At 31.4% G+C, this 144,179-nt stretch overlaps 2 protein-coding genes across 2 annotated transcripts; one reads left to right on the forward strand and one right to left on the reverse strand.

The window, feature by feature from the left end:
• Positions 1–19,612: 19,612 nt before the first annotated feature.
• Positions 19,613–38,834, reverse strand: LOC143043313 (uncharacterized). Its single transcript, XM_076215686.1, has 12 exons — positions 38,695–38,834; positions 34,035–34,235; positions 33,230–33,391; positions 30,673–30,735; positions 29,440–29,643; positions 27,417–27,578; positions 26,134–26,196; positions 24,951–25,160; positions 23,043–23,207; positions 21,239–21,280; positions 20,412–20,493; positions 19,613–19,817 (listed from the first exon to the last, which is right to left on the reverse strand). Exons 1-12 carry the CDS (start codon positions 38,747–38,749, stop codon positions 19,664–19,666), a joined length of 1,563 nt encoding a protein of 520 aa, XP_076071801.1. The 5' UTR covers positions 38,750–38,834; the 3' UTR covers positions 19,613–19,663.
• An 837-nt stretch (positions 38,835–39,671) lies between these two features.
• LOC143042025 (von Willebrand factor D and EGF domain-containing protein-like) lies at positions 39,672–78,064 on the forward strand. The gene is made up of 20 exons (XM_076214241.1): positions 39,672–39,768; positions 41,214–41,411; positions 42,444–42,629; positions 44,392–44,454; positions 48,809–49,071; positions 49,621–49,707; positions 50,297–50,400; positions 55,073–55,382; positions 56,069–56,154; positions 62,844–62,910; positions 64,319–64,522; positions 66,378–66,604; positions 68,984–69,314; positions 70,367–70,522; positions 71,117–71,312; positions 72,276–72,463; positions 74,127–74,378; positions 75,197–75,221; positions 76,704–76,824; positions 77,531–78,064. Exons 1-20 carry the CDS (start codon positions 39,687–39,689, stop codon positions 77,622–77,624), a joined length of 3,240 nt encoding a protein of 1,079 aa, XP_076070356.1. The 5' UTR covers positions 39,672–39,686; the 3' UTR covers positions 77,625–78,064.
• Positions 78,065–144,179: the final 66,115 nt, after the last annotated feature.

Genomic DNA, 144,179 nt, shown 5'->3' on the forward strand with positions numbered 1-144,179 from the left:
GAAAATGTCAGTTTTTTTAAAAAAAATAGTACCTACGAAATTAAAGGAATTCACAGTAGTTTTCATATATTAGAGGTAATTGAAAACTAATTTACTTCGAAAAGATGTTTTCCCTTGCAGCAAAGGTATTGTTGTGAGTGATCGTAATAATACAAATCTGATTAATTATATTTCATGTCAAAACTGATGTTTGAAAACTGCGCTGTCGCAACTCGCAGAGACGCCCATTTACCAAGCAATAGTCTCAACCTTCTCTTTATAACAAATCATTAATGGTAGCTTACAAGATATTTAGTTTGTCTGACCCGAGTAAAAAGTACCCACGAATAAAGAGTAGCACACACATCAAAGCTGTTGAACCTGTAAAAAGTCAAATTGAAAGAAATCCCTTTTAAAAAAATGTGCTTCAAAGTTATCGTTTTTTTTGTGTAGAAATTACATAGAGTAGTCAGTAATCTGAACAGTTTGTCCAATTCTTCTTCTTTAAAGTAATTACTTAATTTACGGGAATCTGACCGTATTTCAGGACAGCACATAATGATATTAAGTAGGACGAAAGTTTCATTCATTCAATCATATATAAATTTCTCATAAATTGTTGTAGTAAATAATCAGTTTTGACATCAAAACATCAATATGCATTCACTATTGAAGTAACTTTAAGTGTGGGTACTTGACATATAAGGATAAGTACCAATATAAATTATCTTAGATATCAAATTCAGAGCAGATCAAAGGAATCATCTTTTTTTGTCGTCACAAGTAAATGCGTGTACTAAGTTTTCGGTCTTTTACACTGGTGTAATGTGTTAAAACTTGAATTACCATTTGTTAATGGACTTTCCATTTTGAATTTTCCTTGTAGTTCGGTATTTTTATTATTTATTTATCATAGTTGTACATACTATCATTCAATAACATAAAACCCAATAACACTCAACTAGTTGTTTTCAATAAATAACGTTAAAAGCAATTAGGAATTTACATAAAATGGGAATAACAAAAGCGCATTTTCGGTTCTTATAAATCAATGTTATTCTGTTCAAACATTATGTGTACAAGACTTCGTCGACAGCCTTTTTTCAATTATTGAATACATGTTTTGTGAACTTTCCATTTATGTGTAGCAACATTCTAGGAGCGACTGCATACGGAGTATATATCTCCCAAATGATACGATATTATCGGGCTTGTATTTCCTATTATGATTTCCTTCCTTAAGGGATGAAAATCAAGATATAAAGCAGGTCTGACTAAACTATGGTATCCTTTATTGAACGGTTTAAATAAATGCGTTCGACAACGGTTCCAAACAATGAATTAATTAATGAGAGTACCACTTTTATTAAGCGGAACGTGAAGTCACAGGATATTGTTATCTTCCTATTCTTCTTAAGGAGCTTATGTTTGAAATCTGACTATAAGCTATATGTATATAAATACTAGTATACACGAAGACGAGAATGTCGATTGCCGGTGAAACCACAACCATTACACGTACAAAATACGGTGTCAATTAAAACAATCACGTATCTAAAAGGTTTCAGAGATTTATTTGATATGAATCAGAGAACTTTTTTTTTATCAAAATATATTTATTACACCATGCTCAATTTTAACATGGGTGGGCATTATATTTGTCAACATTTTACAGCTCGCTAACGCTCATTACACATATATTGACACACATAATATGCCTACCCATGTTAAAATGAGCATAGAGTATGGCATAAACGTATTATTTCTTTATAAATGTATCGACACTCGATTAATCCGTAACAAGCAATCACACCAATAATATGTGTTGTCATGCTTGCTTCAATGATCAAAACTTAATCAAATAATGTGATCTAAATATATATTTACATGAAAGAATTCCAAAATAATTATCTATGATGGTTATGACTTATAATGTTGAGAGATGGCTATATAAATTCAATGCTAATAAAGATAATGAGATTAATCGAGTGTCGATACATTTATAAAGAAATAATACTGTTATGCCTTGTTCTATGCTCATTTGAACATGGGAAGGCATATCGTTATATTTATCTGACAAATATATGACAATGTAGTTATACCGAGCGTAAACATGTAAAATTGCAACATTTTGGAAATTAAGTTGATGAATGTATAAAAGAGGGACGAAAGATACCAAAGGGACAGTCAAACTCGTAAATCTAAAAAAACTGACAACGCCATGGCTAAAAATGAAAAAGACAAACAGAAAAACATTAGTACACATGACACAACATAGAAAACTAAAGAATAAACAACACGAACCCCACCAAAAACTAGGGGTGATCTCAGGTGCTTCGGAAGGGTAAGCAGATCCTGCTCCACATGCGGCACCCGTCGTGTTGCTTATGTGATTACAAATCCGGTAAATAGTCTTATTCGGTAGGTCAAATTCATGAAAGGGAAGGGGATTGTAGTTACGACGTAAGGAACAAATCCGATATCATTTGTGAAACGGTTATTCCATAACGGTCAACCAACTCGTGATGGCGTCCGTAAAATTTACGAAGGGATGATTTCAACTTCACCATTTGGAACTCTTGGTTTAATAGCTTCCTTGTGAGCAGTAACCCTCTATCAAGAAAATCATGATAGGAAATGCAAGCACGGGAATATCGTATCAATTGGGAGATATATACCCCGTATGCAGGTGCTGCTGGAATGTTGCTACTTAGAAATGGAAAGTTCACAATTGGAAAGCTGAAATCATCTCTTTTGTCGCAAAGTTTTGTCTTCAACCGACCCTCATTGTCAATTTCTAGATGTAAGTCAAGATATGAAGCCGACTTAACTGTATCTGTAGTATCCTTTATCTCCAATTCGATGGGATAGATGCGATCCACATAGTCACCAAATTTTGAATTGTTTAGTGAAAGAACGTCATCTATATAGCGGAAAGTAGAGTTAAAGGATATTGCTAACTTCTTATCTTTCTTCCTAAGAAGTTCCTGCATGAAGTCTGCCTCATAATAATAAAGAAACAAGTCAGCAAGTAGAGGGGCACAGTTTGTTCCCATTGGGATGCCGACAGTCTGTTGAAAAACACGTCCTCCGAACGTAACAAATATGTTGTCAATCAAGAAATCAAGCATCTTGATAATATCGGTTTCAGAGAATTTTTTGTTTGAATCAGAATGATTCTTTACAAAGTATGATTTATCCCTCCCTAAGACAAGATACTTGTATCTACGTTGGCCATTCTTTTTTATGAAGCAAAGTAATACCAGCTCTTTTAATTTGTCTTTTAGTTTGGAATGTGGAATACTTGTGTAAAGAGTAGAAAAGTCAAATGTTTTAATACTGTTACAAGATGAAAGAGAGTTAGATTGTATGTACTCTAAAAGATCTTTGGAATTTTTAAGTATCCACATCTGATTCACGCCACCTCTAGAATAGGCAGTTTCACAATAACTTTGAAGCCCGTCTTTGATTGCTGATAAAATGGATGTTAATAATTTAGAAAGGGGTTTCGTGGAGCACCTGGAAGACCCAGCAATATACCGTTGTTTGTAAGGAGACTTATGTAGTTTAGGTATCCAATACAGTGATGGAAGATCCAGTTCTTCATCTTTGGTTGAAATACCAAAGGAACAAAGAACAGACCTATGAATATCCAGGATTTCCTCTTTGGTAAGTGTCGTGAGGGTATATGTTGGGTTTACAAGTGAATTGTCTATACCTAATTCGTTTATCAAGCAATTAATGTAATGACTTTTACAGATAAAAACGATGTTATTTGGGGCTTTGTCTGCGGGGACAACAACATATTCATCATGGAGGTCAGATAGGTGTTTAGCAACATTTGGATCTTTGAAGATTGACGTAGCATGGGCATTGATGAACCCATTCAGTTTCTTAATTCTGATTTGTATTAACGACCTCACTGCCTTAATCCATTCGGATAGAGTGTCTACGTCTTCCTTCTCGCGCTTAGCCCATTGCCTGGCATAATCCTCGACTGAATCCATCAAAATTTTAAAGTTGTGTTTCCAATTGATGGATTTAGGCTCACGATATTTCGGACCTTTCGATAACGCGTTTCGTAGAGAAGTGTTATTAACAATGTTAAGGTCACCGGTAATAACGTGGCCAACAGGATTATATGTGAATTGGGAACTAGCACAAGTGCAATCAGGAGGTTTAGACTTGAAGTCGTCAATATCGAGATCCTGCAAAACGCGTTTGTAATTGAAAATTTTAGTTGCAATAGGTTTGGTATAGGTAAAAGAAATTATTGGTACAGACTGGTCTTTGAAATAAGGAGGTATTTTCGATTGAACTAACTTATGATGAAGGATATTGCCTAGGTTGACGCCATCGAGACCTTTGTTGGCAAAGGAAAGATTTAGAAAAGATCTTTTCTCTTTTTCATCTTTTCCAATGCAAACTGGCTTGAAAAGTCTGTGACTAGCAATATCCGAAATTATAGCTTGTAGTTTGTATTGGTTTGAATGAGGGTTTGAAACAGTGGATTCCAAACATAAATTGAACAGAGAATGAAGTTTTGAAAGGGGTAATGAATAAAGTTTCGTGCGAATGTGATGAATACCTAACGGTTTTTGTATGCATGGCAGCAAGTCATTAATAGAGACATCATGCAGAGAGGGTGATGTATAATGACGATGGCCATAACTACGTCTACGTCGAGGAGTCGAGTTGAAAATATTCATCACATTCACCGAGTTACACGAAGGACTAGATAGAATACCTATACCATCAATTTTGTCATTGCAGCCATACGGTGTTGCAGTTCCCAATAGTCTAATCCAGTAGTCTTCTTTTTGTCTACGGAGAGTCGTTGAAAGATTAGGATTGTTCGAGCTATGGTATATTTTTTCAATAATTCGAACTGTTATAGAAACGATGGAATGATCGGGCTGATTGAAATGCTGGTATAGAATGTCGTTAGCATTGAGGTTAATGTCTGATCTATGACCGCACATACGTTTGTTTAGCCTTCCTTTCGTTTCACCGACGTGTACCAAGCCGCAAAGGTTGCACTCTAATCCGTAGACGACATTTATCGATTTACAATTCAGATCATCGTAACTTCTGGTAAAATATGACTTCTTGGTCAAATTGCTAGTGAATTCAGCATCTGTAATTAAAATAGCACAAGTTTTGCAGCCTTTGGTCTCACATTTTGAAATGCGACAGTGTTGTACTGTGTCATCAAAAACCAAAATGTCTTTAAGGAGAACTGAACAAGGCTGTATATGTGTAATATTGCTGTTGTCACTAGGACGATGATCTGAATGAGTCGTGTTTGGGTTATTTGTCATGTCTGGTGATGAGGGGACACCTGTAGTATCAGACGACACCGTGTCCATGGTGACGTCTGTTTCGGACCTTTTTATACTGGGCGACGTCCGAGCCAGTTTCCTGTTAGTTCTTCGCAAGTTCATGCAATTGTAGTTTTGCTACTGGGCGGATGATGTCCTCGGGGACAAAATGTCCACCAGCAGAGACATCGCGACCCAGTGTAACTATGACGACGATACTTGCAAAATATGCACATGGTACAAGGAAATCATTAGTAAAGATAACTCATTATGGGGACATCTTATACGTTCAGGTATTTCACATTCAATCTTTTATGGCATGATCACTTATGTTTATTAGTGATCATGCCATATCTTCTTATTTTGTTGAAAAAAATCTTTATGTTTTCCGTCGAGAAAAACAAAAAATATGAATATTTACGAGACACCATAAGATTGATCTAAATAAGATAAATCTATAATGTGTTATTGACGTAATAATTGGTATTTGAAGTGCAAATGAGAATAACAAGTTCTGACATTAACAACAGAAAATTGAGGACGTGATTTAGAGTAATTTGGTTTATTAAAGGAATATATCATTTTAAAAAATAACAAAATCAATCCAAATTAAACTTTATAAAAAGCTGTTTGTGTTCCATAGGTAAACAGAATGTTTATCTAGATTTTCCATTTTATAAATTCACATAAGTTTTTGATTTATAGTTTGGTCCAAAGCTTAATATTTATCCTTTCTAAATATTCAACATAATCCTATATTTACACTTCTTTTGTTTACAGCAAATAAAGGTTTTCAAAATGAAAATGCAATTTTAATCGCCTCTGTCTTCTTCAACTCTATAAGTATTATACCATCTGAGTTATTTTCAATACTGCATAAAAGCAATGGAATAAAATAAATTGCAAATTTCAAAATTCAAATACAATGTAGTAGTTACACCATGTTAGATAATAAAATTATTAATATACTCATGTCTTCAAATTGGCAAATTGGTCAAGAAAGTACTGACATTAACAACAGAAAAATGAGAATGTGGTTTAATGTGGTTAAATGTAATTGGATGTACGTTTAAAACATAATATTTGATCTAAATCAAAGTTTATAAAAGCTTTTTGTCTACCCAAGGTAAACATAATTTTTATCTAGAATTTTCATCATATAAATTCGCATAAGCTTATAACATATAGTGTGCTCTAAGAATATATTTATTGTTTCTCATGTATCTAGAAAGGATTTACTTTTAAAAGTATTTATTATCTTTATTCCTCTTGAGCCTTCAACTATGAAATATCATCAAATATATGTATACACTTAAATGAAATGCCCGCCTCCATGTGCGGGAATTTTTGTTGTTGTGTTGAAGACCAATTGGTGCCTTTCCCTTATTCTCTACTCTTTATTTGAGTAGTAGTATCATTGAAATATTCCACTTTTTCAAATTCAACTTTATCTAAAAATTAAAAAAAATAACATAAACGACTCTTTTACAACGAAAAAAAAAAGAACATGTTATGGTTGCAAGAACTGTATTTCCCTCTTAATTGTAAGATCAAATAAATTCATAATTTAGCATAAATATATTTAATTTGTTCGTAAGATTGATAAACAAACATATGTTTACGTAATGTGTAAGAACAAAACATTTTGTTTGAAAATCGTAATGTGACAAGAAGAAGAATGAACATGGTAGGCGCACTTAAAAACAGAACTTAGGTCAATCAAAATGATTTGAAACAGAGCAAAGTTTTCCAGTATGAAAAACGACATTAAATTACAACAGGAGGATTGAATCGATCATTACCTAATAAAAACTTCATAAAAAATTCCTATATCATCCTGATAAATCTCTGTTTCGTTTGCAAACTTCAATTTTGACCAGTTTAGGCAAATACTGTAATTACCCTATAGTCAGGATGAATCGAATGCAATATACATTTGAAAAAAAACAGCAATCCTACTGTTAAAATAAACTTTAGTCTCAAATAATCATAATTCATTTTGTTACATCAAAGAACAAGATAAGAGGAACCTAGTTGCTTTTAAGATAATCTGATAAACAATCATATAACTTGCGCTATTTGTTTGTTTGAGACCCGACAGATTTATCGTTATCTGCTTCATTTGTCATCTATATTTAAATTGAGTTCGACACGTATTCAATACATTTGTCTGCTAAGATTCAGCTTAATTTATTTTATCGAAATAATTTTACATGACTAATGATAAAAGACATTTTTCCTTTTGAAATCATCAATAAACTCTAACTTTGATGACCATGATAATTACACTTGATAATATAAAAGACAACCATCTATATGTAGTATGCTGGGATAGTATTCTCGAAGTCATCTTAGGATTAGGACGTGTCCCAAGACCATCTTAAATCGTGTTCTCTTGTCTCTCTTTACATAAAATATGTCGCCTTTTTGTCCTAACTTTAGCACCCCCTATTTAGGTGTCTTAAATAAAGGCAACAGTAGTATACCGCTGTTTGAAATGCGTAAATTAATCCTAACTACTTTAGTAGTTTGTGTGGCTACAGTGCTATGCTTACTAGATACAATGCCCATTTGTCTCTCTACTGGATCTAAACAATGCTGAGTTCCGGTTCGGTAAAATTTGGATATCGCCTTTTGCACATTATTAATCAGGAAAATATATATATGAGAGGAAATGCACCATCGGTTATTATCACGCATACAAAGTGTGCATGATTTAAATCTTTTACTTCGTGTTTCATTAAACGATGACACCACAAATTAACTTCTCATTTTCAGGGATAGTGTTGTCGATTTGAAATTAAAATCCCTTTTGATATAATTTTTAAAATAACAAAATTTGAAATGCATTTAATTATGTACAAGCGATTATAAAATTTGTAAACAATTTCATTAATTGGTTTCGTCATTAATAAATGTTTTATCAAAACAGTACTTTAACGATTTCAAACTATGCACTGATGATATGTATTTGACGTGCTTACATAAATTTGTCTGCGATAGCTTATACACAAAACGTAAGAGTATACTAAGTTGACCAAATATCAATTCTTAGATTTGTCTGAGGACGCGTCTAAGGACGACTCTTATGATATGTTCGAGAAACCATCCCAGGTATACTAAAGATAATAAAGTATGAGAGGTTCATACACTTTAATGATTTATGACTGCACATGATATATCTAAAATCCATTCTTTGCAATTTAGATAAAACAGTAATTAGCTGGAAATTACACGAAAATTTTGGTCATGTATATAACAGGGATCACTTATCTTTTATTTGTTGGTTCATGTTTTATCTAGTTGTTGTAAAAAAGTACATACATTATGAAGATAGAATAAAAGAAAGACTTTATTGCATTGATAGAAATTTCCATTTAGATTACAGCTATGCACTGGTCAGTTTACGGAATCCTGATTAGGACAAATTAAATAAGATAATATATGTACATTTTGACTTTTCAATACACTCTTCAACTATAAAGGGAAAATCTAATAAAGCATATCTGACACATCAAACAAAAAAGTGCATTTTTTGGTGTTAACATAAATGATACAAAAGGGACTTCTTTTTTATTCATATGAATTTCTGAGGTGCAATGAGTTGACGTATTAAAAAGTCTTGACGTTTTTGCCCTTAATTCGGTTTGGTGTGTGATGCTCAGTGTATAGCAAATCTTTTGTAAACAAAATTTATATGAATTGAAAATTTCAAGATATTTTCCTGCATATCCTTAATCTGTTACTAATATATATCAGTTGTAAAAGTAAATGCCTCTACCAAGTCAGGAATATGACAATATTGATTTCGCACTCAAATTGGGCACTTTCCGTTTTGATTTTTCTCGGAGTATAGTTTTTTGTGATTTAATTTTTAGTACACAAAACGCGAGTTTTTTTTTCTATGTAAATCTCATTTGTGGAGCTCTAATCTTACAATTGGAAGGTCAAATCAATTAATTTGTTCTGTATGGAATTAATTCATTGTTTAAGGTCGTACGGTTGCCTATAACTGCTTGAATACACTTCATTTGAACTTAACTTAATAATTATATTGTGTTCAATTATACACATCTCCTTATTGCTATATACCAAATCCTGCAAATACTGTCTTTTCCGTGGAGCAAAAGGAATTGATATGAGTGATCGTACCAGTAAAAATAGGATCTTCTACATTTTATGCTAGGACAGCTGCTTGAAAACAATACTTGCAAAAGTATTTTCAGACAAAGACAGCACTTCATATGTAAAATACAGATAACAATCTCAGCCAATGTATCTTTTATTATATAGAATACTACGAATTACATTGAAATTTGCAATATTAAAGTAAACCTTTACTCATATATAAATATTTTCCCTCTCTATTAACAAACATAAAATTTTGTGTTGTATCCGCTAGAAAGGTCAGTGAGTCCAGTATGATTGATATGTAACGACATTTTAACGTGAACTTAACTAGTCGGTGATTGATCGATGAATACTTTATTTATCCATCAAATAGCAATAACTGCGGTTGTAAGTACTACTAAGGATGAGCAGATTTTTAAATACTGTAGATATATTAATCTCATCTCAAGTTCATTGAAATATAAGTGATGCAATCACTCACACTACTAAGTCAAGGAATCAGCAGTAGTGTTCTGTCCTTTCAGTTGTGTGACCAAATTTAACGTTTGATTTTGTTATTTATTTATGTACTTGTCCTTTTTTAATTTACCTCGGAGTTTGGTCTACTTATTTACAATTTATGTTGGGTGTGTACTGATTGATGATTTAGCCTTAGAAGCATAATTTTGTATTAGCTATCATACAACATGTTCTTTTTTTTTTAAATATTTTTAACTATCCCAAGGAAGACATTAAGGGTTAGCGTATATATGGTGTTTTCTATTGAAATTTGTTTTGTGTTTTTCGTCGAGAAAAAACAAAAAATATGGATTGTTACAAAACACAATTATATAAATCTATAATTTATCATTGACGTAATGGTTGGTATTTGAAATGCAAATGAGAATACTAAGTACTGACATTAACAACAGAAAATTGAGGACGTTATTTAAGGTAATCTGGTTTATAAAAGACATATATCATTTAAGAAAATAACAAATTCGATCCAAATCAAAGTTTTTAAAAGCTGTGTGTGTACCCTAGGTAATCAGTCTGTTTATCTAGATTTTCCATCATACAAATTTACATAAACTTTTAATTTTTAGTTTGGTTCCAAGATTAATATATATATCGTTTCTAAAAATTCAATGTACTCCTATAATTGCCCTTGTTTTGCCAAGAGCAAAAAAGCTTTTCAAAATGAAATCGCAATTTAAATCACTTCTGTTTTCTTCAACTCTATAAGTATTAAATCATGTGTGGTCCTTTCAATAATGAATGAGAGCAATGGAATAAAATTAATTCCAAAATTCAGTTTTGAAGAGTAGGTTACACCATACTAGATAAAATTAATCATTATACTCTTGTCCTCGAAATGCAAACTGTCTACCTTGAGAGCAGTTTCAAAGGAAACAATTATTATTATTATTTTTAATTATGTTATTTGTGATTTTTGGACTTTTTATGCCTTGCAATGTGGAACGGGTCTGACTCCTTGTTAAAAGCTAAACGTATAGAGTTGCTACCTCATTGTGTCTCTGGTGGGGAGTGAACTCATTGAAAACCAGACCACATCTTCTTATTTTCGTTAAAAAAAATACCGTTGTCATTTATAGTTTGAAAACGGTTAACTTAACAAAAAAGCAAGATAAATTTCCGTTTGAATTTATTCCTCTTTAGGCTGTTGTATTTCGAGTGGTACAACATAAATATCAAACATGTAATTCGTGTTTTCATAATAAATTTGATTTCAACTTATTATAAATTATCGTTGTAAATAATCAGTCTTTGACATGAAAAACATCAATGGTCACTTAATATTGAATTCACTTTAAGTATGGGTACTTGCATATATGGATAAGTACCTATATATAATATCTCTGATGTCAAATTCATCGCAAATCAAATGAAAATATTACTTTACTTCATAAGAAAATGTATGTACCAAGACTGTAGACAGTTGTTTTTTATTCGTTTGAAGTGTCTTTTGTGTTTGAGCTTTTAATTTTTTCATGTTTTAATGGTAGTCGTGTCATCTACTTAGTAAGGCTATCATTGAATAATATCAGATTCAATGCAATTGAACTAGTTTTCTTTTTTTTACACTGAAATCAAGTATGAATTTGCATCACATGGGAATATAAAAGCGCATTTTTGTTTAAAAAAACCACCTTACCTATTAAACAATTATGCACATGAGATTTTCAAAAATTAAGATAAAAGTTTTGAAATAAGAGCCGAAATATAAATGAACATTTTAAATACTACAACATATATCAAATATTGACTGGTCAAAAACCAAATAACTGCATTTATCAAGTACATTGGGAGAGTAAGCAGATCGTTCTCCAAAAATGACATTTATGTTCATGGTTTTTACACATGTGTTGATGAATTTCTTTCGGTGAGCTTACAATCTAGAAAAAATTGGATTTTTGTTACGACACTTTTAGAATATTTTTTGTCATTTGCGACACAATTACTCCTTAGTGGTCAAACAACTCATTTCTGTAAAACTTTAGAAGGAATAAATTTAAAGTACAAATGATAGTAATAAGTACTGACAAAAACAACAGAAAATTGATGACGTGATTTAATATAATTTGCTTTATAAAAGGCATCTATCAATTAAAAAATTACAACACAACAATTGTTCTATCAAATCACACACAACAAGACATGTTTCAGCATCTGGTCTTTAGATATCAGAAAAGTCTCCTATAGGTAGGTTTTCTTTGTCGCTTGAGTGACCATTCTCAATACTTTCTTAGTCTTGTATGGTTTCTTTTTCTTTTTGTTCGTATATATGTTTTGGGGATAGTGTTAAAGAGCCAACTGAAGCCCCCTCAGGGTGCAGGATTTTACATGTATGTATTTTAAGTGTTTTGGGGCACCCATTGGTGGCCTTGGAAAGTTTTCTGCTCTTTTGTGATCGGGTTGTTGCCTCTTTGACACATTCCATGTTTCCATTTGCCATTATTTAGTTGCTTAAATAATGTATCGTGAAATTTGTTCCGTCTTAAAGAAATGTGAATATATGAAAAATGCAGATTAATGCGGTAATATCATCTTAGACAATTTAACTTAAACTCAGAAATCACTTAAAAAGTGATACTGACAGGGTGTAAAGAACCAATGTCAGAAAACGGTTTTCAAATTGAATAAGCGTTCTTGTCCTATAAATAGCATATATCAATTCATGGTAAAGGACATGGGGAATGCTTCAAATGAATTTCATACCGTCGCTATGGATTTATTGTTTCTGTTTGTAACAAGGACATATCTGCCTAGCTACTGAAAAATTACCCAAACTAATAATTTCAATCTTTCGGGTTATAAATTTTAAACTGATGAAAGTCGATGCAATTCCCGGGTAAACTTCACTCATGCTGCGGTTGGCTAATGTCTGTCATAAGCAGTCTATGGAAGAAGCGTATCGATAAAAACTGTTCAATGAGCGATATTGTCTAATATCAATTATAAATATGCAGACATTCCATGCGGAAACTGTTGTTTTCGGCAACGAAAAATTAAGAAAATACTAACTTTAAATCTTATTGTTCAAATATAAACAACAATTGAGTCTAAATATACATTCAGAAGTTTATTAGAAGCTAAAGTTTATGTCCGTGTAAAATTTGAAGTGCTGTGTTTTTCTTATATACATAAATAAACAATGCGATACTTTTAAAATATCAATACGATACTTTTAGAATATCAATGCGACACTTTTAAAATATCATAGCGGTGTTTTTGTAATATCGATATTAGTAATTATTAGTATTAATATTTGACTGCTGTATTCATATTTTGACAATTTTACCTATTATGTCTGTTTTGTTCATGCATCGTTGTAAATATGACAGAATTTGATGATACTGTCAAACACGTGACAGGTTTAGCGCAATATAACCAGGTTCAATCTTCCATTTCCAAAATTTGATAATGCCAGTACCGATGGGGTTTAATAAACAATGTCGTAATCAAATAGCTAAGTATCAAAATCATTGTTCACATACATATAACATTTAGCAAATTTATAATGAACGCACCGAAATAATATATATCAGATATGCTCGCAACGCATGCATGGAAGACTTTCTTTATTGAAAACAATGAAACTAACTTTTGACAAAGATGAATCATACTGTTCTCGCTGATTCGACAAAATTTGGCCTGTGCATTTTTGAATCTCCTTTTCAATACAAATTAGACTGTTGGTTTTCCCGTTTGAGTGGTTTAACACTAGTATTTTTTTGGTTCCTATATAGCGTGGTGTTCGCTGAGAGTCGTGGCTCCGTGTTAAAGGCCCTACTTTGATCTATAATGGTTTACTTAAAACAAACTATTACTTTGATGGAAAGTTCTCTCATTCGAACTCATGCACCATCTTCTTAATATATCTATAAATCGCTGAATCTTTTGTTAAGTGCAATGTGAACAAACACACTTCTAAAGCTTAAAAGGCAACGACAGTTATGATGGTACAAAAACGATTACGTCAATAAAAATACTTAATAAACAGCACTGAACGATCTAAATGTATAAATATAGAAAAAATATATATACACATTTTTAACGTCAACAGACATTTGCATCTTATTCATTTGTTTTCTAAACATATTTTTTTTAGTATTCATTGAAGAAATGAATTTATAACAAGCGATACGGATTATTATTAATACGATCGATTACTAGTCAAAAACGCAAGTCAAATCTCTGTGGTAACAAAGCCACGGAATGCCCTCACGGTCATCGCGATGTAAAAGAGCGTCTAGTCGGCGAGCTGATTATGTTCATACTGATATCGATTTACAAACTGGGAAAGTCTTTGATATAAAAAAGAACTGCTTTCCTTCTCAATATTTTTTTTTATGTTAATAATAAATACATTTTCTGTTTGACAAGATTTTTGATTTTCGTTGTATCTGAAGTTGTTCAATTTATAGTCTGAGGCTACTCAGTTGGTATCTTCAAAGTTCGGGACATCAACATTTGTACATTTGAATTTGTTTGGAATATTTATTTTCCCATTTGAATATTTATTGTTATTTGGAGCTGTATTGGATTGAACTGTTTGAAAGATTTTTTTTTAAAGTTATGATATGTATGGTCCGCAACGAAGTTGTCGTTGCCATATAGCTTTACCCTTGTTCGAGTTCCGTAATTCCGAAAATCCGAAATTCCGTCATTTAGAAATTTTGTCATTCTGAAATTCTGTAATTACGAAATTCCGTCATTCTGAAATTCCGTAATTTCGTTATTCCGTCATTCCGTAACAAACCATTATATGGAGGTTTTTTTAAAACGCCTTCATATATTGGGCTGATTTTTGTTATGTGAGTTTACCATGATGAGTTACAGATCAAGTTTAAGTTTTGTTCTGCTTGGCTATTTTTTGTCGAAAATACGGGCTATGGACTTTGATAAATTGTTGAAAGTCTCACTTATACAGACTTTTTATCTAAATGCTTTCAGATATTGGACTGATTTTTTTGTATGTGAGCTAACTATGATGATTTGCAGATGAAATTTAAAATTGTTTTGCTCCGCTAATTTTGTCCAAAATTAAGGGTTAACAACTTCGTAAATTGTTGAAAATCACAGTTATACTGACCCTTTTTCTATACGCCTCTAGATTTTGAGCTGATTTGTGACATGTGAGACTACCATCATGTTTGTGTCCACATTTGTTATTGAAATTGCAGATTTTTTAACATTTTAAGACGGGACAATTCGTGTTGCTTTGACATATCTAGTTTTTGTCTGTTTTGATATTACCCATGTGGATAGGCTATAGCAGTGTGACCTCAAGGGCAGATCCAGCCGTTTTCAAAAGAGGGTTCCAAACGTAGAATAAGGGGGTGGGGTTCAACTATATGTCCCAATTCAAATTCATTGATCGGCCACTGGACCTATTTTTTTTTAATATCAAAAATTTATGAATGCGATACTTTTCTAATATAACTGCTATAGTTTTCTAATATAAAATTAATACGATGACACGTCACAATGCATGTCAAAAGAACCGCAAACATAAATCACAGATTCAAATAGGTTGGTAGTCTATTTACAACCGCATTCAAATTCCACCATTGCATCATCACTTCAAACAGAATTAGTCGGTTAAACCATGTGATTGAAAACAATAGACTGAACAGGTTGTTAACACTTTCAAATATCAATAGGGTCAAGCAACATTTTTAAAATGATAAGATCGTGAACGCGCTAATTTTGTTACAGATACAAAATTTTTGGTGATATTGATCCTCAAACATTAAGCCGGTCATGAACTAAGTTTGTGAATTATGTTTGCGGTTCTTTTGACATGCATTGTGACGTGTCATCGTTTTAATATTTTATATTAGAAAACTATAGCAGTTATATTAGAAAAGTATCGCATTCATAAATTTTTGATATTAAAAAAATATCGCTATGATATAAGACAAACATCGCATTTATATTTCAAAATGTAGCAGTATCTATGACTTATAGGCGATTTTGGCTTATCCAACAATTGAATTCATCTCAATTGCATTCCACATAATTTGCTACATGACATTTATTGAATTTGTACATCTACAAATGATAAATCGTGCATTTATGTCTCATTTATTCAACAATTCAATTTTCTCGTTTAAATACACCTTGCTTGGTATAACTTAAAATCATTCATGGAAATTAAACAGCAGACGTATGTCTTGTTAAATGTCAGCCTGTTTTTATCGTATCGCACCTTCCATAGACTGATAAGACAAATACTTTTTGTATAAAAGGAGCGTTGCATCAGTAATATGACGAATATTTACCGTGGTGGGTAAATATAAATTGCAAAACATTTAGAAGATAACTGAATTTTTAGCTCCGACGGCATAAATTTGTGATTTGGTGGTCGGAAACTAAGTTAGCTGGCGACGCGTTACAGATTTGTACGTCGTTTTCGTCTGCGTGAACTTTTTCAAAGCATTAATTGAGAATTAAAATCATGAAAATACTTACGTTATCCAATCGAAATGAACGTTACAAACGACGTTGGCATTACAAATATAAATATTATTTGAAAATAAATCAAAACAGTTAAGTTATGACTATTGATCACAATTGTTTTACAGTTTTATACTCAGCCATTGAACGCACATGATATATATATATATATATATATATGATATATAAGGATAAGAACCAGATTTCTACTTTGTCCAACATTCAGCCCAGTTTACTATTCATTGTAACATGAAGTTATTTCTATCACATTGACCTTTGAAACAAGGATAATGACAAGGGACCATTAATTGAGTTTTTCTGAAATAATATTTATATTTGTAAATTTGTATTTACCCACAACGGAAGTGTGATGGAAGTTTTGCCGGAAATTGCCTCGACTTTGATTAATTTAGAATTTATTTTAAGAGATGACATAAAAGATTGCCCAGTTGTGGCACTTTCTTAACCATTGTTTTAAGGAAAGCTGGATTATACGTTTGAATGTCGTACATTATGTAATTTAAAAAAAAATGGGAGGTGGGATCAAGCAGCAAGGGATTAAGTTGAGCGGAATAATACAAACATAGCGTACTCGTGTTTTAATTAAGTGCACAAAAAACACATGCATATTATTCAGATTGGTAATCATATAAAGAATTTATTACAAGTAATAGTTGCTTCCACGTTTACCTTAAAGCTTATCCGGCGAATTATTTTCATTCAGATTTTTCGTGTTTCAATAATTTGTTTTGAATACGATAACAAGTAGAAATTGCACCTGTTATATTGTTCTGTTTTATTTAATTAAACACCCTTCTTTGTAATGGTATTTACCTTGAACAAGGTTTCAACTCCTTCGCAACTGTCAAAGTAACATTTTTTTTGTCCAAATTACTTGTTTCTTCCTAAGATGTTATGTTCTTTTTTGCTAGAAGAGAAACTGCAGATAAGAGTATTTCTCCCATCCCTGTATTTGATAGCAGTTTAGATGATAATAACTGCATACGATAAGTAGTAGAGACCTGCGTTTTTCTTATTTGATGGCCATGGTCAACTGAAAATAAGGGCCAGGTCATGCAGTGTAACATATTTTGATTGTTGCTTTTACAAATGAAAGAGTGACGACTAAAGATACCAAAGGGACATTCAAACTCATATATCGAAAACAAACTGACAAGGTTATGGCAAAAAATTAAAAGACAAACAGACAAACAATAGTACAGAAGACAAAACTTAGACAACTAAAGACTAAGCAACACGAACCCTACCAAAAAAAGGGGAAATATCAGGTGCTCCCAAAGATTTGCTTATGTTATTACTAATCCGATAAAAAACCTAATTCTGAAGGTCACAATCGATAAAAGGGAAGAGTATGGTAGTTACGACATTAGGAGACATATCCGATATTTTCTGTGAACGTGCTACTCCTTGGAAATCACCTTTGTGAAATATTATTAAAAAATGGTGTCGTAATACATAATTTGGGTTGAAAGGGTATATTTACATTTCACGAGATTTTTTTCGCGGTATTAAGAAAATTATTCTTGCAGCTTTCTTAGCTATATACTTTCGTAAAATGAAGTACAATTAGTTGTTAAAATGTACATCACAGCTTTATGCCTCTTTGGACATTTGAAGGTTCACGCTACACTCATAGTGAGCTTGTACAAGAGAAAACAAAATTCTTTTATGTATATATATGCATTTGAAATTGAAACAGGATAACAAAAATTAAGTTTCCTTAATAACTTGCAAATATCGAACTGTTGCGCATTAAAAAATGGAAACACCAAATACATAGATTTCACAAGATGCTTACTAAATATTAGTCAGCACAAGTAACAACTGAATCCGCGTAATTGACATCCTTTCCTCGTGATTGATTGAAATTGTAAAAAAAATATTTGAATAGGAAATATATAAAGTAATAACGGGTTCTCTTGTATTGAATTTCTAAATAATTGTTACTCTTGATTTGTAGGCCTGTATATACCAATGTGAACTGGTAAGTTCATTTACAGCTATCACTATCATGACAGCGCTCGTGGTAATAGCAAAGCACTCTACTTCGAACTAAAGAAATCCAATGATAATTGGTTCTCTGAAGGATCTCTTGCATCATCCACTAATAAAACAGGTAGCCACGATATAACGGGTGCTGACAGAGGTGGTAAACTTCAACATTAAATGAAACCACTTGTTAATTATTTGTAATTTTTTGAACATTCTTGTTTCTTGGATTTTGACAAACATTTAATATTTATACATATATTTTACTCTCTCAATATACAGCTTAGATGTGTCTTCAATTCTACGTTCTAAAAGTCAGATTTTACTGAGAAGTGAAATTATCAATTCCCTTTACAGCAAATTTCCTAATGCATGTAGAACAAAAGTTTAGTTAGCTTGCTTGCTTTGTTTGTATATTGTACAATCATTAGGATAACACCCAATTAAATTGAAATATGATATATACAGGTTAAACTATGCCTATATAAATTGTTTAACAAAGCTCGTCTAAACAATTATACAAACAAAGCAAGCAAGCAAACCAAAGTTTTACTTTGCAAGCATTAGGAAAACAACTGTAACAAGTTTTACCTACTATGAAATAGGCTGTTTTTAGGTTCATTTTGACCAAAGCTCCCTATTAATTAATGTATCTAAAAAGCACTTGCTTTCACATATTTGGTTTAAGTGTTCCTGATTAAGGTAGGCCAATAATAGAGCTTCGGATAATATCAAATTTTACAGTTTCATAAACCATTCGTAAACACGTAAAAGTATGCGTCTTTTCCTATTGTTGTTCGCCTTTGTATTTCAATATACTGAATAGTAAGCGCAATATACATGTTAAGATGACTTATACAACTAATTTTCTCACAATGACTTTCATCTGATAAACAATCAGAAAACTTTTATTCTGGATATGTTTTGTTTTTATTAAACCCAGATCCAATGGCAGATATATGTAGCATTTGCCAATCATAGTATAAGATTAAATTAAACATTTTGAATTATATCCTATCAAGATTAAGTCAAATTAAAATGAAAACATAAACAATAAATATATACGAGTTTTCTTAATAACAATAATTTCATAACAATAAACATGATGTTTCATAATTCATCGTTAATTCGGTTCATCATTTATTCAGATCAGATCATTTGTATGTCTTGTGTTTTCAAAACAGAATTCTTACAAATTATTAGATATAGACTTTAATTTGCGTCAATCTATATACACATATTTTGCTTTTAAAATGTTTTTATATTCCTTTTTGTTCCAACGGTACAATTGTATGGTTTGCTGGAGTTTGCATTTGTCCCCATTTGTTTTTAATCATATCCTGACCTGGTGGTGAGTACGGTGGTGGCGGGATATTTTTGTCGTTACCAATTCTTGTCCGTTTTTTTATTTGCCTACAATAAAATTTGTATTATATTACTACAATGCTACACATTATTTACGAGTATGACAGACACATTTTTTAGGTACCATGTATTTGATTGATTATATAACAGTTTTGCATATATTTAAAGAAAACAAAAAGACTTCATTCATATTTACATATTTTAAACCTTATTCGACAACATGCAAGAGACATCCTGGTTTTTCAACAAAATAACTTAATAAAGAATACTAAGACCATTGATATAGGTGTTATCCAACATCTATTATTGTGAGTAATAAGAGAGTAGGAATTCAATTCATGTCTTCACAATCTTTGGAGTCGAACGTTCTTCTTTTAGTGTATTTAAATATTTTAGTAGGTTGACATGAACTGGATGCTTCTATTTGAAGATAATTTGGAATGCACAGTTGTTGTCTCAATGCAATTTCACAATGGTCTCTTTCAATAATTTATTAACTTATTATTAAAATACAATGTATATACAAATCTACGCGAATCTGGAAAAGGTCAACACTGATTGCGGAGATAGAATTCAAACGCATAAGCTGCATAATCCCTAATTTAACGCGATTCCTTATGGTATTTTATAAACTTTACCTACATTATAACTAAACTGATCAACACTGTAATCAGTATTCCGCCTAATACACCGACCAATATTTTCCAGATATCATCAGTTGTTTCTGAAAGAAATGTTAATGGAGATGAAAGAATGAATCCTGATCAAATGCACCGACTACTATAAATTAGAGCGATGATGAACATCCCCGATAAATATTGATAATATGTTAAAAAATGTTGATATAATCATTGTTTTTGTAATGTATTGAAATTTCATTATCAAATTGTGAATAACATCTCTCATTACACGTTATTTAGATTAACAGAAGTTAAATAAAGTTAAGAAAGGAAATGGGGAATATGTCAAAGCGACAACAACCCAACCTTAGAGAATACAGGAGCCGAAGGTTACCAATGGGTCTTCAAGGTAGGGAGAATTCCCGCACCCGTAGATGAATTGATGACATGGTAACAATGAATTAATGTATTATTTTTATGGTATATTTGTAGTTTAAAAATATACAGGTTATCAATACATCATTTGCGACTGTAATAAAAGTGAGATTAGCTAACTATAAAACCAATTTTAATCCATTTTTTTTTGGCATAATAAAAACATTTGGATTTATGTTGTTTGTTTTCTGTTGACAGTCAATGTAGTCAATATGTTCTATTTGTGAGCTAAGTTTGCACTTGAAACCATTTTTCAGTGATTGCAACTATACTTGATTAATGAATTGTCATGTGCAAAGAATTGATGGTCTGTGAATAGTTCTTTTTTCAAATTCTTAAAAGTTTCAAAACAGAAAAGCTTTAAGGAGATTTCATAGAAATAACTTTAATCAAATTCTTGATATATCATATTACCTGCAGTCTGTTTTGACGTAACATCATGTACTGGTAATGTTCCTATATTAGAAAAAATATAGCAATCGATCAATGATAGTACTGTTCCAAAATCAAATGTAAAGATCACCCTTGCAATTGAAATAATGCGATGCAAATAACTCAAATGTGAAAAGTTATCATACTGACGTATAATAACTTAGAATAATTTTGTGTTTCCACAAAACGATGTTAGAACAGTCGAACACCACCTTAATTATAATTGTAATATCATCAAGTAAAAGTTATATTAATCAAAATCAATGAGGCGTGAAAAATACATGTTTTTTTTTATCGTGAATATTAATTTCTATAACAAGCATATCACTATACCGGATTCGATTTGAATTCTTTAAGACATTATTGTAATGTTACGATCAAATGAATAAAGGTTATTAATGATTCAGAGATGTGCATCTGAGTCTTACGATTGGCATTTTCTCTCTATTACATAAAAATCGAAAATTTAAGCGTCTAAGGGTTAACAATCAAGTTGAAATGTAATGCTTAAAATCAAAGCTATCCTTAAATTCATAGGTCTACCTTTCTGTTCTTCTTTTACCGATTAATGTCACAATAAGTTAGAATAAGTGTATAATTCTCTTTAGATTATCACAATGAAGGTCGTTTGATGATTCAATAGAAAGCACCGTAAAGAAATGATAAATCAACTAAAAAATCATTACGAATTGAACATTTTTACTTAAAACGTTAAGTCTTGTTGATTTTAATTTCACGATAAAAAGCCAATTTGAAAAATAAACTTGTTCTGTTCAAATTTTAAAAAGACTTGTTCACATTAATAAGCAATACAAATTGTGCTTCGGAATTGGTAGTTTGTGTCGTTAACGTTTCTCCAAGAATACAGGTTGCAAATAAATGTCTCTTTACTTGTGATAAAAAAAAATCATTCAATTATTTTAATCATGTAACAATAAATTGCTAGTTCAACTTCTTCAGTTCTGTATATCTTTTACTGAATATTGATTTTGTGTTTGCATATGAAACGGAAAACTCAGAATATGTTTTATTTGAAAAAGTCATTTCTAAATTAGAAATTATCAAAGATTTTTTTATCATTTTTATCAGCTGAATGTTTTACATTAACTGCAATTAAAAGCAGTTGATAAAAAAGGACACTTTAAAACTCACATTTTGACAGGGCATGTACAATCGTTTATAAATAGATTATGAAATAACCAAATCAATCTGGTTATAATGTAGACCTTAGATGATTTGACTTCTATTTCAGGCACTTTGTGGTCTAATAGCTTTTCAAATGTTTTGTTTCTTATAAATCTTTGCTTTTTGAATATTGTGTTTTCAGCGTTCCTAATGCAGATATCAAGAAGGGCGCATTAGACGCATGAATTAGGTAAATAGTCATTTTTAAGCCATCTGATCAATTGAAATTACAGATCACAGACAATATGTAAAAAGTCCCATTGAATTACAAAAAGGAGAAGGAAATTTGAAGATTATTTCCATTAAATGTGTTACATATGTAAAAATATAATATGCTTTGCTGTGTAAACATGACTTGAAAAAATACGAAAACATATAGTTAATATAATGAATCACCATCAAAGTCGCATGTATTTGCTATACTCGAAACATTGCATTTGTGTCTTGTTTCATTTGAGATTTTACAGTTTTTATAAAGAATATGATGTTGTAAATTAATCATTGGTATCGTTTTCCTGTTTTATATTTATCAAGAACGTGTGAACTTAAAAGTTAAAAAAAAACATATTATACAGGTATGCAATAACTTAGAAATACTCACCAAAGCAATATCCTGAAAAACTTGTATTCAATTGACGAAGAAAATATACTCTATATGTTGTACAATTTTGTATCTGAATTGTAAATTTACGATCGCATGATCCATTCTCCATTGTCGTACACATATCACGCACGACTGTTTTTTCTTCTACTAGCGGCAATGATCCTAAAAATGATTTGCATTGCTAATGTACATAAATAGAAAAAGGAATTTCTCGGAACAGATCATCATTTAAAAAGAACAACATTTTCTTCTGCAATGAGACGGACAAAGTGACCGTAGCACCATTTACGCTTCGCCTTTTAGGTTATACATCAGGAGGAAAACTAATATGAAATGCACATTATAATGATAAAAATATGATTGTATGTTTAGAGTCATGTCGCACTGGTTTAGTAGTTGTTTTAATTAAAATATGTTTGCAATAACATATTCAAAATTGTTAGGAATGAGGATAAATATCAGGATAACTTTCGTAAATCTTAATATGAAAATATATGCCAATGACGTCTTTACAATAAATCCATTGGATGTTTGGTGCGTACTCAATAGTATTTTAGTCTAAGATGTATAATTGTTAATTAGTTGCTATTACCTATTTACTAGTAAGTGCGAGTACGCTCATGCCTGTTGTTTCACATCATTGACTTTCAAAAATTTCAAGTAAATCCAGTAAAGCACTTCCAAAGAAGGAAAATATAAACGTGCTGTTTTATCTTTTTTCTAACTTTTGTTTTTGTGCGAATGTTTCGTGTATTTGTTAAATGTATTTCTGCCTTTAATATATCTGGTGTGTTAAGCCTTTTCAACAGATTTGTATTGTTTGTTCTTATTTTTTACTGTTACACCATTGTCACAGGCTAATGGAGGGTTGTTGCCTTCAAGCTAGTTTAACCCTGCTACGTTTTGTACGTGCCAATATATATTTTTGTTCAGCACAAGACATATACATGAATTTTTTCATTTTATTTTAAAGACAATTTTCTCATGATTTAGATGTCTTTCCAGCTGTTGAAAAGCGTAGTTGCACTCTTATGCGGACTAATAAATAAACATTTTAGAACGATGGAATGACTTTTTAAAGAGGGAAGAAAGATACCAAAGGGACAGTCAAACTCATAAATCGAAAATAAACTGACAAAGCCATGGCTAAAAATGAAAAATACAAACAAACAATAGTACACATGACACAACATAGAAAACTAAGGAATAAGCAACACAAACCCGACCAAAAAACTATGGGTGATCTCAAGCACTAAACTAAAATAAACTGAGGTTCTCGTTCAATGACTTACATGTATCAGCAGATATGGAGTCAGGTATTACATGTTAGGTAACACTGTTTTAAAAAATTATCAACAGTAATACGGCACAATAATAAGTCATTTGATTGATTTGAACATTACCTTTTTGATAACGCTCTTGTAAATTCTGCAATTTGTCCAGTTAAGAACGTACTTGTAACTTTAAGATGAAGAACAGCTATAGAAGCTATATTTCCTCGTTTGTGTGTGTGTGTGGTTTTAGGTTTTTTATTGCTATGCATGTACTGATTTTATGCCATAGAGGGAAACCCCTTATCCGTTGTTTTAGTATCAAGTTTTTTTATATAGATAGATTCAAAGCGGTATATATTTTCACGAAAACATTTAAAAACATAAACTCTATTGTGTTTTTTTTACTTTAGCAGCAGAAAACGACAGGAATGATACAAAATGTATGTACAAATATGAACGAAAAACAAATATTCAACACGTAAACAAACGACAACTACTTAACTACAGGCCCCTGACTTGGGACAGGGACATACATACACAATGTGGTGGAATTAAACATGTAAGCGGGATTCCACCTGTCCCCTAACCTAAGACAGTGGTATAGCAGTTCATCATAAGAACATATATGTACCTTTCATCCAAACGGGGTATTTTGTTCCACATTGGTTCATTTTCTGTGGTGCTGACACGATATCGTTTCCGCTGGCACTATCAACTCTGTACCAAGCTTCATTTAGTATCGAATCGTCGTAAGGTATGTCATTTTGTTGCAAAGTGTAATTTGATGTTCTTTTGATCTCTCCGTTTAGCAGCCTATAGTTCATTTTATTGCAAGGATCAACTGTAATACACGTGTTCTCATTATTCAATGTTTCCTTGAATTCAAGTGCATTGTATGGACAATTGCAAATCTGCAATTGTTTTTGAGTAAATCGGTATTAAAAAAAGTAGTCATGTGACTGAGGGTCATTTGGTGGTTTGTCGGTCCTTATGCAAATTGTACCAAATTGTATAAAATTATAAACCGGTATTAAATTTCTACAGTTCTTAGTTACACGTTGTATGTTTTAAGGCTGAATGCTACATTCGCTCGGCGGTAATGACTTTTCTAATTGTTTTTCTCAAAAGTGTTGGCATAGTATTTACTGAACAGACTTAACTACATTTATTACATGAATTTTTAATAATATTTCACGAAAGACAGATCTTTAGCACTAAAATCAAGATTGCTTTGTTCAAAAGTGACGCCGAAGATACCAATTTGATATTCAAACTATCCGAGTTGGAGACAAACAGGTAATGCAATACAAAGAAAAAATGACGAAAAGTCATTCAGCTGTCTATACAACACAATATAGAAAACTAAATAGTGAACCATAAAGGTCTGGAGCCATTTTATGTACTTCTAACGCATTATTAGATCCTGCTCCACTGATGGTATTCTTCGGATCGGATATGTGATAAGAAATCTCAATAAAGTGAAATTCATGGCAAAAGAGATGAAATTGGTGTAAAACAGATAATTCAAAACGGTCAATAAACGTTATTAATATCAGTAAAGCCCCATCAAGAAATTTTTTATGTTTACAATATTCAGACAATCACAGAAGATGCATGTGTTGTCGTTTAACATAATGTAGTATTTGTGATTATGGAAAGGCACAATTATTAAAATTCTAAATAGCTAAAAACACAATTATTGATTGTGTTAAAATTTAAAATAGATAACGTAAGAATTAAAAAAAAAATCAAGGATTGCACTGGCCTTATACAAAAAAACAATTAAGTTATTGAATTATTTTTATATACAATACTTTTGCATCCTGGAGTATATCCAGTTTCTGAAGTTTCACCATTAGGGCATGGAATCTCTGACCCTACAAAAAAAAAATAAAACTGTTACACAATTTTTAACCAGACGACAGCTGAAAATTTGACATATAGTACTGATTTAATTATTTTAGTAATTTAAATTCAAATTCATTATTAATCTTCAATTGATAATTCACGTAAATTTTGTATCTTGTCGATTTAATAGAATATATGCCACATCGTCAGTTGCTACATCGAAAACAATTTATATACAACATGGGCTCCGTGCGTGACAAAGTTGGTCAGATAGATTTTCTTCTAGAAACGCATATCTTTATTCTTAAATGACGTTCTTTTTTTATGCTTTGTAAGTAAAGCAATATTATAATTTCAGTAAAACAATGGCTGCACGTGATTGGTGTCACACTTAAAATTGTAACGTCAGCTTTGTATACAGTAACACAAGATATCAAAACGGACATTAGTTTTCGTGTTGCTCGCTAGGAAATTAGATAAAATCATTATAATAGTGTATTATATGTCAGTTCCGAGGAATAAAATTGTTTTGGCTATTAGAATCGACATAATTCTATCATACCATGGTCAATTTAAACATGGGTAGGCATGATATCTGTCAACATTGTGCAGCTCGCTGACGCTAAGTACACATATATTGTCAAATATGATATGCCAAACTTTGTTAAAATGAGCATAGAGAACGGCATGATGGAAATGCTCGGTATAACTATATTGTCATATATATGTCAGAAAATTATAACGATATGCCTACCCATGTTCAAATGAGCATAGGAAATGGCATAAAAGTATTATATCTTTATTAATGTATCGACGCTTAATTAATCTGCAACAACCAATAACACCAATAATATTGATTTTATTTTTGACAAAATAACCGAAACTCGATAAAATAATGTGATCTAAAGATATCCCTATGTAAATTAATTTCCGAAAACAATTATATTTAATTTCTGACTTTAATCAAATTAATGTTGATAGATAGCTATATAAGTCCAATGCTTATAAAAATAAGGAGATATGGTATGACTAATGAAATAACTGTCCACCAAGGTTCAAATGAAGTGGATGTGAGCAACTAAAGGCAACCTTGAGAAAATCCCGTACCGAATGATAGGCTACGAAAGGCCCCGAATTGAAAAATAGGAAACAATTCTATTGAGAAAGTATTTTGCTGTATACAAAACAAAATTAGTTGATTAATGTGGTTATTTTTATTCAGAACTTTTAAAATAATATCTTTAAGTACCAAAGCAGTAAGCTTGTGAGCAGCCAAACGTTGGTGTCAAGTTGTAGATGTAGAATGTTGAGCAATTCTTTACTTGAATATTATATGAAATATTACAGCATCCGTTGTAGCTCGATGCACAGGCAGTAGCATTTACTATTTTACCATCACTTGGATACGAACCTGTAAAAATAAAAGTCATGACATAAAATCTCCACGCATACTTTCAAACACCAATAGAAATTAAAAACGCATAAAAACAATGTTCCGATTGTTGCCCGTCAACAGTAATCATAGCAAGGAAGCTGAGACATATGCCAAACTTTCAATTAACTGAAAATTTAAAACGAAGGCGAGTTCGTATTGGCAAAAATATATGATCCCGTTCGATCATGCTGTAACTTTATATTAAAGAATACAGATGCTGGGTGATATCAGCAAATTGTAAATTTCATTTACCAAATACATCTTACAAATACTGTTATAACGGATTCAGCATCAACACTGTTAAGTGCAAGCACAATTTCATAAAAATAAAAGGACATATCAAGACTTTGTAGTAATTTCCATATAAATAGGGCCAATACCATGGAGGGAATGCATATCAATTTCGAACAACAAAATGGCCGAATGCAGAAATGAAAAACACACGTAATACGAGTATTAGTAGTTGTTTAAAGAACAAATACACCATATATGTGGAAACAAAACAAAAAACCTATCAAGCACAGGGTGTTTTTCACTTCTATACGTATCCCCATGTATTATCGTTGATTGAAATGGATCTGATTCTACTATGCTTGTGATTTTTTAAAACATATTTCATTATATAATTAACACAGAACTTTGCTTCTATTCCGTCTAAAATAAAACGATGAACAAGACATTTAAACAAAAGAAAAATACGAAACTCAATACTGTTAGGAAAAGCTTTACAAGGTATAAGATACTAATATTGTTTGGTGCTTGCCTAAAGTATAGATAGTATGTCACACTGTCTGCACGAGTCATCGGATTTAACGTCTCAATTCTTTATGACATGGCCGCGTTTTTCCAAGTAAAAAATATGACAGTTGTTTTCCATTCGTAAGATGTGCTTCAGCCTTTGATTTAAACATTTTCTAAAAGATTTTCTGTTTTGAATCTCCTTGTAGTTCGGTATTTTTGCTTTTTTACTTTTTGGTATAACTTAATTTGTGTACCTTACTGTGTAGGGTTTAATCGGTTCCCTTTTCATAGACACGTTATTTTATAGACTTGTGTTTTTGGATAAACACATTAATGAGCTACTTTTGTTTTTCAGGTGCATTTATTAATAAACTGTCAATGATAGATACCCGTTATCCTTTCTTTTCTGTTACATACCATGTTAAAGAACAAGAACACAAACGTGCATTGACTAACATTTTTTATACTTATTAGTTACAGCTGAACAGGGATAAATCATGACAACAGAAATGTATAAGCCATGTTCGAAAAAATCAAAGAAATAAATGAAATAAATGAAATAAGATGAACAACAAAAAAATAAAAAATTCCTATGAATTACAAAATGATCACCGCGACAGGGTAAATGGCTCCTGCTATGCATGGATCTCCTGACATATAAGTATGCCAAGGTTTACAGGCTCAATGTTTGAGGATTTGAGCTTAGGTTGCATTTTGCTACACATTTTCTAGTTTGAATCGCAATATTTATAGACATTCTGAGGCTTGTACTCTAGAGATTGCGTGATACGACGGTAAATGACGGATGCCACTCTTGAATTTCTGCGACAAAATGTAAAAATATGAAATGTAACTTGCACATTCAATATTTTTCATAGAGTCATATTCTGATGTTCAGTATGTTTTTATCACAAAAAATGTCGCACAAACTTATTTTGTCGACATCTGTTATATATCGAAACAAAAAGAAGATGGCGATCATTGCTGACATGATTTAATATTTTTATCGACAAATGCAATTATTTGTTTCCGATACTAGCCGTTCTTGCATTTGTTCTTCTAAATCATAAACTATATATATATATTTTTTTGTTACCTTGCATCCAAATTGGTTTTGATGTGCCGCATTTGAATCCACCATTTAGACATTTTGTCGGCATCAGATTGCCGGCTTTACTAATCGGTCTGTACCAATCTGGTTTTAAATTAGAATCACAAATTCGCCCACCAGAGACACCGTTCTTAGTTGACCTTTCCCATTGATCTATTGTTTTGTGGTTTACAGGTAGACATTCCTCATCTAAATAAAAATAGTATGCTTATATATTAGATATTATTCAAATTGAGAAGCTCTTTCGTGTTCATCGTGCTTTTTATATCGGTATACTTTTTGTATCGGTATCACAACTCCCAAAACTTAAACGGCGATTTATCAGTACTAAGATTGAAATATATAGATAAGAACAGGGGTTTTGGTGACCATTCCCCCGATAATATAATATAAAATTTATCAGATTATCTGATGATTGTAAGAAGTCCATGTGTGTTTACCCGAATGTGATCTCTTATCATGGTTCATTGGATAATGTTTAGTTTTGTTGTTTTATGTTAAAAGAACATGTGGTATGATTACTAATGAGACTAACTTCCCAAAAGACCAAATGCCACAAAAATTAACAATTATAGGTCACTGTGCCATGGCTTTGTCTGTATTTTAGATACTATGAGCAACTAGATCAACAACATGTTTTGTATAGAATTATAGTAAAATTTTAAGGTATGCCTGATTAGTTTTGTTTGACCTAGATCTCATTTATTATTCAAGGTTACGTATTCGTTACTTTGTAAATGATACTAAAACGGGAGGTCAAGTATATTTGGTGTTTGTAATGATTGAATGATGCACGTGTTGTTTGGTGGGTCACATCTGACCGTGATCTCATTTGTATGGTTCATTGATCAATGTTTAGCTTTTATAATAAAATGTGTTTGTCAGATGTTATAATCAATAGGATTGCTAATTTATTGTCCTTTTCCGTCTGTCATGGTTCATCTACCATAACCTCATTGTATAATTGATAACGCATTTCATGCAAAATTCGTATTTATAACGTCATACTGAAGACTTTTAACATAAATTGAATCATTGCTAATAAAAGCAAGTGAGCTATTTGCGATTGTGCACTAATGTTGTGTTATGTTGCAAACTCATATTAAGTCTCATTGTATACCACATATTAGTATTTCAATTTATGTGAAAATATTCTGTTTTGTATCTTACTTTTGCACTCCCTTGATAAACATGACTTATACCATTTATGATACTTACATTTGCATCCAGGTGTAAATCCATTGCTTGAAGTATAACCCTTTTTACACGGAAGTTCAGTGCCTTTTATAATAAATAAAATACATTATAATACATTTTTTCAATGATAATGAAACTTTGTCATAGATGAAAGACGCATATGATTGTTGGTATTAATCAAATTATTATTTACATAATTGATTTGTTTAATTGTGTGTTGCAACAAACGACAGTTTGAATAAGCAGACCCTGTATTTGAATGATCTTTTATCTACATAGTTTATGTAGTTCTATTGAACGCATCTATATCGTATAATCGTCCAAAGAAAATCTTCTGACTGTCATGATGTAAAAATATGGCAGCTAATTTATGTTTTGGAGCCGTAGTTGACCAATTGTCACCTTTGCAAAAAAATCAACAAAGAAGCATGGATTCTATTCGGAGAGATTGCGCTACGATCTCAAAGCGACGTTATCACGACCTTACAACGACCATCACGTTCTCACCGCGACCCAACTACGCTTCCACTACGACTTTACCACGCTGTTCACGACCAAAGTACGATTCTAGCACGCCCTTGCCGTCCTCATCACGCTCTTCCCACGACCTTACTACGTTCACACTACGACCATCATTTTTATTGTCATTTTCACATAAAATATATAAAAAAATCCCTGGATTTTGTTTGTCTGAATGTATTTATCCATTTGCTCCAACGGCCCAACCATGCTTCTCGTTTTTATATAGATTCGACCGTTGGTTTTTCCCGTTTAAATGGTTGAAAATTAGTATTTTTTGGGCCCTTTATAGCGTGCTGTTCGGTGTGAGTCAAGGCTCCGTATTGAAGGCCGTACCTTGGCCTATAATGGTTTACTTTTATAGACTTTTACGTTGATGGAGAATTGTCTCATTAGCACTCATACCATATCTCCCTCTGCCTCTACATCAACCCTACCACCACGCCCACGTGTTCTAGTAGATTTTGTTGGCATGACTGTCTTGATTCCAAGAAATCTCCGTTTTGAATAGAAATAGAAGGAATGGAACTATATTGATATGAAACACGATATTGACGGTATTGCTGAGAACGTAGTAAGATCGCGGTATGAACGGTGTATGATCGTGGTAAGAACGTGCTATAATCGCAGTAAGATCGTGTTGCAATCGGATAACTCGTGGTATGGTCGTAGTGAGAACGTGAAGAGCATTAGAAAGATCTTTATAAGCGTAGTGAGGTCGCAGAATAAGTGCTGTGAGAACGTGGTTTAACCGTAGCGGGATCGTTGTAGAAGTGTAATTAGGACGTAGTAGCATCGTGAAAGCAACGAAAATTAACATTTTCATGCCGCTCATACCGCGACCTCACCACGATCTAAATTAATTTTAGATCGCGGTGAGCGTGGTGCGGTCGTGGTCTAGTGGGACTTGGGCTTTACTTTGAAGTTTCATGTTGGTTTAAGGAGATGCATACTTAAACTTATTTAAAAAAAGGTGAATTAATTCGCATAATAAAAACAAATTAATTCCTGTATAACAAACACATTAATATTATATAAACTGAACCTTTATATTGTGTCCATGACTATATTTTTTTTAATTTGAAGTTTCATATGACTTTAAGAAGATGAATTTTAAATTTATATGTAACTTGTTTTACATTTTCATCATTTAACAAAGCTACTAAGCCAAATTCCAACAGCTCCAGCAGTTGTTGTATAGTATCTGAGCTTGAATTTTCTGTCATGATTTTTTTCCATAGAGGTTTGCTGCTTTCAACGAAGCCACCTACCCAAGAGTTCTATCTAAACAGACTATCGATAACAATCCATATAAAATATTACAGATGCCATCACAGAGTTGGTTAACCGTTAATAAAATTGAGAATGGAAACGGGGAATGTGTCAAAGAGACAACAACCCGACCATAGAGCAGACAACAGCAGAAGGTCACCAACAGGTCTTAAATGCAACGAGAAATTCTCGCACCCGGAGGCGTCCTTCAGCTGGCCCCTAAACAAATATATATTAGAATGAATATCTTTTTTCTCAAATGTCGAGGGTATTGTTACAGCTGTCGTTACAACACCACCGTCTTTTCCCCCCGAATGTGACCTACCGTGTTAGACTAATCAGCGAATTCGTACTTACATACGCAGCACGACAGATACAACATTGTAAATAGTATATATTTACCTCCTGGAAGTCCCGAGCCCACCCAAGTTTTTTTTATGCTAAGCTTAATCTAAACGAAACAGATCACCCTCATTCTGCATGTTAAAACAAGTGGCCTATTGAATTGTGGTAGATAAACATGATGCAATAAACTTGATGCAATTGTCACAATTTAGCAGAATTTTGTTTGTTTAATCGGCTTAAAACATATATGTGTACTCTGTCAAAGTACCGTAATTATTATTGGTACTTTCTTTTTGTAACCTTAGTCTGTACACTATTAAAATTCGTAACTGCAAGGTATTGAGATAACTTTATGAGAAGGGACAATGATTTGAAACAAGTTAACTCTTTAAAACGTTTTCCTTCTTAAAGTACCGAAATAGTAAGCCTGTAAGTATAATACCGAAACAGTATGCTTGAGAGCATCCAAATGTTGTCGGTAGCCGATAGACATTAAATCCACCACAGTTCTTAACTTCGACCTCATATGATTTTTCACAGCAGCTTTCATAATTGGATACGCAGGCTGTAAGTGTCTTTGTCATTCCTTTAGTCGGATATGTCCCTTTAGATAAAAACAAAAATAGAGACACTTAACATACTCAAGATAAATCAATTAGCGAAAAATAAAATGACGGATATAAACCGACAACTGCCTCTCAATGTAAACTTCTGATTTTAGACATGTGTTATGTACAAGTTTATGTACATCGAATGCGGGTTGGTTAAACACGCAACCCATTTGTCTTTTTGGACTGATGGTGTAACAAGACATCTTAATAAAAATAGTAAAAAACAGGTGGAAAGAGCTTGCTTAATTAACTCGACATAAGATATCAATTAATTAACTATTGGAGAATAGTAACTGAAAGTTGGTTCAAGATCAATATGAAATAATAATAATTCTTTTGGTTCCATATTTCCAACGTAAAGTCACTGCAGCACATGTAAATTAGAGGAATAGTTTAGATTGGTAAGTATGCTAAGTAGACTGAGATTTAATTAAACCATATGTATGCTTTGGTCGGGAATCAAGACGAGAAGTAAGAAGACATAAATACTGTATAACGCAAGCGATTTAATGAATAGTTAACCGCCTTAAAATGATTAACAAATGATACCTGCACAACCAGAATTTATCAGCAAAAACAAAAAGCTTTAAATGTATGAATCGAATGTATTTCGAAAGTGTTAACTGTTGTATTTACCATTCAGCCAAATGGGTTTATTCGTTCCGCATCTAAATCCGCCTACAGGACAATCTGTCAGCATATCTGGTCCTGCTTTGCTAATACTTTTGTACCAGCCAGGTTTGAGATTGGAATCACAAATTCGTTTTGCTGTATCATCATTTGCTACGGATCTTCGCCATTCATTAAGTGTTGTAAAATTTGTACATGGATCGTCACCTGCAATATTTATTTTATACAAAATGAAATACGAGAATCACATTACCTCCGTTTTGATAAATTACCTCCGTTTTTATGGGATGAAGGCAAACTAAAATGAAGCAATGTTTTACTTCGGCATTCCTATGGGAACGAACTGTGCGCCTCTCCTTGCGACATCTTCTTATGTTCATATGATCGAAGTTCCTTCAGAAACTTGTCAAAAACAAGAAGATCAAAGAAGCCAGATTATTTAATTTCACTTTCAGATATATTGATGGTGTTCTTTCCATAAACAATCCGAACTTTTCTGATTGGGTTCCATTAATATATCCCCCAGAAGAAGAAATTAAGGAATCAACATCCAATGATTTCTTCCGCCTCATTTTTAGACTTATAGCTCGAATTTAACATACAGAGTCATATCACAACCAGGCAAACGAGGCAATTTTAATTTTGAAATTATAAATTTCCTCCTCCTTAGTAGCAATATACCAACTTTACCTGCTTATAGGATATCGTTTCACAACTAATTTGATGTTCAAGAGCTTGCAGCTCCTACTCAGACTTTTGTTAAAGGTCACCAGTGTCTGAACAGAAAGTTGATGAAGCAGGGCTATGTCAAAGATGGTCTCGTCCTTTTTCTAAACAAAAAGTTCATCGGACGGTACAAAGACATTGTTGATAAACACTCCGTATCAACTTCACAAATAATAGATTCTTCGTACTGACGATGTTTATCATCTTGACAACGTATTATATTGTTATTTCATTTGGTTTTTTTTCCATAAGTAATATCACTTTTACTGTTTGGATTGTTTTCTGTGATATTAGGGACTTTCTTTACTAACGGTACTCGTCTCTATTGATTTTAACTGATTAAGTACTAAGCCGCCTGTTGACACTTACCACCGAACGTTAAACTTAGTTTCGTATCTCTGATAAATGATGCGAGTAGTTTTTTGCGTATTTAACAGTTAACTGTAATTATTTAATTATTATAAGTTTTAAATATAAAATCTGTTTAATAGTCATTTACGATGACAAAAAATATAAGATTTTCAAAGAATGATGAATTATTAAAGTTAGACGTATCGTTTTGTAGAACATCACAGTTGTGTAAAATGGTTTACATATCAAACAAGATGGCGGCTACTCAAAGATCAATATTTAAAAAACGAGCCGAGAAATCTTTTGAAAAACAACATTTTGCAATGACAAAATGTATAAATTTTCATAAAAACGATTTGTTGTTGAACTTGAACATATAATTATGAAGAACACTGTGTAAATGTGGAAAGATTTGTTATAAAGTCACTAGACATCAGCTACGGCCAAAATCAGTCTCATAATTTATATAGACATCTGTATAAGTAATCAGTCCCGTTAGTATAGAAAGTCCCTGGTGATATCCATTTAACATGGTTCGGTACTTTTACATCCCGTCAATGTGTTTGAATTATCTTTCATTTTTGCTGGTGTGTTTTGTATATGCGACTTTTTGTGTTTCTTTAGTTCTTAAAACTTGACACTGTACTTGATCTTGTCTGTATGTTATTGTTTTATACTATGTCATTATGTTATATTTCTATTATAAATTAGAAAAATACGTTGAACTACAAACTTCAAAATTATATAATCGCGTAGTGGTATTAACCATTTGTGGATTCTTATAAATTCTTAAGAACTTCTAGACAATTTTGAATATCGGTCTATTTTTGAAATTAATTCTAGCATACTTTTGATGTTTTACCCTGTATGCCAATATTGCCCATGTGAAATTATAAAATTGTTTCGTAGAAACATTGAACGACAAAATTTCTTGTGTGACGTATACATTTTCTGACGTCAGACACGCGAAGCCCTGAACGTGTTTTTAATTTGATAGATCCTTCTGTGTTCGTTTGTAAAATTGTTTCTCTTAAAATTGTAACACGGTGATGACTGCTGTCCCCATATTTTGACTATTTCATTTGTTAAGACTGTTTAGTTCACGCATCATATGACATTTGTTGTCCATTTGTTTTTATGTGTTTTTTTCATTTCATTTTGTGATGTGATTAGAAACTTTCAGATTTAATTTTCATCGGATTTCAGTTTTTTGTGATTTTACTTTTTCTCACTGACTCATAAAAACATAATAACCCTCTTACTGTCGGAAAAACAAATATGTACGTATTTTTCATTCATGTAAGCACTGTATCTCGTTCAAATTAAACACCGACATCCAAACAGTGTATTATTTTTTATGTAGCCCCATCAAAGACATAAAAAAAAGTTAATAACTTTATTTGGGTATGAGGGCGTCACAGACTTTCAGTTGCGGTATTTCCTTACAACACAAATATACAGGTTGATACACAACTAATTATCTAGCTTTGTGTTGAGCTAGCGCATTTGTTTAAGAGAACAAACAAAGGATCTTGGGTATCTATCAGTGACAAAAAATCAAAACTTTGTTAAAATAAGGATTGATATTTTGCAAAAACGTAATAGTAACTTGTACATAATGTCAGACAACGAGAGAGAACATTTGTTTTTTCAGATTGGTCTGTGCTAGTGTTCGATGCCAACTCACGGGTTTCAATTTTCTCGTGTCTAGTCATTAAGCTTCCTCTGGATATCAAGGAAGCTTTAAAACTTATCCCATTTTCAAAGAAAAATATTGGTAGATTGAACAGCTTTGAACATACAAAATATTTGAACAATATTGAAAAAATACCATGTTGTGGTTAAATCCAAAAAGGTTACACGAGATGTTTAAAGTATAAAATATAAGCTCCATTAAGTACACTCAAAGGTTAAATTCAGAGCAAATTATTAACAAAGTTCAAGATAAAAAAAAAAATCAAAACCAAAAAGATATAAAAAGATAACATGTCTGATAATAATAAAGAGGCAAATTGATTTTTTTTTGTCTAAAGACGTGTTTAAAGACAAAAATAAAATCACTTCATAGTAACTTAAAAAGTCCAATTTGGTAAACATTCTAAAACACAAAATATTTTGTTCTTGGGTAGTTGTAATGACAATACTCTAGTATCTTTAACAGACGAACACAAATGTTATAAAAAAACCTGCTTTTTAGTCGCATAACTTATGTTCAATCCACCAACAATCAATTTCAAAAATTTGATGATATTAAGACTAAAAGTGTAAATGGAGAATAATATGTTTTTCAAATCCTTAAATTTCTGGGTTTTTTTTTTATAGTTTAATTGCAAACGAGACAAATCAACATCTCCCAGAGAGCAATGTTGCATTTTAATTTGTCGCATATTTGATTAAAATTTCAAAATATTGATTGATGTTTGCCGAACCTTATTATTAATTATTGGCAACGAAAATTCAATTGTAGCATATTTATTTTTAATGATCTTATTTATTTCAAAGGCAATTACATATTTCGTCCTTTAATTTTTTTGATACCCCCATTCTAGTTTGAAAGTTGTTATTTCCTTTCTAATTTTAATACTCTTGCCAAAATGTATCTCCATTCTGATTTTGAAGTGACAATCGGGACGAAGTGTTATTTATAAACACTTCTAGAAAATTAAAAAAAAATGCTTTTCAGGAAAATATGAACTCTCAAATGGTTTTTTTTTCATTTTTACATTTTAAAAATTGTTATAGTAACTAAACAAATTTCCCTGTTACATTTTTTTACAAAAATATATTCATTTGTTATGATAGGATAATTTCGAAATTTTATATATGACAGATTAAATATACCCCCTTCAAATTGAAGATAATACATGTATGTTATTATATCTTATTTCCTGTGAAAATATCGAAACTTTTCAAGATACAACCTATGATTGAGGAAAAGTATGCAAGTCATTTTTTAAATGTTCATACATTTATCAAATCGACAAAAACTCATCATGCATGTTTTTAATTACAAATAAAACAAGTTTAAGATGTTGTTTTAAATAAAAAAATTAATGGAAAAGTCATCCTTCTAACCTTAGACTGTAAATCGTTCAGTAATAAATTAGTTTTCATTTTACCTTTATCAAAACCTTTTTCAGACGCAAAAAACAATATCATAAAAATTGTTATTTTTTATTTAAATTACACTCTTTTTTCATATCATGTCATTATTATATAGTAATAATAAGTGATATTGATTAAAATGTGTGACTAATAACTATGAGCGTTTCATTTGATGTTGGTCGAGATTTTGAATACCATAATTTAAGATTCAAATGTCTTGTAAGAAATATATGCAAACTGATCTGGTTAAATGGTTAATAATACAAAACCATGCAAAGACCACAAAAGATTCCATTCAGATTGAATGAATAGAGAAAGTGACGAAAAAAACTAAACTTTGAAAACTTCTTAGAACCGCATTTATTCATAATCGTTTGTTTGTGCTCTCTAGTTTTTGTTACAAAATTTAACAAAATTTCAACATTGTAACCATTATTGGTTTTATTAAAAATCGTAGACATATTAAGTAATAACGTTTCCTTACCTTGAATAGTCACAATAGCACCTAAAAAAAGAATACATAAGGTTAAAATCCTCATCTTAATTTCATCTGGATTCGTTTAATATTCAATAAAACAGGTAAAGTCATAACCACATTCTGTTTTATTTCACGTTATGTAAATATCATCAGCGATATCAATATTGATTGGTTTCTTATCAGTAGTTGACCCTTATGGTATGATTTATCAAAACCATTATATCTTTTGAAGAAAATAGTCCACGTTTATGTTTTCTAATATTGTTTCTAAAGTAATTTTCTGTGAAAAGAAATCATAAAAAAAAATCAGTTTTGTTTATGCAAAAACATCCACTTTATAATATATACAGTTCAATTCTTAGCTGTCATGGACCATACTACTAGAATAATCATCGGGCGAAGAAATTCTATATTTTCAATATGTTCTATTTGATTCTCTTAAGACTCTTACATGTCAAGTATAATATTCAACAAAGGGGTTTGAAATTGAAAATAAAGTGTGTATAGTTGTTCTTTTGGTATCAAAATGGTTTCTTTTTTTTAATACTAAGTGTTTAAAAAAGACAGTCACACCAGTTCATCTATTATTGCCCAGTTATATTGTATTGTTCTGCTGTTATATATTCTTTTGAATTTAGTTTATTAGTAAAACATTTCCTGTGTGAAGTAATTTTATTAAGCAATGAGTATAATCATAATGGTTCCTATTATATGTTTCAGGTCTCTTTAAAGTTTTTTTTAACTGGTTTACTCAATTTTCTTCTCTCTTGGATAAATGTGCTGATGTGGTATAAAATCGAATCGGCAAAAGTCATTTATCATTCTTGAATGATAACATTTAACTACAGAAAATTGAGGATGTGTTTTAATCTCTCGAGGAAATTATCTGTCACCAATGGCTGTCATTCAGAATTTAAAATAGTGTCCAATAAAAACAACGAAGTAAGAAATACTTAATATAAAACCTCAAGTTCACAGAATAAGTAAACCGCTCCAAAATGGTAGATATACAACACAAACTGACTTTGATTGTTATATGTGCTACTTTTTCTGAATTGGTTTTCAAAATTAATGCAATAGGTAAGAATTTGTTTGTAAATAATAGTTTTGTTGCATTATATGATTTGTACTGATGACTCAACTGACTGTGGTCCATTTATAAAGCAATTTACTGTGATGACATTAAATTTAGATAATTAAATCATGATAAAATAACCAAAAATTGAAGATTGCATTCAATGCTAAATTCTTGACATCAACAGAACATCTTATAAATAACCTGGAAAATTTAAATTGTTGGCGTAGTTTCGTTTAATGCAATGGAGTAACTTCTTAGATACAATTTTGACAAAGATAAAGTCCTTACGTACAACACAAATGTAACAAGCGCGTTCGTTCTGATATAAGATTTATTTAATAACTACCTTCCAAGTCTTGCCAGAACAAGAACGTTCAAATCAACTCATTGTGTAGGAAATGTGCCATATTTTACACTTGCAACACCTCTTTCAGGGGTCCGTAGTATGTTTACATGATTTAATCCCTTTCCATGTACAGTCAAATCTCTCCCTGGTCTTCATCCTACCGACCAACTCTGAGTATTATCAATTTGTTCTTGCATTTGATATGCATGACATGTTTTTGACTAGACATAGGCATAAAACAACAAATCAATTTAACCTGTTGAAATAAAAATGTAAGCGCTTTTTCGCGATAATGCTATAATTAGGTCTGTATCAATAAAGTTTTGACAACGCTATGACCGTGTATAGTGAATAATACTTCCAAACCTCATAAGTCACTAACGATGCTCTTATTTTGCTTGTATTGATAAAAAATAAAAAAATAAGCACCATTTGTTTCTTATATTGGAAGATTAATTATTGCATTCTTAGCTTGTGGTTATTGTATAAGTTCTTATGGGATTACTCGATTGTTTTTTTTTTATCTTCGTTATAAGTTTATATACTACGCTTAAATTTGTAGCATATAGGCATAGAAATTTGTATTTTAATGTTTGTTATCAATCTTAAATACGTTTTTCAATGCCTTCTAAAATATAAAGCTTTATAATAAAATGTAGAAGGAAAAAAATCATTATATAGGCATTAAAAGGATATTGGGAGTGTTAATGACAAATAAATTTGCATCTAGAAATAACATGTTGACCATCTTTTTATTAATTATATAAAAAAGATGAAATCAGAAAAATACAGAACTCCAAGGAAAATTCAGAACGGAAAAGTCGAATTCAAAAGCTCAAACAATGAAATGAATTGATAATAACCGTCATATTCCTGATTTGGTACAAGCTGGTTCTTATGTATAGTATGCAGTTTTGCAGTAGCATGTACTGTTAAAGAAATTATTTTTGGAATTAATTTATTCAGTTTTACCAATACCACATAGCACGGTATAGTTTGACAAAACTACACTTCTTTTATTTTGTTTTGCTTTGCTTTGACGGAAACATTTCCACTGTAATATGTTTAAAGTTTTTAATGAAAATTTTCGAAATATTTCAGACGTTTGTCTTACGCCGAATGTTATAGAAGACTGGAAAAGATCTGTTGGAAACGATGATTCCTCGACGACAATCTGTGACGCCGCCATGATACATCAATGGTACAGAATAAAAAGTGAAGCAGGAGAAAGAATGCCTACCGAATGTCCTGAAAATGGTTACCGATGTGGGACATCTCAACCATTTTGGTTAACTAATAGTAATTATCATTTACAGTTATCATTGAAAAAGAGTTCATTTAAATTTGAATTGATCAAAATCATAAGTACCTTACACGTTTAATTTCAGACATTAAGGATAGCTAACAAAATATAATATATTGACAACCCAGAATTGAGGGGTACTCACTTGAAATTCCCCTAGGGTAATAGAAAGCCTCGGAATAATTACAGTAATCTCAATAATGTTCAAACCTAGATTCTAACTTTATATTCTAATAAATACCAAGTTTTACGCTCCTTCCTACAGATACCAAATTGCTTTGTATATAGATCCAGTTATATGTATTTCTGACTGTTGATACCCTATATAATTTAGATCACTGTCAATTAATATGTCCCGTATATGAGAAGCCTATTTTTACCATCATTCGCATCTTCAAGTAACAATTCATAAACATCAACAACAATTGGTGTTTTGTTAGTTAAAATATTCAACCATTATTTAGAAATTCTAAATTTTCTCAATAAGCTACATAGCAAAATAGCCATATTACCCTTTGAAAATAGACTAAAGGGAAATACAAATGAGATACAAATGATAAAAAAGGCAACAGTAGTATATTGCTGTTCAAAAGTAATAAATCAATTGAGAGAAGACAAATCCGGGCTACACATTTAAAACCATGGGAAGCACATCAACTATAAGAGGGAAACAACGAAATAACAGAACACAAAAGTGCAACAAAAAACAAACAACAAAAAGCATTCATAGAAACGAACTATCAGTTAAAAACTGCTATATTTCTGACTTAATACAGGACATTGAAAGAAATAAAGTTGAGTTGAACCTGGTTTTGTGGCTAGCCAAACCTCCTAGCTTTTTTTTCTGAATTGATATCAAGTCTTTCATAAGAATTTTAATCGTAAATCAACCTCAAAGAATAACATCAGCGTGAAACATTGCATACTTTTGCGTTTAAGTTTATTTTGATTGTATGTTGAATTTTACTTTTTCAGAAGGAAATAGTCATTGTTTAAGCAGTTGCTTAATGCACTTCATTTCATTGTAGTTAGTGTTCCAACCAACGAAGGCATATTTCCTAGGGTAAATCAAAGAGTGAAAAGGATAGCTTGCAGTTCTCATTTTTCCGGTGATTGCTGTCGGTATAATGTGACCATTGAAATAAAAAACTGTAAAGACTATTTCGTTTATCGTTTACCACCAACGCCTAGATGTCCATCAGGATATTGCTTCGGTAAACTATTGGTTTATTTAGTTTATATCATCGAAAAAGCATATATTCTATCGACATATTTTTAAAAAGCAATGTATTTCAAAACACTTTGTCGGTCTACTCATAAAATCGATTTGAATTGATTGCTTGTAAACTTTGAAACTCCTTATTTTGAATTTACTGTATATCGTCATCTTGAATCATACAATAGCAATACATACTCGGTCTAGATATTTGCCTAAATTTTCAAATTTTGAGACAGACTTTCAATTTATTTGTAAAACTGCTTATTTGTATTAAAACAAAAACTATTGATTCATTGCATTATCCAAAATGTTTAAACAAAGACAAATATTTATGTGTTTAGAATAAATTTTTCAACATGGAAGTTGAGATTCCTTTTATACTAAAATGCTATACTGGATTGATAGTGAAATTTTAGTTTTACTTGTAGCAATAAAACAGGTTCGACGACATTGTTATTTTTTCTTCTTAAAGTCATAAGAAACCTCAAGTGAAAAACAAATAATGCATACGTTTTTTTATAACTCAATGAATAGATTTCATTATAAAACTAATGTACATATACTTTATTCTGAAGAAAATTCTTTAATGTGTTTATACAATTTATTTATAACAAGTGTATTTTATTTTAATTGCTTCCTTCCAGGAAGCGATTCTCCGACATAGTTTCCGTATGCAAAGTGACCTCAGTGTGACCCATGTCGTAAATATCCGGTGATCGCAATACGCATGGATGTCCTTTAAATAAACTATTATCTGATTGGACATATTAAACACGTGCTTAATATTCATGTTTTTTTGTTAATTGTTGACAAACATGTGACAATCGGTAAACTTCGGCTTCAAAACACGAACTTTAATTACCTGCTATATTTTCAAAACAACGCTGACCGATTGAAAAATAAAATTGACGGTTATACGAAATTTCTGCTAAAAAAATGATAAAATCGTACACAGAAGACAAAGTTTATAATGTCTGTATGCATTGCTTCAAGAATTGGAATAACTTTATTTTTCACCGGTCACTCGTTTATTCTGACTTTAAAGCATATTGTAAAACCTAACTAAATTCTCATACTCTATTTCAAAATTGTATCTTAGAGATTTTTTTTTACTCATAAACAAGTAGGTTTTTCTCAAGTATACATAACTTGTTGCTTGAAAAATAGCACGTTGGCACATACTTTTTAATTTGAAATAAAACCATTGTAAAATCTTCATTCTGTCAAAGTATACAAAATTTCTATATTAGAAAATATAATGATCCACCTTTAGCTGACAATATGTATATCATTATATAACATTTAAGTTTAAATTTAATTCTGGTTTATAAGGCTTTAAGTTAGTTTTTAGGTAAATTGTTTTACATCCAAGTAAGATCATTACATGTTAACATAGTTAAAATGATCTCTGTTGAGCTTTATACCAACTTAAAGTCATAGGCCGGAATATCACTACCGATATGATGAATTTGCGATTATCGGAGAAACCTTTACACACTATCTTTAAAACCGGGTAATTGTATATCAAATTCTTGTTGATGTACGGCATGTCCTGTTTTGCATGTTTCACCTTAGCTCTTTGACCAGTCGACAGATAAACATAAAATGTTAATAACAGAAAAATGCAAAATGGACGAGCCGCTACTCTCACTTTATCAATGTTTCAGCAAATACTGCTATCACAATAAGAGTCTCATTGTAGTGTTATTGTATCGAAACACAACTGATCATCCATCAAACAATATAATTTATTTTAGGCAATGAAGTAAAATGTCCTCCTAATGAAAGTTCTGATAACGGATTTAGTCCTGGATGTGGTAGTAAGTATGATATGGATTTCAAAATATCTTTTTCAGTTTACCTTAGTTAAAAAAATGTAACAGTTTATTCAACGCCGTTTAATCTATATCTATTTATTTGATACAAAAAGTTGAAGAAATCGCTTTACTTAAACAGTTTACGTTAATTCATAAACAAATGTTTACCTTCTATATAATTGTTTAATTTTGTATTTTTATTTATATTTTGGGTATTTGGAATAAATAAAAAAAATATATATATAAAGCATCGTTTATGTCATTCTCAATACAATTTTGATATATTATCAATCTTACCTTTCCGTTAATGCAACTATATTTGATATTGCTTGCTTTTATTCTATATCTATACGAACCATCTTTTTTGCTTTATGTATACGTGTTATCAACAATAATTGCTCTGTTAATTACATACATTGCTGCATATATCTTTAAATTTAAATTATAGTTGGATACAATCCATGACGATGACCATATCATTTACTATGATCACAAATTTACTTATTGTTTCGACGGCTGGTTTTTTTTTTGGCAAATATATTGCAATATTACAGATTTGAATTTAAATAGAGAATAAAAATTAGATGTATTTGCTATTAAATTGGAATAAGACAAATACATTAATATTATTAAACGATTTCTGGTGTTTTAACTTTTTGTCAAATGTAATGCATGTATCCTGATTGTCATTACTTTTTAAAATAATAGTTAATCGTTACCTACTTTTTTAAATTATACATTTTGTAACCTAAACATTTTTAGTTTTAATTAATCGAGTCAATCAACCATTACGTCCATTTTGTAGGTACTTTATGATTATTGAGAATTTGGATACTCATTTTTTAATATCTATTTGTATAATTATTTTATTTAGATTATATTTTTAGGTAAAATGCTATCTTATTGTATTGCTCATGCTTTACCGTAGCAGACTTGTACACAATTTAAAACGAAGTAAAGAGCCTTTTGTCAATGCAACATTTTCAAACACCTATTTATTTATCTTATACTAATGTAAGTTGATTTAACACACTTTAAAGGGAAGAAGATGGCACCACTCTACAATCGATAAGTAAGCACAAGATTCTCGCAAAGAACTACAGAAGACCTTGATTAAGGTCGAGGTAAATGTAGATTCTTGTTGAAAATCTTCATTTCTCGCTATATCAAAAATATCAAATAGAAAACTAATTCCTCCGTTTATTCTGGTACGATAAAAAAAAATCTGACGGAGCATAAACTAATTAGATAATTGATAAATTTTTAATTAAGGAATTTCATTGCTCAGTTTCAAACACTAGAAGATATTGATAGGGGAGTAGTTGAGGAATCAAAAAAGCAAAAAAAGTATAGGGGTCAATGTGCTTGTTTTCGAGATGATAGCCATTGGAATTTTGGCGGGAACATGTTCTTTCTTGATTTTTCATAGTTTAACATTGACTAGTTAAATTTTTCAAAACTATTAAAATTAAATAAGATTTTATAAGACTTTTACAAATAGCTTCTAATTACACATGTAAAGATTTATAAAAAGAAAAATTGGGGTCCATTGGCAAATGTTACCTCCAAAACGTACAAATTTGGACAAAAATTTCACTGAAATTCAGTATCTATAATAGTAAAAAAAAATGTTTTAAATTGAGTACGAGATGACTCATGCTTCAATTTAAATGACGTCAAAACGTTTCTAAGATCAAAACAGGAGTCAAACTCCAGGATCCATTTTGGTAATTATTCCAAGGGTAAACTTTCAAATGAATTGTTTTAATCTAATATAATAACTGATTATTTATAATATAAGACTATAAAAAGCCTATTCAAATATGATGTGTAGATCATGCACAAATGAGTTATCGAACGTAAATTGATTCAAATACAAAAAGTCATTTAAAAGTCGAGTTATTTATTAACAAGATCTCGCTAGATTATGGCACATATTTGTGGCCTATTCCAGTATACTAAATAATAGGAAGTTAACCTCCCCCAGATAATATGTGGTATCTCCAATTTCGTGTTCCAGGCGATGTATGCGTTAAGCAAAGTCATCAAATTTTAATGTTTATTAGTTTGGTGGGAGTACATTATATACCAGAACATGAAGTAAAATCGATATTTATTCTTGTGAATGATGACTGCCTCTATTAATTATTATTTATTTATTTATAAAGTCGGTAAAAAGATAACATAGGGATTCCGTTGCAATATTGGTTTATCTAAACAAACAAAAATATTGGCAATAACAATGTTTTGGGATATTTATTATAGCGTAGATTTTGTTACATTATAATGAATCCCTTTTCGTAACCAGATATGTGTATTAAAGTGTACTTGTTTTTTTAAGCTGGGGTCACATATTCACAATTTTTACTGCCGTCCTTGACAGGACCATGCCCGATAAAAATTTGTCAAAAATCTGATCAAGATCCAATGAATCGGTGATGAAAATTCAAACTTAAATAAAATTTGTATAAAAAAACAACTATCTGATATTTTTCAGGAAGCGGCGATATTCAACCGTTTTCATGCGAATTTGTACCGATAATCCCGTTCTCAATCCGCTTCTAATCCGATTTGTATCTTTCGCATGGTAAATATCGACAGAGTCTGTCACGACTGTCTTCCGATTTTACCAAATGTAATCCGACAGAGATCAGACAGTGAACCGCCGCTGACGGAAGTTATACGTTCCAAAACAGTCGACATACTCGGGATGATCATGTACTGTCGGAACATAATCCTATCATGGTCCGCTCTATCGTATTGCAAACGGTCTCAGTCGAAATGTTTTCTGCAATTGTCGGCACTCTGACGTGAGTATCATTAACGAATTTCGTATCGATAACGAAACTGTACAGGAACGGTTTCGGCAAAGACGGTTCGCAATCGACAAGATCAGGATGCAATCAGGACTCAATCGGCAGAACACCAGTAATAAAAAATTTCTCCAGATCATTCCCGTTCCACAGGACACCGTCCAGAAAACACTGAACATTGTTAGGATTTTGATCCGATACATCAGAATCTGTCACGACATAGTCACACTTTTAATCCGACTAGACAAAATCGGTTGAGTTTCCCTGAATGTTACGGGACGCACCTAACTGACCGGATGCTTCTCCGAACTATCCGGACCATTTCCGACCCGTAGGAATCTGTTACGAACTTAAACGAATGCGTTAGGACAATGAGATGACATTCCAGATAATTGAGGATAGTATTCCGACTTTTTAACTTTTCGTGTCTTATCGCTGTCTGATATCAAACGGGAGCAATAATCAGCAATGGGTGAACCCCGCATTAGTAAGGTGATCATTATCAAAATACCAACTGTTTATATTCTGCATTTGTTTTATGGATTGTGAGATACAGATGCTCTTCATTTTTAAAATCAAATTTTAATGTAAAAAGAGATTCCGATCATTGGGCTATCCTTTATCAACTTATGCCAAATAAACGAATATACATTCCTTAAAGAAAAAATAAGATAGAACGTCACGTTTGTTTCACTTGATAATCTAGATTTCTAATCAGTGATATAATTGCATCTTAAATTTATTCATTATCCGGATTATCAAGTGAAATAAACGCCTTAATCATATTTCTAATTTTATTCGTTTATCTTTGTACAATGTCTGTTCTTTTGAATTTGAAATTAAAAATTAAGTCATGATATAGCCCAACTTTAATCACATATAAAAAAAAAGTGTTGCCAATGTAGAAAAAGATCGACTAGATGGCAAAAAAAGTAATTTGTTCATCAATAAAACAAGTACCTTGGCACTGAAACAATTTTCTTCAAAACACATGCATATAACATTTATGTCTGTCCACCATTAAAAAAAGTGTTGTGACTAAAGTTTAACCATTAGTATGTTTTGTTCTTTTACGGTGGTCTCTCATTCATCAAACCAAAGGATAATACTACCACTCATTATTATTTGAATTGTGCAGCCCAATGCATGCACCTTTTGCCATCCTGTTTTAAAACGTTTTTTTGCTGTATCATATATTTGTTTTATCTTTATTTATTTTAATCATGATTATAAAATTTAGAAAGCTGTTATGTTGTGTTTTTTGGATTTTTTGTCTATGTGATATTATTTACTTTTTCCACATTGGATTTTGAAATCGTTTTTTTTTAGAGCTTTTATTTTAAGAAAGATATGTTTTTTTTATACCTTAACTTATAGTAAATCAAATTTTATATTTGTTCCAAGATGTTAAAATTAGTTTAATTTAGTTTCATTTTTTTCATCATTTCACCATTTTTAGATAGTTTCAATATGAATCTATTTTGTATATTTTCAATACTGATATTTTTTAAAAAAGTGAGAAATTACTAGTAGTTTATTTTTAGATTATCCGAAAGAAATTCTTAGCCAAAAACCGACAGTAACAACTGGGTTACATCGCCAACAAACAAAAAAGATCATTATTCAGAGAGTTAAATTTCAATGCAATGCAAACATTGATGTCAAAAAGTATACTATTGATGTCCGTTGGTACATAAACAAGAAGGAAATAGAAAAGGCTTACTTTAAAGATATATCACCAGAGAATTTACATGATGCACTGCTTCATCAGGATCATTGGGACAAAACATATAAACCCGATATGAACGTATGTAGTTATTTAATACCAAATTTTGTATTGGCGAAACTTGTATCTTTGATTTCCAGAAAAATGTTAATTCTAAGTGCGTATGCCTTGTTACTATAAAAAAAAATTGAAATACCAGATCTATTATTTTCGAAAATACATTACAAATAATGTCTACAAAATTAACGTAAATTGTTCCTGCAGGTGTTTGAACCCTTAAGTCTTTTTCATTCATTTATATATCAACTTCATTGTATACAAAAGTAACTAAGCAGCACATATCCGCTCTCTCACAATTAATTCCTTCAAAAAAAAAACTCATTTTTTGCTTTGAAATTCATGTTTTGTTAGTTCATCAGTATTTTTATATGTATTTGTTACTTTGCTTTGATTTGTCAAAGTTTTGCTACATTAATTGCATTAATTTTTTATTCATTCATTTCTCAATATGATTTTAGTGAAATTTGACTTCGACGATTCCCTCTAAAAATGTTATTTTTTTCAATATACGTGTCTGGTTATATGCATTACTACTGCTATTTTGAAGTGTACGCTTCCATTCTATTTAAGGTGTCATGTTCTATTCAGTTACGGCAAATAAATTTTCCATCTCCAGGAAAACGACAATATTCAGATGATTTTTTTGCTGGAATAATTGTAAGTCATTTAATTTCATAAGTGCACATGCAGATGTAACATGCAATTTCTTTTGACTTTCAATTCCGAATGATTTGTCACCTCCTCCTGTTAAAAACGTCTCGGGAGAAGCAACATGGTTCCTTTGAATTGTGCGATTTAACAAATGGGTTCTCCCATTTTTCTTATCCAATTACAATGAACCATACGAGATACACATGCTGTCGAAATACTCACTAGATATATGATTATTGAAGTAACCTAGATATTATTTTATATGCATAAAATGTACAATAGAAATAAACAATAAAACTTGATCATCAATCTGTTTAAGAATGTAACCTGTTAAAAGCAAGTTATTAATATTTTTGTAATGGAAAAAGGTAGCTATTTTAGAAGACTCATCTCGGGACATTTGTTAGACAGTCTATACACTCCAAATATTTCCTGTTGTGGTATGTCGTCCCATTGTTGTTTACAAAAATGTATACCTTTGGTTAAAAATTCCATAATAAGATTTAATTTATATTTTCAAACATCCAAAACAACAATAGATCATGATTGATAAAAAATGAAAAACATATATATTTTGTAAATCTGTTTCACACAGATTGACTTCCGAGAAGAACACAAAATATTGGTTGAAGGAGAAAATCCAAAAAACATCAGCGCAAGACTAACAATACCTGTTGGATGTACTTATCCAAGTTCCGGGTAAGATTGCATAGGCAAATAGGAATTAAATTAATAAATTTATCAATATATGCTCTTTTTGTCAATGCATGTTTATGATACATTATCAAAAGCGTTTGGATGATTTTATGATACAACTAAGTATTACTTTCATGTAGATATGTTACCCATTCATAGCAAACGATAAGGTGTGTACTTGATCATACTTTCAAAAAACCGTTGCAAGCAACCGTGCAATGAACGGTTAATAATCAATATGTATCTCCTCTAAAATTGCACAGGTTTTTTTTTACAGTATAAAAAATTAAATAAACACGTCTGAGCAAGTCTTTAGGTACAATCCTTACATATAATAGGGTGTTTAACTAACTTGTTTCTCATATATAATTAGGAGAAATTCTTTGCATTCTATGATAGAACTTTATATTGTAGGTTATCTTAGTTGATCAAATTCATTTTCTATAATACAATTCATATATTTTTTGCACTTTGGTATAAATCGACAATCACACGTGTTAGAAATTTTGCCAAAGTACGAATACAGGATATATCAAAAGATTCACTAATAACACAACTTTCAGTACAATTGTACTTAAGTATAATTATATGACAATTAAAAAAGAGGGACGAAAGGTACAAAAGGGACAGTTAAATTCATAAATCTAAAATAAACTGACAACGCCATGGCTAAAAATGAAAAAGACAAACAGACAAACAATAGTACACATGAAACAACATAGAAAATTAAAGAATAAACAACACGAACCCAACCAAAAACTAGGGGTGATCTCAGGTGCTCCGGAAGGGTAAGCATATCCTGCTCCACATGTGGCACCCGTCGTGTTGCTTATGTAATAACAATTCCGGTAAATAGTCTTATTCGGTAGGTCACATTCATAATAGGGAAGGGGATTTTAGTTACGACGTAAGGAACATATCCGATATCATTTGTGAAACGGTTATTCCATAACGGTCAACCAACACTTGATGGCGTTCGTAAAATTTACGAAGGGATGATTTCAACTTCACCATTTGGAACTCTTGGTTTAATAGCTTCCTTGTGAGCAGCAACCCTCTATCAAGAAAATCATGATAGGAAATGCAAGCACGGAAATATCGTATCAATTGGGAGATATATACCCCGTATGCAGGTGCTGCTGGAATGTTGCTACTTAGAAATGTAAAGTTCACAATTGGAAAGCTGAAATAATCTCTTTTGTAGTCAAGTTTTGTTTTCAATCGACCCTCATTGTCAATTTCTAGATGAAAGTCAAGATATGAGGCCGACTTAACTGTATTTGTAGTATCTTTAATCTCTAGTTCGATGGGATAGATGCGTTCCAAATAGTCACTAAATTTTGAATTATTTAGTGAAAGAACATCATCTATATAGCGTAAAGTAAAGTTAAAGGATATTACTAACTTCTTATCTTTCTTCATAAGAAGTTCCTGCATAAAGTCAGCTTAGTCAATTAAATTCAATGAATCGAGATTTGTTTTGTTTTTTCTTCATTGGCATCCGAATAGTGAATACTAATTTTCAATATTTTGTAAACTTACTTTCTAGAATGCATTTCTGGAGAAAAAAATATTAAAGAATTCCCTTTTGTTACCCAATATGCAATCTCAGCTTCTTCATCCCTTAAAAAATAATTTTGTGCTTCAATGACCGTACTAAATTACTTGAATAATAAAAAAAAAAAAAATTAAAAATCATGCGAGAACTAATTATATTATGAAAACTTCGCAATGTTTACACGTAAACCAATATAACCAACACCAGTATCATGTGTTTAAGAAAGTAGTTTATATTTATTATTTTCATTATTCCAAAGTCTGTTAGAAAACAATCGTTTTTCCTCTATAAATAAACAAAAAAACATACCTATAACGAACGCAAATCTATATTAAGAATCTAAAGGCAGTGTCAACTCCGTCTTTTTATAAATGTCACGCTCTTGTGCATAACTTATTTATCCCACACAAAAAATTGTGTTCTAGAAACGTTGATCTATATTTCTTTTTGGTGATAAGCATTACAATTCTTCTCTTTTTATCATGATGAATAACAGAAATTCATGCATTTAATCAGTCGGAAACCAGGTTGAAATAGAACAAAAGAATCAAAGCTCTTTGTTAGAGAAGGCGATAAATGTTTACTGTATTGTTTACTATAGTGACAAAATTTTTAAAAGTTGATAGAAACAAACAAAATTGCAATTTTCTTCTCAATAACGAGGTGTTTTATTTAAAAAAAAAAACACCATTTGCATAAGTTTTCAATTTATTTAGAACATAGTTAAGCAGAACTATTATATATCAAGTCGACGACATGGGTATCTTTCAAGTTGGATGAAGAAAATGCATAACCTCCGAATTTTATGAAAAAACTACCACGGACGGAAAACATATCAATCTATTAGTTCAGTAATTGTCGTGTCTGCCCTTCCATTATGTGACTGAAGAAAAAATTCCAAAAAATGGGTAACAATTGTATCGAAAAGAGAAAATCGAGTGCACCTTTTTATGTTAGGGCGTGTTTGAGTTGAGTTTTTTGTCTTGATATCGTACAAAGTAAGAATATTTCATACATCGTCTCGCTTCAGATTCTATCATTTTCATATATTAAAGCTACAGGTTGACCTTATAACACAAAAAAATCACAGTACTAAAAGATGAAATATATGGGTCATGTGAAATACCTATCTAATGAGTCACAAAAACAGAGAAGGTGTAATCGAATAGCTATTTTTTTTACTGAAAGTACTTGACGACAGTCTTTCAAGTTTGATGATGAAAATGCATATCTTCGAAAAATTCTAATTTTTTGTGTGTGATTACTAGGGTTTATAGTCTTCATACACTATAGTAATCTAGTCTGCCCTTCCACGAAATATTTAATTACAAATTTTTTAAATGTTTATGAATTTTCGAAAATTCCACCTGACAACCGATCAGACAATAGTTTTAAGTTGAATCAATGCAGCCAAGATTATTAACTGATGCTCATTAGCTAGTTGATACATTTGTCTTTTAAAATACAACTGACATATAAGGATCGTAATGGTGCAATGTGGATAAATTTATCGGTTTCCAAGAGCAATATTGGTAGCGCGTCATCCCTACAATGGCTTCTATTTCTACGATTGTGAAAATGAACTGGCGTAAAGGGGAGATAATTTTGACGAAGTAGACTCCTGACTGTAATGATATCTCGAAAACAGCACTAACGGTTGTGTTACGTACCAACTGTACTTGATAATCTGAAAACCTCATGTTGGAGGGTAGATCTGTTTTTCCTGAAGTTTCTGTCTAATTCCAAGTTCTGAAAAAGGTACTGTTGATTTCATCGTAAAATGAATATCATGTTTGCAAATGTATTTTGTAGTGTTGTCAATTCGTTCAGTTTTGTCTAACCGGAATCATTTAAATCAGTTAAAGTTGATGATTGACGGTCTTATCTATTGCACCCTTCGAATGTACATTTTTATAATACGATATATTATAATAATGTCCTTTGGCTTAATAAGGCTGGTACGTGAGGATTCCTGGCGAAGTGTGACTTTTAATGATTCAATAATCCGTAGAAACTACTATGGCGTTTATAATATCTTCAAATTGAAAAATAGAAAAAAACTTTTTTCATATCGTCGAATTGAAGATGTCTTAAAACTGGAACCATCAAGTATACATTAATTGCATTCACGTTGATTTTCATCTCACAATTTTTTAGTTAAATGGCATTTCGTTTAAAATATGACAAAGCATTGCACGATTTAAAGGTTTCACATTCAGATGTACGTGTACACGATATAAGATCAAAAATAAAAGAAGAAAATTGTTGAATTTAATCTGGAATATGTCAACAAAAAGTACTACAGAGCTTATGTTTGTAATGTCAATGTTAACCGACTTAAAATGAAATTTTGTATGCTATTCTATATCGGATTACGGATTTCAAATAACTGTTAAAAAACATGTATACTTATCATGTGTACTTAAGATCATGCCCCGAGCTGATAGACAAGTTGTCCAAGTTCTAATTAATTTTATGTTTTTGCAATTACCAATTGCAATCAAGATAATTGATCTGTCAAATTAATTGCATTGACGATTATTCTTAAATAGAACAAAATTATTAATGATTTTAATACACATTTATAACAAATCTACTAACATTGAAGAAAACGCCCGGTTAACCGGTTAGCGTTTTTAGTATTCAGTATTCGGTCCTTCCAACGGTTAACCGATTAACCGTTGATAACACTCGTATTTCGTTTTTCTTGATACGGTAGTTCAGAAGTCATCCTGGAAAATTGCTAAATTACTTAAATAGATTATAACATGTAATGGAAAACAGTAAATGCATCGATTCCTTTCATCAAAAATGAGAATTGAAATGGGGAATATGTCAAAGAGACAACAACCCGGCCATAGAACAGGCAACAGCAGGTCACCAATGGGTCTTCAATGCACCGAGAAATGCCCGCATCCTTCAACTGGCCCCTTAACAAATATATGTACTAGGTCTAGTTCAGTGATAATGGACGTCATACTAAACTCTAAATTGTACACAAGAAACTAAAATAAAAAATAATGTAAGTATGTGAAATCTAGGATACTGATCGGTATATATGTGTCTTATTTAAAAACATCTTAGGTGTAGTAAACGATTCGTTTTTTTACTTTTAAGAAAGAACGTGTTAGGCGTTCAGAAGGATTGTCTAGTGAACCTTGTAGGAGCCGTACCAGTTTATCAAGAGAGTGGAACGTGTAATAATGATAAAGTCACTGGTTTAGAATATAGTTCAACAACATGTGGCATTAATTTCAACTTTACACACTGGAATGAACCCCAGGTGATAACGGTCAGAGGGAAGTCCGACAAGATAGTAAATGTACGACCTCGAATTATGAATTTGCGTATGTATGTTAATGCACGCATAGGTTCTGATGATGCAAACCTGGACTTTTGGCGTGGATATATGCTCCCTGATTTAAAGGTACGTTATCAAGCGAACCGCCTACTGCTCTGATATAATGGATTTGTGACATCGGCATTTTTAACAATTAATTTTATATGTATTTTAAATAAATCATTTTATCGCTTTATACATTTTATATATTTTTGGATATATTTAATTCATACTATAGTTTTAAAATTAGCATGAGATCAAATATGAGTATACTCATTGTCTATTGCTTTGTTTTCTAGTAGTTTTTATTCAGTCTTTAATTTTTAAATCTCGACAATCTGCTTGTGCTAAGTGAACAAATACGTCCGACTCTTGAAAAAAAAATGAATTGACTAGTTGTGTTAAGTCGACGAACTTAGCTTGATCGATATCGATCAGCGCAATTGGTGCAATAAATCTTAAGCATGCAGTATTTGCTAGCTAATGTTCTACATTGGAGGCCTATGTCTGATGAAAAGATGAAGACCATAAACAAATCCTTGAATCAGTTAAGTACATGTACTTACTTTGTGTCATTCAGAAAACATTTCATTGTATTCAACGTAAAATCTTCTCAAACTTATTATTCTTGAAATTAAGTGTGCCAGACGGGTGTTCCGTCTATAAAGACTCATAACCATCAAAAGTGCTCCAATCAATTTAAGTACGGAGTAAACAAACAAGTATACAGGTATCAATATGATAGTTTGAAGAAAGTTTCTTTTATATTTCAGTTTTCTATACTTGATACCGATTATAAAAATGTTGGAAAGCGATGCAGTTCCGATAACGATCCACATATGACAACTTTTGATAACAAGTAAGTCTAAAATGGTCTCTTGTGATTTTTTTTGTGTTACTATATACGGTAGTCAGTATTTTTAGTCCTCATTGCTCTTCAACGTCGTACTTTATTTGTTCTTTTCACATTCATTAAGCTTATAAAATTGTTTGGTATCGTTGTAAAAGATAGAAAAGCCACAATCCACAGCATTAAACTTAGAAAACAAACATTTTCCACTCATCTTTTGCTTCTCTCCATAACTTTTCTGATGCTATGTTGTTATGGTAATCTCCTAAATTGCAGAGCTGAAGCGGTTTAGCTAAAAACCAAAACAGTAACAAGAGTAACAACCTTCCTCTTTGAAATAAAGATTTGGTCCTTGCAGCATTTGTTTTTGTAGAAATGTGAATAACTCGTGGAAAAAGGAAAATGAAAATGTTATTACAATAATTATGCCAACATCTTGAAAAAACATATCAATTTATTCAAAGTTCAGAAAAAGGGACCTAGAAAAGTGATATTATAAGTCAATGGTAGATGAATTTGTCTATTGTGGTTACTAAATAGCATAGGTGTAATATTTTCACCTGAAAAATTTCTCATTTTTACTGCCTGAGGTTTCATTTTTCTCAAATTTGGTTACTTAGAATCTAAAAACTGAGGCGTGATAAAACGGTTGCCATGGTAACACCAATAAAGAGCCCAGCAAGAAAAACCTGTCATAAATAAAATAATATCCCAATATCAACATGCAATTGTAATTTTGTTTTGTATATTGATAGAAAACAATTTTTTTAAATTTGCAGTTTTAGAAATCTCCATTTTATAACCTTTTATCATGATAATATGGCAAAATACTCTTCAGTTATAGATGGCGCTATAAGTCTATAAATAGTAACATTTTCAAATTATGTTTTTTACATGATTTATTTTTATCTCATAATGACCCTTTGAACTAATTTTCATTAAAATCGGGAGATGTTGCCTGTGGCACCTCTCATTGACAGATTGCATGGTTCTATGGTGGATTTGGTGTTAAATTTGTTTTGATTCGAGCGTCACTGATGAGTCTAACGAAGACGAAACGCGCGTTTGGTGTAAACATAAAATTTTAATCCTGGTATCTATGATGACTTTATTTGATGGTCTCTGAATGTGAATATGTTTTACAGTATTATTTTATGGTTTAAGTTTTAGCTCATCAACTTCCTAATTACCAATTATTTATATATTCGTTCACATAATGCCATGTTCGGAATTCTCACACATTTTCCAAGTAAACTGCAATTAAGAAGTTTTTGAAATTTGTTGTCAAGTTTTATGTGAACGATCATCACCGTATGTTATAGTTTTTGAAAAAAAATCAACATCATTTATTGTTTCAAGTATTTGTTGCAAATTTTATGTGTTTATATTTCAAACCAAAACTGTTTCAATTATAATATCGGCAATTTGGTATATAACAAAATTGTTTGACCACATCAACCAAAACTCACCATATTTGTACTATATTATGAAAATTAAGATGCTGCATAATCAATTAGTAATTGTGTATATGTCTTGACGGACTGTATGTTACGAATGGCAGCAATAATAGAACGCAGTGACTACATAATTGAGTTCGCATCAATTAAGAATGCCAACATGTCCTCTTTTTTTATTCAAAATATTGACTCATAACAAAAGCTAGGTAGTTTTGAAACCTAAGGCTGGCTTATATAACAACATTATTTGACAGCATCAATCAAAACTGACCTTAATTTTCACTTTATTATGTAAATTTATATAGTCGCATAAAAAAAACAGTAATTTTGTATATTTCTGGGCGGATCTACCGGTTCGTGTTGTTTATTCTTTAGTTTTCTATGTTGTGTCATGTGTACTTTAGCCATGGCGTTGTCAGTTTATTTTAGATATTTGAGTTTGACTGTCCCTTTGGTATCTTTCGTCCCTCTTTTTAGGGAAGGATAAAGCCTACTTTTAGAGTACATACAATCTAACTCTCTTTCATCTTGTAACAGTATTAAAACATTTGACTTTTCTACTCTGTACACTAGTATTCCACATTCCAAACTAAAAGACAAATTGAAAGAGTTGGTATTGCTTTCCTTCGTAAAAAAGAATGGCCAACGTAGATACAAGTATCTTGTCTTAGGGAGGGATAAATCCTACTTTGTAAAGGATCACTCTGATTCGAACAAAAAATTCTCTGAAACTGATATTATCAAGATGCTTGATTTCTTTATTGACAACATATTTGTTACGTTCGGAGGACGTGTTTTTCAACAGACTGTCGGCATTCCAAGGGGAACAAACTGTGCCCCTCTACTTGCCGACTTGTTTCTTTATTATTATGAGGCTGACTTCATGCAGGAACTTCTTAGGAAGAAAGATAAGAAGTTAGCAATATCCTTTAACTCTACGTTTCGCTATATAGATGATGTTCTTTCACTAAATAATTCAAAATTTGGTGACTATGTGGAACGCATCTATCCCATCGAGCTAGAGATAAAGGATACTACAGATACAGTTAAGTCGGCCTCATATCTTGACTTACATCTAGAAACTGACAATGAGGGTCGGTTGAAAACAAAACTTTACGACAAAAGAGATGATTTCAGCTTTCCAATTGTGAACTTTCCATTTCTAAGTAGCAACATTCCAGCAGCACCTGCATACGGGGTATATATCTTCCAATTGATACGATATTCCCGTGCTTGCATTTCCTATCATGATTTTCTTGAAAGAGGGTTGCTGCTCACAAGAGAGCTATTAAACCAAGAGTTCCAAATGGTGAATTTGAAATCATCCCTTCGTAAATTTTACGGACGCCATCACGAGTTGGTTGACCGTTATGGAATAACCGTATCACAAATGATATCGGATATGTTCCTTACGTCGTAACTACAATCTCCTTCCCTTTCCTGAATGTGACCTACCGAATTAGACTATTTACCGGATATGTTATCACATAAGCAACACGACGGGTGCCGCATGTGGAGCAGGATCTGCTTACCCTTCCGGAGCACCTGAGATCACCCCTAGTTTTTGGTGGGGTTCGTGTTGTTTATTCTTTAGTTTTCTATGTTGTGTCATGTGTACTATTGTTTTTCTGTTTGTCTTTTTAATTTTAGCCATGGCGTTGTCAGTTTGTTTTAGATTTATGATTTTGACTGTCCCTTTTGGTATCTTTCGTCCCTCTTTTGTTAAGAATCAATCAAATGCTCTTAAACTGACATTATCAAGATGCTTGATATCTTGATTGATAACATATTTATTACGTTTGGATGACGTGTTTTTTAACACATTGTCGGCATTCTAATGGGAGACAATTGTTTCCCTCTTCTTGCTGGCTTGTTCTTTTGTTATAATGGGGCTAACTCCATAGAGTCTTACAAGATAAGAAGTTAGCAATACCATTGAACTTTACTTTTCGCTATATAGATGATGTTCTATCATTTGATAATTCAAAATTTGTTGAATATGCTCAAAGTATCTATACCAACGAACTAGAGATAAAGGATAGAACATATAAAATAAGGCTGTCTTATATCTTGGTTTACATTTAGAAATTGACAACTATAATTTAGGATAAAAGATATGCTTCGCAATTGTGAACTTTCTATTTCAATGTAGCAACATTCCAGCAGCGCCTGAATACGGAGTATATATCACTGAATTGAAACATAATTTCCAGGCTTGTTTTTCTTTTCATGATTCTCCTGATAGAGGGTTGCTGCTCACAAGGAAGCTTTTAAACTGTGAGTTTCAAACTGTGAAGTTAAAATCATTCCTTCGTAAATTTGACGGACGTCATCACGAGTTGGTTGACTGTTTTGGAATAACCGTTTCATTGATGATATTGGATATGTAGTAAATACAACCCCTTTCTTTTTCCACGAATTTGACCTACCGAATTTGACTATTTACATGATTTACCGGGTTAGTAATAACATGAGCAACACAACGGATGCCACATGCGGAGCCGGATATGCTCATTCTTCCGGAGCACATGAGATCTTTCGCCCCGTTTTCTATTTCACAAATGACAGCGACATTTGAGTACAATGAGTACAATATTGTGTCTGCATTAATTTAGAGTATCAGCATGTCCTCTTTAATTTGAAATGATGACACGTCACAAAACTCAATACTTTTTAAATATCTTAAGCTGGCTCGTATAACAAAATCATCTGACTGCATCATCCAACAATGACAACACTGATAAAATTTGTACATTATAATATAGGTATAAGAAAGTATCATCTAGGAATTGTATACAAGTATATACAGTCGTTTGATAATTCTGTTGGTAGCATAACGTTCAGGGGCAAATATTTCAATCTTATCAAATTTTTTGAGGGATGTATAAGTACCAAGCCACGTTCAACTAGTTTACTTTAGTCAATATTTATGATTATATCTTAACGGCCGTGTGTTTTAAACATCGCAGACTCTAATGTAACTACACTACCGTTGTCAAATCTGAAATGTTTACAAATTTAGACCGTTCAGTACTGTTTATTTGGAATTCTTATTGACGCAATCTTTCTTGTAACATCATATTTGGTGACACCGTTAAAGCTTTAGAATTGTGCTAGTTCATATCGCACATTATTATTTTTATTTAAAGCATATATTTAAACTCTCTGATGTATTTAGTCATATAATAAAATTAACGGTACCAATTTTCTTGCACCAGATGCGCATTTCGACAATACATCTATGTCGTGTTTAACAAATTTTTAGAATTGTGCAAGTGTCTTACCTGATGTTCGGTTTGACTTTTTTATTGTATAAATTTCAAGATTATAACAGCGTAATCTAAGTAGACTGATAATTGATTCATTCAACATTACAATCATATATACCGATGAAGGATATCTGTTATCCGAAATATTTATAAATAATTACATTTATAGTTCCTTTTTATATCATTGGTGTTGTTATGTACACTTTTTAGGCGTTTATATATATATATATATATATATGATTGGGGCATGTATTAGGATGATCAACAAGTTTGAAATTTTAAAGCAATCATTAAACAGGTCGGGAACACTACCTTATATAGATATGCATGAATTAGCATACTTATGTCCTCGCACATGTTATTGTTTATTTACGTGTGACGCAATTTATTGTTACCTGGATTTTTGACCATTTAAATAAATTAGTACCAATGCATGATGGTCTACTACGTGTTTACAATCAACAGAGAACACGTGTTATTTACTGAAATACAACACATTTTTACATGCATTGCGGGATAAACAATTTCGCTTAGTTTATCAACTTTTATAGTTCATGATATAAAGTATTTGTTCAATGCTCAGATTAGCGAAGAGCTGTTTCTATGCGAAGAAACAAGTCTTTGAATTAACCTACATATAGTCATTAATGTGTTTTATGAAGGCACGGAGATTTCATGTATTCGTCCACATCACGGCAACGAAACAACAATGTAAAACATAATTACCCATAAGACTATCTCATTAGTGTAAAGCGAGCCGTCGATAACGTTTTGGACATACTTTGCAAATATATTCTGACGTCAGGAAATCTAGAGTTCTCGACCTGTTAAAAAGGCCAATAGCTGTCAAAATCGTATTTACAGTTATTTACATGTATTAGAATGAGTTTTTGCGGATCGAAAGTGTCAATTAAGTAAGTTATTTTTTTCTCTCTTTAAATTTTGACATTACTTTCATTTTAATAGCGGAACTCGCTATTTTATGCGTAATCATCCCTAGGTAAATTCAAGGTCAAATGAATACGGATTCAATAAGATCGAATTATTGTAAGTGATTGATTCATCATCGATGTCTCTTAGCTTAATTTGACAAAAATGAACTATTTTCATTTCGGATCCTCTTATATCTGACTATGTGGTATGGCCGGCATGGGCTTTACTCATTTTTGAAGGCGATACGAGGAACTATATGTTGTCTCTTTGACACATTCCCCATTTCCATTCTCAATTTTTTATAATTGTTAATCTCTGTGTAATTTTGGTCTCTTGTTGAGAGTTGTCTCATTGGCAATCATACCACATCTTCTCTTTTTATATATACTTGCTACGAAAATCGAATTACTTTTTCACTTTATCCCTTTCATTTATTTTTTGAACTAAAAGTATCATATTTGTTTATACATCTCGTGGCTAGTGCCCCTTTAATGTACATTAGAATATAAAATGAAAAACAAAAAATTAAATATATATTATTAAAAAGATGACATTTATAACATATTAATGGTAGATTATTGAAAAAATCCTTCAATCACAAATAAAAAACTTGTTGTTTATTACCCAAATATCAAAACGTATACAAACAGATATCATTGATTACATATATGTATATCACTACAACATATAACAAACTCTGATTTTGGTTAGCCTATGAATTTTCAAGGCAGCATTTAATCAAAAGTCATTCAAACAACAACAACTGTTAAAAAAACAGTTAACAACAAAATTATTTGTCAGTCAAAACCAAATTTTGATGACTATTGAACTTATCATTGTATAACAACTGGCCGATGCAAAGCTGTGGAACTGAAGGGCGGTTCATTCAGCAATATGTCATAAGTAGCAGCTGGGATGATCATAGTCTTCAAAAAATCAAATAAATTACGTTCCTGTTGTGCCTAGTCTGTCAGTAGAATTATTTGCTTATTCAATAAACAAATCTAATTTAATCTAGTCAAATTCTTTTATATTTTAGACAATACAGTTTCCATAAAACTGAAGGGGAATATATTTTGTACAAACATTTAGGCCTTCCTGTTGAGGTAAGAAGACTTTTTTCAGAAATAATTCTTTAATGCTTTGCTTTATGTCTTACATTGTTTTGGTCAATATCGTAATACCGAGCGTTAGTTGGCGCTGTTAAATATTTCAAGTGTGACGTCAATAACATGCAGCCATAGTTTTCTTGGAATAAGGACATGGCTTTTTATCCAAAGGTAAGGAAGAACGTCATATTAGATTTCAGTATTGAATTTTAAGATATGAAAACAAATTGAATTTAAATAGTAAAAACAAAGGAGGAAGGACATAACTGCCAATGTTTCAGATACTGAGTTAGAATTTGATAACGTTATTTGGGTTTATCGGTAAACACATCAAATTAGTCTTCTTATATATCTTGCTTTTCGCTAAAAATTGTAGATTTTTTAATTACTTTAACGTTTGATGTTATCCATGTTGTTATTAGTTGTTTAAAAAAATCCCGATTTTTTGTAAGTTTATAAAAATTGAAACAACACGTTTAATAATTGTATGCGTTCGAAGCGCTTTTCTGGATTTACCTCCATCAGGAACACCCAAAGCCAAATATTTGAAGTTCAAAGATGTATAAGTAACGAAACCATTGAAGAGCTATAAGTCAAAAATACCTAAAATTAATAGCCAAATTCATCTGAAGTCAACTTTGACTGCGGGAGTTGAAATCTTAGTTTCTTAATAATTTTAAAATTTATAAACGGACAATTTTAGAAAAATTTGTTAAATCATGTTAGTGCCGAAGTACTGACTACTGAGATGATAATATCCTCGGGGACTATTAGTCCACCAGCAGAGGTATCGATCCAGTAGTGTAAAAAATTGAAAACAACACGTTTAATAATTATATGCGTCCAAAGCACTTTTCTGAATTTACCTTCATCAGGAACGATCATAGCCAAATATTTGAAATCCGAAGATGTATAAGCACCGAAATGAGTTTTACATTGGAAAAATTCTCTTACAAATCGTTATATCTTATCTTTTTCATAAATGATTTTTTCATATTATTTATTTTTGTTCATACCTTTTTACAAGCAATAGCTATTCATGCCCCATTTGATTTTTATTGTTTAAGTAGGTATATGTACGAATCATGTTTAATCACCTTCAGTATAGTTTGGGATAAAATAGTTCAATTGCAAGAAGAATTGTGTAAGTTGTTCTTAGAAATATTTTAAAAAGCATGAACAGACTGCAATATTAGTGCGTTTTAACATTACGTTTATTGGGAGAGAAATATATACAAAACTGACGCCTGTTTACACACCTAGATTGTGATAATAAATTGATAGCCAAACAATGTAGCAGAAGGATTAAAATATTCCTTCTTAATCCTGTTAAAATTCACCATACCAAAAAGAGTTAGTATTGCCCTTTATTCACCTATTAGTATCATATGCAATATCCTTTCAGATTCATTCCTATTATCAAAAGTGCGATTATTACTTGAAATCTAATGGTGGAGCTCTGTGTAACTGTGGAGCAGCAGTTCATAGTGGTGACAGTGTGTTCATTGCTAACTTCTGTAATATTGGAAACCGACAAAATAGATATGCTATCCAAAAAATATGTAATGAACAAGATATGCTTGTCGAAGGAGGGGGAAATAGCTACACAGTGAGTTCATTACTATGAAATTTCTTGCCATGATATTTTCAATCAATATCAACTTATATATCAATAAAGGCAATACGTTTATAATGTGAGGTTAAAATATTTGTCTGATTCGGATTGCTGAAATCGTTTTTTATCTAATGATAAACCTGTTTACCAAAATAACACGTTTTAAATAAAACTGTAATTGTTTGTATAACCAGTTAAAAGTATTTAGATTTTTTTAAATGATTGAGTGAAAAGCGACCCATTATAATCAGTTTATCAATAGCTGCATAAGTTTGTACACGTGGTGATTCGACGAACAGCGCATTAGTCTCTTCATCCATTGTTTTTTTTATCTTCAATCTTTTCATTTTTTAATTCAAAAATTCTCTGACGCATTCATAATAAAGGTGTACAAATAACATAAAAAAAATATTGGGCATTGTTACCTGTAAAAAAATGCGTGTGTTGCAAATTTCTTTTTCTTTTGAAAAAAAAGAAACAACATTCATAAATTTTATTGCAACACTCTATTCACGGTTTTTTCTCTCGGTTATTTGTTCGATTACGTAACGCTTATAGTTTTTTCCTCCATAGTTTAAGTTGTATATAATGTTTGTCGAAAATGATTCTTTTATCAAACATATTAACCTTCTGGAGATAAATTGGACCGTTTTACTTAACAGAAGATACTCTTTTACACCAGAGTAATTTTTCGGCCTTTTGCTGTTCGGTGTGAATCAAAGCTCCGTGTTTAAAGTCGTACTTTTACCTATAATTGATATCTTTTTATACCTTGCGCTTTGAATGAATAATGTTGTCTCATTGACACTCTTTTTTTCATTTCAAATTTATTGCAAATGCCAATCTTTTAAATGTATTATTTACATGATAAACTTACACACCTAGTTTTTGGTGGGGTTCGTGTTGCCTATTCTTTAGTTTTCTATGTTGTGTCATGTGTACTAGTGTTTGTCTATTGGTCTTTTTTTCATTTTTACCCATGGTGTTGTCAGTTTATTTTCGATTTATGAGTTTGACTGTCCCTCTGGTATCTTTCGTCCCTCATTTACAATTTGTTTACAAATCGCAATGTCTTTGAAATATCATGTATGCTAGAAATTGAAACGAAATTGATACATAGATTTTATTGAATTTCCTAAATTGATTTACCGTTTCAAAATTGATTGTTTGAGCACCAATCACGAAATGTCTGCTAAAATTTGTTTGCAAATCGCAATTTATTTAGAAATATTTTGTATTATATTATATATTTATGTATTTCTCTGTCAAGATTGTTCTTGTATTTATTTCTACTGTAATCCTGTCACGTGATGTTTCCATTTTGTGATATTTCTAACAATGCCATATAAACGGGAGGTTTTTCTAGCTAAAAAATAAACTTAAACCCAACAGTTTTTGCTTAAAATGGCATGTACCAAGTCAGGAATATGGATGTGCTATCAAATTGTTCATTTCTATGTATTTTATATTGGCGTGTGGTCTTGTTACACTGCAGTGTTTCTGATCCGTTGTTTTTCTCTAATTGTTGATGATTTCCCTCGTTTTTAGTTTGTAATCAGGATTTGTTTTCTCACAATCGATGTCTAACATTTGAAAAGCGTTTCCTTTATTTGTATGCTAGTATTTTAAAAAAATTGAGGCATAGATTTTATTTGATTTTTTTTCAAAATTTACAGTTTTGAACACCAATCACGAAATGGTCATTGAAATATATCGTGCTTGGTTTCGATCTAATTGCTAAATTGAGAACATAAATTGATGTTAACATTTACGAGGATCCATCGTTTTCTTTGCATCAGTACATCAATTTTTATTTAAAAACACCATGAGTACTACTTTGCATTTACAGATTCAAACGATGACAGGGGCTAAAGTATTTCTTGTTTTTGGTGAAGTCACACAACCAGGAGAGGATTTCTATGGTATACACACTTTTCAAATAATGGCTTCAAATCTTGATAGAAAATTAACGAAAGGGTTGTGTGGCTTATACAATGATAATCCTAGCGACGATATGATACCTCAGGGTGAAACAACAAATATTGGAGACCCAGAGAAATTTGCAGAGTCTTGGAGGTATTCAATTTTATTTTCAACAGAACAGCACATTGTATACTAATTAGAAATTATTAACATCACAGTGTCTCGAACATAATATTTAAATACATTCATTTGTGCTTATATGTAATGCATGATATAAATATACGGGATATAGTCATCATGTTTGCATTGATTCAACACGGATTATCTCGTTTCGTTAATCATTTGTGTTGACTAAACTATTAGGCCATTCATTAACGAGGACAATTTTCACCAAATTCATTCCTCGTCTTTGCTTGGTGTACAGTCCTTGATTTGTTTTCAATGGTTGGTTAAGTTTATAGATTGTTGTTTTGAACTGAGGAATATGTTTTGTGTTGATTTTTTAAAACTTTAACAATTAAAGAAACATTTTTTGTTTTTTTTTTTTTTGTTTTGTTATAATTGAAGTTTAAGAGTCTTATCAGTCTGTTTCGATAAGGATATGGATGAATCGGAATATAAACGAGAGGTCTAAATAAGGAAATAAATATCAGCAAGACCATGTAAGCATGACAGATGAAGTCTTTGTAATTGTCTTGCATGACTTTTTTTTTTACATAAAACATCATCTTTGTGATAATAACTAAAATGTACGACCCCTCGTGTAAAAAGTTAAACATAACAGGATTTTTTTTTAAATATGAATTCGCTATAAGTTTGTTCAAGCAAACAACTGCACCCCATGAACTAAACATGTCCAAAATTGATTTGTTATTTTTTTCTTTCTGTGAAATAAATATTTCAAAACGATTTGTATTTTTAAAACATATTCACATGCAGACTAATATTGAAAAGGCCAAGACAATACAACCGATGAAACAAAATGAAATAATGAAATAGGAAAATATTTCGGTTTGATAAATGACATACAAAATGAAATAGATATAACAGACAGTCACCACTGATATCGACTGACCCACATATTTTGGATGGACGCATACCAAATTTGGCAGGATCAATCATGTTTGTGAGGATTCAAACCCTCCTCGTACCATGGTCAATATCTAACAACACAACAAAAGACCAAACTGTAGATAAACCAATTGGAAATAAAATCAGAATGAAATAGAATACAACTAACATAACAATAGACACATAGTATTAATCTGAGAGTACTAAGAGTTATTGAAAGAAAGTGAATGTACTACCAAATGATTTAGGCCCATAACTTAACATATATTAAAAACATTACATAAACAGCTGTGATGAAAATATACCCTTTGATAATAAGTTCTAAAATGTATCGTACTCAAATGGGCGTTCTTTATAAAAAATATTATTATACAAAATACAAATTAAGATGTGCTGGATTTTGAAAACAAAATATGGGTATACATAAAGAATAAAGTAAAAGTTTTAAGTGATTTATGGTTAGGAAACCAATGACCTAATCATTTACTAGTTAATCATAGATTCCGTGCAATAACATATAAAAAATTACTACAGACCAGCTAAAAATAGAGACAGGAAAAGCATGCCCATTGTCAAAACGTATAATAAACATCTAGTTGCAGTAAGGAACACTAACGATGATGGAGATGAAATTTTTAGGCTTTTGTTTTTCTTCAAGTTCTTGAAACATAATACGTAGCTCTGAAAAATGCGACTGAAGGCTAAAATAATACTCTATGTTTAGAAATTGTTGCAAACGCTGAAAAGTTCAGCCTGCTTAACTCGTCATGACTGATCTCTGTAACAAAGACATGTTATCACTCCATATGTCAAATATACTTGATAAACTGCTTAAATCATCTGAAACAAGCTGACAACACAAAGTCTCAGCACACCACGACAACAAGCTATAAAGGGGTCATAAAATAACTAGGGAAACAATTCAAACAGGAACACAAATTGTCTTATCATTATTACACAACTTATGTATACTTAAAATTTGCAGATGGATAAATAATAAGCAACTAATAAGTAAAACTTAGTTTAAGATATTCATATGATCTAGGTCCGCACAAAATTGATTTCTTGTTTTCGGGATCTTACTGTAAAAAAAAACCGAGCAAGTCAATGTGTTATCTGGATTTTTGTTTCCAAAATTATTGTTTTTTCAGAGGTTCTAGTTTTAAAAACAAAATGAATAGAATAAATTATATTCAGGCGAGTGACATTGTTTCAAAATGTTCTTTGTTGTTTTTTATAAAGATTGTTTTTCTTCTCTAATGATTTTTTTTTCTTAATTTAAACCAGGCCATTATATATGTTTTTGTTAACATTATGTCGGTATGTGGAACAATCATTGATTCAACTCTAAAGGGGTGGGGGGGGGGGGGGGGTTATGCTTTTTTTTTATATTTCTAAATCACAAATTTTAATGGAAACAGATATTTAATAGTCAATTGTTAAATCATTATCATTTTGCAGAATTAAAAATCAAGCAGATAGTTTGATGAATATTGATGAAATCAAACCTTTAGAGAAGCATCCTACATCGTTTTGTACTTGCATAAAAAAGGCCGAAAAATTTCCATGGGGTCGTCCAGATTATGTATGTAATTTTACCAAGACTGTAGACGCATGCAGTAGATTAACAATGAAAAACAAGTTTTTCACAGCTCCGTGTAAACATGGGAACCTCCGTACAGAGAGAGATACCTCACACATTAGACGCCAAAGACGTGATGTTATTGATTTAGGTGATGACAATGCTCCTGTAATGTTTCCAATGGATGTTAAAGCAGGAAGAAGCATTCCTGTGAGTTACTAGTTTATTTAAGTTGCATTTTTTTGTGTATTATAAACATCAGCTAATCAAGGTATAACCGGCTATAGGTTATGTTAAATGCTGGTATTTTTTTCAAAGAAATTTGGAATATTTGCTGTCCACTTTGTTTTCATTGTCTTAATAAAAACTTCTCAAATTAGATTTATATCATACGAAAAACGTTAATCTGATTGACCTCAAAATCAAAAGATAATTAGCAATGCATGAACTCATTCTTACATTTTGTTTGTCGGCAGATATTCGGTTGAATCTAAACAAAAGAAAAATAGCTCCAAATTTAATGTAATAACACGATACTAAAAGATTTGATATATGGGTAGAGTAAAATGTCTTTCTAGTGAGTCATAGAAACACATTAGATGTGTTTTAAACGTTTTGTTGAAAAATAAACTTTCTTTAAATTGTTTAGCAAAAAATACGGAAAACTTATTTTATTTGTATATATCATTTCGAATTGTTTGTCAAACATACTAATGGATTTAAGGTTTTACTTGCTGGACAACGTATTTCTGTATGTATAGATGGAACTCTCTAGTAGCCTCTAACGAATGCTCAAATAGGGTTTGGTCATCACAACATTTCTTTCGAGCATTTCCTCAGTGACAATAATTGTAGAATGCACGTCTGGTTTGCGTTACAATAAAACATTTCACGACTAACATTGGTTGAAAATACTGAATTTTTTAATGTTAGTCGATGTATTTTTTTGTAACGCAGACCGCGTTTTTTTGGAATCATACCGTTTAAAACCTTTGTTAATTTATTGTATTAAATCATCCTGACTTGACTTCGTAAAGGATTTGACCAATGAGAAACATGGATTTAGAATAAATCATGTCATTTATATCTGGGTTTAAGAATTTTCAATTATAACTGTCATAATATGAGGAAGGTATGATTTTACTAACTTTGATATAAATTTTTTGTTCAAATTGTGTTAAATTCATTTATTTATTTAGTGATTTGAAATTCAATGTTTAGTTTATATTTGTAGTCAAATGTTTTTATGTTTTCTTAATAAGGTCGACTTAAGTTGGAAAAATGGTTGGACAGAACAAAAGGCAAGACAGCAGTGTATTGATGCTTTTCAATCATCAAGTTCTTTTTCGGTTTGTGATACTCATGTGCGTTCTGTGCCATCGGAAGATTATATCAAAAAATGTATTGCAGACATAAGGGTAATATTTGTTCATATAGTTAAGGCATACGTGTTATAGAACTAAATCAATGAGATAGTTCAATGATTATTTTTTTTAATAAAAATGCCTTTGTGTCTTTCCAAAAAAAGTACATCATTCAAATATTTATTTTCTGATTGATAATTCTCTCCACTTGGAAAATTAAAAAAAAATAATTATGATGATATGTATTAAAGCTTTGGTACACCTGTATGATCCTTCTCCAATGCCTAGAGAGAAATACTATCGAATATCATTATTTTTTATTATTATTACCCTTTAACAATAGACAGACAGATTGAATGATAACAAGAAACAAGAATTCAATAACATAAAGTCTGAATAGAAAAGCAACGACCCCCAAACAACAAATTAACTTCATCCACTTTTATTAGTTTTTGGTGACACTCAACTGTGTAAAAACTTCTTTACAGATAGTTTTCTATAATCTCCGTGTTTCTTATAGCTGTTATCGTTATATTAAAAGAAATGTGTTAGAATTGCTTATAATAAGGATTTAAAGTTCCAAATGGTGTATTAATAAATTCAAGGCTGATGATCGTTTTGTTATAGACTTATTTAAATCTGTTGTAGTTGACTGGCGATACTGGTTGGAAAGATATAACCATCAGTAACTTTGGATCAGCTTGTCTTCAAGAGGCTTCACGTTTAGAAAATTTAACTGAAACTAATGAGACAGATTCTTCCGGTGTTGAAATATCGATTTTTGATGCAATTCAAAGTTCGACATGTCCAAAGAACTGCACAGGAAGGGGACTGTGTGTTGAAGGTACAGATTAATTATAAGTTTCACTTTAATTTTGAATAACACTTGCATGTCTAGAATACAAAAGGAATTCAGATAAAACCTAATCAAATTTACATTCAGTTTGATGAAATGAGTCATCAATACTTAAAGGCAGCCTCAGCCGAAATAGTTACAAAACACTACAAAAAACATTCTTACAAACTAACGGAAATCTACACTATATCACTATATACATAATTGAAGGTCGTACAAAATGCATTTTATCAGAGGATGCGGTAGCTCATGTGCTAAAAAAGTTAAGCAGTCATAGATCTGTCATTAGCATACATCGTATTTCGTTTTCAACGAAAAGCAATCAAATAAACCTTAAGCTAAATAATTAGCCAAAAACTAAAGATTGTATTGAAGAAATTGAATAACAAGTTTTCAGTTTGCGACAAATACATGGACATAAACTAGTTCTTGGACTATATTTCCATCAGTTGCATAGATGAAAATTTAAAGAATGAAAATCAGTACAGGTAAAGTAATGAACTACATACAACAGATATGAATTAAATAAAGCATAAATACAAAAAAAGAACAACTTTGCAACCTATATTCAACAACAAGGTATTTTCTAACTTTTCAATTTGTTCTGATTCTTTTAATAAAATGTATTTGCTGTGCGAATACATATTTTTCATGGGATGAAATTTCCTATCAATTATATTGTAAGATAAATTGGAGTTTATACATGTGTATTGTTACTTTAGTTGACTTAATATATATAAAAGTCACTTAGAAAACGGGATTTTGGGCAAACGACCCTCGATTCGACATATTGCACGACGGTTTTTATTTGGGAGGAAAACAAAACAACTGTTTGAAGAAATTAGGATTAAAATCAGAAAACCTTTCCTTTGATTAAGTAATGCAGATCAACAGCTGTCTACGATTTCAAAGTGTCTTTAGTATTCTTCTTGAAAAAACATATATTTGTAGGGGACTGCCAATGCATTGATCCTTATTTTGGACCAACCTGTGAAGCAGAGAAATCCCAAGCACCAAAATTGTCCCCGAGAGCCTTCGACGGTTTATGCGATACAAGAGTAAAGCCGTGTCATAAGTATATGATAACTGGATTGAATTTCATGGAAGGAAGTCTTAAATGCAAGTACAGACATTTTACTGTAAGTGTTTATTTTAATTTAATACTCAATCGGAATTTGTCTGTTTCTTAAATACATATTTCCCTGATCGTTAAGCTGCTACCTCCTACTTAATCAAATTAATGTATTGTCAATATTGGACAGACATTCCATAAAGTTTTATCTTAGAAATTGCATGTAACGCATAATCGGTCGTCAATTCCTCAAACATTGACCAGATATGCGTCCTTTTTTGTCACAACATTTCTTACCATCGTAATCTCAGGTTTTCGAATGACAGGTTATAGATTTGTCTTACATCGAGGGCCAAAATTATTTAACAGAAAACCTTCCGAAAATTCATTGCATCTGTGTCGTACAGAAACTACAAAGGGACTTATTTAATTATGTGACATTGATTGGAATAAGCCACACGCCCAACAGATTAATGAAGGATTCTCAAAGAGATAGAATGTAAGAATTGGTAACTGTGTTTGGTTGTAGTCTTTCTTTTTCCGGGAATTTGCTAAATCGAAGTTTAATCCTTGTTAAGAATTGAATGCTCTTCGAAAATATAATGAGTCCCTGGTGCAAAATGTCTCACAGACTTTACAGCATATTGCTATGATCTAATGCAAGGTGGAAATACTCACAATACTTATTTATCAACAAAATATTAAAGGGAGATAACGAAAAGTATTGCGTGAATATGTCAATCTTTATCAATTACATATTTTTAGATTGAGAATACATGAACAATATTTGTATTCATAATTTAATGTACTTTCAATAATGTAATATAAGTTGTTCAGTAGTAATTGGATTAATTAACATGCGTAAAGTTAGAAACAAAACTGTTGTAACACAAATTTAATACATAAAATATGGACCATAAACAGTTTTTTTCATTGTTAATAGAATGTATTCTTTAATGTAATTGATTAAATAAAAAACTATGTAATCAGATTTTTTTTAATTTTTGATTTCTTGTAATCAATGACAGCTGATTGATTATAAGTACAATTGAATATTATGTATCTGACATGTCAGTAAATGTTAGTCATCCTTTGTTAATTTATGCATCGTTGTCATTTTGCTTGTTTCATCTATTACCTATTCTGATATCAAACTCGGACTTCTTTTAAACTGTTTTATTATGTGTACTGCTGTGTGTTAGTTTATTCTTTATTGTCTATATGTAAAGGTAGTATTGAGATTTCACAAAACAGGTTTATTAACCCCGCTGCATTCGTGTCTGTCCAAGGCCAGGAGCATATTGGATTTGTAAGCCCGGTAAAGTTTTTTTTTAATTTTTAGTTAATTTGTATGTTTTGGCGTTAAGTGTGAGGTCTATTTTTACAGATTTTTGAAAAGTGGTCAGCAGAACTCCACCTCCGGGTAAATAATTGTCTCGCTATACTGAAGCCCGATTTATTGACATGGGGTGTGGTCTACTCTGTTGGCGGGATGTTGTTTTTGACATTTTGTTAAAATTTTTAACACTTTGTATTACAAGACATGTAATAGAAAATATACCTTCTCGTGTTGTATCTTCATTAAAAGGGTATCTTTACAATTGGTTTTGACTTTTAAAATGGCTTTTATTTTTAGCTTATGGTATAATCACACAAACAAAATTTGAGTGAATTGTCTTCCGTACGGTTCTTAAATAGTTCAAACTTTGAAAATGTTCTTCAATTTCTAGATTCAGTACAATGAAACATCAGACACGGGAATCAGCGAAATAGAAGCTGGTATATATAATAGTCCTTTTGCAATGCAGTGTCCAGCACCAACATCTAGACGAAAAAGATCACTAAATGTTGATTCATCCGCTTTCGGCTACTTCATAAGTGTTTCAAATGATGGGAATAATTTTACAAAAGAACTTGCTGTTATTATATACGACTCGATGTGTTTTGAGTGCAGTACAACAAACTTGACCTGTCTGGAATTGGTACGTAGATTATTATTGAAAATGAATTTTACTTATAGAACCGTGTCATTAATAATTATTTAGATAAGGCTAGCACAACGATAAATGTGATTTTTTTTATACCATACACCATTACACCATTCATACTACATGATTATACCATCAATCAAACAAAATTTCATGATGTACCATTAACTATTCACTATACTCCGTTCCCTCTTCGACTTCGCGTTTGTATGATACGCAATATTGGACCGAATTAAATTTTCCATAATGTAAATCTTTATGGGTGTTGCAAATATATATAGATATGTATATGTATTTAAGTAAAGTACCTACACAATTTATCATGCATCTTTACAGTCAACCATTCACCATGTACAATGTATACACCGTAGACAATACGACCACAAACCATTACACCATTTACGTTTAATTGAGAAGTTGTACTTGACGAAATGAACTTGTTATAACGTGTAATAAATTTGATAGTCGGAGGCCAAGCTTTTGAATTTGCCTTGTACGGAAAAGCTGAGAAGCAAACATTAAACACCGTATTTATTAATACTTCTATATTTGTTGAGATGTGACCAACACTGACCTAAAGGAATAGCTAAATCTTATCTACTGTAGGGATTAAGAACATAAATTTCTTCCTAATATGGAAAATTTGTGTGTTTGGTTTTACATGCATGTCATATTTAACTTAAACTAATTAGTCTTATATGTCTTTGTGTTTCCTAACCCTTCAGATTTGTTCCCTTCAACATTCTGTCTTCCGTTCTTTCAGCTTTACAATGTATCTATAAATATAAGTACATTCTAAATTTTTATTGCAGGACACTTGTCCACAGTTGACTCCAGGTATGTTTTAGCTGATTGATTTATTCATTGTTATTTCGTAACACAATATTGTTTAAACAATTTCTGTTTGGGTTTGCATTTCTTTTGTTGGGCATAAAATTTATGTCAATACGTTGTATATAGAGATGAACATGTTACTTCAAATAAATTCGAGAGAAATATGTCAAAAGTTTAGGTACAAAAGTTAATATTGTAATATAATACTTATTACTATAAAAAAAAAACAATATGTCAACAAAGAAAAAAGCTGAGCATAAGTATAAGACCATTACATCCTTTATCACAAAATGTTTGAAAAGAAATTATGATAAGCGGCAGTAGAATTTGTGTCAGGGATAAGGGTTTTGAGCAAGTGGTTAGTCGACCAGTGAAGATTTTTTGATTGAATTTCTTTCCGTTCCATAGAATCAAAATTAAGTTATTTAGAAACTGGATCAATAAAAGATGTTAAAAGAGTATTAGCTAGGAAGCATATCTACAAAATCGAAACACAAAAATTCTACTTATTGTTAACGTTATCATAACTAATAGCGTATAAACTACATGTACAAACTTATTGAAACTATGTAACCAATAATCTAATCAATTATTTCAAAGTCAAACATGATCAAACTGCAGTAACTGGTAACAGCAAAGCAAACGCATTTTTAAAGTCATATGCAAAGAGTTTTTTTTTTAATTATTATGTTACGGAAATTCTTGAAACCTTGCATTGTATATACAAAATGTATCTTATTTGTACGATTGTTTACATTTACTCGTATAATCGAGACAATAATTTAATTCAGAAAAAAACTTCTCGTGCTAATAAAATTGCGAAATTAGCCGATAGTATTAACCTAAGTAACATATCGAATTGCAATTTTCCGCTTATCCGATGAGACCTAGTTTTTTTCCGGATTAAAAGCAAAGCAAAAGATAAAGATAACTTTCTGTAGACTTTGTCTTTGTAAAGTTTTACAATCTGGCTCATTCTATAGTTTTTGTATTAAGCGACGTTCATATGTATATCAAACCTACGTGTTCTCGTCCATCAGATTAATTTAGTTTGCAATACGAAGGTTATGTAGCAGGTCAATCTAGGCAGCCGGTGACAATTGAGTATTATGAGGAGGGGAAATAATTTTTAAATCACATTAATGGATGATTAAATTTATAAAATCGTTTGTCCTTTAATGCAAACTTAAGCACCATAGAAATACAAACTAACCACCAATTGATTTCCTGAATGCTTTCTCTCATTTGGCTGGCAGTGTAGAATTTAAATTGTTTTCTAATGACTATAAATTAGACAATAAATCTCTTAGGATGTTTTTTATGCTTTATTTTGATTCTTCTGTATGTTTAATTTTACTACCATCAAAGTAGGTCTGCTGGTGTGTCTTGTCATATAATTTACCCACAATGTTCCAAAGTTATATAGTTAATTTTTTTTCTAATTTGTTATAAACTTCCTCAAAGATATCATTGCTATTTTTTTAGTTGCTACTGATGACAATAAATCAAAAACTGGTGCTTATATAGGAGCAGGTGTAAGTGGTGGTTTGGTGGTTATAACTGTGTTGGTTGTTTTTACAATCATAAAAAAGAAGATATTAAAATCGTATGTATACTTTTCATATTAAGGTGTTTTTATCAATTAAATTACATATATAAAAACAACAATGAATCACGTTTCACAAATTGTTCTTGCGAAGGTTGGTTTAAAGTTACATTTCGCCTTTTTGCAATTTAAAACTTTCAATGTGTTCTGTGTTCTACGTTGTAAGCCTGGTGTCTTCAACAAGTCTAAATATACACTGAGGTCAGTCTTAAAAGTGTAAACAAACAAAGAACACCACAGAGATCTGTCAAAAACTAAAATATAGGCAAACATATCTATCAAACAAAGACAACTTTACATAGATGATTCCAGAAGCGGAATTGAATACACACATTAAGTGGAGTTTGGAATATTGCAATTGTACTTTAATTTTGTTTGCATCAAGGTCTGTCCGGTGGTCAATGAGTTCAGCATAGGACTGGTGTCCACAAATATGTTATTTTTTAACATCTATAAAAAAAAACAACACTTATGCAGATCTGCTATCGACAAAAATATAAGTATACAACAAAGTAAAACTATAAACTGTAACTTTGTAAAAGTGTTTCGGGTTCTTTATGAAATATCCATTTGTAATCGTTTTGTCCGTCAAGAAACCGAATAAATAGAATTCGCGTATCAATGGTTATTATTTCTTGTTCCTTTCAATAATGTGTATTGTATTATTTTGTGCAATTGATTTATATCGTTAATTTTGTTTTTAAAGGAGGTCATCTGTGAAAGATTCAACGGTCAGTCTGTCAGAAAAATGCCAGTCTTCAAGCAGAACTCCATTCGAACAACAATCCCATAAATCATAAAGATGTACGTTATGTTCCAACCAATTATTGAGTTTTTAATGTTGCCTGCACTACTTTATCTCACTTTTATAGTCAACGATGTACGTAGAAATGTAGCATATTGATTACCACTTATAATAATGACAATATCTATACTATGTGCGCAACTTTGGAATTCATTATATAAAGAATTGAAAATTGCAATTTTTTCCAAAGTTACATGTTTTTTTTTTTATAATTATGTGACAAATGAATATTTACATGAACTTCAGAGGTATAATAGTGAATAGCTGCAAGAAAAAATTCCTTTGTTATACTCTGTCAAATAAACTTTATGTTCTATTTTCCGTCCATTATTTTATATGATATTTATTATTTTATCTTTGTTATTATTTAACAATTTTTAATTGCATTGTGTGATTTAAGATTTAATTATTATATGAATAAATTGTAGAATTTGATATTATGTTTTCCTTTTATCCAAATAAATAATGACTTACGTAGATCTTGTTAAAGATGCATAACATATATACATAATAAGTACACATCAGTGAAACAGCAACTAAAGAAAATACATCATCAAATTAAATCTATGAATACTAAATTATATACTCTATTATGCTTTCTGGTCTGTGCGACCGTTTGTTCGTCTGTCCGTTCGTTTGTCCGTCCGTCTGTCCGTTCGCCCGTTTGTCCAGCTTCAGGTTAAAGTTTTTGATCGAGGTAGTTTTGATGAAGTTGAAGCCCAATCAATTTGAAACTTGGTACACATATTCCCTATGGTATGATATTTCTAATTCCATTCTTTGTTTTCTCATATTTTACCAAGAATGCGTTATTCGTCTTATCGTATCATTAATATTAAACCAAAATCCAAACTAAAAAGTTTCTTAAACGTGTCGGTATGCCCAGCAAAAATCCATTTAAAAAAATATATAATTTATACTCTGCAATGTTTTATAATTAATCCATTTACTTTGTTTCAAATTAAGACAAGACAATTGCCTACCACCACTGACCTGCTTTCCTGTTCAGATTATTATAAATAGTATAAACCAAATGTTTTCAAAGTGATTAATAAGTATTTGCGTAATCCATGTCAAGTACAACAAATCTAGAAGCTCATGACATTGAGGTCTTTAAGGTGGTATGGGAGTCTAAAATAAAAATGATAGAATTTGTTCATACTTGCCAAAACGTACTATCTATTGATACATGTTGAAAAATATAATGAAAATGATAGGTCACCGCGCATTTTCTCAAGCTACAGGACAGGTCAAAATGACACATTTTGTATGGATTATACAGGAAAAAACACCATTTTGTGATTAGAAACTAAACAAAATGATAGAATTGTTTAATACTTCAGGAAAAGATAGCTTTCAGACACTGCTTTGAGAATATCAAAAGAAAAGATAGGGTCACTGTACGTTTTTTTCCGGCTAAAATACAAAATAGGAAAATTTCATGTAGAATCCTTCAGAAAAAGCACTGTTTTAGAGTTACCTCCCCTTAAAATGCTCATTTAATTTTTTTTTTTAAACAACCAAAAATAATTAACATTTGCAAAAATATTAATATTTATAAGTTATATTCTTATAAATTGGTTCTTATAAATGAAAATTCACATTAAATATCTGCATTCCTGCATCAAATTTTGCTAACTTGATGGAAAATCTGGACCTTTGGTTCTCTGTTTTTTACAATCTAAGATGGAGGAAGACACCCATACCACCTTAACGTGCATTGTTCTTTATTTATTGAATGTTGATCAAAGCAGATAAGATAATTCAAGAATTGCTGTTTTCATCTTCGATATCTAAATATCCAAAACATATGTTATGTAATCTTGCATCTGTATTGGTCTCCTGAATCTGAAGATTCCATTTAATTTGTATATTTTATATAATCATCACACTTATTTAAAAAAAAAGTACTTATACAGTCATTTTAAAAGTGTAAAGCCATTCATTACGAACAGAAGTCAGTGCACTTGTAAAAATCGACAGAAAAGTACACCTGTAAATGGACAATTTTGATAAATGTTGATTTGGCAGATATGTAAACTATCAATGAGAGAAAACTCCACTGAAATTGCATTTAATTTTGAAATACTGGCTTTATGAAAAACAAAACTTGATAGTTTTGATAAAAATATGTTGTTTAAAGTCACCTGAAACGAGTGACAGGTGAACAATTATAATGTTTATCCAAAACTTGAACCAATGCATGTATATATCATAAACTTGGTCTTCTGTGCACAATTTTATAATTAATTTTTTTCTCGCAAATATATGGTATAATCGTTAATTTTTTTTCTCTCTGTCTGTTATGATTAAACAGATATGGCAGCTCATTAATTGCCGTGTTTTGACTCCGAAGTTTACCGATCGTCACTTCAAAGTAAATAATCAACAAAAAACATGGGTATTGAGCACGTGTTTAACATGTACAATCATATAATAGTTCAGTGACAGATCCATGCGTATTGCGATCACCGGAATTTTGACTAGGAAAAAACCGCAAAAGAAAATATCCATAACTGTTTTAACCGCCAAAGCGTTCGATAAATAAAAAAATTATTCGTTCTACGCAAGAGAAAAAGGGAGTTAAATGCGGAAGGATCGGCGAGGTTGAAAATCTGAAAGTTTCTTTGATGTCAAAATATTTATACAATTCTATCCTTTTGGCAATTTTTAAATTAGGTCTTGGCATGTATGTAAATGTTGGATTTCTGTAAGAGATTTATAAAATACAATACTTTGACATGCTTTGTTAAAAATGTATGACTGTTGCATATATATTTATGTCTGAGATTGTTTTGCAAAAAGTAGTTTTGTCGTTACATGATCTTGGCTAGCGCTACTACAATGTAAAGGTGTTTAGAAGATTTGATCTGACTGTTAAAGTCGCCTGTACACCTACGCTTGCTAATTAGGGAAAACATATCCGGAAGTCGAGTCCGGTCATTTCACCCGTACTTATGAAATGTTTTTTCCTTCCTAAAATGATACTTTTGAGCTTGCTAAGCATTTATAGTTATAGCACACTAAAAATATACAAGATGTTGAAAGACAGAAAAGGCATTTGAACTTTGGGAGTTAAAATCAATTTAAATTATAGAAGACTTAAATATTGACAAATGCAGTTTAACACTGTCAAATATGATATCAAATTTCAAATACAATATATTAATTATGTTTACATAATGGAAAAACAAACAAAAGCAGTAAAGAATTCATTGATTATTGTATTATAATAGTTCAAGTATAAGTAGTATATAACAATAACATTCTTTTCGGACCATGGTGACTTGGAACTTCCTCTTCCTGTTCGATTACTGATAATAAATCTAAAATGTATCTACAAAAAACTTATTATAAAAGGTTACCAATGCGACACTGTAAATAGATTTAAGTATTGTTTTCATCGGTGAAAATATAAATGTTGCTATCAGTGATAAAAATATAATTATTTGTGTAACACATATAAACATTCACTGTACTACTGAATTTGCATAAGTTCATTATTTGATCTGACTGTTAAAGTCGCCTTTACACTCAATCAATTGGATGTTGAATATATACTGATTAAAATTTTCTTTTTAGTCTGAGATACATGATTTTTGTTAGTTGTTATTGGCTTTGACCCAGCTGTCAATAACTGCGAGTAGGCCTTCTCTTAGATTTGTCCTTTGTGTCTATTTTGTTATTAGGAATATATAAATACCCTGTCAGTCCGGTCTGTGTTTCTGTAAGATGTTTTATGCTTTGTATCAATATTGATGAGTTAAGATTAAATTAAGAAGAACGAGAACACTAACTCAATGATTTATGTATAACATGGTGAACAAAAACAAATTTACAACAACAAACGACAACAACTAAATTACCGCTTCTCACTGGGACAGACAAATACAGAATGTTGCGGGGATGAACTAGTTTGAAGACGCCAAACCTCCCCTGACTGGAAACAGCGGTACAACAGTACAACGTACTAAGAACAAACTATAAAAGGCATTTGGAAAAGGCTACCGAACCCGGAAATAAAGATATTCTGTAATTACCTGTCCCAATTCAAGAGCCTGTAGTTCACTACTTGTCGTTGTCTGTCATATTTGATTTTTAGAAATTGTTTTGGTAACTTATAGATAAGGCTGTTAGTTTTTCTCAGTTGAATAGGTTTATATTTTACATATTGAGGTCTTTTATAGTCGATTATACGGTATGATATTTTCTCTTTGCTGAAGGTTGTATGGGTGCCTTTACTTGCTTATATCTACTTCGTTCAAACTTTGATCGACATTTGTCTCAAAAGCAATCTTATCACATCTTCCTATTTTATATATTGGTATTTTTCCTTTCAAACTACGACACTCACACACGGTGTTATCTTAATTTAGTTGGCTACTGCTAGAAATAAAGCACAGTGGAATTGTCTGAAGCACTTTCTTGGATTAATCTTCATTATGAAGCTCAACACCGAATATTTTAAAGCCAAGGATATATAAGAACCGAAACAGTTGATACAATGTTAGAAATAATCTTCCCAATGTACGTTCAGTGATTTCATCTGCTGACATAGATGGAAATAGCAAGAAGCCGTAAAGAAAAACAATAAACTTTCCATGGATTCATTTATTTTCGTTGATACCAATGTTCGTGGATAAAGAAAAACTTGCATATTCGTTGATCTTTGATTTCGTGGTTTAGCCGAAGTCTGCAAACAAGTTCACCTGTACCCATGGCTTCAACGGAAATTGGTGTCAAACGAATAAAAATGAATCCACAGTATATCAAATTAGAGAAATACGAACGTATATGACCGTTATATTGCCTGGCGTTCAGTAGGAAATAAGTGCATACTCAGTGAACCCCTCGATTATTATCATTTTTGTAAAGAAATGTATAAAATTCCCACCCATCAGATTATTATAAATCGACGGCATGAAACTTGCAGCTCCCACAGATTTTCTTTATACACATGTTCGTTATCTTCAAAACTAATTATCTGCGGCAAACCCCGTAGATTTTGACACATAAGCCGAATATTAAATATTTAAGAACAAAAAAAGAGGCGGCGCTAGGGTTTGAATTGCAATGACTTTTTTAAATGCATTCCTTATAGGGAATAGTTCGGGGGGATTCACTGTGGCTTATCATAATTGTGATATGTTCTCTTCTCGCCCCTTTATATTTTCATTTCTAAATCAGAACTTTCAAAAGGCGAATTAAAATAAGCTGCACGTTAAGATTAGCATTTTGAAAGTTTGATTAAATTCTAAACTATTAAATTTTATAAATTGAGTGTTTAAACATTAAGTGTAATCTTCAAAATTTTAAGCATTTTCATAAATTTTTAAAAATTTTGAATTGGTAAGAAATACACGGACCCACATAATCATTAAAATTGAGATTGTAAATGGGGAATGTGTCAAGGAGACAACGACTAAAGAGCAGTTAACAACCAAAGGACACCAATAGGTCTTAAATACAGCAAGAAAATATCTCAACCAGAGGCGTGCTCAGCTGGCCCCTGAACAAAAATGTGTTCTAGTTTAGTGATAATGGATGCCATACTAAACTCTGAAAAATAAAATTAAATAAAATTAAAAATCATACAAGACTAACAAAGGCTAATTTAGTTTAGAAGTCATTTAATTTTGTAGTAGGTGAATCGGTCTCACTTAATTCTTACAAGACATAGCTAAATTGTGTCACAATACCAATTGGACACGAAGAAAAAATAATATGGAACAATACAACGTTGTTACACCTACAACCCCCCCCCCCAAAACAAATAAAAAATAAAAGCAAACATTTACTCTCAAAACCACTTGTTTATACAAAAGCGTAGATGTTGATTTTTGATGAAAACTTTAAACGTTGTTTTAATGTGTTTTTTTCGGAACCTAATTTTATTCTTTCATTTAAGAGAAGGTGGTTTATTTACGATGAGAGCATAATCTGAAATATTGAGTCCTTTCATCGTTATTTACATGTAACTTCAAAGATTAACATAAATAAATATTGACAGGACCAACAAATAAAATATGATGTTAGTTATTGATTTATGGTGAAACAATTTTTTTTAAAAAGAGATGAATTATTAAATGACAAACGTAATTATGTATTGTGATCGTTTACTGATCCTTTAATCTTGAAGATTTACCTATTGCTGTGATAACCGAACTTACCAAATACTCTGTTTAAAAACACGGTCAGTATTCCAAGTGATTCTTTTATTTTTAGAATGATCCAGCATTAAAAAGAAGACAAAGAGATCAAGATTGTATTGATTTTTGGAAGAACTGATTGCAAAAAAGATACAACAATTTTGATTTTTAATCCTTCGTTTTAGCCCAAATTTCCATGATCTTTTATTGAGCTTTCATGATCTTTTTAATGTACAATAAACGGAATCTTATTTGTCATTGCTGAATAAGCTATCTTTAAAGGCTTCGGCAAAACAAAGTTCTAAAAAAAATGTAAGCATTTTCTTTTGGGCTGTGCATTAATATTTTTTCAGTTATGTGCAATGATTTGATAATGCTGTTGTACATCACCAGTCTTATTTTCGTTATTTTATTGACTAGTTTTTTAATGCCAAACGTTGGCCTACAAAATTTCGTTCACATTTAGTGGTATCTTGTAAAAAAATAAATCATTCGCAATCATGCCTCGTCTTGTTTTATATAATTTTATTTCTGGTATATTTCGAATAAATCAGAGACATCAATTTTCATGGTTTCGTAAAGAGTGTTCAGCATGGTAATTACATCTACTATTTTAAGCTCATAAAATTGACTACAGGAATCCATGCTAAAATGAAAATAAGTAGCATTACTATTTGTACTATTTCTTAAGGACGTTGACTGTTTTCAAGTAAAAAAAATGAAATAAAAACACTAATAATGATTTGTTTAAATCGTGTTGCAAACTAGTGAAAATCCGATTATCTTCGCTGTAGTACCCTAAGGCTTTAAATCCAGAGCCTTTGTTTTTTGTATTTGAGAAACAAGGTTTGAGAATCCCGAATAGATTTAATCCATGTTATTCCTGGGAGTGACAATATCTTATTTGATATAACCTAGAAACAATTATTCACTTATGCACACATTGTTTAACGTACTTTTCGGTTTTGTTGTACATGTATATTCAAGTTGTTTAACCTATTTTATATGTTTAGATTTACAATATTATTTATAGATATATATCATTCATAAAAAAAAATCAAAGCATGTGTTACTAAGGAATAAACAGTCTCCGGGACAAGTTTGCAATTCCAATAAGTGCAAGGGTTGTCACCTTAATTTTTGTTGTTAGGTCAAAATGAAGTTGATGATTTGTTAGGTATTGGTTCCTTAATATTTGGTACTATACAGATCTTACATTTTTGGGCTGAATTAAAAGAAATTCCAAGCAAGAAGAGATTGTTTTTCTCTCCTAATAACGACAACATACTATACATTAATGTAATTTTTCGATTTTAGGTTTGTTCAGGATAGAAAAAATAAGTAAACAAAAACAAAATTACAAAATTCATCCAAATCTTAGCAACATGACGACCAAAAATATTTTATCAGTATGATGTTTAACAGAGGTTTCATTTTTAAAGGTAAATCATTTGGGTCTTAACTTGAGCTGTCGTATTATGTCATTTATGACATTTATATTTTTCACTTAAACTTAACCTGTCATATGAAATTCAAAACAAAGGAAAATATTGGTTTGATCTTTAAAGCACACTTATTAGACTATCTGTTTTAGCGTCTCACTGTCCGCAAATGACGTCCTACAGGATTTAATAACAACTATGCAAACACTACCAGGCTTTTCATTGTTAAATCTTTCAAACGTATTTCTTTATCTTTTTGAAAAACAAACAATCTCTTGATTTTCACTTTTGAATTGATTCACATTTTGTCATTATATGGCCTTGTATAGTTTACTTTACTATATATGGGTGTCTACGCAATATTTAAGCCGTATGCTTGTTGACATAATCGTCCTTTGTTATCTGATGCATAGTTGTCTCATTGGCAATCATGCCACATCGTTTTATTTGTATATTCTTTGCTTATAACATTTTAAGGTTGTGACTTTGAACCCTTTTAAACATGCTTGAATGTGATGTCTTCTTTTCTAATTTGTATTTCCAATATGACTGTTATATTTTTCATATTTGATTGCCATCAATGCAATAAGACATGAACGAATACAACACACAAACTGTGGTTACCTTTTAGTTATTTTGTGTCTTAATATAAAATCAATACCTGCTGCTAATGTAAATCCTGGTACTTTTACTTTTACTTTTATTTTGTTTTATTTTATTTTTTAAGGGGCAGAGTTTTTTTTTTATTTTTTAATTGCCATACAGTGTGAAATGAGAGAAATGATAAAGGCATAACAATTTTAATAAAAAAAAATAGTTTACATTAATGAACTGCAAGCAGTCTTTGGCACGATATTGTTTATTATTTGCTCATATGTATTTTGAAATTTGCCACAGTGACAAAGTAAATAAATTCATCATAGAACCCAGGATTGAAATTCGGTATTTGTGTAGCTTAGTAAAATAGTCACAATGCCTAGCATATCGCTGACTTTGCTGTAAATCAGGTTGACAAATACGGAGCTTCGTTGTTTGCCATTAAAGAAGTAATTTAAATGTGTTGTAACAGTCACATTGACCATATAAATAGTTAGTTAGCGTGACTTTAGATTTGTTTTCAAATATTCTGCTTTGATGAAAGTAATTTCAGAACAAAATTCTTCGGATGCATCGAATTTATAAAGTGTTGTTTCCTTTTTAAACAGCTTCTTTTAACGGTAATGTGTCGATACCGCTACATGAAGCTAGCTAAAATAAAATAGTAGTTAAATGATTTGTTACAAATTTGCTTAAATAGTTCGTTTGAATTTTGATGCATTCATAAGAAAGTAAAGTGAGAACATCAATCGGTCAAACTTAACCTTAGATATATTTATATAATTAGCTATTACTTTTTTATCCATTTTGGTCATATAGCTCTCCAATAGTTCCTATTCTTATTAATCCTTTGCTTTTCAGTTTTGTTGGATCCTGATGTATATATGTTAATCTAGAAAAACAGAATGAACGCGTGTAATCTTTATTATAATGTGCTGTTGTTGTTCTTTAAATGTACATGTGTGACAATACATGTGTTAATATATAGGACGTTGATGATAATTTCACTATTTAAAATAGTCTTTTGAGATAAAAACTAAATTGTCCAAATGCATAGAACTTACATTAATGATATTCCTTTATAGCTATGATAATCAGACTGAATGCATTACTGGGTACATGGCGGCACAACTCCGTTTTTTTGTGGGCGAGAGATGGGCGCTCAATTTTTTTCCACGATTCAGGACATAACTTTAAGTGAAACGAGAAGCTGTAGAATAAATTCTGGAATGATATCTTCTTTTTCCTTTTATTTAATTATAAAACCTTTACAAAATGCATAAAAACAATTTTACATTAACCAATAATTGCTTGATTGAGTTAAAACATGATTTGCTCATAATTAAACAATAAGAGTAATACAGTATTGTCAAACTAATGCGGTTCGATTTATTATTCAACAATGATTCAGAAATCACATTTTTATAATTCATGTTATCAAATAAATATCTAATAAAGGTATCAAATAAATAATCAAATATTCCATATTGTTGAACTGATTAATCTTTTGGCTGAATGACTATACGTTTTAATACGAAAGAAGTGTATCTTTCAATTCAATATTGATATATCACACACACACATTGAGTGCAATCGGGACTGCTCTTTTCCGCCTGATGAAATGAATTTCAGTTCCATGGAAAATATTTTTTTTATAACCCTAACCCTTCTATCAAATTGCAATCACAAACATTGCTACAGAAAATCCTTTTATTTTGGGATTGACAGATGTGTGAATGAGTGGATTTATGTTTGACTAGTACTACCAGTGGCAAATATAAGGTGCATATCAGGATGAAAAAATGTTGATTTGATACAGTTTAGAAGACCGACAAGCTGAGCTGAATTATTGATTCATTTTCAAATAACAAGAAATAAAAGTCATAAATATTTCTCTAAAATCCGGGAGCTTAGCGGAAAAGCACCATAGGCCACATAATCAAGGCGAGAATAATTCAGTTGTAATATTTTGATACATATATTTTTTAAATTTTGCATGTTAGTCAATGTTCGAAATAAGATACGGTTGGTGCAAGCACAATACAGTATGTCGTATTATCATGGACAATAACATTGACAAAATAAAAACGACGAAAAGACAACCAATATCACACACTGAAACAAAAACTCACTTTTTCAGTACATGCTAAAAGTGGGCTTCTACATTTTTCGTACAGATTTAGCAAGATATTTTAAGAATATCACTAAGAAACGATCGTACAATCAGAAGAAAGGGTAAACTAGTGTAGTTTACTCTTTAATCGTCAAGAAGTTGACAATGCAAGGAATGTAAGTTTCTTTGAGTTGATGTTCTCTTAAACTATTTTAATGTGATCAACGCATTTAACAACAACTGGTTTCAACAAATACAGACGTGAATGATGACTGACAAGTTTAGGCAATCTGTGAAGTGTTCTGATGTTTATTATTGGTAATCTACACCATAAAAAACAAAACGTTGTATATGACACAACATATACTAAAAATGATAACTCTAATCTTACAGATCAATTCAAGTAAATTGTTAACCCTTCTTTTTTAAATTCTTAAACACGAAATGTCTGTCGTAATGGTAATGAGAAGATGAGAAGGACACAGCCGTTGGTATATGTCTGGTAAGATGACGACTAAATAGCAATCAAATTCTTCTTTATAAAGGTTTTATCCTTTTATGTGAGTCAATTTAAAAAAGAATGTGTACAATTCTTTCCTAAGACATTACATTACATCAACAGCGAGGATCTTTACACATAAGACATCTTAATCTAATTAGTGTTCTGTAAACTTATCTCATCATGAATTCAATTTGTTATTTAAATTCCTTTAGTCCTATGGATAAAATGACACTAGTCTTCAATTAATTAGAGAATACGTTAATCGGGGCTTTTATCCTCTTTCATATCATGGATGTTGCTGGGTGAAGGGGTATAATTTTGTTTCTCTTTTTAGACAAAGACATAGCTATTAACTATACATATACAGGATCAAAATTGTCGAGAAGAAAATTCTTTAACAAAACCAAATTTTCATTTGGAGTAATAACATAAATTGCCTGACAGATAAAGTTTACTTCATGTCAAATACTTTCTTCTTTGCAAAATTAAAAGATTACTATTATTCGGTCAACAACACTATATCTCTGACTTTTTAAGGATATATAATAGGAATATTGTATATTTTTATAAGCCTGGCACCTTTTTAATAACTATTTACACCACTGGTTCGATGCCACTGATGGTGGACGTTTCGTCCCATAGGGTATCACAAGCCCAGTAATCAGCTCTTCGGTGTTGTCATGAATATCAATTATATGGTCATTTTTATAAAAAAAAATATTTTCAAAGAATTATTAGTTATTCGAAATAGTATGGATTTTCTTATCCTAGACATAGATAACCTTATCCGTATTTGGCACAACTGTTTTGAATTTTGATCCTCAATGCTCTTTAACTTCATACTTGTTGTTTGGCGTTCTAACTACTTTGATCTAAGCGTCACTGATGAGTCTTATATAGACGAAAAGCACGTCTGACGTATCATATTAAAAGCCTGGTACCTTTGATAACTGTTTACACCACTGGTTCGATGCCACTGCTGGTGCACGATACGTCCCATAGGGTATTACAAGCCCAGTAGTCAGCACTTCAGTGTTGACATAAATATATCAATTATATGGTCATTTTTATAAATTTTCTATTTTCAAAGAATTATTATTTATTCGAAATAGTATGGATTTTCTTATCCCAGACATAGATAACCTTATCCGTATTTGGCACAACTTTTTGAAATTTTGACCCTCAATGCACTTCAACTTCATAATTGTTGTTTGGCGTTCTAACTACTTTCTAAGCGTCACTGATGAAAAAACACGTCTGACGTATCATATTATAAGCCTAGTACCTTTGATACCTATTTACACCTCTGGATCGATGTCACTGCTGGGTGGTGTTTCATCCCCGAGGGTATCACAAGCCAATTTATCAGCACTTAGTTGTCGACATGCATATCAATTATATGGCCATTTCTATAAATTCACTATTTGCAAAACTATTAGTTATTCGATAAACTAAGGATTTTCTTATCCAAGTAATAGATTACCTTAGATGTATTTGGCACAACTTTGAATTTTGATACTAAATGCTTTTCAACTCTATACTAGTTTTGGCTTTCTAATTATTTTGATCTGAGCGTCACTATTTAATGTATAGATTTCGAATTTCAGTGTTGCAGTTTATAAATTCTTTCAATTTTTACCCAGTCAGTGAAACAAATTTATGAGAAATTTGCCCTATTTCTATATTCATCAAACATTATAATTGAATGTGTCCCAACAGAAAACACGATTTAACATGCATAAAGGTCATAGTCGCTCGCTTCATACGTCGATACCATTATTTGGTACCAAGCTATATATATTTGAACACTATAACGTTCAATGCTGTTTACCTAAGCACGCACAAACAAAGAAGTCAAAATAAACTTGCCTGTATCATGCGCATGGAAATTCAGTGCACTGTCAGAATACACCTTAGCGAAAGGTGCATAAGGATATGATGAAATAATATAATTTTAGGTACCTCTGTCGGTTCTAATACTGAAGTGCAAATCTTAAGGTTTTATAGGCGTGTCTTTTTTTATTTCTATTAATACTTGTTTAAGATATTTAATGTGTTAAAAGAGGGAACTCTCCTAAGCTTAAATGTTAGAAAGGAAAATCATAAGAAAAGTTGCTGTATGCCAAGGTAATAAGCCTTTTTAGCCACTTAATCTGCATAATCTGAAATACAGTTCCTTCTTTTAAGGGAGTTCGCTTCTCAGTTTCAAAATAATTAACTTTTCAAAACACTAGTTTATATTGATAAGGGATTAAAGAAGGAATCCAAAGAGCAAACAAAAATGTAGGTCACCGTACTTTTTTTCAAAAGCTATTAAAAATAATTAAAATTTTATAAGACTTTTACAAATGGCTTATCATTAAACAAGTAAAATATTTACAAAAAAAAAATGGAGGTCACCGGGCAAATTTTTTTCAAGGCAATCAAATGGATAAAACAAGAGGATTCCGAAAATCTGACAAAAAATCCAAAATATGACAAGCCAGCTTCCTTTATGTTTACGTAAAAATACATCAATTGTCATTTAGTTTCTAATGAAGTGTTGAATCATTGGAAATTGAAATATATAACAAATAATTTTGCTGACTGCCTTTTAATGTACTGTTACTACTACAGGGTATTTTTATCCAAATTTAACATTTCTCCATTTCTAAATATTGACAAATTTAAACTAGCTACAATCTTAATGCACAATCTCTTTTTCCAATGAAGAATTGTCCCCAATTTTCTTTATATTTTCATATACTTAGTTGTTACCTGAGATTTGTTTGTTGAATAAATGTATGTTGTATTACCGCTTCCTTTTGAAGTGCAAGTCTCACAGAAAAAACAATAAAAATGGTCCAAAGTTCGTTTATCAAAATCAAATGAATTCTTTACTAGATAGTACAAATGGAAAGGTAAAATGAAAACACAAAATATTTTCTAAAATTTTATAAGAAACAAAAATATGAGGAGGGAAAACTTTACATGTCATTTTACATAAATTGCAAATAGCCAAAAAGTCACAATTTTCACTATTTTCGACCTTAAATATTTATTTACCAGTAATAATGATGCATTTTTTCTAATTGTTGTTTCCAGAAGAACTACATTGAATGATGCATACCAAAAAAATATTTTTTTATTATCTTGAACAACATTCTGTCAAAATAATTTCAAAATATCTATATAAAGGCACTTTGCTCAGAAAGCTAAAATGGCATAAAATAAAACGAGCGTATCTCCATAAAATAATGATCAAAATAAATCAAAATCAAAAGACTTTCTATAAACCTTAACCTAAGTCTTATAACAGATAAAAAATCAACCTACGGCAATTAATTATGAGATAAAGGAAAAATTTTCGAGATTTAGGTACATTTTCATCAAATTTGCATTATAAGCTGTAATATCTGTAAAATGCATATACTCCAAACATGTTATCCTTTTGAATTGCTGATATGTAAGATTCCTTGTTAAAAAGGGTGCTGTAGTTGGTTAAATAAAATTTTCTTGAAAATTTTAATGAAAGGAGAAGTGGCAATAAGGGCCATTTTTTGCCATTTTTAATTTAAAATAAGAAATTTTGAGTTCTTTAACTGTTTAAAATTTGAGGTAATGGAAATGAAAGAAAAAACAATAAGCTTTTTAACCATCAGGTCATAATTTAAGCAGTCATAATGTCAAAGAAACATTCTTGGCAGTTTTTGGCCAAATATGGCGGTTTTTTGTCATTTTTCCTTGTTTTTGGACATGCACATATAGAGCAGTCAGCACATGTGTGAATAAACTGCATAATTTAAGATCATGTTTGTTTTCATTAATAACACATTTCATATTATTATATTCTTGGTTTTTTTTTATATGAATAATGTTTCTGATTGAAATTATGTTGATTCATGTTATTTGAACACATTCTTTGAAAAATCATAATTTAAAAATAAATTAATTTTGCTAATTTTGACTTAAAAATTTTTGTAATTGGTCAAAATATTAAAAAGATATCATAGCTCACATTTTGGCCATACCTAACAATTATTCTCAGCAGAAATCAATTTAATTTGACACTACAAATCAGTAAACCAGAAATAGCCCCATGAGCATCCCACCTTTGATGCAAGTTTGAGTAAAAAAATATACAAAGAAAGGGAGAGTCTTGTCTTTTTTAAAATGTAAGACATCATATCAAAGCACTGAAATATCTGAAAGTCTTAAAAACAGGATAGTTTAATAAATAGGATCCTTTATATAATTCGTAAATCAAAGTAAGGGTATACTGATAACAGGTTTTACCCATAAGACATAAAAATTACAAACCATAGGCAGATCCAGGTGAGCATCCCCCCCCACCTTTTTCGTGGGAAAAAATTGGTTTATTATATAGGGAATCAATGAAGCATGAATGGAGAGGCCCCCCTTAGGTCAGTCAGCGCCCACCCCCTCCTTATGAAAAGTTCTGGATCTGCCACTGCAAACTTACTTTGTATGGGGTATTATGCGACATTGTATCGTACAGTTATTTTTCCATCATGACAGATCATAGGATCAACAATTATCCTTAATATTGAAATCAATCTAAGTGAAGAAATTAAAACTTTACAGCAGAATAAAAAATTCAAACCCTAAAGTTGATATTATATTAACTATTATAAAACTCCTTTTGATGATACAATAATTGACTATGTGACATTACATGTTTACAGCCGTGTAAAATTACTACCCATTGCAAAGAAGGTTTACATTGTATTATATGCATAGAGATTGTCAATGAGTACACGAGTGTATTTGAATTACACGTATGCAGTTTGTAAAATTTTATTAAAATATTTTGATTGCATTTTCGTAAGTGTACTATATTTCGACAAAGTGAAGCTAACATTAATCTCTAGTGGATAATTCTGAGAAAAATTTTACACAAACTTCCTGTTACAGCTTATCAATACATTTCTGATGAAATACCAGCGTTTAGTCATCACAGTGACAGAGGTGTATTTAAATACTAGTATCTTAAAAGACATTCAACGGCGTATTTTTCTGACACATTTGGATCAAACCGATGGTATACAATAGAGGCATGCAGAGAAGCTTAAACAAACATGTAAATTTTCACCATTTTATATAAATTAAAAAAAAAAGATCAAAATTATATATAAAAAAAAAAGAAGTTATGTTTCACATTTTACTAAAAGCCAAATACAATATGATACTAACGTAACTTATTCAAAATGCTAAATATGCCAAAATTGGAGTACTGCAGTCCCGCGATTTGTTCTCCTATTTAATTGCTTTCATTGTATCAATCCTGATCAAGTACAAAGTAATCACTGTCTGGCATATAAGTACACGTTTCTGAATTTTTTTCGTATATGACAACTAAATAATATTGCAACTCAGCGGGCTTGTTTTTTTTTATGAATAACTTTTCGATGCATTTATATATAATTGTATGCTTTTTCTTGGCAAGGAACAAGGAAATTGGGTTGTAAAAGAATTTCTATAATTTTTAACGGATTTTTATTAGAGTCGTTTATATTTTGCATTGGCAAAAACTTTCTTTAAAGAATGACTGTTATATTTTGCTATGAAGAAATAACATAAAAAAATTGGTGCACATTAAATAACGCGCGTAGCGGGTTATTTAACAGTGTGCACCACAGTTTTTGTGATATTTCGAATAGACAGAAAAAATATTACAGTCATTTCTTATTTAATTCTAAATTCCATTTTAAACCGTAGAAAACCATGAAAAAAAGTTGACGACGTCACGGTCACATGACTAAATTATGTCTATGGGCTGAGAACAAAAAAACGTCAGCCAATCAGAAGACGCTTTACATCCAAAATTAAATTATTAGATGATGGAGGTCAAAATACTGAATGGAAAGAAATACTCGTATTAGTTAGTTTAAAACAAATCTGTAAATCCCATTTGTTTTGTTGTTTCATACACAGATTCATCATAAAGTACGCATTTTAAAGAATGTTACATTACATGCAGAGCTATCTGTAATGAGTACACGAAGGTATTTGTACTACACTTATGTAATTTCTAAAACATAGTTAAAACATTACTTTTACATCTTGCGATAACTGTCATGGAAAATTTGGTTCGTTATCTATGTATGAAACTCCAGAATTATCTCATCGCTATAATTACCTGTTTGTTCTAAAAGAGAACACGTATATGCTGCAGATAATTCTGAGAAATTTCAAATAAATTCCCGATTACATCCTATAAATACATTTCTGATGAAATACCAGTGACTAGTCATCACAGTGACACAGGTGTGTTGAAACATATCAAAAGATATCCAACTACATATTTTTCTGAGAATTATCCGCAGGAGACATTTGGATTAAAACAGTTAATCTACCGTTTGTATACCATGTATACTACATACATTTGTAGGCATGCAGAGAAGAGCTAACAAACATGTCAATTTATACCATTTTGATATAAAGTAACATAGAGATTTATTAATTTGGTGATAAAAAGCTATAAAGATGCAAACAAAAACTCACAGAAAAAGAACCAGATGATATGTTTTTCCATTTTACTTAAAGCCCGACATTATAATATGACACAGAAGTGATTACTTCAAAATGCTTAAAATGCAATACAAGTTTTAGTGCCGTTTCTCCGCGATCTTAGTTTCGCTCACTATGAATGAATATTTAAGCTTACATAAAATTGAGAATGGAAATGGGGAATATGTCAAAGAGACAACAACCCGACCACAGAAAAAACAACAGCAGAAGGTCACCAACAGGTCTTCAATGTAGCGAGAAATTCCCGCTCCCGGAGTCGTCCTTCAGCTCGCCCCTAAACAAATATATACTAGTTCAGTGATAATGAACTCATACGAATTTCCAAATTGTACACAAGAAACTAAAATTAAAATAATACAAGACTAACAAAGGCCAGAGGCTCCTGACTTGGGACAGACGCAAAAATGCGGCGAGGTTAAACATGTTTATGAGATCTCAACCCTCCCCCTATACCTCTAGCCAATGTAGAAGAGTAAATGCATAACAATACGCACATTTAAAATACAATTCAAGAGAAGTCCGAGTTTTATAATTCATATAATTCCCCTGTGTTTGCCTATAGAAACTTATACAAAAATACAAAACATTCTCAAATAAAGCCGCTGTTCAAAGTCATACATCGATTTAAGTGAAACAAATCTGGATCACAAACAAAAACCGAGGGAAACACATCAACTACAGGAGTTAAACAATAGAACAATATAAAGAATGAACTGCTACACAAACTAACGCCAAAATACATAGAAACTGACTTTTTGATAACAACTGCCATATTCTAATTATTTTTATATATGTTCAGAAAATGACAAAACTGCGTTATAGGAATACAGTAAAATTAATTGTAGGAACACTCAGGACAGAGAAATACATACATAAATAATATAATAGTATATTGTAATATGTAAACCACAGAGTTATAACGAACACCTCAAATTAATTTTCGACAGTACACAATAATAGTGCAATAGAATTTACTGCGCGACATACGAATATACCAACGCCACAAACAGTGACGTCACAGGTAAATTTCTAAAATATAAATAAAATTGGGATTGAGTTTGTAATGCTGTTATTTTAATGTATGTTCTAATCATTACAAAATAATTAATATAGATTTGTGTTAGCAATGATGTCAATATTTGTATTTTCTAACCATGTTGGTATTTCCTCAAAATTTGAACTGTTTAAAAACAAATAAATCTTGTACATAGATAAAGGAAGATGTGGTGTGAGTGCCAATGAGACAACTCTCCATCCAAATAACAATTTATAAAAGTAAACCGTTATAGGTCAAAGTACAGTCTTCAACACGGAGTCTTGGCTCACACCGAACAACAAGTTATAAAGGGCCCCAAAATTGCTAGTGTAAAACCATTCAAATGGGAAAACCAACGGTCTAATCTATATACAAAACGAGAAACGAGAAACACGTATAAACTACATAAACAAACGACAACTACTTAGGACAGGTGCAAACATTTGCAGCGGGATAAAACGTTTTAATGGTACCAAACCTCATTCCTTTTTCTGAAACAATAGTATAACATACTACATAGAAAAACACACGATAAATATCAATTGGAAGGCTTAACTCAATCAAAAAAACGTAAATTAACACACTATGAACAAATAAATTTGATATGTGTTACCTGAATGCAAAAACATAGTTAATAAAATATTAGGGACAAACATTCAAGGCCTAAAAGCAAGTCCAAACACAGCTATGGCAAGACATCACCGCGAAATATTTAAAAACCCTTAGAAATTAATCATACATGTATGTTTTATTGAAACTAAAATTCACATAGATGAACAAGCTGATTAATTATCTTAACTTTTACATACATGTATATAATTGAAATAGAATTAAAACCACAAACAATTAGAAATAACACAAAAACCAACCAGACTTACAAATTAAACATCATTACAAAATATAGGAATGTTGGATGTATCATGTGTATAGAGACCTAAACAATGTTTGAATGATATTCTAAGCAGCATTGTAAATCGTCGATTCACAAATTATTCCTGCCTCTGCACGTAAAACAAGTTCACAAAGCAATATTATACTTTTTGTTTACACAAACCTGCTACAAATTGATCCAAATCGTCACAACGTGACAAATAAAAATATTTTATCAGTATGATGACTTATACAGCTTGCATTTTATCATGTTAAAAGATAAATGTTTGGGTGTTAATTTATGCTTTATCAATCGTATGATATTGTGCATGTCATTTTTTTAATATTTTAACTTAACTTGACAAATGAAATTTAAAAAAAATAATAAGATATGGTTTAAATCTTCAACGTGCACATATTAAAATATCCATCTTAACGTCTCATTGTCCTCGATGGAGGTCTTGTCGGGATTAATTACATCTAAGTAAACACAACAATGATATTCATTATTCATTATAAAATCCTTCAAAGATATTTTGATTTGGGATTTAGAATAAAAAATGTTTTGGTTTTTCCTTTTGAATTAATTCACATTAGTCATGAAATGGCCTTGTAGAGCTCACTATAGCAGAGCTTATTAATTATTGAAGCCGTATCATTGTTTAAGTCGTCAGATATGTGTATGGTTGATCATTGTCGCATTGGCAATCATACCACATCTCTTAATCTAAATATGTTTTGCTTATTACAATGAGATGGGTTGTGACTTTGAATCCTTAGCATTGTAAATCTTTCTTTCTATCATTAACACTAAATATTTTTTTTTGCGTTCTTTATAAAAACACTGGAGGAAGTATATATAGTGTTGCTGGAAATGAAAAATCAATTAAGATATGTTTTCAATATTTGGCTATGATCATCCCTGGTGAATGTAAATCCAGAATACAAGACTTCGGACGCCTGAAATTCATAAAGTGTCGTTTTTTATTTCTTTTTTTAAGCACTAGGTCGATACCACTGTTGGTACAATGTGTTAGTTACATGTTGTGTAACACATTTGCTGAAATTGTCCATTTACAAACTTTTAAATATTAAAGAAACTATAACATGTCTAGGTTTGAACTTCTTTATGCAAAGTTAACCTTAGATGTAATTTGGCCAATATGTTAAGGTCCATTTTTTCATGTAGCTCGTCAACTCTTCCGATTCGTATACATCCTTGGCTTTAAATATTCGGCTTTGTTGGATACTGATGAAGGTGAATCAAGAAAAGTGCATCAGACGCATGACATTTATAATGTACTATTTTTAAATGTACAATTGTGACTATAAATGTGTAAATAGCAATGATGATGTAGCTAATTTCCTATTTAAGATAGTTTGCAATAAGTAATACCACCATTGATTTTCCCCTATTAGTCTTTGTTAAATTTGCACTTTTCAAAAAAATGTGCAGAATTTATCTTATCTATCAAATAAAGAAATACTTGGCATGAGTAAAGTTTTATCCTGTCCAGTACTATAGAAAAAAATTCACATAACATTTCATTGCATATAAGAAAATAACTATCATTGGAAGTTAACCAATCAAATGTCTCCCCTTATTTTATCTGTATACAAGGTTTAGTCACCATGTAACCTCAAGATTACAAAATTTTCTATAGAAATCCCAAATAAAAAATAATGGTGTTTAGAAATATCCAAGACATATGTTTATGACACAGATATGTTTTTACTGCAATAAAATGTAGGATTAATTACCTACAACTGTCAAATTCAAGGGAATATTTTTTTAGACATACTTTCGTATACAACCGGATGTGATGTACCATGATTTGGTGGTATTACACCTAAAAAAGACATTATTGTTCAATAAACTGAATGTAACTTTTTTCCTTTGTTAGACTGGTTATTTCAAGCATTTTGTCAAGTTTTGACATAATCAGTTCAATAGTTTGAGAAAAATCTAGTAAAATGAAAGACGACATCTACAGCGATTCGAGCAAAATTTCTTCGACAAATCCAAACCAAGCCGCATCAAGATAGAATAAAGTGTGGACCAATAAATGATCAAATATCTATCTTATCTGCCTACAAACAGATAAATATGATACACAAGATGATTTTAGGAAGATAAATACCACTAATGGACCTCTTTGTCTTCTTTATAAGGTCTCTTTTGGTCTATTTATACCTCTTATTTTCTCAAATTTCAACTTTTCAGGCCAATAAATAAAATTAATGGGGTAACTTTCAGTCATTTATGGTAGAGATGTTATAAGAAATGAGTAATTGAAGCATTTAAGCAGAACAAACAATCCATATAAAAGTTTACTGTCTCCAAGGAGGTTTCAATAAGTCCTTACGTAAAAATTTTATTTACGCCGCGTTCCAGACAGCGACATAAAAGGCTTCTCTTTTAGTGAATAATTTGTCGTTACAGCATTAATAATAATTTCATGTACTTATAACTATATATTTATTTAAGTCTTTCCTAGGATAATGTTTTATCATAGCAGAATATAAGAAATAAGGAGAAAAAGCCCCCCCCCCCCCCCCCAACAAAAAAAATGACTATCAACTGAATATTCATGGTAGAGTCCTATTTCAAGACAATTTTCTCATAAAATGTGTTTTGGAGACTCCTCAGAATATTTAATTTTTTGTAATATTTCCCTTAAATAGCAAAAAATTTTAACACACGAGATTACTTACAAGGTCAAAGGTGCATGTACAGCTTCCCATATAAGGTGTTATACCACCATTGATTTTCCCCTATTAGTCTTTGTTAAATTTGCACTTTTCAAAAAAATGTGCAGAATTTATCTTTGTTTCAAATAAAGAAATACTTGGCATGAGTAAAGTTTTATCCTGTCCAGTACTATTGAAAAAAAATTCAAATAACATTTCATTGCATATAAGAAAATAACCATCATTGGAAGTTAACCAATCAAATGTCTCCCCTTATTTTATCTATATACAAGGTTTAGTCACCATGTAACCTCAAGATTACAAAATTTTCTATAGAAATCCCAAATAAAAAATAATGGTGTTTAGAAATATCCAAGACATATGTTTATGACACAGAAATGTTTTTACTGCAATAAAATGTAGGATTAATTACCTACAACTGTCAAATTCAAGGGAATATTTTTTTAGACATACTTTCGTATACAACCGGATGCGATGTACCATGATTTGGTGGTATTACACCTTAATACAAAATGTTTAAATTCATTGAACTTACTCATAAAAAAGATTTAAGCTTTGTTAAGAGTTATGATAATCAGAGTATACAATAATTGTGTAGCAAGCGGCACAACTCCGTCTTCCTGTGGGGAATTAAGAGTCGGACGAATGCAAATAAAAAAAAATATATTGTTTTCACGAAAAAAGGGAAAAAAAACATGAACCCGATGCCGTTCACTGGTCACCAAGTCATTTAAAAGTCATGTTAGATTTAAGGTGTAAATGGAGAATTATGTACAGCTACTATTTGAAGTTACCTTTTTGAGTCTTGACTATTATTGAATATTACTTGTGAATATGCTTTAAATTGTGTCGTGTCGAATATTCAAAGATATTATCCTATTATAATTCCCAGTTTCTGCAAACCGGATGACGAAAGCAAAATGCACAGATCTTTGTCATTTGAAAAGGGTATAATTAAATATAATTGAACGAAGTGGTGTGCATGACAGCTGGTCAGCACAGAATATACTATTTTCGAAATCGCATCATATTGCAAAGATTGAGATGCTATAAGGTTGAAATACTAAAAACAAAAAAGAATTAAAATTTGATTAATATACATTTCTACTAATTATTCTTTTTTGAAAATTTGAAATATAATATCGATATAAAATACAAATGTTTAAATATTTTCTAAAGGACATTTTATTCATCATATCAATCTTCAAGTCTAAGTTTTCTAAAAATTGAAACATGTTTATCTTCCGATCTACAAATAAACTTTGTTAAAATTTACAATAGAACGTGGTAGCCTATCCATAGTGAAAACTTCCAAGACGTTCATAGAATCTTGTTTCCGAACATATCCGAATGGCCCATAACAGCTACTAAAGCTCACAAACATACAGACGTGAACCAATGAAAGAGTCCACGACAAAAAATGATCTTAAAATGTTTCCATCATAAAGCAGGACATAGATTTAAGAACAGTGTCTAAATGCATAGAACCAATCTAAGTTAAATTAAAAATCGATTGTAACTCAACATATTGAATCAAATTGGTATGACGAAATCATAGAATCATACATTAACTAGCATAAAGTAGAGCGTACACATATTTACCTATAGGTAAGAGTCGTTTGTGACTTTAACAAGATGCACCACTTAAAATATTTCTATCAGTAGGTCAAAGATTCAAGTAAGACGAAAAATATTTTCCAAATGCATGGAACGTCATCGACCTTATATACTAGGTCGAAACTCAAGCTGCGTGTAGACCGAACGCAATTCGTTTGTACAGGTGCAGCACTCCCTCTATTTGTAGGAGAGACATGCGCCTGCAAATAACAAAAAAGAGATGCACTCAAAATGTTTCCATCATTCAGATGGACATAGCTTCAAGTAAAACACAGAATTGTAGTATTTGAAAAAGCTCATATATTTTTTGGGTTTGTATATTTTTTCTTATTTTTATTATATAAAAATAATTTTCAAGATAAATGAAAATCATCTAACATTAACAAATGATTTCTTGTTAAAATATCATTTTCTCATAATAATACATTCAAGTTTTAAAGTCTTCAAACTAATACGAGTGGCCTGGTGAAGTATATATTTCTTAATGTTGCGCATAGCTTTGAAAATAAAACCATCAATGAAGAGACATTGGATGTCAAAATGCACATCGTGGGTAGAAAATTTGGTACGTAATATTAGTCGAACAACCTTTTTTATCTTAACAAAACCAAAAGCCCAGCTTTATTTATTTATGACCACGAGTGTCACTTTTTTTAGAACATACTACAACTGGACATTTACAGTTTTTGTACAGATTTAGCAAAATGTTTTGAAAATAAAATTGGGCAACGATCGTACAATCGGGAGAAAGGATAGAATAGTGCAAGTCACATTTTAATCGTGTAAGTTGACAAAGCAAGGAATGTACGTTTTTTTTTAAGTTAATGCAATCTTAATTCTTTAAACTTGATCAACGCATTTGTAAACAACTGGTAACACTAAATACAGATGTTATTGTAGACTCGCAAGTTTAAGCCATCTGTAGTGTTCTAATGTTTGGGAATGGTAATCTGCACCATATAAAACAAAATGTGTTATATGAAAAAACACATACTAAGAATGACAACTCTAATCTTTCAGATTCATTAAATTAGATGTGAAATTTATCTCATGTTCCTAGCAGGAGGTCTAATTAATTCTGTTCCAATACAAATATACATGTCTTGTTAATTAGTGATCACTTGCGGCATTTGGCTTCCTTTGTCCTTTGTTTCTTGATACATTAATCTTGGTGTAGTTTTAACTCCTCTCACTCCGGAGGGGCGTATGACATTTGCGCCGATTTTGAAAATTTTCATTCTTTCATTTGCGCCGATTTCATTTTTTCATTTGCGCCGATTTTATTTTTTCTCCTAATTGGATTTACAGGTAAGTTACAGGTAAGTTAATACTTTTACATGGGCTGAGCACAGAGTATAAAGACAAATTAAGCATCATTGGTTGATGGCTATCCCATTTTTTCGGGTTACCATTCCTTCCCCCAAATGAAATTAATGACTGCTTCACGTTTGACAATATGTCTGACGCTCCTTTTGATAACAAATGTCTTACATTCTTAGTCTACAGACTAAGTACATATATATATGCACACTGTAACGCTATCCACCTCATTTCTGAGCAGCTGCACCCCAACTTATATGTTTTTACAGATTTTATCAAGAAAATCCAGGCCGTAACGTACGTTAAAATGCGAACTCTATAGAAATGCTCGCATCAGTACGTAAGACAACGAAAAGATGGACCCCGTTAGCGACAATTATAGGAATATATTAGATGTGTTGCCTATACACACTCGACACGAACAGATTTATGATTTGAATGTATTCCGTTTTAATGAGTAGTGAGCAGAGGACAACAGTTATATACATGTTATGATTGACAATTCATAACATTTGTACAACTGCCAACGGAAGAGGTTGATAAATGATAATGAAAGAGGGACGAAAGATTCCAGAGAGACAGTCAAAATCATAAATCGACAATTAACTGACAACGCCATGGCTAAAAATTAAAATGGCTAAAAATTAAAAGGACAAACAGACAAACAATATATAGTACACATAACACAACATAGAAAACTAAAGAATAAACAACTATAATATGACTGGGATAGAGAGTTGTCTCATTGGCACTCATACCGTATCTTCTGATATCTTTTCACCTGTAATTTACATGGAAAAAATCGGCGCAAATGAAAAAAAAAAATCGGCGCAAATGCAAAACGCCGCTCCGGAGTATTCCATTAAGAAGTTGTGTATTAAAAAACTGTGTATGCTGCCTTGAATATTGATTTATTCAAATCTAGATTACGCAGTTATAAGAATAATCTTGGCTCTAATAGTGTCTTAGCTAAAAACTTGCCTCCCACCGACCACTCCTTTCACCTTAAATATTGCCATGACAGGGGAATCAAACTCAGCACGGTTTATAGATTTCATTTATGAAATTTTATCACTGGTTGTTTCAAAAATTTCTCTCTTCCCCTAAGAATTTCTGGGGATAAACTGTCAAATTTCATACAAATTCATTCCAGCACCAATTCAACATCAACACAACTAGGCTTCCTGATAGCCTTCTTATATGCTTCCTCATTGTCTCATTATAGGCTTCCTAATAGCCTCTCGGACTGATAGCCTCTAGGAATGATAGCCTCATAGGCTTCCTGATAGCCTCATGCATTTATTTTGAACTATCGTTCCAATTGGATTGGTGTGATGTCAAGCTAAGGGTCTATACTTTGCTACTTTTCAGTATGCACATAGCTAGGCTCTTGGTTTTGGCATGGAGCAATAAATTAAAATGTTTAGCTGAGTAGTTTCCCCAAGGGCCAAATTATAATTGTGATGTATATATATAAAATAAAAGTTGTAATTAGATTATGATTTATGTTTATTTCAAACATGGATACCATTGGCATTGCTACAAAGTATTCCCCGGGAGTTTATTTACAAGATAGGTTTAGCAGGGAAAATTAGGTTGATAATAATGTGAACACTAAATCCTTAATTTTACATATCATGAGTTTAAATGGTGTGTTCTGAAAGAAATCAGGGGTAATTAAATTATTTAAATTACTATAAAATTACTATGAACTCATTATGTGTGACTTTGAGGATTTTGTTCACTGACACATTTATTAGCGAAATTGAAATAAAGGGCAGAAAGTTACATCAGGATGGTTCAATTGTCAGGTCAAAGAATTTGCAAGAAGATGTGAGATTGGATGTTTACTCAGGTGTTAACACACATTTCCCTATTACATAACAGATTACCAAAGAAAAGATACAGTATAAACAACAGACAATTAAAATAAGATTAGAACAGCATTACATCAAACAGAAATGAATTTAACACTAAAAATATTTACAAAGAATCAGAACACAATGCAAACATGGAACAAATGACAATTAAACATATTCAGGATCATTTCTGAGAATTTTTTATAAATATAAAAAAGTATGTGTTGAATGTTTTTTGATGAACTTGAACGACTACAAACTTCTCTGTACCTATGTTTTGAGAAATATAATAGCAAACACTTTTGTACAAAACTAAATGCTTGAATGAAGAATCTAAATAATTCGTTTTTGTTTCTCTCAATTAGTTAGCTGAGTTTTGTTTGTTGCATTTTTCATTACTGCTTCCTTAAATCAAATTAAAAAAAAAAATCCAAAAAAAGTCGGAATAAATAGTATATCAATGGTAGAGAGTCTGTCTCTTTGTAAACCATTACATCAATTTGTTAGCTAGCATGTTTAAATCAGACTAAGCGTAGGTAAAAGAGTATAAAAAAACAACTTCTTCTTTTAATTATTTATTTTGCAAATAAAATGATTGGATATATTTCGAGCTTTTTATTCTTCCCTAAGAATGAACATTATAAGACCAGTGTTTCTTGCTTTAAAATGAACTCTCAACTTTTAAGAAATAATTGTTTGTTATCCAAGTTTTCACTAATTACAACTTCTACCTCTGGTCTTATTTAATCCTTTAACTGTGAAGTAACAGTAACAGATCATTTCTTTTTGTTTTGTTTCGTTCATCAAAAATTTAAAAACCAAACTTTCAAAATGCGAAATAATCAAAACTGCCCGTTAAGTTAAGTAATTTAAAAGTTTGATCAAATATTTTAAGTATCAAATTTAAAAACAATATTTAGAAATTACAAATTTTGATTATTTGGTCAAAATTTTAAAATTTCAGAACTTTTCACAAATTCGGAATTTTGACATTTTAAAACTTTGAGCAAAATTGCAACAATCTAGAATTTCAAAACTTTCTAAAATTTAGTATTGATAAATGTTACACGGACTACTTTACAGTATCATCTGTATCCGGAAATTGACACTTTGTAATTTAAATAGTAACAGATTGGTTTATGGGTTTTTCACTCAAATAATATTAGCTTGTTTTCATATACAAATATTTTTGAAAACTATATTAAAAACTATATGAATTGTTGTACTTTTTATTGTGTTTTTCAATTTTTTAATAAAAAAAGAAGTCGAAGAGGAATGCTCTCACTGTATTTCAATTTCAATGGGGAAAATGTAGTTGATTCTGTATTGTGCAATTTTCAGAACAGTAACTACAGGTAAGATTAAACAGATTTTATTAGCTGTATTTGGCAACACTTTTCGGAATATTTGGTCCTTACTACTCTTTTACTTCATATTCTTTGACTTATTTTTACATTTCAAATCGAGCGTAACTGATGAGTCTTTTATAGACACAATACTGGCGGTTGTAAAGTATTTGAGTTAAATATTATAACCAAAGGTATGTGTAGCTTTTGTTGAAATCTGATTAGTATTTTCATAATTATGTTGAATGGTTTCCCTAATTAATTATAGCCTAAATAACCACTTTGAAAAAAAGGTTCGAATCGGTTAAAAAAAAGTCAATTTTAATACTATATACATGTATCATTAATTCAATCAAATATATAGATGTGTAGAATTTTATAATATATATTACAGATCCAATCTACCGAAGAAAGGCCAAATCAGCTTTACCTTAAGCCTCGGTCACACCTTACCGGATAGCTCGAACGAACGCCTAACGGATAACTTTTTTTTCAATCCGTTCATGTCCGTTAGACGTCCGTTCTTATCCGTTAGGCGTCCGTCCATATCTGTTGCATGTCCGTTAAGCGTCCGTTTTATCCGTTGACGTCCGTTCTGTCCGGTGGAAAATTTTGAGCATGTTCAAATCTTTAAACGGACGTCCAACGGATAAAATGTCCGTTGAACGTCCGTTAGGCGTCCGTTTTGTGCGGTACTCGTCCATTTTGTATCCGTTACGTGTCCGTTATGCATCCGTTGGAGATCCGGTAGACCAATTCACCAACGGACGTCTACCGGACGCCTAACGGACGACTAACGGATAAAACGGATGTGAAACGGACATTAATAGAAGGATAACGGATAAAAAGGATGCCTACCGGATGTAAAACGGACAAATGCCAATTGAAATTTCGCGTCAAAAATGCCAATAATTGGTATGTCAGATTTTCTTGAGTGTCATGAATATTTATTATTCGTGATGGATCTTGGAGTAAGAGCACGTCTTCGCTATTAAGCAGCTCTTATTCAGGCCAGACTCAATGTAAATGTAGTAAATATAAACCTTATAGCTGTCGAAAGGATAAGAAGGAGAAGACAAAGGAGATGGTGGACACGACCATGGCTTAGTCCTGAAAGACGACGCAGATTTGGTCTATATGACCAACTCATGACCGAATTCATGACCGAACATGGCCGAAGGCGGGAGGATCGGCAGTCCTTTGTACACTTCCTTCGAATGCCCACAGAGATGTTCGACGAGATATTGCAGGTTGGACCTCGCATAGCCAAGCAGAATACCTTTTACAGAAATCCACTGGAACCAGGACTTAAGTTAGCAATTACACTTAGACACCTTGCTTCTGGAGCAAAATATCGTAGCATGCAGTACGGATGGAGAGTTCAGCATAACACCATATCCGTTTTCATACCAAAGGTACATAATATAAACAAATTCAGAAAATCAACTTAAACTCTATAAGACTGAATTACCACACTGCTTCTACCTTGATTTTTTTTAATCAGAGTAGCTCTATATTTGCACACATATCACGCTAAACAAGACGCAATACAAAATAAAATCAACTAAACCAGTTAACAAAAGTGACCCTCGTGTGTAAAAACGTAAAAAAAATCGGATAAATTGTTCTATTTGTTTGGTACGTGTGACCTTGATACCTGTCCTACTGACCACACTTTCCCAGAAGCAAATATTATAACGTAAATACATGTACTAGATACAATCATTTTAAGGTCACGTGTATGTGGTTTATTGCCTTTAATTTTCAGATGGTTTATTGCCTTTAATTTTCAGATGGTTTATTGCTTTTAATTTTCAGATGGTTTATTGCCTTAAATTTTTAGATGGTTTATTGCCTTTAATTTTCAGATTATTTTGTTCATCCGTTTTATCCGTTACGCTTCCGTTAGGTGTCCGTTTTATCCGGTACTCGTCCGTTGGATGTACGTTCGACGTCCGTTCTGTCCGGTACGTATCCGTTTCACGTACGTTCAATGTCCGTTGTGTGTCCGTTAGGCATTCGTTACATGGCCGTTAGTACACCAACGGACTCCCAACGGATAAAAATTTTGTCAACGGATAACTTTTTTTTTATCCGTTAGGCGTGCGTTCGAGCTATCCGGTAAGGTGTGACCGAGGCTTTAACAATCTAAGAAAATAAAGTGAATATATATATGCTTAGGGCGAAACAAGCTACATATGATATGGATACCTAACCGTGCGCTAACAAAAAACAATATTTATTAGGGAGGCAAATATATAAAAGCATTTAACGGATTCACAGCGATACTTGGAAATTAGTTATATAAACTATATCACGGATGTCATTCGGTTTAACGAGAGAAATGATCGTGAAAGAATATCTAACGGTGGTAAAGTATTGCAAGAGGATCGTGAAAGCTCTGGTACCGGATCGTGAAAGAATTTTAATGTAAATTCTGGGTCAGAATCTGTGAAAAAATCGCTTAATTTTCATAACGCGAAACAAATCAGAAAAAAAAAATGCCTGTCAAAATGGTTAAATTTCCTCCACATTACTGAGCAATACAATAAAGAAAATATGCAGTACTTTACGAAAAAAACACTAAAGGCGCAATGCATGTCTATGGAAAAATATAGAAAAAACACGCCATTTGTACCTATAATGGTCATATTTCAATATATCATGATACATTTGAAATTTAATCTTCGGTGTATCTGATAGTACAGCAAAATAAAAGTATGTTCTTCCCTTAAAAGCGTTAATTTGTTTACGAAAACATTGAATTTTGTTGAATTTTCATCAAACTTCATCGTGAAAGATCAGGCAACGCATTATTTTGATCGTGAAAGATAATGCGTGACCAGACTTAATACTAGTGATCAATTATCAATATTTCTTTACCATTTTATATACATGTACCTGCAACTGGTTGAAACCTGTAACTATTTTGATAAGAATGAACATTAAAACTATTTTTTTTTAATTCAACATCGAAAGTTAAAAAGAATAAAACAACGTGTTAATTCAGTGTGACAAATTCAGCTCTGAGAATCGGTCTAGTAAAATTCAGGCAGACCGCCAGTATTTAGCCAATAATATGGGTATGCAAATTTTAAACCAAAGTATTAACCATCAACCAAAAAATTATAGCAAAAACAGCATCTTTCATGAATAATTTTAGATTGAACGATAACCAACATTTTGTGCAACAGTACTTTCTCAAGTTTAATGTGTCTTTATATACAACGTAGCAGATATGAATTGAATTCCAATGAGATAACTATATACTACAGACTAAAGAATACCAGAGCGCAAATGCTGAAATATTTTGTCTGCTTTACTTATGATAGTACATGTATATTTGTTCAACGTCTGTAATATTAAGGGTTTTACTAGAAGTGTCAAATACGCTCAAGATTGTCAATGATTCATAAAAAGAGGTCAAGGTCAGATGAACAATGCCATACAGATCGCTACAAACATCCCGAACACCAAATACAGGTGTTTCGATCCTCACAGTACCTCAGAAACTGACAAACGTAAAAAGTTAGGTTTGGTCAATTATTTGGAACATAAGGTCGAAAGTATATCAACCCTGACCGACAGTCAGACATAGACATCTTACTATCATTCAATATATCAAATACAATTGACGTCATATATGTTCACATTTTTTTATGTCACTGAAATGTCGGGAAGCAATCTTCCTTTTGTTGTTTTGTAAAAACTATATACTTTTAAAACTGGATTTTCTCACATACTGATCATAATGTTGAACCATTTTGACAGACAGTTTTATTTTGTTGTAAATTTGTCTGTGTAATTAATTAAATTAGATTATTGAATGACCTTTCATATGTCTTCTCTATTAAATATCTTTCACGATCCGGTACCAGAACTTTCACGATCGTCTCGCAATACTTGACCACCGTTAGATATTCTTTCACGATCATTTTTCTCGTTAAACCAAATGACACCCGTGTATATACTGAGAAGAATTCGTATCAATCTGATGTTATTTTACAAAAAACGTTATGTTTTGTTAACTCATTCCTTCTTCCGGGCTAAAAGTGCAAGTGAAAAAGCTAAAACATTTGACGCAATACATAACAGCAGTTTTCCTCAGTTATAACTTGGAATTGTTTCCGTTATATTATTTGGTGTCAAACACAGATCTTTTGGTTTCGTTTGTTTACAAATTTTTCTTTGGACCAATAAAGACATGTAAATGTTGATTAATGTCGATATCAGTTTTATTGTCCAAGAGTTCTTGAATGTTGGAAACATTCAAAAATTTTAAGCGCGGGATATCAATATTATTAAACTTAATGCGACTGTCGTACTAGTGAGAGGTTTAGCGCTATAAAACCAGGCTCAATCCACCATTTTCTACATTTGAAAATGCCTGTACCAACTCAGGAATATGACAGTTGTTGTCCAATCGTTTGATGTGTTTTATCCTTTGATTTCGCCATTTGATTAAGGACTTTCCGTTTTGAATTTTCCTCGGAGTTCAGTATTTTTGTAATCTTACTTTTTATTTTGATCTTTGACGTTTATAACCTCAATCAACAGTGGCAATACTACTTGTTTTTAAGAATGTTTGTACGTATGTTACACTTTGGTTTCCAGATACATATATTGAAAACTGTGCTTAATTAATTCAGATTTAAATGGAATGTCTTGGGCCGGTTAAGACAGCAAAGGTTCAACTTCAGTCGTTTCCCTTTAACCGGTCTAGGATGATGATGATGTTTGATTTGTTTTGTTGAACAAATCCAGCTTCACGGCTGTCATTTTGGTATATCGAGTTTCTGGATGATAAGTTCGTATTTTGTTGTAATCATTTTGGTCATTCCAAAGTTGTAATACTTGATTGATGGAAATACTCAAAATGTTGTGTTTTTTGTTGGTGATAAATCAAGATATTTTTTTTGAAATTTGTTTAAATATAAATGGAATATTTTATACCACAGGGGCCACATGCCACATAGCATATGGTCATTCTAATTCTGTAAATCAAAAAAAAAGACCAGGTTGTTGACGGAATTGAAAATCGAAATTTGTTTTCAATCTTTCCAGTCATAGTTTTAGCTAAATGAAAGGGAGAGATTTTATGTTGGATATTATTCTCGGAGCAATTGTTTTTGTCATAAGTTAAATTTACAACTATTTTATTTGTTTTGTCTTACAGCTAATTTTCTAATGCATGTAGGGTAAAACTTTGGTTGACTTCCTTGATGTATTTGTTAAAATGTTTATTCAAGCTTTGTAATTAAGATTGACATCTTCATATATAGGTATGTAAACCTGTATATATGATAATTCAACTGGACATTAACAAAAAAAATATACCAACAAAGCAAGCAACTAACTAAAGTGATGATCTACATACAGTATGAAATTAGCTGTAAGCTTCAGCAAGATCAGGCGAAATATTTATCATTTCTTCTTAAGACAAATTGAAATGAAACAAATGACAAACGACAATGACCCTTTGTCATAATTATAAGATTATGTCAAATAAGCAGTATAAATAAATTTTAACTTCATTGCAAGATCGACATTATTTTACGAGAATCATCCAGACATTAGTTACATGGATACGTTGTCAGTATGTCAAAACTTCTAGGAATAATTTTTTATCGGCCAGACCTTCTGAATACTCAATTTTTTTTAAATTTGAAAAATTGACATTAAAATTTGAAGGATCAAATCATAGTTAACATGTGTATTAAGTTTTAAGTTGAAAGGACTTCAACTTCATCAAAAACTACCTTGACCAAAAACTTAAACCTGAAGCAGGACAGACGGACGAACGAACGAACGGCCGCACAGACCAGAAAACATAAATTGGACATAAAAATAACTTTCACCTATCTAATAACCCCGGTAACCTGTACACAATCGGCAAAAATGAAAGACAAAATGAAAGAATAAAAAAAAATGAAATGCGTATTGGCGGAAATACAAGACAAAATTTACGCATGTGAAAGAATAAAAATAAAATGAAATGCAGATCGGCGCAAAAAAGTAGAGATCAAAATTTATATCTTATTGTTTTCATTAGAACAAAGGTTAAATATAGTGTAGTATCTTTTGTGTTCATTTGTGTTAAATTTCCACAAGATATCAGCTCGACGCTTAATTCCTCTTTACTTTGGAGACGTATTTTTAAGCGTACACCATTTTGGAATCCGTGAAAAACGCGAAATAGGACGTTATAATTTGACGTTTTTTCATTGCTAGAAACAACGTCATAGATCTTTAATGTCACTACCAAGTTGCGTTTATTTGATGCGCATAAACAATAAGCTGTTTGGTCTATGCAAACACTGCCAGGCTTTTCACTGTTAAATCTTTCAAACGTATTTCTTTATCTTTTTAAAAAACAAACAATCTCCTGATTTTCACTTTGGAATTAATTCACATTTTGTCATGATATGACCTTGTATAGCTTACTATACTATATATGGATGTCTACGCAATATTTAAGCCGTGTGCTTGTTTACATAATCGTCCTTTGTTATCTGGTGCATAATTGTCTCATTGGCTATAAAACCACATCGTTTTAATTGTATATTATTTGCTTATTACATTTCAAGGTTGTGACTTTGAACCCTTTTCAACATGCTTGAATGTGATGTCTTCTTTTCTAATTTGTATTTCCAATATGATTGTTATATTTTTCATATTTGCTTGCCATCATTGCAATGAAACATGAACGAATTCAACACACAAACTGTGGTTACCTTTAGGTATTTTGTGTCTTAATATAAAATCAATACCTGCTGATAAAGTAAATCCTGGAAATTTTACTTTCATTTTTATTTCATTTTATTTTATTTCTTAGGGGGGGGGGGGGGGAAGAGGTTTTTTAATTTTTTTAATTGCAGTGTGAAATGAGAGAAATGATAAAGGCATAACAATTAAATAAAAAATGAGTCCACTCTAATTAACAGTCTTTGGTACGATTTTTTTTTATTATTTGCTCAAATATATTTTGAATTTTGCCACAGTGACAAAGTAAATGCCCTCATCATAGAACATCATCATACCGCTGCATGTAGCAAGCTAAAATGATTTTGTAATAAAATATTTTTTTACAAATTTGCCTCAATAGTTCGTTTGAATTTTTATGCATTCATAAGAAAAGTTTGAACTTCTTCGGTCAAACTTAACTTTTGATGTATTTAGCTGTTGCTTTATCAATTTTGGTCATATAACTTTCCAGTAGTTCCTTTTCATTTAGTCTTTGCTTTCAAGTATTTAGTTTTATTGGATCCTGATGTATGATAATCTAGAAAAACGGAATTAAGCGTGCAATCTATAATGTGTTGTTTTTGTTATTTAAATGTACATGTGTGACAATACATGTGTTAACATATAGGACGTTGTTGACTATTTCACTACTAAATATTTAAAATAGTATTTTGAGACAAAACTAAATTGTCAAAATGCATAGAACTTACCCCTAATTAGATTGTGATTAGAGCTTCGTTAAAAACTATTATAATCAGACTGATTTCAATACGTGGGTACAAAGCGGCACAACTCCGTCATTTTATGGGCGAGAGATGGGCGCTTGCGAATAAAACAATATGCTCAAAAACTTTCCCCGATTCATGACATAACTTTAAGTGAAACGAACAGCTGGAGAATAAATTTGGAATGATATTTTCTTGATGAAATGAATTTCAATTCGAAGGAATAGATTTTTAAAATAAACCTAACCCTAACCCTGATATCAGATTGCAATCACAAACAGTGCTACAAAAACTTTTTTTATTTTTGGATTGAAAGATGTATGATTGAGTGGACTAATGTTTGACTAGTACTACCACATTTTGTACCAGTGGCAAATATAACCTGCATATCAGGATGGAAAAATTGTTGATTTGATGTGAAAAAAAAACATAAGTTTTTCTAGACCGACAAGCTGAGCTGAATTATTGATTCATTTTCAAATAACAAGAAATACCAGTCTTAAATATTTCTCTCAAAGTCCGACTGCTAAGCGGAAAAGCACCATAAGCCACTCACTCAAGGCGAGAGTACTTCTGTTGTAACATTTTGATATACATGTTTTTTTTTAATTTTTCATTTTAGTCAATTTGGTAAAGAGAGAAAGAAGAAACGGTTGGGGCAAGCAAAATACAGTATATCGTATTAGCATGGACAATAACAGTGACCAAAAAAAAAAATGACGAAAAGACAAGCAATATCCCCCAAACACAAAAAAGAAAAACTCAATGTGAAGCAACACGATCCCATTAATACTCGGTTGAGGAGACGAGTATTTTTTGTAAATTCCTTTCCTACTCCATTAATAGCACCAGCTGATATCCTCTTTGTAACTTTAAAAACTGCTCGCAGTCAACCCAATTACATTAAAATAACCAATTATCTGTCCCAGATACACATTTCTACAATTAATATCTGTCCATTGATGGTTCTATTTCAAAGATTAAGCGCAATCTGAAGAAATAAGTATTTTCACTAGGTTACATATTTGAGAAAAAATACGACTATGCGATAAACGATACCAAAAGCATATTTTCATTTTTTATGACTATTGTCGCTCTTTCTGAACATGCTAAAATTGAGCATCAATATTTGGCGGACAGATTAAGCAAGATCTTTTAAGAGGAAACGATCTACAATCAGAAGAAAGGGTATAATAGTGTACAGTTTACTATTTAATCGTGCAAGAAGTTGTCAATGCAAGGAATGTAAGTTTCTTTGAGTTGATGCTCTCTTGAACTATTGTAATGTGATCCACGCATTTGTAAACAACTGGTTTCACTAAATACAGATGTTAATGATGACTGACAAGTTTGGGCAATCTGTGAAGCGTTCTGATGTTTATTATTGGTAATCCACACCATAAAAAACAAAACATTGTACATGACACAACACATACTAAGAATGATAACTCTAATCTTTCAGATCAATTAAATCAAATTGTTAACACTTCTTTTTTAAAATTCTTAAACATATACGAAATGTCTGTCGTAATGGTAATGAGAAGACGAGGAGGACACAGCCTTTAGTATAATTATGTCCGGTAAGATGACGATCGAATTCTTCTATATAAAGGTTTTATCCTTTTATGTAAGTCAATGTAAGTCAATTTAAAAAAAGAATTTGAACCAATCTTTCCTAAGACATTACATTACCTCAACAGCGAGGATCCTTACACATGAGACATTTTAATCTAATTTGTGTTCTGTAAACTTATCTCATCATGAATTTTCTTTGTTTAGTAAATTCCTTTAGTGTTATGGATAAAATGACACTAGTCTTCAGTTCGTTAGAGAATACGTCAATCGGGGCTTTTATCCTCTTTCATATCATGGGTGTTGCTGGGAAGGGGTATAACTTTGTTTCTCTCTTTAGACAAACACATAGCTATTAATTATACATATACAGGATCAAAATTGCCGAGAAGAAAATTCTTTCACAAAACCAAAATTTCATTTGGATTAATTACATAAATTGCCTGACAGATAAAATTTTCTTCATGTCAAATACTTTCTTCTTTGCAAAATTAAAAGATTACTATTATTCCGTCAACAACACTATATTTCTGACTATTTAAAGATATATAATAGGAAACGGTATATGTTTATAAGCCTAGCACCTTTTATAACTATTTACACCACTGGTTCGATGCCACTGCTGGTGAACGTTTCGTCCCATAGGGTATCACAAGCCCAGTAGTCAGCTCTTCGGTGTTGACATGAATATCAATTATATGGTCATTTTTATAAACTTTCTATTTTCAAAGAATTATTAGTTATTCGAAATAATATGGATTTTCTTATCCCAGGCATAGATTACCTTATCCGTATTTGGCACAACTTTTTGGAATTTTGATCCTCAATGCTCTTCAACTTTATACTTGTTGTTTGGTTTTCTAATTATTCTGATCTAAGCGTCACTGATGAGTCTGATATAGACAAAAAGCACGTCTGGCGTATCATATTATAAGCCTGGTACCTTTGATAACTATTTACACCTCTGTATCGATGTCACTGCTGGGTGATGTTTCGTCCCCAAGGGTATCACAAGCCAAGTTGTCAGCACTTCGGTGTTGACATGTGTATCAATTATATGGTCATATAAATTCACTATTTGCAAAACTATTAAATCAAATGTATACGATAATAACTGTCCTTTCCTAGATTTAGACATTTCGGTTTTAAACGGGAAACTCAACACTAAAATGTACGACAAAAGGAACGATTTTTCGTTCCCTATTGTTAATTTTCCCATTTTAAATGGTGGTGCTCCTCTGGCACCATCTTACGGTGTTTATATTTCACAGCTCGTTCGCTATGCCCGTGTCTGTTGTGACGTTTTTTTATTTTAACGAACGCAATCTATGTATTACTGGTAAATTATTAAACCAGGGATATCGTTACCATAAATTACTTAAAACCTTTACTAAATTTTTTCATAGATCATAAGATTTGGGTTTGGTTGTACCTGTAGAAAACTTATTTCAAACGGGATAGCACATCCTCATTTTTACGGAAATGTTGTTCACCGTGCCCGGAAATTTAGAAATGATTCTTATAAACTTATCGCTCCTTTAAATAGACTTATTCTTAAAGGTTACCAATTCAACACTGTAATAAGATCATTGAATATTGTTTTTATTGGTATAAATATTGATTTTGTTATCAGTAAATTAAAAGCAAACTAAATATTACTAGTATGTTATATTTATATACACATTCATGGATCTACAATCTATCGATACCTGTAACTTGGCATTGCACAAGGTCATATTTTTCTCTGACTGTTTATGACGTGTTTACACTAAATCCATTGGATGTTGGATGTGTACGGATTGATAATTTAGTTTTAGATGCATGATTTTTTATTAGCTGTTAATGGCTTTGAACTAGCTGTCAGATAACTGCGAGTACTCAGATATGTTTCTAGTGTCTTTTTGTTGTTGGGATGTACAAGCACCCGGCCACGTCCACTTGTATGTTTGTCCATCTGATGGGTTAAGCCTATTTCAACTGATTTTTATTGTTCGTTCTTATGTTGTACTGTAATTCCACTGTCCAAGGTTAGGGGAAGAGTTGGGATCCCGCTAACATGTTTAACCCCTCCACATTATTTATGTATGTGCCTGTCCCAAGTCAGGAGCCTGTAATTCAGTGGTTGTCGTTTGTTTATGTGTTACATACTTGTTTTTCGCTCATTTTTCATATATAAGTAAGGCCGTTAGTTTTCTCGTTTGAATTGTTTTACATTGTCATATCGGGGCCTTTTATAGCTGACTATGCGGTATGGGCTTTGCTCATTGTTGAAGGCCGTACGGTGACCTATAGTTGTTAATTTCTGTGTTAGTTTGGTCTCTTGTGGACAGTTGTCTCATTGGCAATCATACCACACCTTCTTTTTTATATTAGTTATTCGATAAACTAAGTATTTTCTTATCCAAGTAATAGATTACCGTTAGCTGTATTTGGCACAACTTCTTGGAATTTTGATACTCAATACTTTTCAACTTTATACTAGTTTTGGCTTTCTAATTATTTTTATCTGAGCGTCATTGATGAGTCTTATATAGACAAAACGCGCGTCTGGTCCATGTCAAGTTATAAGCCTGGTACCTTTGATATAACTATTTAATATATAGATTTCGAATTTTAGTATTGCAGTTTATGAATTCTTTCAATTTTTACCAAGTCAGTGAAACAAAGTTATGAGAAAGGAGTAGGTCCAGTAAGACCCCTATTTGGCCCCAAAATATAGCAGTTTTACAAAATTGTTACAATGTAAACTTTTAGTTATTTATTGGACAGTAGAATGCTTCTGCTACATAAATATGGGCTGTTTTTGACAATACAACGCACATATATCGGGTACTAGCATCATTAAGTCATGCTAAATTACTGAAATCTTCACAATTCTAGCATTTTAGTTAAATTTTAGACGGTTTTCGTGTAAAACGAAAGTGGCCGCATTCGTGTTCATCCTTAATATTGAAATATGAGTTGTGTTTGATGATAATGCATAACATATATAAAGATTGAGGATGAACACGGATGCGGCCACTTTCATTTTTGACAAAAATCATATGAAAAGTGACATTTTTTGGCATATTTTGTAGATTTTTCATATTTGAGCTTCAATCGAATCGTTTTTAATGACTAAATCTGTTAAAATCTTTCACATGAACTAATTGATTCAAATGAAATAGACACTTAAGTGTTTAAAAAGTGGTCAAAATCTTTCGTCAGATGAAATTGAAATTTGAGGCCAAAATTTGCCTTTGCCCTATTTCTACATTATCAAACTTTATAATTGAATGTGTCCCAACAAAAAACACGATTTAACATGCCTAAAGGTCAACGTTGCTCGCTTCATACGTTTTTACCATTAATTGGTACCAAGCTATATGTATTTGAACAATATAACGTTCAATGCTGTTTACCTAAGCATGCACAAACAAAGGAATCAAAAGAAACTTGCCTTTCTCATGCGCATGGAAATTCAGTGCACTGTCAGAATATACCTTAGCGAAATTGATGCATAAGGATATGATGAAATGATATAATTTTTAGGTACCTCTGTCGGTTCTAATACTGAAGTACAAATCTCAAAGTTGTATAGGTTTGTCTTTTTAATTTTTATTAATACTTGTTTAAGATATTTAATGTGTTAAAAGAGGGACCTCTCCTTAGCTAAAAATGTTAGCAAGGAAAATCATAAGTAAAGTTGCTGTATGCCAAGGTATTTAGCCTTTTTAGCCACTTAATCTGCATAATCTGAAATACAGTTCCCTCTTTTAAGGGAGTTCGCTTCGCAGTTTCAAAATGATTAACTTTTCAAAACACTAGTTTATATTGATAGGGGATTAATGAAATCCAAAGAGCAAAAAAAAATATAGGTCACCGTGCTTTTTTTTAAAAGCTATTAAAAGATAATTAAAATTTCATATGACTTTTACAAATGGCTTATCATTATACATGTAAAAGTTTTACAAAAAGAAAAATGGGGGTCACTGGGCAAATTTTTTTAAGGCAATCAAATAGATAAAACAAGAGGATTCGGAAAACTGACAAAAAAATCCAAAACATGACAAGCCAGCTTTATGATTACGTAAATATACATCAATTGTCATTTAGTTTCTAATGAAGTGTTAACTCATTGGAAATTGAAATATATCACAAATAATTTTGCTGACTGCCTTTTAATGTACTGTAACAACTATACAGGTTACTTTTTATCCAAATTGAACATTTCTCCGTTTCTAAATATTGACAAATATAATCAAGCTACAATCTTAATACACAATCTTTTTTTCCAATGAAGAATCGTCCCCAATTTTCTTTATTTTTTCATATACTTAGTTGTTACCTGAGACTTGTTTCTTGAATAATTGTATGTTGCATTACCGCTTCCTTAAAGATAGGACATCAAATATCAATAAAAACAAATTCAGTACAACATACATACCATATCAGAATAATTAAGGGTAAATATTTATAAGAAAACAAGAAATCGGAGGAAAAATAGTATATCAATGGTAGAGTTTTTGTCTTTCTGTAAAGCAATACATTAGTGTGTTAGCTAGCAATTTATAATTTCAAAAAGAATAAATGAAATTGAAAATGGAAACTGGGAATGTTTGAAAGAGACAACAACCCGACAAAAGAAAAAAACAGCCAACGAAAAGGAACAAGAATATAAAATAAGACTCAAATGTAACAACTATCCATCAAAGAGACCGAAAGAATTTGGCAACTATGGATCACTGTAATAATAAAAATCAACATTAAAATGTTTTATCAATAATGGAGTCTTTTTAGTATTCATGTTTTAAATGAAACAATAAGTGTTAACAGCATACTACTGTGTGATTTTATGTTCGTTTCAAATAATCAATCATAATTGGCGTTAATTGCATTATCATCCCAATAACAGGTGCGCTAATAAGACCCAATAGATGTTTTAATGTATTATAATGTCATATAATGTAAATAATTTAATATGTTTGAAAAGTCTAACATAGTTAAAGCAGATCTTTGTTTTCGTATGATCTTTAAACCTGTCCAGAATTTTTTTATGTAAAACGTAGAATATAGAAAATACTTAACTCCGAGAAAAATTCGAAACGGAAATTTTCTCTTCAAGTGACAAAATCAGACGCTAAAATACATCAAATGAATGGATAACAATTTCAAATACGGTTAAGGTCATGATTTACTCTGATGTTGTGTAGAAATCCAATTCTTATTTTGCAATGAAACAGATTTTTTGTGATGACGGAGGCGGTGTAGAGCAAACATTTTTTTAAATCAATTCAATTCCTATTTACCCTTTCGCTTTTTCAAATTCACTCTGAACTCGGTTTAGGTGTTGACATGAATATCAATAATGTGGTCATTTTAATAAATTTCCTGTTACAAAACTTTGAATTTTTCGAAAAACTAAGGATTTTCTTATCCCAGGTATAGATTACCTTAGGCGTATTTGGCACAACTTTTTGGAATTTTAGATCCTCAATGCTCTTCAACTTTGTACTTGTTTGGCTTTATAAATATTTTGATATGAGCGTCACTGATGAGTCTTTTGTAGACGAAACGCGCGTCTGGCGTACTAAATTATAATCCTGGTACCTTTGATAACTATTAGTGCAAAAAGATGTGTTTTAAAAAAGATGTGTATTTTTGTTAGTTTTTTTTTTTTTTTTTTGGAATTAACGAAATTCAGTTATTTAATAAAAAAAAATCAGCAATTCATTTAAGCCGACTCTCGAATCATTGGGCATGCGAACTAAATATCACTGTTAACTTTAAAGAAACTTATAGTCTGTTATGACACATTATATACTCTCCAAAATGTTACGATTAAAATTGATCGTAAGTTCCACTGAAATGTGTATGACTTACGAGTATTTTTACTCTTAAGATTTTTTAAGAGGTGTTCAGGAGTCCATATTCGCAAGACAAACCAACCGCTTTAGGGAGTTATAGTAAAATTATAGGAGGAGACAATCGAAAGGGTATGCTTACAACGTTCTACAGCGATGAAAGGTAAATCGTCAAGTTATGGAAAAAACTGATGCTTTATCATTTTCAAAGATTTATGATGAATTCGTAAATTCTTTACCAAAAGAAACTCAAACAACCTTCGTCCACTATCATGCCTTCAGTTTTCTATAGAATAGATAAGATATTTTATAGATATAGATAAGTTTTATTACTTATCCGGAAAAAATGAGGAGAAAAAAATAACGAAATTAGTTTTAATATTATTTTTAAAATGTAAGATGTCCTAACTAAGGTTTTGGTTTCAATTGGGCACTTATAATTTCCTCCAAAAATATAAACTAACCGTCACGATAGAGCCTATATGCTGCTTAAAGTAGTGTCAAACATCAATATAAATGCAAGAAAAAGAATGACAGTAAAAACCCTGTTCATTTATACACGATTACTTCTAAGTAGTAAAGCAAATGCTCTTCACTGCCTTTTTTTTTTACCGCAAAAGAAAATATCCATAACTGTCTTAACCGCCAAAGCATTCGATAAATCAAAAAAAAAATATTCGTCCTAAGCAAGAGAAAAAGGGAGTTAAATGCGGAAGGATCGTCGAGGTTGAAAATCTGAAAATTTCTGTGATGTCAAAATATTTATACAATTCTATCCTTTTGGCAATTTTTAAATTAGGTCTTGGCATGTATGTAAATTTTGGATTTCTGTAAGAGATTTATAGAATACAATACTTTGACTGCTTGGTTATAAATGTGTGACTGTTGCATATATTTATGTCTGAGATTGTTTTGCAAAAAGTAGTTTTGTCGTTACATGATCTTGGCGAGCGCTATTACAATGTAAATGTGTTTAGAAGACCATTGTACACCTACGCTTGCTAATTAGGGAAAACATATACGGAAGTCGAGTCCGGTAATTTCACCCGTACTTATGAAATGTTTTGTCCTTCCTAAAATGATCCTTTTGAGCTTGCTTAACATTTATACTTATAGCACACTAAAAATATACAAGATGTTGAAAGACAGAAAAGGCATTTGAACTTTGGGAGTTAAAATCAATTTAAATTATAGACGACTTAAATATTGACAAATGCAGTTTAACTCTGTCAAATATGATATCAAATTTCAAATAAAATATATTAGTTATGTTTACATAAAGGGAAAACAAACAAAAGCAGTAGATAATTCATTGATTATTGTATTATAATAGTTCAAGGATAGGTAATAAATATCAATAACATTCTTTTCGGACCATGGTGACTTGGAACTTCCTCTTCCTGTTCGATTACTGATAATAAATCTAAAATGTACCTACAAAAAACTTATTATAAAAGGTTACCAATGCGACACTTTAAGTATTGTTTTCATCGGTGAAAATATAAATGTTGTTATCAGTGAATTAAAACCAAATATGAAAATATAATTATTTGTGTAACACATATAAACATTCACTGTACAACTGAATTTGCATAAGTTCATGATTTGATCTTACTGTTAAAGTCGCCTTTTCACTCAATCAAATGGATGTTTGATATATACTGATTAAAATTTTCCTTTTAGTCTGAGATACATGATTTTTGTGAGTTGTTATTGGCTTTGACCCAGCTGTCAATAACTGCGAGTAGGCCTTCTGTTAGATTTGTCCTTTGTGTCTATTTTGTTATTAGTAATATATAAATACCCTGTCAGTCCGGTCTGTGTTTCTGTAAGATGTTTAAATGTTTTGTATCAATATTGATGAGTTAAGATTAAATTAAGAAGAACGAAAACACTTACTCCATGATTTATGTATAACATGGTGAACAAAAACAAATTTACAACGACAAACGACAACAACTATATTACCGCTTCTCACTGGGACAGACAAATACAGAATGTTGCGGGGATGAACTAGTTTGAAGACGCCAAACCTCCCCTGACTGGAAACAGCGGTAAAACAGTACAACGTACTAAGAACAAACTATAAAAAGCATTGGAAAAGGCTACCGAACCCGGAAATAAAGATATTCTGTAATTGCCTGTCCCAATTCAAGAGCCTGTAGTTCACTAATTATCGTTGTCTGTCATATTTGATTTTTGGAAATTGTTTTGCTAATTTATAAATAAGGCTGTTAGTTTTTCTCAGTTGAATAGGTTTATATTTTACATATTGAGGTCTTTTATAGTCGAGTATACGGTATGCTATTTTCTCTTTGCTGAATGTCGTATGGGTGCCTTTACTTGCTTATATCTACTTCGTTTAAACTTTGATCGACAATTGTCTCATAAGCAATCTTATCACATCGTCCTATTTTATATTGGTATTTTTCTTTTCAAACTACGAAATTCACACACGGTGTTGTCTTAATTTAGTTGGCTACTGCTAGAAATAAAGCACAGTGGAATTGTCTGAAGCACTTTCTTGGATTAATCTTTATCATGAAAGCTCAACACCGAATATTTTAAAGCCAAGATTATATAAGAACCGAAACAGTTGATACACGGTTAAAGATAATCTTCCCAATGTACGTTCAGTGATTTCATCTGCTGACATAGATGGAAATAGCAAGAAGCCGTAAAGCAAAACAAAAAACTTTCCATGGATTCATTTATTTTCGTTGATACCAATGTTCGTGGATAAAGAAAAACTTGCATATTCGTTGATCTTTGATTTCGTGGTTTAGCCGAAGTCTGCAAACAAGTTCACCTGTATCCATGGCTTCAACGGAAATTGGTGTCAAACGAATAAAATGAATCCACAGTATATCAAATTAGAGAAATACAAACGTATATGACCGTTATATTGCCTGGCGTTCAGTAGGAAATAAGTGCATACTCAGTGAACCCCTCGATTATTATCATTTTTGTAAAGAAATGTATAATATTCCCACCCATCAGATTATTATAAATCGACGGCATGAAACTTGCAGCTCCCACAGATTTTCTTTATACACATGTTCGTTATCTGCAAAACTAATTATCTGCGGCAAACCCCGCAGAGTTTGACACATAAGCCGAATATTAAATATTTAAGAACAAAAAAAAAGGGGCGGCGCTGGGGTTTGAATTGTAATGACTTTTTTAAATGCATTTCTTATTGGGAATAGTTCGGGGGATTCACTGTGGCTTACCATAATTGTGATATGTTCTCTTCTCGCCCCTTTATATTTTCATTTCTAAATCAGAACTAAAAAAAATCAAACTTTCAAAAAGCGAATTAAAATAAGCTGCACGTTAAGATTAGTATTTTGAAAATTTTATTAAATTCTAAACTATTAAATATTATAAATTGAGTTTTTAAACATTAAGTGTAATCTTCAAAATTTTAAGCATTTTCATAAAATTTTTGAAATTTTGAATTGGTAAGAAATACACGGATCCAAAAAATCATTAAAATTGAGATTGGAAATGGGGAATGTGTCAAGGAGACAACGACCAAAGAGCAGATAACAAGCACAGGGCACAAATAGGTCTTTTATACAGCAAGACAATCTCTCAACCGGAGGCGTGCTCAGCTGGCCCCTGAACAAAAATGTGTTCTAGTTCACTGATAATGGATGCCATACTAAACTCTGAAATATATAAATGAACTAAAATTAAAAATCATATAAGACTAACAAAGACTCATTTATTTAATAGGTCATTTAATTTTGTAGTAGGTGAATCGGTCTCACTAAATGCATACAAGACATAGTTAAATTGTGTCTCAATACCAATTGGACACGAAGAAAAATTAAAATGGAACCATACAATGTCGTACATCTCCAACACGTCCCCCCCTCAAAATGAAACATTTACTCTCATGACCATTCACTTGACTGTATAAACAAAAGCGTAGACTTTTGATGAAAACTTTAAACGTTGTTTTATTTTATTTTCTCCGAAACCTAATTTTACTCTTTTGTTTAAAAGAAGGTGGTTTATTTTCGATAAGAGCATAATCTGAAGTATTAAGTTCTTTTCATCGTTATTTACCTTCAAAGATTAACATCAATATGTATTGACAGGACCACCAAATAAAATATGATGTTAGTTATTGATTAATGGTGAAAAAATTGTTGATGAATTATTAAATGACAAACGTAAATATGTATTATGTGCATTTATTCATCCTTTAATCTTGTAGATTTACCTATTACTGTGATTAGCGAACTTACCAAGTACTCTGTTTAAAAACACGGTCAGTGTACCAAGTGATTTTTTTATTCTTAAAATTATCCAGCATTAAAAAACGAAAAAGAGATTAAGATTGTATTGATTTTGGCAAAAAAGAAACAATTTTTTTTTATTTTTAATCCTTCGTTTTAGCCCAAATTTCCATGATCTCTTATTGAGCTTTCTTGATCTTTTTTTATGTACAATAAACGGAATATTATTTGTCATTGCTGAATAAGCTATCTTTAAAGGCTTCGGCAAAACAAAGTTCTAAACAAAATGTAAGGATTTTCTTTTGGGCCGTGCATTAATATTTTTTTCAGTTATGTGCAATGATGTGATAATGCTGTAGTACGTCACCAGTCTTTTTTCCGTTATTTTTATTGACTCATTTTTGAATGCCAAATGTTGGCCTACAAAATTTTGTTCACATTTAGTGGTATCTTGTGAAAAATTAAATCATTCGCAATCATGCCCCGTCTTCATTATATAATTTTATTTCTGGTTTATTTCGAATAAATCAGAGACATCAATTTTCATGGTTTCGTAAAGAGTGTTCAGCATGGTAATTACATCTACTGTTTTAAGCTCATAATATTAACGACAGGAATCCATGCTAAAATGAAAATAAGTAGCATTACTATTTGTAGTTTCTTAAGGACGTTGACTGTTTTCAATTAAAAAAAATGAAATAAAAACACTAATAATGAATTTGTTAAATCGTGTTGCAACTAGTGAAAATCCGATTATCTTCGCTGTAGTACTCTAAGGCTTTAAATCCAGGGATTTTTTTATTGCATTTTGGAGATAAAGTTGGAGAATCCCTAATAGATTTATCCATGGTATTCCAGGGAGTGATAATATCTTATTTAATACAACCTATAAAAAAAAATATTTACATATGCACACATTGCTTTACGTACTTTTCTGTTTTGTTGTACAAGTACATTGAATTTGGTTAACTTATTTTATGTATTTAGATTTACTATATAATTTATATAGGGTTACTAAGGAATATACAGTCTCCGGGACAAGTTTGCAATTCAAATGAGTGTAAATTAAAAAGAGTCGCCTTAATTTTTGGAGTTGATAATTTGGTTGGTATTGGTTCCCTTATATTTGGTAGTATTCAGAGCTAACATTGTTTGGCTAAATTAAAAGAAATTCCAATCAGGAACAGATTTTGTTCTCCCCTTATAACGAAACATTCTAATATACATTAATGTAATTTCTGAGCTGATTTTAGGTCTGTTTAGGATAGAAAAATAAATAAACAAAATTAATGAAAAAGTCACTTTAAAAAATTCATCCAAATCTTAGCAACATGGCGACCAAAAATATTTTGTCGGCATGATGTTCAACATAGCTCTCATTTTATCATGTTTAAAGGTAAATCATTTTTGTCTTAACTTGAGCTTTTAAAGTCGTATTATGTCATTTATGACATTTATATATTTAACTTAAACTTAACTTGTCATATGAAATTAAAAACAAAAGAAAATATTGTTTTGATCTTTTAAGCACACTTATAAGACTATCTGTTTTAGCATCCCACTGTCAGCAAATAAAACCTACAGGATTTAATAACAACTATGCAAACACCACTAGGCTTTTCACTGTTAAATCCTTCAAACGTATTTCTTTATCTTTTTGAAAAACAAACAATCTCTTGATTTTCACTTTTGAATTGATTCACATTTTATCATGATATGGCCTTGTATAGCTTACTATACTATATATGGGTGTCTACACAATATTTAAGCCGTATGCTTGTTTGCATTATTGTCCTTTTTATCTGGTGCATAGCTGTCTCATTTGCAATAATGCCACATCGTTTTATTTGTATATTCTTTGCTTATTACAATTTTTAAGGTTGTAACTATGAACCATAATAAACATGCTTAAATGTGATGTCTTTTTTTAATTTGTATTTCCAATATTTGCTTGCCATCAATGCAATGAGACATGAACAAATTCAACACACAAACTGTGGAAACCTTCAAGTTGAGGTATTTTGTGTCTTAATATAAAATCAATACCTACTGATAAAGTAAATCCTGTTAATTTTACTTTTTTTTTATTTCATTTTATTTTATTTTTTAGGTGGGAGAGTTTGGTTTTTTGGGGGTTTTTTTTAATTGCCATACAGTGTGAAATGAGAGAAATGATAAAGGCATTACAATTTAAATAAAAAATTAGTTTACTTTATCTGCGATCAGTCTTTGGTACGATATTGTTTATTATTTGCTAATATGTATTTTGAATTTTGCCACAGTGACAAAGTAAATGCACTCATCATAGAACCCAGGATTGAAATTTGGTATTTGCGGCAGACGCATGTTTCGTCTACGTAAGTCTCATCAGTGACGGTCGAATGAAAAAAAGTTAAAAAGACCAAATTAAGTACGAAGTTGAAGAGCATTGGGGATCAAACGTCCTTAAACTTTTGCCAAATACAGCTTATTAAAATAGTCACAATGCCTAGCATATCGATGACTATGCTGTAAATCAAGGGCCTGTTTATCGAAACTGTCCTAAGATCGGTCCTAAGAATTTCTTAGGACAGAAGTTAGGATAAAGTTAGGACCGACTTACGATACGTCTCAGCATGCACATCGAAGCTATCTTAGAAATATTTTAGCTAGGACGTCCTAACTGAATCCTTAGTATTGGCGGAAAGGAAAATACAAACTGAATATGAAAAAAATAAATTATGATATCATATTTTATCAATAATTTTATTTCAAATACGGTAAATTAGAAACTAATAACTAATAAGTAGTTTAAAATTAAAGATAATAAATATTTTTTGTAAAATAATTGTACATTTAAACAATGTATGAAACATAACATGAAACAAAAATAAAAATTTAACAACTAACTGTAAACAAGATACATAATACGTAAAAATCATAACATGTTTTTGAGTGAGTTGAATTTGAAGTGTCACATTTTAATTCTTTAACAGTTCAAATGCAAATCTCGTGCATTATTCATATCAATACGGAGAATTTCAACTACATTTGTATTTTTACTACTGATTTAAAATTAAAATACGCGTGAAAATGAACAAAAGACGAAATTATAATGTATCCTAAAGTTAGGACCATCCTAAGACCATCTTAAGACACCTAAATTGTTATCCTAAAGTTAGGACAATTCCTATGATTTTCCTAAGTTGTGACATGTTTGATAAACCAATTTAGGACTAATATGTGTCCTAAGTTGGTCTTAGGACACGTCCTAATCTTAAGAGAGCTTCGATAAATAGGCCCCAGGTTGACAAAATATGTATAGTCAATTGACCATACGGAGCTTCGTTTTTGGCCAGTAAAGAAGTAATTTAAATGTGTTGTTACAGGTGTAATACTACCATTGATTTTCTCCTATTAGTCTTTGTTAAATTTGCACTTTTCAAAAAAATCTGTAGAATTTATCTTTGTTTCAAATTAAGAAATACTTGGCATGAGTAAAGTTTTATCCTGTCAAGTACTATAGAAAAAAAATCACATAACATGTCATTGCATAAAGAAAATAACCATCACTGGTAGTTAACTAATCAAATTACTCCCGTTATTTTATCTGTGTTATAAGGTTTAGTCACCATCTAACCTCAAGATTACAAAATATTCTATAGAAATCCCAAATAAAAAAATAATGGTGCTTTGAAATACCCAAAACATATGTTTATGACACAGAAATCTTTTACTGCAATAAAATGTAGGATTAATTACCTACAACTGTCAAATTCAAGGGAATATTTTTTTTAACCTATTTTCGTATACAACCGGATGTGACGTACCATGATTTGGTGGTACTACACCTACAGTCACATTGATTATATAAATAGCTAGTTAGGGTGTCTTATTAACGTGACAATGCAAAAGCTTAATCTATGTGACTATTTTACCCATTTATGATAAATGTTCAGTGGATAATATCAAATTCAGTCGTTTCTGGATTTTCTTAGTATGAATGACAGCAACCAACAACTCTATTTTTTATTCAGTTTGAAAATTGTCATTAAAATATTTATTTCTATAGTTGACACACAATTAGTAAAAAAGAATCTGTATGAAATATATTGAGGTAGTAGACTAATTTAAAGGGTTACTGGAATTGAAAAAAATTACTTTAGATTTGTTTTCAAATATTCTGCTTTGATGAAAGTAATTTCAGAATAAAAGTCTTCAGACTCATAGAATTTATAAAGTGTTGTTTCCTTTTTTTAACAGCAATGTGTCGATACCGCTACATGTAGCTAGATAAAATAATGTTGTAATAAAATGATTTTTTACAAATTTGCATAAATATTTTGTATAAATTTTCATGCATTCATAAGAAACTAAAGTTTGAACTTCTTCGGTCAAACTTAACTTTAGCTGTATTTAGCTGTTACTTTTTTTTCCATTTTAGCTCTCCAGTAGTTCCTATTCTTATTCATACTTTTCTTTCAAGTATTTTGTTGGATCCTGATGTATGTTAATCTAGAAAAATGGAATGAACGCGTGCAATCTATAATGTGCTGATTTTGTTCTTTAAATGTACATGTGTGACAAAATAAAATAGTATTTTGAGATAAAAACTAAATTGTCCAAAGGCATAGAACTTACCCCTAATGAGATTGAGATTCAAGCTTCGTTTATTGCTTTGATAATCAGACTCAATGCAATTCGTGGGTACAAAGCGGCACAACTCCGTCTTTTGTGGGCGAGAGATGGACTCTTGCGAATAAAACAATATGCCCAAAATTTTACCACGATTCCGGACATAACTTCAAGTAAAAGCAAGAGCTGTAAAATAAATTTGGAATGATATCTTCTTGATGAAATAAATTTCAGTTCGAGGGAATAGAAAATAACCCTAACCCAGCTATCAAATTGCAATCACAAACATTGCTACAAAAACTCCTTTTATTCTTGGATTGAAAGATGTATGATTGAGTGGATAAATGTTTGACTAGTACTACCAGTGTATATATAACCTGAAATATAACCTGCATATCAGGATGATAAAAGTGTTGATTTGATGTGAAAAAGAACCATATATTTTTTCTAGACCGACAAGCTGAGCTGAATTATTGATTCATTTTTAAAAAACAAAAAATACAAGTCTTAAATATTTCTCTTTAAGTACGACTGCTTAGCGGAGAAGCACAATAAGCCACTAACTCAAGACGAGAGTACTTCTGTTGTAATATTTTGATAGACATTTTTTTAATTTTGCAGTTTGAAAAAAGAAGATACGGTTGGGGCAAGCACAATACAGTATGTCGTATGATCATGGACAATAACAGTGACAAACAAAATGACGAAAAGACAAGCAATATCCACAAAAACACTAAAAAGAAAACTCAAATGTTTCTCAAATGTGTCAACACGATCCCATTAAAACTCAAGTGTGGAGACGCAGTCAACCCAATAACATTAACGGTACCAATTATCTGTCCCAGATACACATTTCAACAATTAATATCTGTCCATTGATGGTTCTATTTCAAAGATTAAGCGCAATCTGAAGAAATAAGTATATTCACTAGGTTGAATAGTTGAGAAAGAAAATACGACTATACGATAAACGATACCAAAAGCATATTTTCATTTTTGTATGACTATTGTCACTCTTTTGGAACATGCTAATATTAAGCATCAATATTTGGCGTACAGATTAAGCAAGATTTTTTAAGAGTAACACTGGGAAACGATGCACAATCAGAAGAAAGGATATAAAAGTGTACTGTGTGTAACAGTTTACTATTTAATAGTGCAAGAAGTTGACAATGCAAGGAATGTTAGTTTCTTTGAGTTGAATATGCTCTCTTAAACTATTTTAATGTGATCAACGCATTATTAAACAACTGGTTTTACTAAATATAGATGTTAATGATGACTGACAAGTTTGGGCAATCTGTGAAGTGTTCTGATGTTTATTATTGGTAAATCTACACCATAAAAAACAAAACATTGTATATGACACAACACATACTAAGAATGATAACTCTAATCTTTCAGATCAATTAAATCAAATTGTTAACCATTCTTTTTTTAAATTCTTAAACACATACGAAATGTCTGTCGTAATGGCAATGAGGAGACGAGAAGGACACAGCCTTTAGTATATGTCCGGTAAGATGACGACTAAATAGCGATCGAATTCTTCTATATAAAGGTTTTATCCTTTTATGTTTATGAATGTGAACCAATCTTTCCTAAGACATTACATTACCTCAACAGCGAGGATCCTTACCACGGTGGGTATGGTTGTCCTGCGAGAGAACGTTCTGTGCTGGTGATTTGGTCCTGTCAGGTACTGGTGGGTCCTGATTCTGTGCTGGTGGGTTTGTTTACATTGTATCAGAACGGCAATAAAACGACTGTGTTGTTGCTTAATTTTTCTCTGATGCGTCATAAGTACCATGCAAAGTATATTACAACAATATTATATTGCAAAAGTCGTGCAATTTCGTTAAACGGAATTGTCCTGACGCTGTGCTGGTGATAAGAAAAACGGTCCTGGTTCTGTGCTCCTATGTCCTGGTTCTGTGCCTTTATATTTAAGTTAAAAGTGGCATATATTCAAGATCATTGATGGTGTACTGTTATTGACTAATTAACTGTTGTCTGCTTTCTTGAAATTGACATTGCTGTGAATCTGTTTACTGTTATTATGAGAGAAAAGATACCCCTATTTTTTTTATTTTTTTTTTAAATTAACTGAAATCTTATTTATTGGCCTGTTAATGGAACCCTTCTTGCTCCCATTTAAGATAAGAACATATGTTTACGATTTTCGGGATTACGATCATTTTGCAAGATCACCAAAATACGTTGTAATTTTTACAATACTTATATAAAGTAGATGATGTGTATGTTTGTTGTCAATGGACAAATTTCCATAAGAAACCAAAGGAAGTATATGTTAACAACCATACGTCATCGTACGACATTCAACAATAACCCATAAAATAAAAATGTAAAAGGTTTTGCATAAAAATGGAGAGCAAAAATATATAATTTTTTTTATTTTTTTTTTTTACATAAATAAGGCCGTTAGTTTTCTCGTTTGAATTGTTTTAGTGTCTTATCGGGGCCTTTTATAGCTGACTATGCGGTATGGGCTTTGCTCATTGTTGAAGGCCGTACGGTGACCTATAGTTGTTAATGTCTGTGTCATTATGGTCTTTTGTGGATAGTTGTCTCATTTGCAATCATACCACTTCTTCTTTTTTTATAAAACAATACAAATCTACACACACAAAAAAACTGGCTTAATTTCAACTGGTTATCAACCCGAATCGCTATAAGATCATATATAAGCTCACCTGTGTCGAGGGGTCGTGTGAGGTTCATGTATTGTCTTGGCGTCCGCAATTACAAAAAAGATCTTTCTACTTGACCAAATGTTACCAAATGATTTTTTCAAGAGTGAATCTAGGAAAAACAATATTCATCAACAAACATGACCACTGTCTGTTAAAATGTATTCGAGTTTTTAGTTACAGCCGATTCCATTGAGTATGTAGGCACAGGTAATATCTTTGGTTAGCTTGCTTGTTAGCTAAACCGTGAAGTCATTGTTAGGTAAGGTATACTACCCTCCTTTCGAAGTAGCCTGGTCCTACAGACAGAAAGATGTGTCATTTGTCGGACTAGTCTACTCTTAAAGTAGGGTAGTTTACGTAACCTAACAATGACTTTTCTGTTCAGCAAGCAAGATAACCAAAGATATTCCCTTTGTCTACACACTCATTGAAATCGGCTTTAGTATTGCAAAAGTTCAAGCAATTAGGGCAAAACTTACCGAGTAAAAAAAATAAGAAGGCTAATGTCTATCTACCTTGCACATTTCAGAAAATTCAGATCAGATAACGAAACTGGGTCCAGCAACATTTATAAGCAATTTAAGATTTTGACCCCACAGTTTCCATTCACCACAAATATTCTCGTTACAACGAATCATTTTAAATATAAAAAAAATACCAGTTGCAGCATTTTGTTTATCTATTAATCTATGTATACGTATAAAGTTATGAAAGGCAGCAGGGTCACCAGGGTGGGGAGTCCATGTCATCTGAAATAAATGCTAAGCATAGATCTAGAAAGCGACAGATAATCATGACATTAAAAAAACTCTCATCTTTTCGACTTTTTCGAACAAATTGATACATAAAATGAATTATATAGTATTGTGGAATTTTTAACTTGTGTTTAATTCATTGGTTACATCTTTTACTAGGATAACAATCCTGTCAAGTATGAGCTGGGTAAAAAATTTCAGAAAAGAAGATGGAAATGTGAAAGTTTCCGTGCGTCAGGTGCAACAGCATACGAACAGCTAACATGCCTCGTCAGGGTGGAAGCTAAAAAGTCCACGAAAATTTGATTTAAAACCTTTATTCGTTCCAACAAAGTTATTGAGATTTTGTTGAGGATTTAACCATCTACGACAACAAGAATTTTTTTTTTAGAATTTACAGCTCTTCTATAAATATATGCAAAGCAAACTATTGATCAAATTGCGTGCTATGATTGTTTGGATGTTTGTAAACGACAGGTACAATGTAAGTAGTCTGTTTACTATATACTAGAATTTGTTTGGACAATTAACATTAACTTCAATTCCTGTCAGTTTGTATTTGTCCAATCAAATCCCAGTATGTATTGAAACTCCGCCTACCTATTGTTTGAAAACATCCAAGCAAACATAGCAAGCACGTCAATCAAAGTTTTTTTTTTTTTTGCATGCTTTTATAGAAGAGCTGTACTATATATGCAAAGAAGCGTTAAAGTCTTTCGCCAAAAAGTACTATCAATTTCTTTTTGTCCTATGTAAACTTCCGTACCATTTCCTTCCATTCATGCTCATTAAATTGAACTGTAAAATATTTCTTCGTACCTTCTTAATTCCTTTATATGTCTTATGTAAATATAATTATGAAAATAACTGTTGTGAGCACAAGATTCACTGCACACTTTTAAAGTTCTGCTTCATCAAACATTAAAATGTGAACTTAAGTTTTGAGACTTTTTTAATCGACACGATTGGGATTTTTGTATATGAGAACATGGTTTATTTATTAGTTGAAAATGCGGCTTTGAACTAGCTTTCAGTACCTGCGAGCATTCGTTGTTCAATAATGTGTGTCTTTGTGTTATTATTTTATGTGATAAATTGTTGTGTTGGTACACCACTGTAACAATGAAGGAGGAAATGAGGAGGGTTGGTTGGGTGGAAGTGGGGAGGGGTATGCGGAGCGCTAACAAACATGCTTATGCGGCATGGGCTTTGATCATTGTTGAAGCATCAATGTACGGGGCATATAATATCTTAATAAAACTATTCTTATTTTAGATACTATATATTGTTATCTTATATTGGACGAAAGATGTTGCCCTTTTATGTAATTATGTAATACAAGTTACGATCATTTGAAAACACATATTAAACAGCCAAATGGATGCACAAGAGCTAAAATAGGAGTCATAGATCCTATTGACAACAATTATCTGCCCAATTTTATTGATTTTGTAACATTTGTTTCAAATATGACCAACTTCTTATCCAAAATCACCAGCACCGTATCAGGACCCACCAGCACAGTATCAGGACATGAATAAATTGAGAAAATGCTAAATTTTAATAAATTGCCATGTGTTTTCACAAAATAGTTTTGTCGTGTGGATTGCGGTATAGAAAGCGGACTCTGTGAGCATTTTTGTTTTATTTTTTCAGTTCTAGATTTTCTGAAAATGAGAATTTTTGTGTTACGCTTACTGAAACAGTTTAGAGGGTCAACTTTTTAATGGTATATATATAAACCCATAAGAAACAAAATTGAAAAATCTCAACTGTTTTCTTCCATTTTTTATAAGTGAAAACGTCAAAAATCATCATTTTCATCTTTGTTTACATGTTTTCATTGATCACATGCACCCGTCAGGACCGAATCACCAGCACAGAACGTTCTCTCGCAGGACAACCATACCCACCGTGCTTACACATAAGACATTTTAATCTAATTAGTGTTCTGTAAACTTATCTCATCATGAATTCTCTTTGTTAAGTAAATTCCTTTAGTCCTATGGATAAAATGACACTAGTCTTCAATTAGGTAGAGAATACGTCAATCGGTGCTTTTATCCTCTTTCATATCATGGATGTTGCTGGGAAGGGGTATAACTTTGTTTCTCTCTTTAGACAAACACATAGCTATTAATTATACATAAAATTATACAGGATCAAAATTACCGAGAAGAAAATTCTTTAACAAAACCAAAATTTCATTTGGATTAATTACATAAATTGCCTGACAGATAAAATTTACTTCATGTCAAATACTTTCTTCTTTGCAAAATTAAAAGATTACTATTATTCCGTCAACAACACTATTTCTCTGACTATTTAAAGATAAATAACACTGTATAATAGGAATTTTGTATATCTTTATAAGCCTAGCACCTTTCATAACTATTTACACTATTTTTGGTTCGATGCCACGTACTGCTGGTGGACGTTTCGTCCCATAGGGTATGACAAGCCCAGTAGTCAGCTCTTCGGTGTTGACTTTAATATCAATTATATGGTCATTTTTTTTAAACTTTATATATTCCAGGCAGATTACCGTATTTGGCACAACTTTTTGGAATTTTGATCCTCAATGCTCTTCAACTTTATACTTGTTGTTTGGTTTTCTAACTATTTGATCTAAGCGTCACTGATGAGTCTTATATAGACGAAACGCGCGTCTGGCGTATAAAATTATAATCCTGGTACTTTTGATACTATTTACACCACTGGGTCGATGCCACTGCTGGTGGACGTTTCGTCCCCGAGGGTATCACCAGCCCAGTAGTCAGCACTTCGGTGTTGACATGAATATCAATTATATGGTCATTTTTATAAATTTTCTGCTTACAAAACTTTGAATTATTAAAAAAACTAAGGATTTTCTTACCCCAGGAGTAGATTACCTTAGCCGTATTTGGCACAACTTTTTGGAATTTTGGGTCCTCAATGCTCTTCAACTTTGTATTTGTTTGGCTTTTTAACTATTTTGATCTGAGCGTCACTGATGAGTCTTATGTAGACGAAACGCGCGTCTGGCGTATAAAATTATAATCCTGGTACTTTTGATACTATATATAGACGAAAAGCACGTCTGGCGTATCATATTATAATCCTGGTACCTTTGATAACTATGTACACCGTTGTATCGATGTCACTGTTGGGTGATGTTTCGTCCCCTAGGGTATCACAAGCCAAGTTGTCAGCACTTCGGTGTAGACATGCATATCAATTATATGGTCATATAAATTCACTATTTGCAAAACTATTCAATCAAATGTATACGATCATAACTGTCCTTTCCTGGATTTAGACATTTCAGTTTTAAGCGGGAAACTCAACACTAAAATTTAAGACAAACGGGACGATTTTTCGTTCCCTATTGTTAATTTTCCCATTTTAAATGGTGGTGTTGCTTTGGCACCATCTTACGGTGTTTATATTTCACAGCTCGTTCGCTATGCCCGTGTCTGTTGTGACGTTTTTTTTTATTTTAACGAACGCAATCTATGTATTACTGGTACATTATTAAACCAGTGATATCATTACCATAAATTACTTAAAACCTTTACTTAATTTTTCCATAGATCAAAAGATTTGGTTTTGAAGTTTGGTTGTACCGGAAATTTAGAAATGATCCTTATAAACTAATCGTTCCTTTAAATAAACTTATTCTTAAAGGTTACCAATTCAACACTGTAATCATTGAATATAGTTTTTATTGGTATACATATTGATTTTGTTATCAGTAAATTAAAAGCAAACTAAATATTACTAGACTAAGTATGTTATATTCATATACACATTCATGGATCTACAATCTGTCGATACTTGTAACTTGGCATTGCACAAGGTCATGTTTTTCTCTTACTGTTTATGACGTTTTTACACGAAATCCATTGGATGTTGGATGTGTACGGATTGATAATTTAGTTTTAGATGCATGATTTTTTTATTAGTTGTTAATGGCTTTGAACTAGCTGTCAGATAACTGCGAGTACTCTCAGATTTGTTTCTAGTGTCTTTTTGTTGTCGGGATGTACAAATACCTGGCCACGTCCACTTTTATTTTTGTCCATCTGATGGGTTAAGCCTTTTTCGATTGATTTTTATTGTTCGTTCTTATGTTGTACTGTAATACCTCTGTCCCAGGTTAGGGGAGGGTTGGGATCCCGCTAACATGTTTAACCCCGCCACATTATTTATGTATGTGCCTGTCCCAAGTCAGGAGCCTGTAATTCAGTGGTTGTCGCTTGTTTATGTGTTACATAATTGTTTTTCGTTCATTTGTTTTTATATAAGTAAGGCCGATAGTTTTTTCTTTTGAATTGTTTTACATTGTCATATCGGGGCCTTTTATAGCTGACTATGCGGTATGGGCTTTGCTCATTGTTGAAGTTCGTACGGTGACCTATAGTTGTTAATTTCTGTGTTTTTTTTGTCTCTTGTGGACAGTTGTCTCATTGGCAATCATACCGCATCTTCTTTTTTATATTAGTTATTCGATAAACTAAGGATTTTCTTATCCAAGTAATAGATTACCGTTAGCTGTATTTGACACAACTTCTTTGAATTTTGATACTCAATGCTTCAACTTTATACTAGTTTTGGCTCTAATTATTTTTATCTGAGCGTCACTGATGAGTCTTATATAGACAAAACGCGCGTCTAGCGAATGTCAAGTTATAAGCCTGGTACCTTTGATATAACTATTTAATATATAGATTTCGAATTTTAGTATTACAGTTATGAATTCTTTCAATTTTTACCCAGTCAGTGAAACAAAGTTATGAGAAATTTGCCCTATTTCTATATTATCAAACTTTATAATTGAATGTGTCCCAACAGAAAACACGATTTAACATGCCTAAAGGTCATCGTTGCTCTCTTCATACGTTTTTACCATTAATTGGTACCAAGCTATATGTATTTAAACAATATAACGTTCAATGCTGTTTACCTAAGCATGCACAAACAAAGGAATCAAAAGAAACTTGCCTCTCTCATGCGCATGGAAATTCAGTGCACTGTCAGAATATACCTTAGCGAAATTGATGAAAAAGGATAAGATGAAATGATATAATTGTAGGTACCTCTTTCGGTTCGAATACTGAAGTACAAATCTCAAAGTTTTATAGGCTTGTCTTTTTAACTTTTATTAATAATAATACTTGTTTAAGATATTTAATGTGTTAAAAGAGGGAACTCTCCTTAGCTAAAATGTTAGCAAGGAAAATCATAAGTAAAGATGCTGTATGCCAAGGTATTTAGCCTTTTTAGCCACTTAATCTGAAATACAGTTCCCTCTTTTAAGGGAGTTCGCTTCGCAGTTTCAAAATGATTAACTTTTCAAAACACTAGTTCATATCGATAGGGGATTAATGAAGGAATCCAAAGAGCAAAAAAAAAATATAGGTCACCGTGCTTTTTTTCAAAAGCTATTAAAAGATAATTAAAATTTCATATGACTTTTACAAATAGCTTATCATTATACATGTAAAAGATTTACAAAAAGAAAAATGGGGGTAAGGCAATCAAATGAATAAAACAAGAGGATTCCGAAAATCTGACAAAAAATCCAAAACATGACAAGCCAGCTTTATGTTTACGTAAATATACATCAATTGTCATTTAGTTTCTAATGAAGTGTTGACTCATTGGAAATTGAAATATATAACAAATAATTTTGCTGGCTGCCTTTTAATGTACTGTAACTACTATACAGGTTACTTTTTATCCAAATTGAACATTTCTCCGTTTCTAAATATTGACAAATATAATCTAGCTACAATCTTAATACACAATCTTTTTTTCCAATGAAGAATCGTCCCCAATTTTCTTTATTTTTTCATATACTTAGTTATTACCTTAGATTTGTTTCTTGAATAAGTGTATGTTGCATTACCGCTTCCTTAAAGATAGGACATCAAATACCAATAAAAACAAATTCAGTACAACATACATACCATCTTCGAATAATTAAGAGCAAATATTTATAAGAAAAAAAGAAATCGGAGGAAAAATAGTATATTAATGGTAGAGTGTTTGTCTTTCTGTAAAGCAATACATTAGTGTGTTACATGTAGCTGGCAAGTTATAATTTAAAAAATAATAAATGAAATTGAAAATGGAAACTGGGAATGTCTGAAAAAGACAACAACCCGACAAAAGGAAAATACAGCCAACGAAAAGGAACAAGAATATAAAATAAGACTCAAATGTAACAACTATCCATCATAGAGACCGAAAGAATTTGGCAACTATGGATCACTGTACGACAAAATAAACAAAATAATTATCACATAGTGAACTCTTAGAGGCCCCGACAATACAACGTGGAAGGCTGGTATTCGAAAGAGAAATTCAAGAGCCTGATTGAATAACAAAACAATAGACGAAAACAAATAATAGACAGCTACCAATAACAATTTCCGGCATTCAGTCTTTTGACTTTGGTTATGCACATACAGATCTCGTAGGGTTTCAACAAGTCTATTGACAATAACCTCATACGCCAACCTCAGACAGGGGTGTTACAGCAAAATAAAAGCATTAATTATTGAAAAAGTTGAACAGAAACACTAAAAATAAGCGTCATTTTAACGAGAAATAAAGATTATGTATTCAATATAATTAAACTTCGTGATTCTCTTGAACTATTGTCTAGATACTTACACGCCTGGTAAACCAACTAATCCCAACCAAATGGTTGAGACGGAAAAAAGTATTCTGGCACTTCCTTTTGAGCTTTTCTGGTTCAAAATATTCAAAATAAACACAGGGTAGGTCGAATGTTCGTCGATTTACTGAAAATCGAAGAATGTCATGGCATAGATAAATAATAATTGTAACTTATATGTCTCTTCTGGGTTTAAAATATTTTAAATTGAAGTCACAATCACTTTTCTCCTACGGATTAAGGTGCTCGCAGTTACGTCGAATTGAAGTTGGTCACATAGGTATATGTGCATTTGCTGCTATGTTTATTGTACGTACAGGCGTTTGAGGTATTAGCCGGGGGAAAAGAAACGATGCGAAAGAGAAACAATGTTATATGTCATGTGTTTATATATTGTTTCAATCGAAGAAATATTTACAATAAAGTAAAATAAAATATTGTATCGCAAAAGAAAATAATATGTTACTGCGAGCAACTAATCCTATATCTGTGTTTGTCTTGTTTATAGCCTATTTAGGGATTAAATGCTTTAAATTCGGACGAGCAGGGCGAGGGAGAATTTAATAATGTTTACATTTTTTAAATCCGATAGAACTGCTATGATATTAATGACTTAGCAAGAAAATATGTCAATTATTTGTGTTTATTTTTAGGCTTTACGATAACCACGTCTGTAAATAGCACAAATATTTGTTTGTCAAGCCTACTCTGAGCAGAAAAATAAAAAAATATAAATGGTTGAGATATAAAGGTAGTGGTTGAGTCTTTCTGTCACAATGTTGAGACTTTCTGGTTGCGTTGTACTATTCGAGTTTACCTTTTATTACGGTTAACCTGATTCATGTTTTCTGTCTGTGGTAACATAAAATCTAAATACAGATACAATTTTAAGCATTGCCGATAAAAAAATGCATGCCTTACAAATATAAATAAGATTATTTTACAATGGTTATTTATTAATATGACTTGGATGAATTCGATTCCTAAGACATTATTATTTAATGCCGAAAATGCGTACATTTATGATCATTTATAAAGAAATAAAATAGTTAAAAACTAAACAATCGAACGGGACCCCTTTTCTAGGTTTATTTTTTCGTACACATCATTTCAGGTGGTGATCATTTAAATGTGAGTAAAAGATGTCATTTTTGTCATTATAATACTTACCACAAAAAAAAATATGATTCGATTTTAAAATTGCTTTGTAAGTATTATAAGTGACGTTCAACTTGGTGTAATCACAGGTGTTGTATTGAAATAATTAAAACTTAAATGTTTGTTCACAACTGCATTCAGGGCACATCCTTAATATTTGGTAGTATTCAGCAACATTTATATTATAACCCGGGCCCCGTCACACTAGGCCGTGATCGCACTACGATCTCTAAAAAAATAATGCTATTGACGATCGTAGTGCAGTATGGTCGTGTTACGGTCTTGATGAGGTCTTGGTGATCGTGTTGAGAGTAGCAAACTTTAAACATGTTCAAAACAATCGTGATGCGTTCGTGGCGAAATTAGGTCGCAGTTCTGTTCTAGTCGTAGATTTTTTTAGCCGTGGAACTGTCAGGATCAGTTCCAGGTTGAAGTGTGTAAATCAGTTCTAGGTAGAACTTACCAATGACCAAATCAGTTCCTAGTTAGAACTGTTCTAGCTAGAACTGTCTTAAAAGTGTCAGGAGATAGTTCCACATTTGTCCGCTAGAATAGTTCTCCTTCAGATTATGACAGTTAGAGGTAATCTCCATTGTATGTAGGCTGTATATCTCCTTTGCAATTATCTATTTCAAATGAAAATAACTTTTGATGAAATGAATGAATTTAATGATTATCCATTTCTGAATATTAAATTCAGTTTACTTTTTAAATATTTTAAAACTGGATTCGACGTAGCTAAATTGTGGGAGATAGTTAGTTTGAACTCTAGCCTGGTCAACTTAAATTATAAAAAAAAATGTGTGTGTCTATGCTAAGCATGCGATATCTGCTAAAAACTGTGGTCACACCTTACCAGATAGCTCGAACGAACGCCGAAAGGATAAACAAAAGTTTTTCATTTACAAAATTTGCATCCGTTAGGAGTCCGCGATATAATGACAAAAAAAAACGGACGTGTAATATGCCGAAAAATGGGATGGAAGAGGAATAAGAAAAAAAATGTCAGAATAAAAAGCCTATAATTTTGCCTGATTATGATTAAGAAGTTGAGCCAAAAATATTCATGATACTAAAGAAAACTAACATACCAATAATTGCTTTTTCTTACGCGATTTGTTTTCAATTTGTCTATGTATCCGTGTTATTATCAATGTTCTTTCTGTGGTACGATTGCCAATGATACAACTCTCCACAAGAGACCAAAATTACACATAAAGTAACAACTAGAGGTCGCCGTACGGCCTTAAAATATAAGCAAAGCCCATACTGCATAGACAGCTATAAAAGGCCCCGAAATGACAATGTAAAACAATTGTAACGAGAAAACTAACGGCCTTATTTATATAAAAAAAAATGAACGAAAAACAAATATGTTACACATAAATAAATAAATAAATTCTAGACCTGGAGATGTCAATTACAACATTATTGACGTTAAAGTTTCTGTGCAAAACTGCATCTCAAGCGCTAGACTTAATCCCCAGCGTTAGAACTTTAATACTAGTACTTAAAAAAACACAGCTATTTACTATTTAGAACACTGTGCGGGACAAATTTGCCATTCCGGTATCGGCAAATCTGACTTTGTCGGTTTACAAGATATCAAAAAAAAAATTTGCCCAGTGATAGATTATTGAAAAATAAAAAAAATGCCATATGTCCCAACTTGTCACTGTTGTCACTATTGTCACTGCAGCTGATTAAAAGTACATTTCCCATGGGAAATTTGATAATTCCCATGGGAATATTAGAATTTCCCATGGGAACATTGAAAGTTCCCATGGGAAAAATTACTTTTCCCATGGGAAGTTTAGAGTTCCCATGGGAACATAAGTAAATTGTTTGTTCCCATGGGAAGTTCTAAATTTCCCAAGGGAAACTTTAAATTTCCCAAGGGAACTCCTTTTCTTCCCATGGGAAAATACTTTTCCCATGGGAACAATATTTTTCCCCATGGGAACAATAATTTTTCCCTTGGAACAATATGTTTTCCCATGGGAACAATAATTGTTCACATGGGAAGTGATATAACTAAAAAGAAAACATAAAAAAATCCTCTAATTGCATGAGTGAAGCAATTTCACAAAACGGACTAAGTTATTATGGGTACAAGTATTTCTTTGAATCTTAATTGTAGAAATATATAATTGTAAGTTCTACGATTTTTGTCTTGGCATGCTTAATTGAAAGTAAATCACTATGGGTCAAAAATTTAACTACTATAAATTCAGAAATTATTGCTGTTTTTATTATTGTGAAAATAGTGACAGGGTTATAATCACAATAATATACACTTGCATATTGAAATTTTTTATGAACTAAACAGGATTATTCTAAATTTTGCACACAAAAAAATGATGAAATTGAGAAAAATCGCACTTACAATTGCTAGCAATAATTTCTGAATTTTCAGTATATAGTTTTGCATATATATATTGCTTTCACACCATTGCACACAGTGTCTTATGTTTATCAATTTGAATGTTTTTGTGTTTTTTTCATGCAGACATTTAAATGTTGATAGGTCTTGCTCATTGTTGACGGCTGTTCAGTCACTGGCTGAAAATACCTTTATCTCTGGTTTTTAGTTGTCTCATTGGCAATCACATACCATATCCTTACTTAATTTCAACACTTCTTAATTTAAGTTATGTACATTTGAGAATATCATTTTCAAAAAGACAAAACATTACAATTGGTATAACAAATAAGCCACTTGTGTTTTAATATTTCATCTTTCACTGAGATAACACCATCAAGTAAAATGTGTGAAACAAAAACAGAAAATTAAACAAACAGCAATAAAATAACTTAAGCAAGTGTCAATAAACCTGCACAAATAACATGAATAATATTATCTAAGGTCATAAGCAAGTGACAATAAACATACAGCAATAATATATCTAAGGTCATAAGCATAAACATGCAGCAATATTATACATTGTATATCTAAGGTCATAAGCAAAAGACAATCAACATACAGCAATAGTATATCTAAGGTCATAAGCATAAACATGCAGCAATAATATATCTAAGGTCATAAGCAAGTGACAATCAACATACAGCAATAATGTATCTAAGGTCATAAGCATTTAAAAAAAACATGCAGCAATAATATATCTAAGGTCATAAGCAAGTGACAATCAACATACAGCAATAATGTATCTAAGGTCGAAAGTATAAACATGCAGCAATAATATATCTAATTTCATAAGCATAAACATACAGCAATAATATATCTAAGGTCATAAGCATAAACATACAGCATTAATAATATATCTAAGGTCATAAGCAAGAGAAAATAAACAGGTCTTGCATAAGAATATTAACAGTATCCGGGACAAGTTTGCAATTCCGCTGAGTGCAAAAGTTGTCACCTTAATTTTTAAAGTTAAGTCAAAATGAAGTTGA

Source organism: Mytilus galloprovincialis, chromosome 8 (assembly GCF_965363235.1).
Source record: "Mytilus galloprovincialis chromosome 8, xbMytGall1.hap1.1, whole genome shotgun sequence".
Lineage (NCBI taxonomy): Eukaryota > Metazoa > Mollusca > Bivalvia > Mytilida > Mytilidae > Mytilus > Mytilus galloprovincialis.

Coding starts and splice junctions, on each gene's coding strand:
- LOC143043313 (XM_076215686.1), bottom strand. CDS start 38,749: ATGAGGATTTTAACCTTATGTATTCTTTTTTTAGGTGCTATTGTGACT. Junction 33,392..34,034: donor TAAACCCATTTGGCTGAATG/GTAAATACAACA, acceptor TTTTATCTAAAG/GGACATATCCGACTAAAGGA. Junction 29,644..30,672: donor ATTTACACCTGGATGCAAAT/GTAAGTATCATA, acceptor ATTTTTATTTAG/ATGAGGAATGTCTACCTGTA.
- LOC143042025 (XM_076214241.1), top strand. CDS start 39,687: ATGGTAGATATACAACACAAACTGACTTTGATTGTTATATGTGCTACT. Junction 49,072..49,620: donor CATATAAACCCGATATGAAC/GTATGTAGTTAT, acceptor ATTCTATTTAAG/GTGTCATGTTCTATTCAGTT. Junction 49,708..50,296: donor ATTTTTTTGCTGGAATAATT/GTAAGTCATTTA, acceptor TGTTTCACACAG/ATTGACTTCCGAGAAGAACA.